This window comes from Desmodus rotundus, chromosome 13, assembly GCF_022682495.2.
Source record: "Desmodus rotundus isolate HL8 chromosome 13, HLdesRot8A.1, whole genome shotgun sequence".
In the NCBI taxonomy this organism is placed as follows: domain Eukaryota; kingdom Metazoa; phylum Chordata; class Mammalia; order Chiroptera; family Phyllostomidae; genus Desmodus; species Desmodus rotundus.
In genome coordinates, this window is record NC_071399.1 from 13,137,936 (window position 1) to 13,282,114 (window position 144,179).

Sequence of the window (144,179 nt, forward strand, 5' to 3'; positions counted from 1 at the left end):
AATGACAAAATCAAAGGTCATGAAGAATTACACGTTTTCTTCCATTAGTCCATGTATTTATCCTTATGCCAGTACCTCTATCTGGTACCTTGTAGTTGTCAGTACCCATGTTTCTTTCCTGTAGCACTGTAGCAAGTTTTAAAATTAGGAGGTGTGAGCCTTCCAAATTTGTTCCTCTTTTTCCATATTGTTTTCACTCTTCAAGGCCCCTTCTAATTCCATCCTGCTCTCTCCTGGTTGGCAAGATTTCTACTGAGAAATCCACTTACAGCCTTATGCAGTTCCCTGTATGAGTTTCATTTTCTGCTTTCAAACATGTCTTGATTTTTGACAGTTTTGTAATATTGTATCTGAATAAAGACCTCTTCAGGTTGAATCTGAGGAGTTAAAAGCTTCATGAACTTAGATATCCAAATTGCTTCTAAGTTTGAGAAGTTTTCAGTCATTATTTCTTTAAATGAGCTTTCTGCCTCTATTTCTTCTTCTGAAATGCCCATAATTTGTTTTGCTTGATAGTTCCATAATCCACAGACTTTCTTCATGTTTGTTTATTTTATGACTACATAATTTGAAATGATTCAGCTTTGAGTTCAGATTCTTCTGCTTGTCTAGTCTGTTGTCGACATTCTCTATTCCACTTTTTTTCATTCACTCATTGTATTCTTCCACTCCATAATTTAGGTTTAGTTCTTTTTTATTTCTCTCTCTCTGCTGAACTTCTCATTTGTCCATGTATTGTTTTCCTGACTTCATTGCGCTGCCTATTTCTGTTCTTTTGTACCTCTTTGAATTTCCTTAAAACAATCATTTTGATTCTTTGTCAGGCAATTTAAAATTCATTAGAAAATGATTTTCTTTCACATCATGTTTCCTTGCTATTCTGTATTCCATGGTGTCTTGTTGCTGTATTCGAAGCTGTATTTACATCCTCTATTCTCTACTGAGTGACTTGGAGCAATACTTTAACTCATCAGCCCTGCTGGGGATTCTTAGGCTACCTCATACTTTTTCTAAGGATGCACCTGTTCCACACCTTTGTTCCCTCCTGAGGGTGGTATTAGGATTTTTTACCTTCTCTCAATCCAGCAAAGCCAGGGTGTCCGCTGGGAGCCTTCCATTTGCTTTCCCTGTGGCTATGCCCTGAAATGCACATGTTTGTGTGCTTTCTTCAAATCCTGTAGTCAGGCCAGCTTTGTCCCTGGCTCACCAGCTCCCTACGAAGAGGCAGCTGGCCAGCGGGTGTCACATGAGTGAGGCATGCGATGCGGTACATTGGCAGTTCCGTAAGATACAGCTGGGAAAACTGGTGAGGTGTCCCAGCAGCTGATGAGCAGGCCTGCTCGTGAAGTCCGTGGCTTGGTTAGTAAGATCTGTGTCCTTTGGTTTCTAAGTTATGTCCACTCAGCTTTCAGCCTCTCCCCACTCCTCAGCCTCACAGATCACTTCAGTATTTTGGGTGAGGCAAGAAAAATGGGGCTTCCTTGGCAGTGTCCTGTACAGTTTTGGAAGCTGGACACTCACTTATTACTTTACTCTCACCTTCCCCCACAGAAGAAAATGTGGGATTAGAGTGTTTCTCATGGCCATGGGCTATGCTGCATAGTGAGGGAGGTGACAAAGGCAAAGTGACACCGTTCTCCTTACCCTCTGCAATGCATTCAGTTTTGAATTTTAGCTCCAACAACAGTGTTCTGGAAGCTTTTTTCTGCTGGGGAATGATGGTAGAAATGCCTATTCCACCATCTTGTTGGCATCATTCCCTCTTTATTTCTCCATGGGGCTTTGAGTTCTTGTCTAGGGTCCTTTCATTTCAGCTTGAATAACTTTATTAGCATCTACTGCAGTTAGGTTTACTAGCAACTATGCCCTTATACTATTGTTTGGGAGGGTCTTAATTAATTCTTCATATTTTAAGGATAGTCTTGCCAGATATGGAATTCTTGGTTAAGTTATTCAGCACTTTAAAAATGCCTTCCTGCATAATTAAGTCAGCTATTGATCTTACTGAGGACTCGTTTGCATGTCAAATTACTTCTAGCTGCTTTCAAGTCTTTATCTTTCAACAGTTTCATTATAATTTGTCTCCGTGTAGAGCTTTTCCATGTTATACTACTTGGAGTTTGCTGAACTTCTTGCATATTAGATTCACGTCTTTTTTGAAACATAAGTATTCAGACATTATTTCTCCAAATATTCTTTTTGTCCTTGTCTCTATCTCCTCCACTCTGGGAATCCCATTATTACATATTAGTGTGCTTATGGTGTATGACGGGTCTCTTAGGCTCTGTTCATTCTTCTTCATTTTCCTTTTTCTCCTCAGACTACACCAGTTCAATCAACTAGCTTCAAGTTCTCTGATTTATTCTTTTGCCTCCTCTGCTCTCGAGTACCTTTAGTGAAATTTTCATTTCTATGGTATTGTTCAACTTCAGAATTTGTACAACTCCTTTACTTATGATTCCTATTTCTTTATTAATATCCTGTATTTGGCAAGAATTGTCTGTTTCCTTTAGTTCTTTGTCTATGGTTTCCTTCAGCTCTTTGAGTGTATTACATATGGTTAAACTGTTTATTAAGTCCACTGTCTGTGCTTCTACAAGAACAGTTTCAAACACCCCTGTGCACAGCCACTCCCCCACCCTCCTGAGTTAGGGGAGATAAAGGCAGGCCCTGCGCATCAGTCCTGGGAATCTCCGGGCGGGTCAGGGCAGACAGGGTTCCAGGGGAGCGAGGTCCATTCTGTTCATTTCAGAAACTGTTCATTTCTTTCTTTCCTGTGTATGGGGGACATTTTGTTTCTTTGAATTCCTCTTTGTATGTTGCTCCCTTGCCTTTAAACTGGCCATTCTGAATACTGTGACAACTTTGGAAACTGAATTCTGCTCTCTCCAGAGTTAGTTTTTGTTGCTTCTTGTGGGCTGTGGTCATTTAGTGACTCTTCAACTGCTTTAAAAACTGTGTGATCTACAGAGTCTCTACAGCATTAGTTTAGTGGGCACCCAGTGGTTTGACAGACCTTTCCCTCAATGCCTGGATGCAAAAAGAAAAATAAAAGTAAAACAAAACACTCCCCAGGTCTTCACAGGCTGGCTCAGTGTGGGGCGTACCTTCAACATTTATCCACGATGTTTACAACACTGCCTTAGTCCTCACTGCCTGTGTGGGCTGGGTGTAAAGATCAGCAAGGTGGTAAAAGCTCAGCGTCTTCTCGAGTCTTAGCATGCACCCTGCCCTGGGTGTGGGCATGTCCTTCTAGATTCCTTAGAACATGTGGGAGCTTTCCAAAGCCCTTACTCCCCAAAGCATATCACTCCCCAGCTTTCCTTCCAGGTCTTAGTTGCCTGCGTGTCCCAACTGTTACCTTCTGCCCCAGGCAGCAGCGTGCTCCTTTATTTATCTTTTGGTGTCTTAAAGAAACACCCCTCTGCACAGCCACTTCCCCATCCTCCTGAGTTAGGGGAGATAAAGGCAGGCCCCCTGCATCAGTCCTGGGAATCTCCAGGTAGGTCAGGACAGACAGGATTCCGGGGGCGCAAGGTCCACTGTGCTCCCTCTAGAACTACACACCCAAACCAGTAATACAGACTGCGAGCTTTCAAAACCATTGCTGACCAGGGAGGGGGGGATGGAAAAAGAGATAAAATGCCATGAAGCTGTACTCCTGGGTTTCAGTCACCTTTCTACGGCTGAAGCATTCACTTGGTTGCTGTAAACTTTGAACTATTTTCCAGACTTTCAACAAAATTTATTGACAGTTTTGGCTAGTTTCCCCCCCCCCCCTGGCGTTTGTATGGTGGGGGTGAATCCCTATAGTTCCTCATTCTACCATTTTCATTGACATATATGCATAATTTACATTACCACCATTTAGGTGAATGTGACATTTTCCTATTATAGTCTGATGTGTGAAGCTTTATTAAAACTGTATAAATACTTAGGACTCTCTAGTCATATATAAACATCTGTATATATTTCAGGCATTTAAAGATTAATAAAAGGAATATACAAAATTCCTATGTTAGATGCTCATTAATTAAAATAAGGTAATTTAGGGGCCAATATGCACATACTGGTATCCTTTGAGTGTTACTATGCTACTATTAGCTACTATGTTACCCTTTTCTTACTATTAGAAAAAACACTACAAGCTATATTATTGGTTTGACCAAGTACAGCTTCTTGTTGGAGGATGAAAAACATTGTTTTTAAACTTAATGAGCTCTGTGGACTCCGAGGAACATTAAGTCTCAAAGAACTCACTGAAATGCTTTGTCCCTAGGTGCTCTAGCTAATGTGTTCACCCCATCACAAGTCCTTCTTAAAACACAGTGTTTAATGTCACTGATCGCAAAACAATATGTCATGCCTTAGTCAGAATAACCACTCCCTTCATGCAACTTAGGATGGTTCCCGTAATAGCAAGAAATACTTTTCAAACTCTATGGTGACAAAATCTAATCTCCCCAAATCACCATGCTTGCTCACAAGGGGTATCACTTTACGTGCGAAAGAAAACTGGAGTAAGCATACGACACTGTTGGGCTCACTCCTGTGAGTACCTAAGGCAAGGAACGGTGTGCTGAGCAAAATGCCACGCGGTGCTGACCAGATAGATGTTAGTATAAAATGAAACCCCCTTTGATGGAAGTCTATATTAGGGTTTTTCTCTCCAACTTAGTAGAAAAGTAATTTTTTAAAACTAAACATATAATCACTTTTTAAGGGAGCCTTTAATATAGTGAATCTGGTTGAAAAGTGACTTTGGAGAATATAACATATCACATATAAATTAATTTTTCAATTTAAATTGGCAAAAGTAAAGACGTCATACATCATGTATGAGATTTTGCACATTACATTCTGAAACTGACTGACTACATGCACATAAGCCCACATTTGTTTTTGGAGTTTCGCCTACAGAACTTAGCAATAATAATCTGGAGACAGTTTATTTTCCTCTGGAATCACTTCCCTAATGTAACTATTGCCTATACAGAATCAACAGCTTTTTAAACTATAGAATTCTGAAAACCATTGTTTTGATAGTGGCAGATATTTAATGTTCAGAGGAAATTATATCATTTAGGCTAGAAACCTTTTCCTACTATGGGACAGGGAAGTCCCTTTTCCCTGGGTCATGGTGTCTAAGAACTGACCTTGTTCATGATTATACACTATTAAGCTTTATAGAGAGAGTAAATGTGTGTTAATATCACCTAGTTAATTGCATACTAACTGGAAGATAAGAACTTTGAGCTTTAAGAGGACAAACTCAAGTAATTATAATTGATAAATATATGCTTATTATTTGCAGAATTTGGCCCCAAACTCCAATGGCAATGTCTATTCTGAATGAATTTCAGGACATGGGCAAAAGACTCAATGGATTAAGATTTACGGGTCAAATGCTACCTAGGGGACAGGCATGCAACACATGACTACGATCACTCTTTGCTCTTCCATAAATGCCATTCCAATACTAAGTGCTAACTTTTGAATAGGAACTAGGGAAAATAATGATTTTCAATAACAGATTTGGAGATAGAGAAGTCTAACATAGTTCTGACTTTTCAGCAGCCTCCACTGTTGAATACCATCCTGTCTGGAAAGAGAGGTTCCACCCCGGAGCACACTTCCCTGGGACATGACGCACTCTGCCTGGGAGGCCTTCACGGTTTCCATCCCTCACCGAGTTTCATGGGTGCAGAGTAAGTCAGTTCAGTGGCTGTACACTAGCTCCTCTTTGAGAATACAGCTAATGAAGTTGTTCATGGTCCAGTATCTGCATCCCAATGAAAATTAGGTAACAAAGCTTTAGCAGGAAAAACAAAAAGCTACTGAACTGTTTCTCAGTCCTTCTTTGGATAGCACCACAGAAATGAAAATTCAGGTACAAGCTCTGTTTTTAACTTCTTTTTGGCATTCAGCTTGTAAATACTTATATGTCAGACAAAATTTACATTTCCTGTCTAATTTACAGAATTGTTGAGAAGACAATAACATATGTTGATGTGCTTTATAAACAGAAACAGGGTATGCAAACATCGTAACGGTTACTCCTATATTCGGTGTTCAGAAAGGCTTCACTGAGTCACTCACTCCTATTAGGAATGGCAACTTCTTCCATACAACACAGGAGAAAATGGCCTTGGTGAGCTAGTGGTTACAAGCCTGGATCCCTGGGTGGCACTTCCAAAGCTGGAGAGGAATTAGCTCCTAGTTCCAGGGTACTGCTTCCACTGCCTGATGTCTTTGCGGCACGCTGACTTAGTCATGTTTGCTTTAGATTTATAAACTGAGAAAGATCTCCCTTCCCCTGGTGAGGCGTCCAAGTCGCAGGTACTACTTATCCAGCTCCCTGTCCTATACACCTTTATGTCGTTACTATTTATAAGAACAAAACACTATATGTAACCACAGACATCCTTTACACTGAAACCGCAATAAATACAATTTCTGAGAACGTGACATATTTTCATGCATATACACTATCTCTGTACAGCCCTCGGAATTTATTAACATACATTTCTCGGTCTTCCCTTACTAACACTGGGTTTCTGTACTAGTAAGTGAACGGCTCTAAAGCATGAATTGATACACTGTCATTTATTCCAGTCCCCCAGCACACACTGAATGATATGCTGGAAAAACACATCGCTTCCTTTGTTCTTTCCAGTGATGACAGTACACTTAACCACCCATTCCTATAAATTACATTACTAGGAAATCTCACATTTAAAAAATTACACAAGAATAAGCTAGAATATCACCGTCTACATGGGGATGAACTGAAGAATTCATAGTATGTCATGAACATTATCTTCATGGTAAACTTTCACTGCATGGAGATCCCACGGCTTCATTTAATTAGAAAGCTGAAAAAGAATTATACATGTGCAAGTGAGAAAAACACAATATGCTGTTTGTTCCATTCTAAGATAGTATGTATCCATATAACAAAAATGTCATAATTAGAGTAGTTCATCTCATTGTAATATTCACGTCCAGGTAATTTCTCTGAACTAGTTCCTTTGATGGGGTTAGGCTTGTGTTGGGTACCGGACAGGGTGGGCAGAGATGCTGGTACGAACTTGAACCTGTGGCGGCAGGGTCTGGATAAGGCACCCTCATGAGCTGCTCTCCTAGCCGGCCAGACCGAGCGCTAGACCAGCAGTTACGCTGGCGGTGTGGTGGAAATAAAGGGAAGGCATTACAGTAAACACGTAGAGCAGGTAACTGCTATGTCCTAAAGAAAATATTTTTTCTCATTTAATTTACAATTAACTTCCTTAATATAAACACTTGATCATTTGTACTAAATTAATAACTTCATTATATTGAATAACCACAAAGTATGTATATAAAAATCATAATGAAATTTCACCAGATTCTGATGAAACAACATACATAGACACTTGTACATATAAAAGTAAAAGATAACTATTATTTTTCTTTTTGAACTTCCCCAAGCAAAGCTTTAATACAGAACAGAAATAGTTTTTGTTCGGTATCTTTACCTTTCCACTAACATATGGCAACTTAAGTCTTGGCAACATAACTTTGTAGGACAATCAAGAGACAAACTTTCAACCGAATATTAAAACAAAAATGCAAGTAATGGTTAATATAGTTGGAAAGCCACGTAGTTAGTAAATTTAATATCTGGGTGTTTAAGTTATAACATCCTAGGCATAAGCTGCTCCATCTTTCTGAACCCCGGCTTCCTCACGAGCGAAAGAACGCTTGTTCTGGATGCTCTCCCAAGTTCTTCCCCGTGCTCGTGTTTATCATCTTGGTGGGACTGTGTGCTAAAAGTAATACATACTCTAAAATACTTTATTATAAAATGTGATATATATTTGCTATATATTCAAAGTATATAACAAATATAAAGTATGCAGTGCAAACTAAAATAATTGTGTATCTGTGTCTGAGAAATCATTCAAAGATAGAAATCATGCGCTGAGATTGAGAAGCAACAACACAGCGCTTCAAGGCAAACTCTGACTGAAGTCCTGCGGGCGTAGCCATCTCCACGGAAAGGCCAGCAGTGAACTTCACCAGGGCATTAAACTCCAGTTCCTGTTCAATCCCCAAATCCTCAACAACACTGACGGCAAAGCAGCTAGATCTGTGACGTGTAAATGAACTTTTTTCTGTCTTCAGTCATAAGCCGGCCCAGAAGATAAAGCTAACTGAAGAATAAGGGACAATGAAAAAAAAAAAAAAAAAAAAAAAACTTGATCATAAAATATTTTAAACTGTAATTAAAATAGGAAAAATTATAACTTAAACTGAGGATTTTTAATTTTTCCTTTAAAGGCCTGGTCTGATCATTTCAAGCTATGGAGCAATACAGATCACCTTTCATCATTGCTAAAAATATTACCAAGATAAAAGCAAAAATAGTAATATGACCCTTTATGATTTTATACTTCCTAACTTTTTTGGGTGCTAGAAAGGTTAAAAGGTTCTATGATTTTTAGATGTTGCTACTTTCGGAAAGTAAAAGGATCTTTGTATTTTGTTCTTATTGAAATAGCCTAAACTGCTTAGTTGCCATGTTATTTGTTCATGCTAGGCATCTTTCCAAACAAATACTTATTTTTTAAAAAGCTGTTACAAATCCTTTTGCTTATATTTTATTATGAAATGAAAAATATGGACTTCGTCTTGAACTCACCCTTTTATTAATCATCCTATGATAAAATGATACATCTAACAGCACTTCTGACTCTTTTATATTAAAAATAATCTTTTTTCATAAAAAGAGGAACGAAAACATCTTGACAAGTGTTTGTTCAAGACACTGGGAAGACCTGAATCACAAATGTGTCAAAATGTTTCGTGAGTTAAAATGTTTTTTAGCGAAGGATGAACTGTTATTCTCTAGGCAATGACTCAGTAGCCCCTGTCTGACTTTGTCTCCGTTACGGAAATGTCAGATGTCCAGCGTGTTCCATTAGGAATGCTCCATTCTGACTCCATCACTCAAGAGTACAGCCTCCTCTTCCTGTCTGTCGGGGTCTGACATGTATTTTTTTCATATTTGCACATTTACTTGTCTAATAATTTTGATGTATAATCTAACAGTTCTCATAGATTTATGCTGCTAACAGTGTTTAGGTACTATCTTTCTTAACAGTGCTTATCATAAAAACATCACACAGTGTTTTTCTGCCATACTTAAAAACCGTCAGGAACACTACACCTGACCGTATCCCTCTAATTTGGAAAGTGCTCCTTAGCACTGCAGTCTGTTTCATCAGACAGAGAAGCCACCTTGGGTGCCACTGTCAACTTCTGTCTGGACTTCTCTGGACCCTGTCATGCTTCATTATCAGCTCCTGTCTGGACCCCTCCCCACCCGCTGTCGTGACCTCGTTACAGTTCAGGACAGAGGGCAGTGCACAATGCTGACTACTGACTGCGTACTCTGAAGCGAACACGTGCACGGTCAAGTTTGACTCGGGCAGCGGTGGAAGATGGAAGCTACTTGGCAAGGGTGGTGAATTGTACACAGGGAGTTTACACAGTATGCCCCACCAGCCAAATATGCCCAGAAACTCCCCCTTCTCCTGGCCTAAAAGGGCTGCAACTATTCCCTTCTAGTTTGCATAGCTTAGTTATTGCTCCCAGTACATCTGGAAGGCAGAGGGGCACTGTGTATGCAAAGAAGGAATGGAATGAGGGTCTCAAAACACTGCTCTTTTAAAGTCTGGCTCTCTCCTAATTTCTCCCCACAAGAGCAAACATTCAGGATTTAGATAAAAGTGTCACCTTGGACTTGGTGAGGACTAAGTTCTCCAGAAAAACTTATTTTGAATTTCAAATAATAACATTGCTAACGAACGAAAGGGTTGTTAGCAATGTTATTGTTTGAAATTCAAAATAAGTTTTTCTAGAGAACGTAGTCCTTTTCTCAAATTCAGGCCCCAAATAGTTAGTTTCGGTCAGTGTTCAGCGAGCCTTACTGGGCATCTACTTGTAGAAGAGCACTGTGCGTAGATGGGCGTTGCAAACACTGGATGAATGAAACTCATGGCCCATGACGCCTCTGTGCCAGAGGAAGGGTGTGGACACGATTCAGAGTAAGTCAGTGACACACGTGACACGATGGCCGGTCAAAGCGCCACACAGGTTCTAATGCAGGCAGACAAAGCACCGCTCTGACACTGAGAAACAGCAAGACGCAGAGACAGCAGCCCAGGCCAGAGGGGCTGACTGAAGAGAGGCACCAGGTATGGGGTTCATCCGGCGGTCGGTGCAGGTAACCAACAGTCAGCCACGCTGTCTGTGAGAGGCCAGGGACTAACTGTTTTTAAACTTTGTGAGCCGCAAGTCTGACGAAACTACTTAACTAAGCTGTTTTGTGCAAAAGTAGACATAGACAATACATAAGCGAATCTGGCTGTGCATCAATAAAACTTAGCTCAATTTTATACAATATTCACATCACAAAATACTTTTTGTCGACAATTTAAAATGGTCAAAACCGTTGTTTATGTGGCACTCAAGAGTGGGCAGCAGGTGGATCGGCCCCCGCAGTTGTGGCTGACCCTGCAGGAAGCCAGGGGGCACCCTGAAGGCTGTGCCGTAGGAAGAGACAGAAGAGACAGATGGAACCAGAGTTCAACAAGAATTAAGGGGACCTGTACAACAGTATTATTACACAGCTAGTAAAACCACACTGTAGAGTAGTTGACACTGAAATACACTCATGTTACGGGAAAGAAAAACCAGCTTATAAAATATGTACAGCATAATCCTTTCCTAGGTTCCAAATACACACACGCCTAACTGTTGACATTGATAATCTGGGTGTTGGGACTATGAAAACTTTATTTTCTTCATCTTATGTGTATCTTCTGGAAGGAACATGTATTAACTTTTCCCTCTTCTTTACTGTTGGCCTGAATAGATTGTGATGAAGAGGCAACAAGTCTATGCAGGCTGCAATAATTGTGCGTTACTCTAGAATACGAGATGGCTCGTGGGAGATGATGGCCACCATGCAGGGAGCTAAATTAGGAGGCTGGGTGGCGGTCTGGATGAGATACTGTGCACAGCAGCAGCACTGGGGACAGAGACTGACGGAGGCCAAAGTGACTCCGAGGTTTCTAAGTTGTGGGAATAACGATGTCTCGGGGAAAGTGGGGAGGAGAGGAGAAACAAGTGTGGAAGCAGAGATGAGGTTGGTTTTGGACGTGGTACAGGGTCAGAATTTGACAAGTATACTGGACTGAGAATAATCTGAAAGGAAAAAGGCAGGCATGAAGAGTGTCATGTTACCAGGCCCATGGTGTCACATTTCAGAGGAGCTGGTCAACTCTAGTGTGGAAAAGGTAATGTGGGTTGCAGAACGGAGAGAGGCCTCTGTGTTTGCTTACTGAGTGGTCACTGGAGACTCGAATTACATGAAAAAGCATCTGTTCCTTTTCCTGTGAAATATCTGAAAAGGTACCAAACAGTGGTCTGTGTTTTACTTTGGTTTTTACTTACGTAGAATCACTTATTCTTTCGGTTCTTGCTGTGCTAAACACCAGGATGGGTGCAGTGCCCTTGAATGAATGAATACTGTGCAACTGGGAGCTGGTTACGTTCTCTACTGACATGTTCAGCTGGACAGCATTCTCTTGTGTGCAATTTTAACTTCCTGCAGTGGTGACGGTGACGTTAGGGCACTCTGTCACACAGAGATCATTTATGTGGTTCAGGGGCGGCTGCTTGGATTTTATTTTGGTATCCAAAAAAAGTGCAGAGGGGAGGAAAGACTTGGCTGCTGTACACAGCACGGATAAGCTGATAGCTGAGTTTTCACCCGGCTCATTGCCTTATAGTTAGTGGAACTCGATAGTTCACTGTCCTCGGGATTTGTTAACTTCACTCCATGTTCAAAACTGGTCTCAGGGGATGCAAGGCTGTGAGCCAGACCTCTTTAGCCAAAAGCCCTGAGCTCTCTTCTTTGTAAATAGAAGGTTACTAAACCCAGACAACACTTCAGGTCAAAAGAAAATGATCTAAAAAGAAAGTCTGAAGGAAATTCAGGGCTTCATTAGGAATAGGGAGAGGTCTTTAGCAATCAAAACCTTTTCGTAACCTATAGTTGCGCAGGGTCACTGATGTCAATCTACCAACTGCCAAGACCACTTCTGTGTAGTCTACACAGAGAGGGACACAGAGAGCTTTGATAGCATGATTATTAATCAGCAGGCATGGTCAGAAACGGGGATGCCACGTCTGGGGGAGAAGGAACGATGCAGCTGGTATGTGTGGGGTAAGGTGGAGAAATAGGTGAAGATAAGAACTTGGAGCCTCCCTGCTTTCTGTGGGCTGCTAAGTGGTGGACTTTCTGCCAGAGGGAGAAAGGTGTACTTCCACAGTGGAAATGACCCTTCAGAGCTCACTCTGACGTATGTGCCTGCCCAGACTATGTGTTCTGAGGTCTGAGGGGTTGAAATGTGCAGTGTAAGAGTCAAACAAAATATTGGATTCTGAATTTTCTATAAAAATTATTTTGGCTTCATTTCTGAAATTATCAAATATTTATTTTAAAAATTAGCACACATTTAGAAAACTTGTATTTTGCTATATGATCTTGGAAGTTTGCATTGTTTGTTGTGGGAAAAGGAATCTGACTACAGCTTTCCTGGGCAGAATTAAATATATCCCTGCCAGTAGTTCTAGTGCGGCTTTCTTCCCTAAAGTAATAAAATGGAGAAGTAACCAAATGGAATTCTATTTTATTTGGAGTGAAGGGCATATGCATGTATACAAATGCTATTGTTTAAAAAATATACTGCATTTGTCAAGTGGTTAAGTCCATGTGTCCAAGTCTGCAGCTGGAATTCTTGTCAGAGGAATTATACCTGCAGCAGCTAAATGCTAAGTGCATGAGACTGGAATTTGAGATCTCACGATCATACGTTATTTTGCATTTGTAAAACTAATTTGCTGTAACTTGCACTTGTAAGATAAATACGGCCATTTGGAAGATGAGGAAAACAGACTCAGAGAAGATTAAAAGTCTTGCCTGAGGTGATAGGTTTAAAGTGCCACAGTCCAAATCACATCTTCTCACTCAAAGGCCAGGTCACTTTCCAAACACCAGAATGAAATACAACAATATGGAAAAATGGTCCTTAAGATTCAATTTCCACACGCATGTTATCATTACAAGATTTAGCAGTGTGTTCTTTACCTAAATAGGACAGGGGAGAGACAGTGGTGCCTTCACAGCGCTCGTGCTCTGCTTGGAATCACCTCTAAATCTCTGGTTTTTTACGTTGTTATTCAAGGCCAAACCGCAGCATGAGAAGGGCAACCCCAGGGACATCCTCATCTGGGATGCGTAGTGTGGGTTGATTGCCACACCGTCTCTATATCCTCTAAAATAAAACTATGCTCTGCCTGGGAACAGGGACCACGTCTGACCGCTACTTCACAATCTCTGCTGAACACACGGCAGGTGCTCTAAACTTGCTTAACTGAGTACCTTAACTTGCGATTGAGTTAGTTACCTTACCTCCATCCTTAAATACAGATTAACCGTTCTGTTCATCCTAGCAGTTCAAAATGAAGATAGTCAGGTTAGTATAATGATATTACCTGTAAGGATAGCCGTGGTACTTGGAACGAAATATTGAAAGTAGAAAACTGAAGAAGAAGACCACCAGGCCTAATCCCACTAGGCAAATTACTAGAAAGAGACAGAAAATACTGTTAGTACCTAGACACACGCAACCCAAATAAATGTCTATACTTTAGAAATGCATTAAATTAATTACAGTATACTTACATTTAATAGTTCACAGCACACACAGGTAGAACAAACCAGATAATCCAAAATATGGTCTATTATTTTCAAAATTCCTCTCATTTAACAATAGCATTTAAGGCCTGCTGTATTTCCCCAACCTATCTCCTCCTGGAATGTATTTCCCATGCCTCTGTCCTCTTTCCTGCCAAAATTGGTTACTTTACAAAAAAAAAAAAAAGTACTTTTTTCCCCTACAACCCCCTGAGAGGAGGAGTTTCATCAAGGGATAAAACAATTGACCTGCTTAACAACATAAGGCTGTTTTTAAGAACACGGTGGAATTGTAAGTCTTGGACTATCACTGGAAAAGGCAAAGACCCTGGAAAAGGGAGCATCAAGAAACGCTTCCCTTTAAAACGTGGATATAAAGAGATCTGGAGGTCACTGGAAAGTATAGTCACCCCTTGGTACTTGGGCTTCAGAACGTGTCAAACCGGTACTGGTCACATTTTGACAACAAAACGCTTTATCAATCTTCGCTTGCTTGTCACTCCTCGGGATGAATTACCCGGGTACTCATGGCAGGTGGTGAGACTGACAAGCACCGAGCCACAAGGCATGTTCCTTGCAGGACTGTGTGGGACTGCAAGTCTAGCCAGTCCAGCCAGTTCCGAGCAAGCTTGGAGTGCAGAAACACTTTTTTCTCCTCAAAAGGCGATGAGTACAGGGATTGACGAGTTCTGAAGCTGGTAAGTACTGAGGTAGGACTGTATTTCAGGGTACAAACATATGAAAAAACTTCTCCTGAGTCAGCCTTTGAATGCACACCCAATTCTCGTGGCTCAGAGGACACAGCACTTGACAACAAAATCTCTCAGACTCCCCGGCAGAATTTTCCTTCTCACCCAGTAGGGTGGATGTTACTACACAGACTGCAGCCTCAGTAGAGATGGGCCCCAGCACCCCTGACAAGGGCGCAGAGAGGCTCTCCTTGATGGGCAATTCCATAGAAAATCACCCAATCCTATTTTGGAAGAAATATACTTGTAATTATTTGCACAGATCTAAGAAATAGAAGAAAGTAAAAAACATGGCGACCTTCCTCAGACCACAACATTTCTTTAGAAGATTGTTTACAAAGGACTTTTATATTTCCCAGTTGATTTAAAGGAACCTTAAGTCTAAAACAAAATGACAAAAACAACAACACAGGAACTTACTCCGTCTCTTCCCAACATCTCCTTTGGATGTTGCCGCTTCATTCAGAAGAACCATCCCCATGGTGATGGCGGCATCTATAGTAATTGTCAAGGAAATAGTAGAAATGCACATGAAATCTATTAATTTTTCTGGAGCAGAACATAATGTATTCTGTTCCAGAATAGTTAAATTAAAATGCACACAGAGGTAAATACAATATATTCTCTTCAGACTGTTTTTATGCTTTGCAGTATAGTTCAAAATCTGGAAGTGGGATAACTCTGACTTTTCTTTCCTCAGGATTGCTTTGGCAATACTTGGGGCCTTTTGTGGCTCTGTATGGAATTCTGGCATTTCTTTTTCCCTTTCTATAAAGAATGTATTTGGTGTATTTTGATGGTACTTGCACTGAATCTGTAGATGGCTTTTTTGGAAGTATAGCATTTTAACTATTCTCCAATCCATGAACAAGGGATATTTTTCCATTTGTTTGTGTTGCCTTCAATTTCTTTCAACAAACTCGTACAGTTTTCATTGTACAGATCTTTTTCACTTTCTCGGTTAGATTTATCCCTAAGCTTGTTTTTTGATGCTATTGTGAGTGGGGCAATTATCTTTTCTCATTCTCAGCTATTTTATCAGTAGTGTATAGAAATGCAACTGATTATGTATCCTGCAACATTGCTGAAATCATTGATTGGTTCCAAGTTTGCTGGTTGAGTCTTTTAGATTTTCTACATATAAGATATCAATGGCAAACAGTAACAAATTTTCTTCTTTCTTTCTAATTTGGATGCCTTCTTATTTCTTTGTCTTGCCTAATTGCTTTAGCTAGGACTTTCAGTATTATATTGAATAAGAGTGGTGAGAATGGACATCCTTGTCTTTGTTCCCGATCTTAGAGGAAAAGATTTCAATTTTTCTCTTCAATTTTTCTACAATGTTAGCTGTGGTTTCTCCTATATGGCCTCTATCATGTTAAAGTATGTCCTGACTATAGCCAGTCTGCTGAGGGTTTTTATTGTGAAAGGATATTGTATTTTTGTCAAATCTTTTTCTGTACCTGCTAATGTAATGTGACTTGATTTCTTTTACTTTATTAATGTTATTTATTACATTTATTGATTTTCATGGGTTGAACCATACTTACATCCTGGGGATGAATCTTGCCTGGTCATGGTGCATAACCCTGTTCGTGTGTTCTTGAATTTGGTTCACCAATATTTTCTTTAGAGTTTTTGCATCTATACACATCAGGGATATTGATCTATAATTTTCTTCTCTGGTAGTGTCCCTATATGATTTTGGTAGCAGGGTAATGGCCTCATAGAATGCATTTGGAAATGTTCATTACTCCTTGGAATTTTGGAAGAACTGGAGGAGGACTGCTATTAATTCTTCTTTAAAGGTTTAGTAGAATTCTCCAGTGAAGCCATCTGATGCTGGGATTTCCTGTGTTGGTAGGTTTTTGATTACAGATTCAACATCTTCACTCAGTATCAGTCTGTTCAGATTTTCTATTTCTTCCTGATTCAGTCTCGGTAGGTGTGTGTTTCTAGCAATGTCTCAATTTCTCCTAGGTTATATAATTTGTTGGCATATAATTGTTCATAGAAGTGTCTTATGATCCTATGTATTTCTGTAATGTCGGTTCAGTCTTTTTTATTTGTTAATCTAGCTGAAGGTTTGTCAATTTTATTTATTTATTTATTTTTTAAAACTAGCTATTAGGACCTGGCCAGTGTGGCTCAATTTGTTAGAGCATCATCCCTTAAACTGAAGGGTTGTCGGTGTAATTTCTGGTTGGGGCACGTACCCAGGCTGAGAGTTTGGTCCCAGTTGGGGAGTGTACAAGAGGTAACCAATTGATGTTTCTCTCCTGCATGGATGTTTCTCTCCTGCTCTCTCCCTCCCTTCCACTTTCTCTAAAAATCAATAAGCATGTCCTTGGGTGAGGTTAAAAAAGAAAGAAAAGATAGTTGACCTAATTTCAATCTTCTTTAATTTGTAAAATTTTTCTAAGGGATGGTTCAATACCAACGTTTTCTTGTTGATTTTCTGTCTGGAGGGCCTATCCATTGCTGATGGAGGGGTAGTGAATCCCCTACTATTAGAGCATTGCCCGTTTTTCCCAGTACATCAGTCAGTATTTGCTTGAGATTCAATATGCCAATGCTGGGTGTGCATACATTAAGATTGTTTTATTTTCTTGCTGTATTGAAACCTTTATCACTATATAGCCACCTTCTTTGTCTCCTTACCATTTCTGGCTTGAAGTCTGTCTTGTCTGATCTAAGTACAGTAGCCCAGCTTTCTTTTGATTTCTACTTGCTTGGAAGATTCTCTTCCATCTTTTCGTTTTGAGCCTATGTTTATCTTTAGAGGTGAAATGAGTCTCTCGCAGGCAGCATGTAGTTGGATCCTATGTTTTTATCCATCTGGCTACTCCATGCCTTTCCCTTGGTAAATTAATCCATTTATACTTAGTATGATCATTGGTATGTAAGCACTGTCTACTGCCATATTATCTTCTCCCAATGATTATTTCTCCAGTGCTTCTTTGCCCTCTGTTTCTATTCACTTTTGTAAATTTGTGGTTTTCCATGGTGATTTGTTTAGTCTTCCTTTTTGTTTTATTTTTTATGTTTCCTATCTATGTTTTTGCTTGTGATTTTTGTGAGGCTTACATACATCATCTCAGATGGAGATGCTGTCCGCAGAAAATGACTATCTTATCTTCACTCTTTTATAAAGATTCCATCCTTTTATTCCTCCCCTTTCATATTTTTGACATCACAAAATGCCTCTTGTTTATTCTGTGAATTCCTTAACAAATTGCAGCTTTTATTATTTTAATGCTCTTTACCTTTAACCTTTATACTACAAGTGCTTAATACACTATATATATAATTTTCTAATTCTAGTCATCAAGTATGTCTGAGTTTTGTGCACTTGCATTTTGTGTGTGTGCCTGTCACTAATCAGCATCTTTTCATTTCAGCCTGAAGGCCTCTTCAGCATTTCTTGTAAGGCAGGTCTGCTGGTGGTGAACTCCTTCGGCTTTTGTCTGGGAGAGACTTTATTTCTCCACATCTAAAGCATAACTTTGTTGGATAAAACATTCTCGGATGACAATTTTTAGCTTGCAATAATATGAATATGTCATTCCACTCTCTCCTAACATATAGAGTTTCTGCTGAGAAATCCAATGACTGGCAAATGGGAGTTTCTTTGAAGGTGACTTTATTTTCCCTGGCTGCCTTTAAGATTTTTTTATCATTGATATTTGACAGTTTCACTATAACGTGTCTTGGGAAAGGTCTTTGTGCACTGGGCACTTCTTTAGCTTTGTAGACCCGCATGTCTGGTTCCTTCCCCATGTCTGGGAGGCAAGCTGCGGTTCTATCCACCTACTTTCTGACACACAGGTGCCTGCATCTCCTGGGGGGCCTGCAGTACTGCCCAGAGGTACTTCTGTTTGGTTATGGATGTCCACCTGGTTGTAAACCAAAGGGGAGAGAAAAAAGGAATGATGCCACGATAATGGGGTCACTCTGTTATCTTTTCATTTTCATGTGGCAAAATTGTTAAGTCTTTTCATTTATGAATTTTGGTTATTGTTTCTCACTGATGAAATTAAGTCACGCCCCTAAGTCTTAAGAACACTGTCTTCTAATGTCATGGAAGTTATGTCATTTTCTACTCAGAACACTAGCTTTCCATCTCATTTCCAGGAAAAACGAAAGGCCTCAAAGTGGCCTCAAGGCCATACATGATTTGCATCCTGACCCACTGCCTATCCTTCCAGACCGTTTGCTCTTGTTCTTGTCCGTGCTCTGTTCCAACAAGACAGGTCCCTCTGCCCTGCAGGCTTGCACTTGTGTTCCTCTGCGTGATGTGCTCTTTCCCCAGTGAAGAGTGTGAGAGATGTGAATATATAGTGAATAAACTGTAACTTTCTGAGACTTGTTCTGTTGTTCTAAGATTGTTAATGCCTACCCCCCCACCAACAAATCCCCTGGTCTAGTTCGTGTATAATTTTGCACATTTGTATTAACATCATAGCTATACATATTTCAACTACCGTGCAGACTCCGCAGTTTCTCTGCTGATCCTGCCATCATCTTATTGCTTAAAATGTTAAAACACTGACATGATCCTGCATACGAGAGAAGCTGCTATTTGTGTAACTTAGATACAATACCCTGCGGGCACTGGGCATTCTACTGAACTAGTAACAAACCCGTTTGCATTACGTTATAATTCATTCTCAATTGCACATGATGTTAAGTTCACTGTTGCTCCGAGGAAGAGAATCACAATTGTCAATTTAAAGATAAATAAGAACAGATGTTGAAAAATGTATTAGCCCCATTATAGAAGACTTAAAAGGATCTAAATCTAAAATTATCTTCAATTTGCATCTATCATTAATTTTCTATGGTTTTCCTTGGATATAACACATTAAAAGAAACATTTTTCTCTATCATAGACTGAAAACAAATGCAGAATAAAACACTCTTTCATAATAAATGGAAAACAAATGTTTTCTCAAATGAAAAGCAAATGTGATCCTTATAAGAATATATATTAAAATATCTTGTAAGTATTGCTAGTATAACTTCGCACTTTTCCTTCCAACTGATACTTATCTATGTCTTCTTTAGATTTCAGAACTTTAAGCATGTGGGGAATTATGGGATGGGTCAGAGTTTTATAGTTTGTGGTAAAGCCAGTCCAATAATTTGTGTCTTCTATCCTCTTTATGTGTCCTCTATTTATATTTAGATACTTGGTTTTTGTATTATAAAGGAATTTTAGCATTTGTTTTTGAACATATTATGGTACAAGAAATTTTATGTAACAAATAATTACAAAACACAAGAACAGATACAAGGTATTTCAGGTACTACCCATGTATAATGTGCATCCTCATTTTTCCCTAAAATATTTGGGCAAAAAAGTGTGCATTATACACAACAAAATACAGTAGTGTTTTCTCATAGACTACTTAGGGTTGTTCCCTCACCCCGAATAAGATACTGAGAAAATAAAACACTACTAATAGGGAGAAAAGTCATATTCTCAGTAAATATAAAGCTATAACCTATGACATCAAACAACTCCATCTGTTCTTCCTTAGGTTTTTTCCAACAAAATTGTGTATATAGCAATTGCATCTAATCATCTGGCTTACTAAATTTGGAGGAAAAAAGGCAGAAATGGTCTCCATAGATAAACAAAAAGTAACCATCTGGAAGTTACATTTTTTTGTATATGGGAAAATACACATATAAATTACAAAAAAACAATACAGAGAGTTAAAAAAATTGCAGACTCCACCAAAGAAAAGTAAAATCAGACATTATTATATAATGGCTTCCTTTTTAACTTTTACCAATAAATTTAGTAAGTCTACCATTTTAAAAGAAATGTTCTTTTCCATAAATATCTATAAAAAAAATAACAAGAAATAAAGCAAAAATAATTAATGGTAACATTAAGAGAATAGGGACTTCTAATTATTTTATGTATTACTGTTAAAGCCCTATATGGAAGATTTCATTCTGTTTATGAAATTTCTTTGCATCCTAAATCTCGGCTTCCTGTCAGTGAGCCATGAAATGAAACCTTGGAGAATTCCTGCCGTACCACGGGGCTTTGGTTCCTTTCGCTGGGTACTCCTGCTGTGTTGAGTGGACTAGCTGCTTTGAATAACGCATGCTGCTAAAATGCTGTATCATACATTGAAATAGGATAGAAAAAGGAAAAAAATATATACATAAGAGCTAAAAAAAATTACCTGCAATAAATACTTTGTTTCTCACTATTTAACACAAATGTATTTTGCTTCACAAATACATTTATGTAATTAAAAGATAAAGTAAGAATAAATATGACCTTGCCATATTTTTTAACATGGAGATGTTCTTCCAAAGATAGCTGCAAATACTTCATTTTCTCACCTAAAGCCCCTCTGATACGCAGAAAATATTAATCTCTTATCATATTTAAGTTGGAACACAGAAACCTTGTAGTTACTAATGATAATCACAACATTTGAGAATGTTTACTCAAATATAGGTATTTCCAAATCCAATCTACAAGCCGAAGTAAAACAAGAATTCGTCATAATAGCTTCTTAACTTTGCAGCCATAAAGGATATGGATAACTAAAGAAAGGCAAGCAAGAAATGGACGACAGATATGTACCGTTCCACGTACGCAATGAGTCTGTGTGGTCAAGTGCGGAAGGAACAAAAATGTCGACAACTGATAGGGGAGAACTCAGTGCTGCTCAGTGAGTTTCGGAGACACTGCAATTAAAATGGAGTCCTATCTCTCTTCTGAAGCTTCACGTCCAAGATCAAAACTTCACACAATCACACAAACACTAGTGTTCCTCCAAAATACAGTTGTTTGTACAAAAAGTAACTGCATTCTAAGAATATTCAGAGTTTGTTTTTAATCAGACACTTGAACCTCACCTCCTTCCTATCCTGCTGTCTTCCTCTTGGTCCTTCTACCTCTAAACCGTAAACTGCACTGTGTTAGCTGTTTCAAAACAGTATTCGTTACATTCCAAAAAGAGATTTCCAACTCTCCTACGTCTCCCTCTTCTGACTGATCATAATATTTAAGGGAACCAGCACTAAATAGTATTTTCCATCTTGCTTTTAATATCATAGGACACTTTCTTCTCCCCATTAAGATCCTACGGAGAAAACCACACAAACTTCTCGACTAAACTCTAGCTAGAGAAAATCAATGCAGTGCAAAAGCTATACTTTGAAATTTGATAGTCAGTAAAAAAAAAAAAAAGAAAAAATTATAGTCTGTTAATGATTCACAATAAAAACAAAAAATAAATTGTAATAGGAAATAATTAGCATGGGAATTAGAAAATTTCACATAGCAAATTTAAAATTTCCTGTATTTTACTAGTGCTGGTGTTTATTACCAGGGAAAAAACAACTTGGCAGCGTGGGCTTTGTGCGGTCCGGCCCGCCGGCGTGTTAAAGGATACTCAGCACCAGGATGATGTGCGACTCTGCCACGAACTGGGCCTGGCTGCTCCCGTGGATGTAGCTCTACAAACGCAAGACAAAGAAGCAAGCGTTACAGTCTGAACAGGAGAGGGTGTTTTTTTTTTAATATTTTGCGTTTTCTGTCATGAAGATAATGGAAAGATCTATTAAACTCCATTTATAGTTCTTTTGAATAAAATAATTAGTTAACTAGAAATAACATTAAAATGGTGGTTGATAATTACTTTAAACTGTAGGAAGCAACTTTATATCACAGTAAACTTATATCTTGTTAAAAGGTTAACTGCAAACACACGCAAATAATGTAATGATGTTTCCAGAGTTACTGCAAAATGAGAGCATAAGGTATAGATTAAAGCAAGTAAGTACACTGTCTTCGTCCATTAAAGTAAGTAAAAAAAATGAGCTATCAAATGAATTTTTAAAATAAGGAGATAGCTTAATAAATGCATTCATTTCATTATAGCATTTTCGTTGATTTGAAAAATATAATTATCAAAACCGGTTTATTAGCTCATTGAGAAATGTGCAGTTTTCCATATCTAATAAGACCTGTATTAGTTGATGCTATATTATAGAAAACCTGACATAAATCTTCATCTAGGATATTTTGCTTCTAAAAATCCGACTTCCACAGTATTTTTAGATGTTAATCTCTCATGAACATTCGTTGCTTTGCAACTGCTTTAAATAAAAATCCTTTTCCATGTTTTCTGTTCATAAAAAAAAATTCTGTAGAAAAAAATAGCTATAAGATCAATGGCCTCAATTTTACATCACCCATGAAGACTAACGGTAGCAGTGAGAAGGAAAGCACCACTCTGGTCTTCTCTAAGTTTTCCTGTTTTTCTAAGTTTTCCTGTGTTTGTTTTTAGCAACACATATGGACGAAAGCTTGCATACTTTCCCGGAGACAGTTTTTAACTAAGAGTTAGAAAATTATTCCTTCTTGGCCTGAACCCTAAATACGTCACCAAATGTCTCAGATAGTCAATATCCCCTCACTTATAAAATTGGGAACAAAAGTACATGATTCCTAGTATCTCTTTCAAGTATACAAAGTCTTTTGTTTTGTCATTCTATCGATGTTTTCATGTAAAAGCTGTTCTTTATACACTAATCTACACTATCGTTGTTTCCATCTCAAATTTCTCAGTAGTTTCATAGTGCGGCTGCCTCATCCAAAGGTGTATTTAGACATGTTCTTTAAGCACAGCTTTAAGCAAGCTGGATAAAAGCTATTTCTGGTCCGCTCACATTATAACTTCTGAGGAATCTTATATGTTTTCTTTGGACTCTCTCTATTTAAATGTCCCTACATGGAAACAAGTACAGCTTTGAATATCATACTAGCTAATCATTTAAGGCTTTCAACATTAGTAAAGAATGACAATGTAGCAAAACAAATACCAATACTATAAGCTATGCTTGACATCAATTCAAGTTTGGTTGAAAACTAAGACCCTCCGAACTAGGAAACGAAGGTTTTATTTTAATAATTGTAAGAGCAAGGATAATAGCAATAGAACCATACCAAATACTAATAACAGTACTTATCAATCACTCATTTTGTGTAAGACACTTAAAAGTTTTACGTGCAGTATCTCATTTAATTCTAATAATCCTAAAAGGTAGGCATTTTTTATTACAGCCATTTTATAGATCAGGTACCTGAGGTTTAGGAGAAGCGAAGGAACTTGCCAAGTTTTCATTTTTAGTACATGTACATGCTGGGATTCGAGATTAAGTCTCTGACTTTGGATCTGAGCTCTTATTCAGTCTACTACGTTGTTATTTACTGGACGTTCGGCTGGATGTTTCACCTATGCTACCCCACTGCTCTTCTTAGCAACCATACCAAGCAGTTATTATCACGTCATCTTCCAAATGAGGAAACTGGGATTTGAAAAGTTAATTTGCTTAAGATTGCCCAACCAGAGTTGGTGGAATTAGGACTGAAACTTAGTCTAATGACCTTCAAGGTTCATGCCTTTTGCACCGTACATTAATAACATCAAAAGAAAAGGAAGTCAAGTGAAACACTTTATAAAAGCTTTATCTGGCAATCACTTAATTAAACGATGAGCATGAAAGTAATTAAAGTCAATATTTGTATGACTAACTGAAACATTTGAACATAACAATACTGGGTATTATAACGAGATTTATATAGACTAGAAGGTGGTTTGCCTATATTAGAATCACAAATTTAGAGAAGCAAGACCTTCAGGTATTTTCTGGGTGAGTGGTTTCAAAATGTTTTTAAGTACTAGGCTCTTCGCTGGTCGAAGTCATCCATAGACTTCCACGTCTGAAAGTCTGTGGTCAAAGCTCCGTCTCACCTGACTTGATCTGATAAATCTGCTGCATGGGATCACGCTCTCCTGTCTTCGTCATACTCCTTCCCTGGACTTGTAAGATGTCACTCGAGATTCTCCTGCTTTACTGGCTCCTCTTCGTCAGGCCCCGTGGCTGATCCCTTTCATTATCCTAACTCTGAATTCTGGGGTAACAACTCAGAGCTGCTGTAAGCCCCTTCTCCATATTCAACCTTCAGGCGTTCTCATCCAATCCCATGACTTTAATCATCATTTCTGTATCAATGACTCCTACATTTCTATCTCCAGCGTGGTCCCTCAGGCTTGCATGTGGCCTGTACATACCCACCTCCACTTGGTAATCTAACAGTCTTCTTCATAATTAGACTCTACTTGGAAGTGTAAAACTAAAATAGTCAAAACAAACTTTTGATACGCGCCCCCTCCCTCCCACCCCCCACCTTTTGATCCCAGAAACAGCAACTTAATTTTTCCAGTTATTTAGGCCAAAACCATGAAATCATTCTTGTCTCTTCCCTCCCTCCCTTTCCATACAGCCAATCGTTGAGAAAATATGGTTAACTCTATTTTCAAAATCCACTCCAAATTCATCCACTTGTGACCACTTCCAGGAAGAGAATCCCGAGGGTCAGAACAGACCCCGCATCCAGCAGTCATGTCTTCCCTGCTTGATGGCAGAAGCCTCCTTTGTTCTCCCTGCCTCTACCCTGTGGTCCAACTGTCAGCTTAATGCCGCTAAAACGAACCAGATTCTATCATTACTCTACCAGAACCCTTCAAATCTTTCTCAAATGTGTGAAGAAAATGCATCATTAAATCTCTTTTCTGCTTCAAGTCACAATGACAGAGAACCCAAGTATCTCCAACTAATTTAAAAATACAGCTAGGCTGAAGAAATTCACACTTGGTCCTGGTTAGATTTCACTGTAACATCTGTAACAATTGTGTCTTATTTCTTGTATACACGAGGCAGTACAGAGTAGAGGCTTGTAGACAGTCCTGATTCTACCACCTGCTGTGATATCATGAACAAATTTCTTAACCTCAGTGATCTCAGCTTTAATAGGGATAGGATGATATCCCCAAAATGCTGTTCTAAAAATCAAAGAGTCGTGTTAAGTAATTAGCATGGTCCCTGGTTTTCTCAATAGTAATTAAGAAACACCCAAGGATAAATCACTTTAAAGTCTCTATTCCAAAGACACTGTTTATATGTTCTAACCATTAGATGAGCATGCTTAAATGCCATCCAGAAGTTCATTTTATTTTAACAGGTAAACTTAAGTGCGTTAAACTGGTATTTGTAAAGATGATACGCAGGAGCCTGTACTAACATTTGGTTTTTGTCCATCTTCTTTAGTTATCAAAATCACTTTAAGACCAGATACTCAAAAGATTTCTGGGTTTAATAAGGTAAAATTCATCTAATAAATTTTTACCGGGCAATCATTATGTCCTGGGCACTGATTTAGGCAACGGGATCCAGTGTAACAAAAACAGGAAACAAACAAAAAACTAAAAAAACAAAACAACTACATTCTCACACGTTCACACTTTCAAACTGTGAGAACACATTTTGTCTACCACAGTGTACCAGAGAGATCACTGGCACACACTGAAAGCCGTGTGAGCAAACACAAGAATAAAAGGAGAAATGTGCAGTCCAGGGGTCTTAAGTATTAACCTTAGGAAGCTAGCTTTCACTTAGGGGCCAGCGACGGTAATGACTTAATCTAATTAAGACTGACCTCAGGTCCCCATGTTAAGCTCTTTTAAAAAATGTGTATTTAACTGAGACATGTACTTTCAAAATCCTTTATAGAAGTAATAAGTAATGAATTCCCTAACAGCTTTAGCATGGTGTTCATTTATAGCTTTCTCTCTCTCTGATATCTGCTAATTCTCATAAGGGATATGTTAGTAAAATGGTCATTGAATCCTAAAGATACACATATTTAACTTGCATTTATAACCACAGTGCATTTGCAGATCAGGCAACGAGACAGGAAGACAATCTGTACGTCCTTTGATATTGAATATGTATCTGTTTTTTCCACGGAGACAAATGGTTTGACAAACCATTGATATAAATGTTCTTCCTTTATCCAGTCCACTGAACACTTCATAGAGCATACAAACTAAAATTGAACAAAAGAATATTAATAAATATTACTATATCAGAAAGTTCATTACCATGACTTACTTAAAAGCCATTTGTATACAGGAGGAAAATTAGATGACTTCAAGCTTGCATAGGATACCATAAATATATATGAACAATACACTTAATTTCAGGTAACATACTTGAAAATAAATTAGTGTGTTTTGTTTATTACAATGGTTCTGATACCTCTTACACAACAGTATCAGAAAAGGAAATGGAAATTAAGCTAAATATAGTACATTTCAGAAGACAGAAGAAACTATTCCCTTTACTTTATTCCTAAGTTCTTGGAAGGTAAAAGCAGTAATTGTGCTCTGCTTTTTCACTATTGTGCTGGTAGTGAGTAATCATTAAGGAGTCCTTTTATGCCCTTATGTTCTAAAAATAATAACGGCCGCTGGGCCCACAGGTGGTTTTTCGGAGAAGGCAGCCGGCGTAAGGAACAGCACACTGAATTTAAGGTCAGGAGTCTTGGTTTCTAGGGCTGATGCTATGCCTTCAGTTTAAGAAACTAGCTGTTAATCGATCAGTGTAATCATCTGGGTGTAAGTTTCCTAATCTGTGGAATAAAAACACTGAAATTTATTTTACCAAGAAAACGAGGTAGTTGAGCAGTTTATAAAACTGATTTCAATCAAAAATCCTGGGTCTACCACAAGTGTGACCTTGAACAAAATTACTGTAAGCCCCAAACTGTTCAACTGTGTAATGGGAAAAACAAAATGTGAAAAGTGAATTAGATAACATATATAAAATACTTAGTATCAGGCTGAAAACGTAAAGCAGTCAATAAATGTTATCTATCATTATTATCTAAGATTCAAGTGAATTCAACTTTATTTTAGTCATGTGGCTCACAGATGAGCATAACATCCACTCGTTTATGGCTATTGTTAATAACAGTTGACTATATCTGGCTTAAATTCTCCTGCCAATGAATAATTATTTTTAAATTTCTCAGTCAAGTCTCTTACATACCAAGCTAATATTAAAATGATTATCTGTGAAGCAAAAGCAAGATATAAACAACCCACCTATTCGATAAAGCCTGACAAACACTGTTTAGTTAAATGAGCTTTCAAGAAAAACCAAATAGTAACATAAGCAGAGTACAAAATATTGTTCAGTAATGAATATAAGGCAAGCAATAACTCTTTTGAAGACAATAACATATAGGATTCAGATTAGTTATTTGTCTCTTACTGACAAAATGTATACTGGCATCTATCTTCTTTGGAATAAGTTTCATTCCTAAATAAATAAATAACTAGTGTGCTTAAGCCAATCCCACGGAGATGTGATTTTGATCATTCTAAAAACTGTAAAGTGTTTAAACATCATTTATGACACCAAGAAAACGGTGAATGACTAAAACTAGGATTAGATATTCTTGGCTGTTATGCAAATCACAATTTGTCTTAGTTCAAGGTCAAGTCCACGAAAGTGCTTCCGGTCCTTTCTTCCGTCCAAGATACATGCTTACGAAGTGAACCAAGAGCTCATCAGCAGCTTGAGGGAACACCACTGTGATCACCATTCATCTCCGACATGAGTGCTGTCCAACCTTTTCATGCAGTTTGACTCAAATCGTATCAGATGAGGGATACGCTTTTCCTGTGTAACAGAATGACACGTCCCTTTTCTCTCTTTCCATTTTCATTCCTGTTCTTGCATACATCACGAAAAATTACCTGTGTAAATCCTTTCAGCCTTTTTCATTCCTTTTTCACTTGTCTGTTACAAGGACAACAGACACTTGAAATTTAATAAATCTTTTAAGTGACAGTCTCTCAGTTACCTAGCCTAGGAGTCTTCTAAGTATTACAATAGAAAAAAGAAAACACAATAATTTCCTACCAACAAAAAATATGGAGTATGAACATCTGGTATATTCTTTGACAATATTTCCTAGAAGTGAAAAGGGTTGTCCCTTTGCTTTTATTTATTTATTTTGTAGAGTCTATTTTTTATTGTATTTTACCCCTTACTATTTGTCCCCCTTATAGCCCTTTCCACCCTCACTCCCCCCTCCCCCCTGCCCCCACAATCCCCCCACTGTTGTCTGTGTCCCCGAGTTCTTTTTCTAATTTTGGAACCTCCAACTCCAACCTCCCTGCTCACAGAGCTGTCAGCCTGCTTTTAAATAAAGTTATCTGTTCTTTGAGGTTAATCTCGGCGGTTTAAGATTTGCCAGTAGAAAAGCCACTGTTTTCCTCAGAGCCTACATAAAATAAAGGGTCTGCTTTTTGCATATAATAGAATCAATCGTTTTCTACCATGTCTTTCTAAGTAAAGAAGATGATATTTCAAAATCTGTAAGATAGCAGGAAGGCAGTAATGACACCCCGGTCCTGAATGTCCTTTGTGTGCCAGAACACTAAAATAAAATAATCTTTATTACCTCCTTTTCAGTTTCTTTCTGGGACTACTACTGTCCAGGAAAGGATGCTTTTGAGATGTACCATCTTGTGTAGTGTTAAAATTAAGAGAAACACTTAGAGGCATCCTATGATCTTCCCGCTGCATGATGCTATAATTTTGCTTAAGATGAACACAATCCATTGGGTGTTTATTACAAACAGAGTGTGAGAGCAGGCAGGCGGGCTTCTATTGAGCTAATGTCGAAAGGAAGTATTGTGGTCACCACTGTCCCTGAGCAACAGAAGTTGAAATCCCAAGGCACTTAGCACTCTGACATTCTGATAAAAGATTTATCTATTTCCTGTTAGTTATACATTTCTAGCCCTTTCCTTAGGGGTCTTCTTTTTATTCATCAAGCTACATCCACTTCTCTGAGTCAGCACTAATTCTTACGAGGCTGCTACGCCAAGTGCAGGTGTGATACAATTCATACAATAGCTAGGTCACGTCCCTCTGGATTTGCCTGGAAGAGATATACATAGGTATTCTCTATAACTAGGTGGTAAAGACCACCACTGTGCTTGATTTCTCCAGGGGCTATGTATATCTCATGCTTGAAACTCCTAAGTACTTCATTAATATTTGGGTCAAACTAAAATGGATTACAGTAGACATAAAACAGTTCTTCATGGAAACACTGATAAATCATATTGCTTGCCAAACTCACGGTATTTTGTCTCTGTCAACTCTTAGCAGTAAGACCCTGCTCTCGTTAACTGAAATTTTAGGGCATCTTTTAGCCCTGTTCCATCTGAAGTTACTGCATGGCCAAAGTGGAGTGTGAGACCCTTCTCGACCCTGGCCACACGCTTCTGTAAGCACCAGTGCCAGTGAGCTGGTAGTGCAGGCACTGTACGTGGGGGGAGAAAGTAACAGTGAAACAGGACAACAACAGCACCCCACAAAGACTTCCAAGCAGTCCTAAGGAAAGCCTAAGCAGAATATGCTAAAATAGTTCATTATAATCGTCCCTCCCTAGACGGTCAGCTAATAAGAACCCACAGCACAGGGCCAGAGCACTTCTAGGGTAAAATAAAACCACCTCAGGCCCCAGATGCCTGGAAGACAGTTACTGGTGACACACTGCGTCCAAAGGAGCGCCTCTCACTGTCTGAACAAAACTGACGTTATGGCCAAAGGGAGAGAGCGCCTGCTATTCATTCCTACTGTACTTCCAAAGTTTCATGAAAATAAAAATAAGATTAAGTTTCTTCCAAGTGTATGCTTCACCTTCTAAGTAATTAGAGTAACTAATATTTTGTTAACAACAACAGATTTCTAGTCTTATTATAGATTGTTTTATTCAGTAACAAAAGAAAACTTGAAATTCATTATATAAGTAATTCCTCCCAACAGAATTTTGTTTTGTAATTAAAGTAATAAAAAGATCAAATGAAAAGTTGTTCTATTCCACAGCATTTCACATCCAACTGAAAAGCTCTGAAAGTGAGGGATACTGAATGTGTAAATTTCTAATTCTTTCCAAGCTTCGGCAGCTGTCCCATCAGGTACATATAAACAGGATCATATAATCAAAATGTGTGGGTTACTGTTTCCTTTTAACCTCCAGGAAAACAGGACCTAACCCCCAGGCAGATTAACATTCTCACGTCGCTATTGTAAATGTAGATTCAAACTGCAAGTGCGTCAACAGCAACGTGTGAAGAACAACCAGTGCAGCTCAGAATTCCCACCGTTCTCTGTTATAAGTAAAATCACTCAGCACCCGATGTCTGCACGCACGATTCCTCTAGGCATACACTAGGGACGGAGTTTCTCCGTCTTCGCATCTAGCTTTGCCGGCATTTGAGTGATTTCCCCTGTAAAGCCATTTCACCTCTCTGTAATTCATTTGCCTGGTGCAATCACTGTTTTGTGACTTACGGGGCTATTAGGCGATAAAAAGATGTTATCAAGCAAACTCTATAAAATGCATTTAAACAAAAAATAAACAAGAATCATTGTTTCGAAGCATAGTCTGTCTCTAACATTTGTTTTTCTTGTTCATTATGTCTCTGTAAAGTGGATGTCCACATCTCCAATTCTCAGTAAACACTTTGATAATTCGACATCTGTAAGCATATTCGCATAGATGACAAACACCCTGGGTGGCCAGGCAATTATTTCCTAGTAATAAACCTTTCGGCGTATCTGTTAGATCATTCTCTGATCATTATTTGTACGTTGTAGTTCTTCATGTCACTGATTCATCGATTGCACTTTAAGCAAAACACGCTGAGCCTGAGTCCCAGCCCATCGTGCCTAACTATCTGCTACGACTGACAGCTTTTCTGGTCCAGTGCTTCAGACAGCTTCAGTTCCCACCCTTAGAGCCTCTCTTACATTGGCTGAAGAATGACACTTTCTCTAAAGTTCACCTAAGGCCAACTGCTTTAGAAGTCCAGTGCCGTCCATTTCTCCCCCTGTCCGGCACACTGCATTCTGATGGGCAAGTCTGGACAATCACTGTCTCTGAATATTTGACATCAGAGACTTCACCTCGACATCTGAAATTAAAATGACACTGACAAGGACTCAGACATCTGACCCAGACAGCACAGCTGACAGTACCATGGCTTTGCGTGCCTTGGGAACAGGTTTAACTGATGATGGATGTTACTGGTTGAACCTGCTAATCTGCCAACTATGACTTGATTTTCTTGGTGTAATTTTCTATTTCTCTAAGCTTGCTCTTTCAATGCTACAAATGAACAACATTCACCTTTATGTTTAATCACTATACTGTGCATGTGAATCCAGGTACACGAGAAGTACTTTGTATGTAATAGGCTGCTGTACAACTTCTGGTTTTACTGTAGCAACTTCATAACACCAACTGCGACAATCGTCTTCTACAGAAGCACCACACTCTAATGGTTGAGAGCTCCGGTTCTGAGCCGGGCTGCTAGGTTTGCATTCCAGCGGTGTGGGACTGAGCTCGCTGCTTCACAACTTACATGGTTCAGTTTCCTCCTCTGTAAAGTAAGGCTGGCTGTGATAATAATTTAAAGCTTTTAGAAAAGTATGACATGAAGTAAGCCTTCAGTAAGTGTGAGCTACCATTGTTGTTACATTTATGTGTTCCGCACATATTTATTGAATGATGGGTTACCTTTCTAGGCACTTGAAAGAAAACAGTGAACAGAGCAGACGTCTCGGGCTTACAGGGGTGTGTGTGTGTGTGTGTGTGTGTGTGTGTGTGTGTTGGTGGCAGGGAGCAGGGTAGAGAGACACAACAGTATACACAGTGAGTATACAAGTACGTGTAAATAAAATAAATTGTACACTAAGGACATGAGGCAGCCACACTGTTTCCATGGGAAGCGCTCATAAGGCAGAGGAGAATATGCACCAGCCCAAAGGCCTGAAGGGAGAAATGTGTTCAATGAACAGTAAGGTCAACGTGTTGGCGAGGACAGTCACTACTGAGTCACACAAGAAGCCGTAATAGGAAGGTTTTGAGCAGAAGAGTAATGGGATCCATGCTGAGAAGAGGCGAGGGCAGCAAGGACAGAAGCAAAGAGAGCAGAGTGGGGTTACTGCAGTGACCTGGCCAGAAGATGCTGGGAGTTTACAGTGTGTTGGTGGCAGTTGGTAAGAAGTGATCGAATCCCAGATATATTGTGATGGGTGAACAGTACTTCTTGTTCCTGTGTGTTCTATGCAAAAGGAGACTAACTTTATAAGCAACAGACTATTATTTTAAAGTCCAAATTCATAGTAAATACATATTGCAGTATCTATACTAATACAAAACATTTATATTCAATTGGAGACACATGAGTTTAAACAAAATCTGCATAATCTGTTATATATTTACATTAACTAAAGTTAAGAGGTCACTAAAAGGGTAGCATATACTTTAATTATAAAAGAAATATGTTACATTGTCCGTGAAAGTTCTATCCTCTACTTCTTCTGCTCTGAAGGCGCATGCTCTTGCAGTCCACAGCTCCTCTGTAGGAGAGACCCATTCCCAACCAGGTCTATGTTCTCACATCCTCCGGGGTAACTGTTAACTGGGTATTTGTACTGCCATGGCCCACCTGAATGCCCCTAACACTCTGAAATCAATTTTTTTCAAATAAACGTCATTACTGTCCACAAGAACTAATGTATCTTTGCCAGACTTCTGTGCTTCCGTCAATAACACAAACATTCTTCTAATGATCAAAGTTTCAACTCTGCCATCTCTGTCTACATCAATCACAAAGCCAGCGAGCACTTCCTGCTCCTGCTAAACCTTCTAAAATCACCACTTTCATCTGTCTGTTGCTCACAAACCTTTGAAAATGTAAAATTGCCGATAGGCTATTCAAAGCCTTTGGCAATATAAGTCAAATGCCTTTGAATCAATGAATCCCTCAATCATAAATAAATCCAACAAATATCTATATAGTACTTAAGACTAGGAGGTACTGTGCTCCATAGTGTGAGAAAACAAGTAAATATAAAACGTGTTATTTTTTTTTTTTGCTCAAAAGCAAACATAGTATATGTGCATGAAAAGATATCTAATCACACAGGCAAACCAGAATGGGGGCGCTGCGCCGAACGCTCCAGGTTTAGCGGCCCAAGGTCTTGAGTCTGTGCTTGAGTGGCAACAGACACTCCTTTGTAAATGGGAATAATACTGTTTGTCTTACTGAGAGATGCTGTAGGACTGGACATCATAATTAATACAATTACCGACTAGGCTGCATGGTGTTTACTAAAGACTGTAATTTCGGCTATAAATCTAGGTATATGTTCACCGCGTTCCAGAGAAGTATAAAAGGTGACATTAGTGTAGGCTGAAATAGCAGAAAGTACTCCAGAGATGGTTAACTGCAAACGGGATATTTCAATGTGGACTTTGTTGAGAGAAGTCATGGATCTGGGAGGATTTTTAAACAGGTAGAATGTGAAGAGGATATTAAGAGAGGATGGGAATCCTACAAGAGAAGGGAGCCAGGCCCTAAAATGTAATCTTAGAGCTTAAGGAGTTAACACCTGGGAGGAACTTAGAAAAGTCCTCAGAAGAAATCTTGCAGGGCTTTTTACTGCACAGGAGAAGGCTGGTAGGGAGGGAAGATAAGAAAACGAGGGAGGGGAAGAAACAGGTAGTTTGGGGAGCATGTTTGTCATTGCCCCATAGTAGGAGCAACCCGGCATTGAGGGCAGGTCTCTAATTTGCTGGACACGAGGCTCAGGAAACCCTGCAGGGGCAGGCGCAAGTGGTGGATTCATCCGTCACTACTCGTCACTGCAGGGCACCTGGCCGCGGCTTCTGCAATGCAGGTTACTTGCCATTTCTTGATCTGGTGCTAGTTGTGTGCGGGTGTTCTCCTCGTGAAAATTAAGCTAACTAATAACTTGCACATTTTCCTAAATTCATAGAATGTTTTCGTAGAAATTCCACTTAGTAAGTAAATAACTGGGAATCTTGCTACAAACATACATTTCGGGATTCTGTTTTCTGGAATCTGCACGGCCAACCTCCAGAACATAATAGGAAAGACAGCAGCTGAGAGGTTCAAAAGAATTTCCTTATCACAGCAGCGTCGCTGTCCCTGCCACAGGCACCTGGGGCCATGAAACGAGTCTGCTGGATTTAAACCCCTCGACTCCCGCTGCACAGCCGGTGGAAGGGTCACTGGCTGCAGAATGAGGGCTCCCTCTAGGTCAGAACTCATTTCCGCTCTTACTCTTCACTTTATCCAGGTTTAAAAAGGCCCAGGCCCTATAGCAGATAACACAAAAATGAGAAATCATCGTTTCTGCCTTCCAGAGTTTATAATCTAGTTTATCTAAGCACATGTTTCCTAAAATATAAAACAAACAATTAAGTGGTTAGCAAACGAAGCACTATAAAAGACGAAGAATGAAGGAGTGAACATGGTTTCTAGGAAGATATCAAAAAACCCTAAAGTAACATGTCAACAGACAGGAGCAAAAGGAGGGAACACTCCTGAAACGGCAGGAGGGGGGACACTGAGGAAGGACCAGCATGGGCTGGACACAGGGCTGCCAGATGAGGCTGGAAATGGAGGCTGTCACCACACTGGAGCCCTTGGATAAAAGAGAAAGGTAACTATGCCGAATCTTTATAGGCTCAAGAAAGTCGCAGAAGACTTCTGAGCAGGAGACATCCTGGTGAGTAATCTCGGGGACCCGGGTCCGGAAGCCATACGTGTAAGGGACTGCCTCGGGAGAACGATGGAGGTGAGTCACCGCGCTGCGTTCTGGTGGTTACGAATCGGGGCTGTGCAGCTGGACAGGTCTGGACTCCACTGCAGCTCCACAGTGATGAAGCCCCTACCCCCCGAGTCGCGGACTCCTCACTTCTCCCTGGGGTAAGAGTGACTACTCCATGTAAGGGTACCGTCCCCACTGACAGAGGTACCATGTCAAGCTCCTAACACATCAGAGGTAGCTCTTCATCATCGTCATTGTCATCACCACTTTTTCACCTAGCTGGTGCTTTTCCTGGGCTGTGGGATATGGGGTATTTGGATAGCTTACCTAATTTCTGTGGAGAACGAAATTCTGGTGGAGAAAATGAAGGTAAGGCACAATGAAACAAACAAACAAGGTCTAAAATACATGCAAAAAGACGGATTAACCAGGTCTAGTTCAATATGCCAAAGGGGGCCTGGGAAATATGTGAAACAGCCCAAATGCACAACATTTGACTTGTCTGCCAGTGCTTGTAGCCACCATCTCAGACCTGGATGTGGGCAAAAGGGGCCGGGTGGCTTTCCTCCTCCTAACGAAACGGTATACCTGTGTATGGCTGCCAAGCTACTACTACTAAAAGCAAACTTTTTTCAATGGTACCCAATCAGCTAATCTGCCCACCTGACCCTCCAAGATCGATTATGTCGGCTGTAACAGACCTTTACAAATGTAATACAATCTTATAACCAGAGTTTTTAGCTCTACCTGGTAGATTGCTTGTCTCCAATTTCTTTAGTTCATTTTCTAGTTTTGTTCTGTTCTTTCATTTGGGAAATGTTTCTTGTCTCTTCATTTTGGCTGATTCTCTGTGTGCATTTCTACATGTTAGGTAGGTTGCTACATCTCCCAGGCCTGCCAGAGTGGCCTTATGCAGCAGGTGTCCTGTGAAGCCCAGAGACAGTTTCTCTGTCACCTGTGCCAGGTGTTCTGGGAGTGCCTTCCCGCTGTTTGCTCCTTGATTGCTTTCGGCAGGTCAGTGGGCAGAACTGGCCCTCAGGCCCACTGAGTGTGAGCTTTGCTGGTGAATAGAGCAGAAACGCTGTTCTGTGGGGGCTGACCCCACAGAGATGGAGTTACTTTAGCAGGGTTCTGGTGACAGGCGAGTTCACCCCTTGGGTGTGTCTTTTTTTGGAGCTGGTTGGGGGGGGGGTGCTCTGGTGTGGTCTGAAGCTGGCCACTAGATGTGTTGGTTCTGGAGACTCTTGGGAGGGGCTCCAGTGCAGACCAAGTTCAGCTGCTATTTGTGCCCAGCTAGGGGCCACCTGGTGGGAACTACAAAGTGATGTGTGGTTGGCTGCCACATGTGCTGGGCCTGGAGGTGCTAGGGAGAGGCTATGCTGTGAGCTGAGGGCAGCTGCCCCTGGCGTCAGGCTTGGGACCATTTGGCGGGCACCACAATGGGAGCTGAGGCCAGCTGCTTCTTGCACCAGGTCTGAAATCACTTATATGAAGCTACATTTCAGGCTAACAGTGGCCACAGCTTATACCAAGCTTGGGGCCACCTGATGGGAGTTTCACTGCAAGTTGAGACTGGTTGCTCCTTGTGCCAGGCTTGGGGTCGCTTAGCAAGATATACAGGGCCTGCTGAAGTCAACTGCTGATTGTCTGGGGTTTGTGGACCTTCAAGGTATTTTAGAAAAGTCCACAGCATGAGCTGAGGCAGGAAGCTCCCGGGGGAAAAACCACTTGAAGGAGCTGAGGCCAGGTGTGCTAGCAGATGGGGTGGGTCCTCAGGGAATCACCAGGATTGGGTGAAGTGCTAGCTGGTTAATGGAGAGCTCAGATGTGGTGCCCACCTGCACCTGCCAGGTAGGTAGTAAGGCCTGCCCCTGGCGAGAGCCATCCCCGGAGAGAACCACCCTGACCCCTGCTCCTCCAGGTTTTACCCCAAAGCCAGTAAATTCAGCTCTTTCCAGTATGTCCCTGGTGAGCTTCACACTGCCGCTCTTGCACTGTAGCCAGAGTGAGTGAATCTGGCTCGGCCCCTCAAGAGGAACCGCCTGGGAAACCAGCAGCTGTCATCTCACTTTGATGCAATCCCCGCTGGTTTGCACAGTCAGAAGTTATGAGGACTCCTCCTCCCGGCACTGGTGCCCGGGATGGGGAGCTGGGTTTGGGGCCAGGACCCCTTGCTGTTTAGGTGGGTCCTCTACAGACCAGAGAGCTCTCCAGATTCTTAATCGCCACAGGGGGCAAGGGACCAGGCTTTTTCGTGTCTCTGGCCTTCCTACCAGTCTTGTGGCTTCTTCTTTATATCCTTGGTTGTAAGACTTCTGTTCAGCTGGCCTTTAGGTTGTTCTCAGTGATGGCTGCTCCAGAATTCAGCTGAAATTTTGATGTGGTCGTGGGAGGAGGCGAGCACAGAACTGACTTACTCCGCTCTCTTGACTGGCGGTCTGCATAATTATTACTTGATTTTCAAGGTGTGAAGTATTCATCATTGTATTAATATCCATCGGGTATCACAGACCACACTGTAATATATGCAACATGGCTGGCTACACTATAAAGTCACTGATAATAGTGTCATCTTTTCTCCACTCATGCAAACACAATTTTAGAATAGAAGCTTCTGCTACTGACATTTCAAACACTTTTTAAGTATTCACATTATGACTTTGACATTTGTTTGACTGATAAGTGCAAAATCGTAAAGTTTGAATTGAAGGCTATGTTCTTAATTAGCTTACTTAGGAACCAGTATTTTAACACTTAATCAAATGCCTTTGTTAAGACTACATATTATAAGAAATCTGTCCTATTTCCTGAAAAGCACCTCAAATAGAATGCTGTTCATGAGAAATAACATTTCCTTCTTTTCCTTAGCTTCTTAAACTGATCTACAGATAAAAATAAATACAAAGAATAACACTAGGCTCTAAAACAAAAATAAGCAGCAGATATAAAAATATGCATCAAAATATACCAGTAATATATGCCTTAATAGCCACTCATTGTCTACTGCACATTCAAAGGAGTATCATGCAGGACTATGCTAAGTCAGGAGTCCTGGGACAATAAAAGGTACTGTACCTGTCTCTAGTTCACAACCTAGTTCAATTAGATACAGAACAACTATTTCTGTTAGACTCACTATTGGAATTTGGGAGAAATTCAGCCATGTACAATATGAGCATCTTAAAAAACCGTATTTAAGTGGCATCTAAAAATCTAAATTTACAACACAAAGAAAACAGGTAGCAGAAATGGATGCCTTGACGTTGATCTCTATGGAGTCACAGCACGGGGGTTCAAGCTTGATGAGCAGGAAAGGGAATACGGAGTTTTACCTGCTTGTAAAGAAGACTTAGAGCATGAAGCAGTGGATGGCAGGAGAAGGCTGACTCTGTAACACCTAATAAATGTGACTAACGGAATACGGCTCACCTGCATTCACCAGGGGAGTGAGGCGGGTGCACAGGGACCTTGTTTTTCTGAGTGGCAACATAAGCCAGCTCAGGGGGACAGAAGGAGGTCTCCTGGGGAAGTTTTATCCGAGCAGGCTATCAGTGCGTAAGCAAGAGTCATCTTGAAGGTAGTTTGGTAGCTCTATCACATTATGTTTAATTACATAGAGACTTACTCAATGTTTATGTTAATTAACGTGTATGGCATTATTGTTAGGTAATCAAATCCAATTTAACGAATATTATGTTCACCTGGATTTCTACATGTGGGGAGTCAACAGGCAAGTCTCAGCAGACAGGGTCTAAGTCAAACAGTAACAAGATGGCCTCTCTGCTGCCTCCTTCGCTCAGCCGCTTTCAGCTTCAGAAAAGGAGGATGTGTGGCATTAAATGCACGGTACCTCTCCCTGCCTGCGAGTTAACTACCAAAGGACACAGGCTTAGTGCAGAAGATGAAATCCAAAAGCTCTATTCATTTGAGCTTCTGCTGCCAATATTTTTCTAATCTCTGTTTGGAAACCACTAACTCTTTGAGGGGGGATTACTTCAGAAATACCTTTAGCTTTTCTGTTTCAACCTGAAGTATGGTTTTTACTTGCACGGTCTCATGACAAATACTTTCTTCCACCATTCAGTTTCAGACAGTACAGCTTTGCAGCAAAGAGTTAGATGTTCATTCGCACATTAGTAAACAGGGACAATATACTTCCAAGAATCATGCCCACAGTTCTGGGAGTTTTCACCCCCCTCTCCGGAACTCAGTTACCTGTCATTTTCAAGTGTGTCTGGTAATGCCGAAATCACACGACCCATGAGTTTAACAGTCTGATGTGGCTACTGGAGAAGCAAAATTAGCTTTGTTTTAATTGTTGTTGGTTATTTACTTAAGCACCATAAATTATCTAGAAGTAAAGGTAACGCTTCTCCTCCTCCCTGGTCAAGACGCAGGAGGACAGTATTCAAACTTGAACGCTGCAGTTGTGAGCAGCGGTGCTGACACACTGGAGCGAGGACACAGACCAGTCGCCAGGACGGAGAGCAGCTGCAGATCTGCCTTGTGACAGCGGCTGAAGGACCTGGGAAGAGGCTGCCTAGGAGAGAGTCCAGAACGACAGCCCACCTCCAGCGTGAGTGCCGCTGATGTGTGGAACTAAGAAGGCACTCCCTCTCCGAGACGTGGGGTGAGAAGGAGTTCCAGTATTGTGCATTTCAAAGGAACGGTTTTCAACTCAATACAAGAAACACCTTCCGAACAAATAAAGCTAAAATTGCCTGTCTCACGAGACAAACATTTATCATCTAAATTGCTTAAAAAGAGGCTCAATGGCTATTATTTAATATGGATGCTGTGAAAGAGTTTCTTACTTAAATGGAGAATTCTGGCTTTGATAACTTCTAGGGTTCCTTCCATCTGTAAGATCTATGAAGTCTTTAAAGAATAAATGCCCAAGTTCAAAAATAAGCCCCATCAGGACTGGAAAACAGAGTCGCTTTATTTTCCCTCCGCATACGGTATCACCTCCTTAAATAACTGTTCTTCCCTCTCGTCACATTACTATTACCTTGGATGCAGCCTTAATAACATGAATTCATCAGCCACCTTTTAACTTATCTCTGGGAACTGAGACCATCTGTGTCAACATGACTTAGTAGTTTGTTCAAAGAAATCTCTGCTTGACAAAGATAAGATTATAAACCAAAAAAATAACCTCACTGTTGGCTCCAGGAAATTCTCCCAGATCAATTTATCAGAGACAATAGTCCACACCCCTGGACAAACAGCTTACTTTAATATTCTCGCCTCACCGTGTGCAGGACACCATTTGAGTCCAGAGCCCACGACCCTATAAATATCCTCCTACTTCTGAGAAACTGCGAAGACTTTCTCTCTGCAGTAAATTGTAACACATTTAGCTTTGCTTTAGCAGCGGGTTGTATGGTGGCTCTGTGGGGACTTCAACATCTACACTGAACCACCATCTACCCTTCCTCCCCCAAACACTGACTATGCCTACTCCAAAATTAACTTCCTTCCTAAAACAGTACTTGTAATATGTTGTTATATGACATAAAATTTTCAACAGTAATATATATATAAATGTTGAATATACATACATATATATGTATTTTTTTCACATTTTACAAATCATCTTCAACCTCAGAAACATTAGGTTAAGTTAACTCTCCAGACACATAGTACGTGATTCTTTTTTGAAGTACAGGAAAGTTAATCTATGGTGATTAAAACCAGACTAGCAGCTTCCGTGAGGGATGTAAGAGGAAAAGGGCCTGAAGAAACCTATGGGGGGTGGTTTACAAATATAACTGTTTGTATATTTCATGTCCATACACAATTTTAAAAGTCAATTTAAGACTTTTGATTCTGAACAAGACGTTAAGTACTGCCCCCAGCCCTGGATGTTACACATGAAACAAAACATAAAAGACTCTGGAAGGCAGAGAAAAGGCACCCAGGCTATAGGGACCGTAGGAACCAGGGAACAGTAAGTGCAACAGTGAGACCCTTGGATTTGCTGTGCACTTCCTATGTCCCAAGCCAAGTGATGCTGGAGAAACCGGCCAGCCAGAAACATCGGTGGGCACAGGTTTTTAAAACGCTCCGACCAAGCCTGCTATTTCTAGCTAAAGGACCAATACGAGAAAAAAAGAAAAAGTAAAGTAAACTTCTAAGCAAACATTCTCTCAGCTTGCTATTTCTTCAAATCATCCCATGACTTCCTACTGCTCACATGATTAAGAGCAAATTACCAAAAGGGCTTCAAGGGCCTTCATAACCTAGCACCAAGTTTTCTTCACAGCCTCGGTTTGCAGCACCCACAGGCATGGGGGTCACATCAACTTACTTTGTTTTCTGAGCAAGGCACGGGGCCTGTGTTCATTCTCTCCTCTCTTTCTTGGATATTCTTTCCACGTGTCCTTTTACTGACACACCACCAGTGTTCTTACCAATCCACCCAGAGGGAAAAGGCCTTTCATTCCTCCTTACTCTGTGCTCACACACTTGGCTTTTATCATGATTATAGCTCTTGTCACATTTATTAGAAATGAACTGTATACTTTCCTCTCTAACTAAATTGTAAAATTCATGAATGCAAGAATTAAGTCCAAAATATTGATACAATGCCAGAGCAACGAGTGAAAGGCACATGGCAGTTATTCACTGAATTGAACAGAACTGATTTGAAATGTAAATAGTTCCGCTGGGGTAGCACGAAGAACTTCATTTTTTTCTGAGTCAGTGCCACTGGTTGCCCAGACTCAGATTATGTGGATTTCAGTGGGTTTGGATGCTTGTAACATCATCACCTAGGCTGGCTGCTGGCACTGCAACTTAGGACAAGGTTTTATTCAATCTTTACAGCTAACAATGGTTTCTATTCCGGTGTATGCGCTAAGTAGACTGCAATATTAGAGTATTCTTAATGTTGACCCATATCCTGCTTATGAAGAATGGGCCAGCAAGATGTTTTCTATGGGTTTTTGTTGTCTGTGTAACTCCTGCTTCTGTAGCACTTGTTGTAAGGACAAGCACTTGGTCAAAAAATTATTTTTAACGTTCTATTACAACTCAGTGCTTTATAAACACTGAATTAGATTTTTCCAGTGTTTTAGTTATGGCCTAATAGCAAGTGTGTTCTCTTTGTGACCTGCACTAAGTCTAACAGACCACAAGGTAGTTCAATAGCTTGTCATTCTCGCCTAAACATTTATAAGAGAAAAAAATCATGCACTATCAAGATCTAAAATTCACTAGGAAAAGCAATTTATTAATAAAGAAGTAAGCGTCATTCCGCATTGAAGTTTCTTTCTGCAGCAAGTAGCACTTTTAAGAAAAGTGTTTTCTCTGCAGTGTTTTTCCAGCTTTACTGAGATATAATTGACCTATAATATTGTGTAAGTGTGATATGTACACCCTGTTGATTTGATAAACACATATTACAAAAGATTAACACTCTAGTATTAGTTAACCCCTCTATCTAGTCACATAATTATCAGTTGTTTATTTTTGTGTGTGTGGTAAGAATGTTTAGAATCTACTCTTATAAACTTTCAAGTATAGAGTACAGGTTTGTCAACAATATTCACCCTGCTTTAAATTATACCCCCAGAGCTTACATATCTTATACCTGGAAGTTCGTGCCCTTTGACCGCTGTCTTCCCCTGATAACCATCATTCCCTGTTCCTCTAAGTTTTTTTTTTTTTTAATTTGACATATATGTTATCTCATACTCTGTTTGTCTTTATCTGTCTGGCTTATTTAACGAAGCATAATGCCCTCAAGGTTCATTCAAGTTGTCTAAAATAGTAGGATTTCCTTCTTCTCAAGGATGAAGAATATTGTGACTCTACCATAGGTTTTTACCACATTTTTTGGACTATAAGACCACCCCCCCAATTTGGGAGGAGAACGGGGAGGGGTGCGTCTTATAGTCCAAATGTAGCGTCCCTGGCTCATGGAGAGGGTTTTCTTCCCCCTCTTTTCCACTTCTAAAACCTAGGTGTGTCTTAGGGTCTGGTGCGTTTTATAGTTCAAAAAATACAGTACTTCTTGGTAAGCATGAGGCTTACATAAAACATCGCATATATGTATTTATCAGTTTATTTTACCCTGATAATAATTTAACTTTGACCACATATAAAAACTTGAATTGTTTACTCTCCCTTTTATGTCTCGATATCGCCATTTACATCTTTTTATGTTTATCCATTAACAGATTGAAACTATAGCTATTTTTAATACTTCTGTCCTTTCACCTTTACATTAAAGTAGTTAACGCATCACATCACCAGGTTAGGGTATTCTGAATCTGAACACTATGCTTCCCTTTGCTGGTGTGTTGTGTATTTTCAACATTACTAATTAGCGTCCTTTGGGGCCAGCTTGAAGAACTCCTTTCATCATTCTGTAAGGCAGTTCTGGTGACGAATTCCCTCAGCTGTTTATTACAAATGGTCTTTATCTCACCCTCATTTCAAAGGACAACTGTGATGGGTAGAGAACCCTTGCCAGGCAGTCCCTTTTCTCTGCGCTTGAATATGTTATCCCTCTCTCTTGGCCTGCAAGGTCTTTGCTGACAGATTTGCTGTTAGTCTTCTGGGGATTACCTTGCATGAGACTTTCTTTCTTTTTGTTGCTTTTAAAATCCCCTTTCATTTTAAACATTTTATTAGAATGTGTCTTAGAGAAGATCTTTTCTCATTGAAGTTCTGGGGTTACTAATTAGCTTCAGAACTTGGATGTCCACCTCTCTCCCCAAGTTTGGGAGGTGTTCAGCTACAATTTATTGAAATAAGCTTCCAGCTTCCCTCTGCTTTTTCCTCCTTTCTTCTTCTGGGACTCCAGGGATCCACTCATTATTTCTTTCAATGCCGTCCCACAGGTCTTGTAGGACTTCTTCATTCTTCCTGGTCTATTTGTGTTTTATACCCCTGATTGGATAATTTCGATCATTCTGTTTCTAGCTCACTGATTGTTATGTTTGGTCAGGTCTGCTGTAAAGGTTCTCCATTCCGTTCTTTAGTTTAGCATCTTATGCTTCAGCTGCGAATATTTTTCAGGACAACAAAAGAAATTCTGTTCTCTCTTAGGCAATGCCTGGATCTCCATTTCCCTGGGGCTAGTGACAGGGGGCTTTCCGTATTCCTTTGGTGGTATCATGTTTCCCTGACTCTGTGATCGCTTAGAGCTGCACAGGTGTATAAGCAACTCAAGAAGCAGTCGCTTCCCACCCAAGAACTAACTAGGCCCAACCCTGCTTAGCTTCCGAGATCAGATGAGATGGGGGTGTTCAGGGTGGCATGGCTATAGGCCAATGTGATGTATAGATCATGTATCACAGAAATGTACACTTAAACCCACACAATGTTATTAACCACTGTCACCCCAATAAATCTAATAAAACTTAAAAGTAACTAAAAACAAACGGAAAGCAGCAGCACCTCTTCCAGATTTCACAGACTGACTTTGATAAGGAAAGTCGCCTTTCACCTGTGGGTAGGTACACCATGGAGTCTGGCATCACCTCAAGTCTAGTGGCCCAGGGCACCACGTGGGTGGCATGTGGGGGCACTGGGGGGCAGTGAGGGGAATGATGTGCCTTTAGCTCAGGCCCCTGGGCTCGGCAGGCTCAGTAGGCCATCCGGGTATGCACCTGTGCTGCAGAGCCCCAAACCACTGCCAGCAGGGCTCCTGCCCTTCTGCGAATGGGGGAGGACGCTGGTGCCCTTCCTATACTGTGCTGCGGCAGAGGCCTGGGCAGGCTGCAGCACAGTTCCCAGGCTTCAGCAGAGTGTGGAGGGGCTCAGGCTGCTGGCATCAGCTGTTGCAAATGCAAACAGGGTGAAAGCTAGCAAAATTTGGGCATCCGTGGTTCCCTGTGCTGGCTGTGAGCTTCAACAGCAGAGAAATCAGATGAATCTCCCTCAGAGCTGGTCTCTGTAAAAAGCAATTACTCCCACTGTGTGACTGAAATAGCAGCCCCTGCTTTTCCTCCTTGGTCCTTGGCTCTACACATCTCAGCTCTGCTGGTCCGAGTGGAGTGAAAGCGAAGCAGCGGTTGCACAGTTCCTCAAAAGGCTGGAGATGTTTGCTCACCCCATTCATTCTTCCCTTTATTTATTATTTTAAAATATGTTTTGCTGATTATGCTATTAGTTTTACCCCCTTTCACTCCCCCCACCTGGTACCACCATTCCCTCCAGTAATCTCCCCCCTCCCTTAGTTCATGTCCATGGGTCATGCATAGGAGTTCTTTGGCTTCTCCATTTCCTACACTGTTCTTAACAACCCATTGTCTATTTTTACCTACTTTGTACTTCACAATCCCTGTACCCTTTCCCTCTTTTCTCCCTTCCCCTTCCCAACTGAGAACCCTCCAAATAATCTCCATATCTATGATTGTTTCTGTTCTGCTTGTTTGCTTAATTTGTTTGTTAGATTTAATTGTTGATAGTTGTGAATTTATTGCCATTTTAATGTTCACAGTTTTGATCTTCTTTTTCTTAAAAAAGTACCTTTAACCTTTCATATAATAACAGTTTGGTGATGATGAACTCCTTTAGCTTTACCTTGTCTGGGAAGCACTTAATCTACCCTTTGATTCTAAATGATAGCTTTGCTGGATAGCGTAATCTTGGATATAGGTCCTTTCCATCGTTTCAAATACTTCTTGCCAGTCCCTTCTACCCTGCAAAGTTTCTTTTGAGAAATCAGCTGGCAGTCTTATGGGAACTTGTTTGTAGGTAACTCTCCTTTTCTCCTGCTGCTTTTAAGATTCTGTTTATCTTTAACCTTTGGCATTTTAATTATGATGTGTCTTGGAGTGGGCATCTTTGCATCCATCTTGTTTGGGACTCTCTGTGCTTCCTGGACTTACATGTCTGTTTCCTTCACCAAATTATGGAAGTTTCCTTTCATTATCTTTTCAATTAAGTTTTCAATTTCTTGCTCTTTCTCTTCTCCTTCCATCACCCCTCTGATTCTAATGTTGGTGCATTTGAAGTTGTCCCAGAGGCTCCTTAACCCTATCCTCATTTTTTTGGATTATTTTTTCTTCTTGCTGTTCTGATTGAATGCTGTTATCTTCCTTCTTTCCAAATCACTGATTTGATTCTCAGCTTCATCTACTGTACTGTTGATTCCCCATAAACTGTTCTTTATTTCACTTAGTGTAATCTTCGTTTCTGCCTGGGTCTTTTTTTATGCTGAGGAAGTACCCAATGAGTTCCTTGAGCATCCTAATACCCAGTGCTTTGAACTCTGCATCTGATAGATTGCTTATCTCCATTTTGTTTAGTTCTTTTTCTTGGGTACTATTCCACATTTTCAGGTACTATTAATTTTTTTTAAAGCAGGTCCCATCTTTGGTCCCATTTAACTGAGTATATGAGTGTAAGTTGTCGGCACTAGTCCGCATACCCAATTAAATTGAATCAGACCGGTACGCACCTTAAAGAGCATGACAGTGTGATGCCATCTCCTACAACGCGAAAAGCACTCCTGGAGGTTTACAGTTTACATTTTGAACTGAAACTGTAGTGTAAAGACTTAATAAGTAAGTTTATTGCCAAGCAAATTTCAGGCACAAGATATAGTTAGTGACTACTTATTTCATTATGTTCCTTTTATTATTAAAATATTGTTTTCATTCTTTCAGTGAAAGAAAATTGTAATGTTACCTAACTTTTAGAGCTTTTGAAAGATTCTTGTAAGAACTGATGTAAGAAACAATAATTTTACTTCTTGGCAGAAATAAAAGGTTATTCTTCACAGTAATTGCTTATTTGGGAGAGAATTAAAGGAATTTTGCATTATTAACACAGCAGCTCTGCCAGTATATCTATTATAAAATTCATTTTCAGAATAAGGCTTACTTTAGAATATTAGACACTTCATGAGTTTTTTAAAAACTATTTTTATACTCAAGGAGAAAAGATTACAAGTTATAGTAGAGACGTGATATTTAAAAATAGTTTTAAAACATATTATGATATAAACTCCGTATTTCAACTCATAGCTTGGGGTAAATGTACATTAAATATCTTCTGGGTAAGTCCAAATCCTTTCAAATAGGTTAAACTAGAGTATATGTATTTGTAAGTCTACATAGTCTTATAAAGAAGACTATAGACATGAGGAATATTCTTACTCTGTGGTGAAGATCATTTCATTTTATTAGTGGACATGATTATGCAAAAATATATTATATAAAACTGAAAGGAATAAACAAGACAAATAACTACCGTGGCCATTCACAGCAGGGGAATATCATATTCATCCAAGATCGTACAGAAACTACCTCAAAAAGTGACCCCTGAGCTAGGAGAGAGGAAGGAGGGTGTTAGAAGTGTAAAGAAAGGATTATTGTCCCTTCAAGAGCACTTACAATCAAAGAAAATGTATTATGTGTTCACTTGAAACCCAAATCAACAGAAAATGAAATACATCTGACTCATTATGCTACCTGCGTACCATTCTCATATGGTTTAGGCTATTCGCTAAAATGACACCAGAAGTTTAATAATATTTGGGGAGATGGAGAAAATGGATGAGAGAAAAATAAAGGAAAAGGCAGAAAGACAGACACACCTACTGTTATTTTAAAATATTCAGCATAATTGATAAAAAATAATGAGAAATTTCTCTAAGGCATATCCATTGCTTCTTTTCTTTGCGGTTATTAATCTGAAATTTTAGAAGTGATTTATAACTAAAGTATAATTTGGTCTGCAACATGAGAAAATCATACTGTGGCTTTTTAATAGAAGAAGGACACGGTATATTTTCTGTTTTGATACATAGAAGTGACATTTAGGGCATGTAGTGTTTCAGACTTGATGGGGAAAAATTCCTTAAGTATACAGAAACACTAAAACTTATTTTTTAAATGGCATTTTTTCCTTTTTAATTAAATTTAATGGGGTGACACTGGTCAATACAATTATAAAGGTTTCAAAAAAGAGAAGACTCAGAGACACAGACAGCAGCAGTATGGTGACCGCCAGAGGGAACGGGTGGGGGGTAAGTGGTGATGTACACCTTGGAACTACGTAATTTTATTAACCAATGTCACCCCAGTGAATTCAATAAAAAATTCAATAAAAAAGAATGCTTAATAATGCACCCCCCGAATTATATAGGTTTAAAATGTACAATTCTCTGATGTATCATCCGTACATTGCACTGTGTGTCCGCTTCCCAAAGCCAAATCTCCATCCCCAAGTATTTGACCCCTTTACTTCACTAAGACACATTGTAACATAACCTGCTGTTTAAATTTTATACAAATTTTCCTGTGGTTCCTAGTCTTCTAATCTAAAGATAATACAGATAATATGAATATTGAAGTGATAATTTTTAATGTTAATTCCATCCAAGTTTATGAAAACTATAATTAAATCAATGATTACCAGAGCATTATAGAGACTCAAAATATAATGATGCTTGAAAAATGTGCACTGAATGAGAAATATTGAGTTATTAAAATTTCCATGTTCTTTTTGAGGGTGCAGCAAACATAACTTTAAAATGCTTTTCTAAATGTATATGCTCATTATGAATTATGTTAATATAATTAATTTTGATAGGATGAGAATAATTTCCTTGGTGTTTAACTGCCGCAGGGGTCTACTTAGTACGTTACTCTTTCCAGTGCACTAAATAATTTTCCAAAATTGAAAAATGTTTGAACAACATGAACCAGTTAACAAGTAATTTATCCCTTTCTCTGTGGGCAGGTCAATTCTTCTTGTCTTCTCTTTGTTTTCCATTTTTTCCCTCTGAAATCACATTTACTCTGGATTCTGAGAGAGAATATTTAACTGTGTCAGATTAAGTCTGACAAATGAAAACACATTCTCATTTTCTAGTTTTATACTCCTTCTGTGCATATGCTTTCAAGGGTTTAATTACAAAGTACAAACGAACCACATGAGGGAAAACCATTTTTTTCCCCAGATATACTTAACATTTTGAAATGCTGAAACTATAACTTGAATTCTTATTTGCAAAGATTTATTCATCTATTTAGCTATTACTGATTTAACATTTATTACGTGTGAAATGCTTTGCTAGGACGTAAGGATACAAATCCCATGGTCCTTCTTAATTAACTACCAGGATCACAGGGGACAACAGCTGAAAGGAGGCAGAGCGGCAGTTTGGGTTGGCCACCAAAGCTGGTAATCAAGAGTTCAGGACCAAGAGTGCATGCAATTCGCTGTGAAGACAGGAGTCAAAACCAGATGGAGAGAAGGCACTGAGCAGCGGCCACATGCAGGAAATGAAAGCAAGGAGTTTTACCAAAGGCCAACTAGACAGACAAAAAGCATATACACATCAAAAGGAATAAAAAGATTAGGCAAAACTTGCAAGAGGTGAGACGCAGAGTCACAGCAACAAAGTGACCATGGTACTGAAAAAACAAATCCTAAAACAATTCCATCTTCCAATCCCATGCAATGCAGTAACATGTGAGGCTTTAGTGGCCGAGATGTGGGCAAATCCATCGCTCTCCGCCAGTCTGTGAGCTCCACGACATGTCTGGGCTACTCTGGCAGACACACTACCTGGAACTGAATGGGCTCTCGACAAACATTTATTGGATGGGAAAATAATGAGTAAACTAAAGGGCAGAATCTCAACTGCAAACTCTACCATATGCTTTCCGCATATCTTCAGTGTATTATTCTTTCTGATTGTTTAAAATTTGTTTATACACTGACATTCTCTTTGCTGATGGTATGAGGATCACAATGAAAGCAGTGAACACTCCTGTAAATATTTTTATACAAAGAAACCCCTACATTTAGCTTAAATAGCCCATATAATTTTTAACTTGTGACTAAAATACATCCCTCAAAGAACTAGCACATGCAACACCCCGAGGCATGAGAGTGTCAGGCTGTTTGTTACGCCTGCCCGAAACAGAAAAATCACTTCATTCATGATAAATTCTAGGTTAAGCTACAAGCCATTTTGCAATAAAATGTTTTTGGACTGCATGCAGAACACAGCTCTCGGCTTTATTAACAACTGAACTATAATGTCACGCAAATTTTTGGATTCTATTTGGTAAACCCATAGCAATCCTCAGGCAGCAGATAAAATCCAAATATTTTTTTTAATTATGTTGAGAGTTGTAACCTGAGTATAAGCTTTAGCTCGTTAAATGCATTTCATTTAAAATGACTTTATTTATTTTTTTTAACAACAAAATGTCTCTAAGGCCCATGTCCCGACACAGTTGTACAGCATCCCTTTAGCTACACGTCGGTGACCGCTTTCGCGATGACTCTCACGCTGCTCAGGGGGCCATCAGGGCCTGTGCCAAGCATAGCATCTTCACAGGGACAGGCAGACAAACTTGCGAGTCGGCATGGCACCGCGCTGTCACCATGGTGACACCATGGTGTCGGCACAGCACCATCAGTGTCTTTCACCTTGTCTGCATTACTCACCACTGCAGGTTTGAGGCAGTGAAACTTATTCTGGTACCACTTTTAGATTCATCTAGACATGTTTTACCCCACAGTTAATACATGAAAATGTGAAGCCACCAACATTACAGACTTGTTTAATATTTTAAAAAACAAATAGCTAAATGAAGACCCAGCAACATCCCCCCCAGTCTTAGTAACCCACTGCCTGATCCACTTAGTTCAGTCCAGTGAGAAAACAGAACTGTTCGAGCTAGAATCAGTGGCTCAGAGATGACACCGGCCCGTTATGTACCGACTGAGTCTGTTGATGGCCAAGAGCGCTGGACCACTCTGACTGGTGTTTCCCTAGTGCTTGTTGTTGATGGTTGGGTGAATGGGTGGTAGGGATGAGTAGCTCAGAGGACTGCAATACATTACCACTTCTGGCAAATACAACTCAAAACACAGGCCCTCTTGCCAGAACATCAGCAATAAACCTACTAGGAGGAACCGCAGGATCTGTTTACCTACGTAAGAACTGTTAAAATGTGTAATAAGTATAAAGTCATTTCTGATGGATATACATATACTTAACTCTGTATACATTTTTACACTTTTCCTTAAGGACTGTTTACAAGACATATATGATACTGGCTTAAAAACCACCCACAGTTAGTGAGACATTTTGAGTACTATTTGTTACTATTTCTTTCAGAGAGTGGCATCTGAAAAACACCAATTCAAAAGCAGGTTTCTTCATGATTTCTTTCCTCTGCTGTGGAATCTACTAGAAAAGAACCAGCCTGGCCTGTTAGTGGACGGTGCAGCAGACACTGTCTGTGAGTGCCCTGCCCATGTTCCCGGCCCCCACGCCCTCTGGGTGTCCAGCCCCACTCCCACGCCCAGCACTGCCTGGCTGGGTTTCTTCCACAGCTGAATGCTGCCAGTCTGGGGAAGCCATGCCTTTCCCAGGGAGAAGCACTAAGCAAGTGACTGAAGGGAACCTCAGCTCCCTGCACCCTACAGAGGCTCCCAGAGACCCCACAGCAGCGGCTGACATCTTTTTTGACTGCCTCCTCTTTCTGGACTGAGTTTCCCACTTCTATCCCACGTTTCCTTCTCCTCTGATATAAACTACTTTCCCTTGAATCACTGTCTTTGGTTTGGAGAAGAACCTAAACTAAGACTTTCAAAAGTGCTTATACATATATTATCATATTTTATCTCATAAATAACTACAAGGTAAGAAAAGTAGTACTAGACTCATTTCATAGAGGACCACAGAGACGAAGCACCTTGCCCTAAATCCCATGGCTGGTAGGAAGCAGAACTTAGGAAGAACTCAACCCTGTCTTCTTTCTCTGTTTCTCTGTGTCTGAACACTTCAGGCCTAACAATGGCTTTGTGGGCCAAAGACTCTCCTTCACTTGCTCTTATGTAACCCTCTTTTAAAGCACATAAAATGTCACGGACTAAATCATGTTTGCTAAGGGATATTTAAAAAAAAAGGATTATGCCCAAACTATTTACATATCAATTGTATTTACTGATGGCACTCAATGTATACAGCCATTCTAAACACTGAACTACAGGTCAGGTCTCAGGTCGCTGTGATCCTTTGAGTATACATGCTGATGGCACGGTTTCTTTGGCTGTGAAGTATCGATGGCAAAACCCTATCTAAGCGTCCCTACAGCTCTATAGCAAGGGTTCCCATTTTTAACACCCTGACATTTTGTGCCTGATGAGTTTTTGCTGGGTGGCTGTCCTTTGCACTGCAGGGTGTTTAGCAGCATCCCTGGCCTCTACTACTACTAGCTGTCAGTAGTGGGTACGTGCCCCACAGCTGTGACACCCAAAAATGAACACAGAAACTACCAACTGTCCCAGGGAAGGGGGATGGATTCATCCTTGATTGTATGACATGAGTTTTGCAGCCAAAACATTCCTTCTCGTCTTCATGAAAGACAGCTAAACTGTAAGGGCACTATAGTTTAATGCTGCATGGGAATGAAACCAATTATATCTACCTTGGTATTTCATAAGTGAAGAAAAGATGTACCTAAAAGTTACAGGGTTCCAAAGTGAAATGTGTGGAAGAAATAACAGTGGTGGTGAACCTCATGCTTCTGAAACACTGCTTAGTGGTGTTACACAGAAGGACCCCGGGCTTTTTGCCTTCTAGCCCAATGGTGGGATCTGTGATCGGCCTGTATTCCCCATTAGCAGTAGCTCGATAGAGCCACGATGGCGGGAGGCAGAACACAAACCACTCTGTAAGAAAGAGAGAAGCTATGTGAAGTAAAACAGTATTTCTGGGGAATAAGTAAAATAGATGTAAGCATACTAGTGAAAACGTAAAATGGACTGATGTTCACAAGCACAAAAACTGTGCACCAATGTCCACTTCAATTGATCCGATGTCAGTGGAAGCTCTGCACGTCGGCACTTGGGCTTAATAGCTGTACTTTGTAATTTTGTTGCCTGTTTTGCATTTTGATGACTCTATTAGTGTTTTAACAAGAAGGAAGGCAGAGGTGCCACCTCAACCCTGAAAAATCTCTTCACTTCTGTTTGGCTGCTGTTCTTTATAGCCTCTTCTTCTACGCTATGTATAGAATGTATACACTAGAAGCAATCCCTTTGTTAAACTGTGTGTATGTAGAATGTTTACATATATAATATTTGCTTGAGGTAAGAAAAGACCACTCGATTTTCAGTGGCCATTTAAGTCTTCTGTTTATATTTTGGATGTCTGGGTTGGCTTTTAATGTTCTGCATTTCATATTTGTGTGTGTGTGTGTTAATGCAACAGCATTCTCTAACCAATTAGCTACAGATAGATAATGGAATTAGCTAAGCAGTTTGCTTAACTACATAATATGCTCTCTCTCCTTGATTCGGTAGTGGCTTTCATTGGTACCTAATTTTATAATTTTCTAAATTTCCATGAGTACTTATTAATTTCATAATAAGAAAGTAAATTGCAAAAGCAGAAGTTGAAATAAGAAAAGTCCAAGTATCTTTGAAAGAATATTTCGAACAATCAAGTACTAGTACAGATAACAGAGGAACACACTCCAGGACTACACCTGGCCACACATGGCTTTAGGGCCTTATTAACAAGCCTCACCCAGACTGATGACAAGAACTGTCTGTCCAGATTATGGAGGTTTCATGATCTTTCACCCCAATTTAGTCAGTCAATCTCTATACAGAAAATAGTAGGTTTCATTATGATTTATATATTTAAGACCCTTAGATTTCTTAGAATCCTATCAAAAAACTGAAAATAATCAACAAAACAAACAACCAACCAAAATATAACCAAAGACATTGAAATTAAGAACAAACTGGCAGTAACCAGAGGGGAAGTGGGAAGGGATAAAGGAGGGGAAAGGGGAAGGGTTGTCAGGAACTATTATAAAGGACACATGGACAAAACCAAGTTGGGGGTGAGGGGGAGTGGTGGGGGGAAAATGCAGACAACTGGACTCGAACAATAAAAAATAAAACTAAAATAAAATAGATTTTAACATTAAGATTTAAACATTAACCACCGTTACTAATAATATCTATATCTAAATTTAATAAATATCTATTTATCTATATCTAATTTATCTATTTAAATTTTTTATTTTAAAATAGTGTAGTCTAATTACTATCAACGCATTCCTCAAATGACTCTTAATCGTGTTACACTGCACACCCTTCTAATCTTACCTTTACCACTTTCTCTTGGAATATTACTTTTCCTCATTTGTAAAATTTTATTCTATACCACTGGAAGAGCTATATAAATAGCCTCATTATAGCTATTTTCAAAAACATAAATCCTACATGAAAATATCTCTTGAGAAATATACCATATTTTTCAGACTATAAGATGCACCGGACTATAAGATGCTCATAGGTTTCAGAGAAGGAAAATAGGGGAAAAATAAACAAACTCACTCTGCTGCTGCACCCCACCCCCTGCGAGCCAGATAAAGTACATTTGGACTGTAAGACACACCCCTATTTTCCTCCCAAATTTGGGGAAGGGAGGAAGGGCATCTTATAGTCTGAAAAATACGGTATACAGTTTAAAATATGAAAAAAAAGTTACCAAAGAAGGATAGTGTTACTTTTCAAGTTATAGCTTGAAATTTAAACACATGTATTATAAATAAAACATTTACTATTATCATCCTACTAGACAATCATTGTTTAAGTAAAAATCCTGAGCCAGTAGCCATTTCATTTTATAAAGCAAAGTTAATCTTCTGTTTTGTTCCAGTAGTATAAAAACATTATGCAAATCAACTCATTAAAACAAAACTTAAACCACAATATCCTATTTCAATGTATGTTGACATAATGCATATTAACAAGGAGGAAGTTTTGCTACAATATGTTAAAAAGTAGAACAAGTGGAGAGTTACACACTAATGGGCAAAGCTCTTCTGCTCCTGTCCAAGGTGCTCTGTAGGCAGCTTCCAGGCCCTGTCTGTACTGCTTACAATCGATCTCTCACATAAACCTCAAACTGTATCCACATCTTTTTGGTCAAGAGTACACTTTGTGGCAAGAAGTACCTATATTTCCAAGACCTGTATGATTTCTTCCCCTTCAGTTGCTAATACTCTACTCAAATATAAGGGGGCGAAGAACTTAGGAGAAAATTTATCTTTGAAATATTTTCATTGTAGACATAAAGTTCATCATTTCTATTACTTTTGATTAAGATATAGAAAAGCTAAAAGTGTTTCCCTTTTAAAAGTACAGAAAAATGTATTTACTAATGTGCTGTTTGGGCCCCACAGTACCTTTTCCTAAAGACCATGCTAATCTCTGCGAGCAAAATGATAACGCATTTGTGGGATGCCTTGAAGGGAAGGCAGTAATTCATTGCTCAATAATGGCTTCCAATATTTTATTATTTAATTTTGAGTATTAAAGTCACTAAAATTACTCCTTTCTCTAATGACAGATTTCAAAAACACATACAAATAGCACAAACCATGCTGGAATTGCTACAGCTGATTACCCAAAGAGCCCCATGATGTCTCCATACCCTTGCCCCCTACAGGAGAAATCTGAAAATGTTCACAACCACGTGAGACTAAATTATTAGGTAGCATCAATGACTGTAACTCTGATCATTTGCAACTGGTCCCTAACACCTGATTGGGTATTTTGGGCAACTTGCAAAGGATAAACTGAATTATATCCCTATATTATAGTTCTACAAAGAAATTCAGAGAAAGTCAAAAACAATGTAGGAAGATGAGACATATGTAACTTGTTACCTTTCTTTAATATTAGAAATATTTAAAGTACTATAAGCAGTGCAGATATAAACCTCATAAGCTTATATTATATACATTTATATTTATAGAGAATTTATAACATTATTTTACTCTGCTCAGAAATGCAGTTTTAGAAATTAGCAATTATTATTTTAGGTGTGGTAGTGTTATTGTGGTTATGACTTTTAAAGAAGACCTTATCTTTTTAGAAACATCTACTGAAATATTTATGTGTGAAATGAAATGGCATTTCAAAAGAACCCAACAGCAGGTGCAGAGAATTGGGTGGGAGAATAGATGAAACTCTATCGGTCATGAGTCGGTAATCAATTAAGTTTGGCGATGGGTACACGATGGACATCATTACATTATCCTCTCAAAATCTAATTTCCAAAAGAAAAAGGGCACATTTTCAAATGATTATTAACCTCCACCAACCTAAGACTCAAGCCCCAAAGACAGTATTCTGCAGAATTGATCTGTTACAATATTTCCCACCAACCAAAGGGAAAGGGAAGACAACAAACTAAGTTACGTGAATTCAGTAGCAGTTACTAATGTGAACTCTGCTAGTGACTGACCTACACATCAATTTCCCTGTTAATTTTATGGCAAACAGTTCCTAGGATTCCAAAACAATAACTGCCAGAGTTCTGAGTACTGTTTTAATTCATCTCTTCTGAAATAAATTAAATTTACCTTGATGGGACACTGGCTACAAACTATCCCTATTTTCTCTTGTGACATTATGTATTATTGCCATAGCTGTATATACACAATTGAAAAAACAGTGTTCGCATATAAATTTAATGTTGTGGGTACACCGATTTTTTAATCAAAACTAAAGCAGTCCTCACACTAATACGTACACACACACACACACGTACATGGCAGAGGTAGTAAGTGAGAAGAGGGAGAACACGACTTACATACACAATCCTCTCTTACTAAATAAGCACACTTTGATTCCTACATGAAGCAGAAACGGAGTTCAGGATAGTGACGCTGAGGACATGCACCTACCACTTGTCCATTGTGCGGGTTCTTGTGCGCGTACGGAGGTCCGCGGATATGATTCCACATCTGCCCAGAAGTCATGGCAAAGACTATACACTGAAAGACAGGGTGCAATGCGTTTCCGTTGTAATAACCATCCAGCTCGTTTGTTAATTTACACAACTGCTATTTTGTAAAAATAGGGAAAAAAGTACCATGGGTAACATACCAGCGATACCATGGCCCAGCCAGTCTTGTTGTAGATGAACTCCAAGTTGTTCCTTCTCAAATAGAGCAAACCGCCGACGAGTGACACTAACAGGGCCAAGGCGATGGTGCCGGAGTAGTTAGGTGGTCTGAACACGCGAATCTGCAAAAATGCAGTGCAAATGTCAGGCGAAAGAAAAGTACTAATCTCTTCTCCTGCCCATATTCTAAGTTCTTCCAGTCTTCAATGCAAATATTTAGAAAGGGGCTCCCTTAATTTTCATACCTGGCATTAACATACCTTTTCCTCTTTAGAAGTCAAAAATATATGCCTTAAAACCTCATGGCTATGAGCAAAGTCTGCTCTTCATTTTAGGTGAATACGGATAAACACCTGCTTGTATTCAGCCCAGAGCTGTTCCGATTAATCCATGGAACACAGATCATTTAGTAAAGAGCAAAGGTGAGGTGGGGGTATAATATTTGTATTATTGCATTTGGGACTTTTTAAAGGCTTCCTACAAACAGCCTTACTGGGACATAATCCGCATGCCACACAGCTCACTGTTCTAACTGTAAAGTCAATGGTTTTCAGCACATGCACCACCGTGTGCGACCGTCACCACAGTCAGTGTCAGAAGACCAGAACCACATTGAAGGGAGGCCCGTACAGGCCCTTTAGCACTGACTCCCTTATTCCTTTGCCCTCCAGCCCCAAGCAGCCACTTCTGCGCTTTCTGTCTCAACGGATTTACCTATTCTGGACTTCCATATACTATGTGGTCTTTTGTAACTGGCCTCTTTCCCTTAGCACAATGTTTTCAAGGGGCATCCTTGTTGTAGCACAAGTCAGGACTTCATTTCTTCCCATGGGCGAATGAATACTCCATGGTATGCATACACCACATTTTATTTACCCATTAATCAGCTGATGGTCACTGGGTCTTTTCTACCTAGTGACTACTATGAATGATGCTGCTATAAACGTTCTTACACAGAGTTTTGTGTGGGCATACGTTTCCATTTCTCTCGGGTATATGTGAAGGAATGGAATTGCTGGATCCTATGGTAACTATATGTTTAATAGTTTAATAGTTTGAGGAATTGCTGAACAGTTTCCAAAGTGGCAACACTATTTTGCATTCCCACCAGTGGTGTACGAGGGTTCCAATTTCTCCATTTACTTGCCAACATATATTATCTCACTGATTTTAGCCATCCTTGTGTGTGGAGTGGGATCTCATTCTGGTTTGATCTGCAGTGCCCTGATGACTAATGATGCTGAGCAGCTTTTCAGGTACTTATTGGACATTTGTGTACTTTCGCTGCAGAAACGTTTATTCAGATCCTTTACCCATTTTAACTAAGAGTTGTAAGAGCCCTGTAAATATGCCAGATGTAAGTCCCTCCTAAGAAAAGTGATCTGTGTGCATTTTCTCCCACTCCGAGGGCTGTCCCTCACTCTCATGACGATGGGCACAAAGGCTCCTTTTCAGAAGAAGACATAATTCCTAGGAAGTCATGATCTCACCGTGTGTGCAGATCTTGGTTCTGATAACATTCACCACTAAAGACACCAAGGCTCCGAGGAGACATGGCTAATTAAGTGCTGGCTAGGGCAGATAAGTGGACGCAAGATGGGCCTGAAATAGACCCACTGGAGTTTATCACACTCCCTGACCTCAGATGTTACTACAAACCTACCAGAAGCAAAACAGCATGGTATTGGCAGACCAATGGAACAAAATTAAGGGTCCAGAAATAAACGCACGAATATATGGACAAAAAATGTGTTTTTTTAAAGATTTTATTTATTTAGTTTAGACAGAGGGGGAAGGGAGGGAGAAAAAGAGGGAGAGAAACATCAGTGTCTGGTTGCCTCTCACATGCCCCCTACTGAAGACCTGACCTGGGCCACAACCCAGCATGGGCCCTGACTGGGAATCTAACCAGGAACCCTTTGGTCCACAGGCCAGCACTCAATCTACTGAGCCACACCAGCCAGGGCACAAAATATGGTTTTATAAAGAAGGCACAAACATACAATGGAGAAATCAAAGCCTCTTCAATAAATGGTGCTGGGAAAATTGGAAAGCCACATGCAAAAGAATGAAACTAGACTGCTGACCCCATGCACAAAAATTAACTCAAATATAAGGCCTGAAACAACAAAACACATGAGAGAGAACGTAAGTACTAGACTTATGGACCTTGGTCTCAGAGGAGTTTTTGTGAACTTGACCCCAAAGGCAAGGGAAGTAAAGGCAAAAATTAATGAATGGGACTAGATAGAACCAAAAGTTTCTGTATAGCAACAGAAACCATCAACACAACAAAAAGGCAACCAACCAAATCGGAGAAGATATTTGCAAACAATATCTCCAATAAGGGACCAATATCCAAAATGTATAAAGAACTCATACAACTCAACAACAACAACACAAACCACTCCAATTAAAAATGCAAAGAGAACCTGAACAGACACTTTCCCCACGAAGACATACAGACGGCCAAAAGACGCTCGACACTCTTGATGAAAAGATGCTCAGCTTCACTAGCTATAAGGGAAATGCAAATCAAAACCACACTGAGATACCACTTCACACCTGTTAGAATGACTATTGTCAAGACAAGAAATAACAAGTGTTGGAGAGGATGTGGAGAAAAGGAAACTCTTATTCACTATGATGAGAATGTAAATTGATGTAGCCTCTGTGGAAAGTAGTCCAGAGGTTCCTGAAAAATTAGTAAGAGTTACCATGTGACCCAGCAATCCCTCTTCTGGATATCTACCTGAAAAAAAAATGGAAAAAACTTATTCATAAAGCTATATGCACCCCTATGTTGATTGCAGCATTAGTCACAAGAGCAAAGCCATGGAAACAACCTAAGTGTCTTTTGACTGATGATAGGATAAACAGAAGATGGTGCATGCATACAATGGAACACTGCTTAGTCATAAGAAGGAGTAAATATTGCCATTTGTGACAAATGGATGGATCTCGAGAGTATCACGGTAAGTAAAATAAGTCAATGGGAAAGGACAGAACCATATGATTTTACTCATATGTGGGGTATAAAACAGAAAGAAACAAAGAAACAAACTCACAGACACAGACACTGGTAACGTTGTTGCCAGAAAGGGAGTAGGGGTGGGATGAAGAAGGAGGGTAAGAGAGTCATATGTGAGGTGACAGAGGAGTCTAGACTTTGGGCGGAGAGCACAAAATGCAAATACAAACAAGGCTTATAAAACTGTACACCTAAAACTTATATAACGTTATTAACCAAGGTTACTCCAATAAATCTAATTTAAAAAAGAATAAAGTGACTTCCTCTTAAAAAAATTTCTATGGCTAAGTAATTTCAATCACCCTCAATTATATCCTTTAGATAAATTCCATAGATAAAGATATGACACCTACTCTTAGTTATTCCAATTTATAGTCCCACGAATAGTAAATGTGGCATTTTCTCCGATAGCTCATGAAGAGAGAGTGTTATCCCATCTTTACTTGCCCAAAAGATAGATAAAAATTATACATCTTGCTTTTTAATTGGAATTCCTTTGATCGTTAATACCACTGAGAAATATTCAGCATATTTTTTACCCTCTGAAATTACTTTGTGCCTAACTCACATACTGTTTAATGGTTCTCAGACTATCATTGTTCTAAAAACCATTTAGATTCACCTAACTCGGCCAGAGTTTAGTTTATGCCATATAGCTATCAGACAGTTTTCTCCAAGCAAGGAAAAATGCTGCATAGAGAAATTTTAAAAATCCTGTGGCCTTATTACAATGCTCTAACCAACCAAGCTAATTAGTCGGCTATTAAAACTGCAGGGAATAAAAACATACATGGACATCCGTCCTGTCAGCAATCCACTTCGCTAGCTGTTCAGCCGCAAATCCGATTCTTTGAAGGTCAAAAGTATCAGCTCTCTTAGGTCTGCCTTTGGGGGGAAAGTGCATGAATGTAGGAGCAGAGTTCATGTTGAGCTGTAAAACATGAGGCAAGAAAACACTAAATATAACATCAGCCCAGCAATCTTTTTTTGTCCTTAATCTAACATTTTATTTTTTTCTGCATGAATTTTGGGAGGATAGAATTTATTATGAAAACCCCAGTGGTTTCCCGAACTTAATTACTGTTTTATTCACCTTAATGCACTACTGAATAAAAAAGAACTTATAAATTTGGCTGTTCGCTGAACCTTCCCATTTAACATACATCATTCATATTCTCTGCTGTATCCTCTATATTTTATCAGCCATTTCGTTCTTTTTCTATCTTGGAGTCTGTATCAAAGAATGAAGTAATTTAAAGTGCAAAATAGAAATACTGTAATTTGGCAGGGCATCTCTTCTTGAGCAGTCATTGAAGAAAAAGTACTGGCATTGAATGAACGATATAAATATATGATGGCCTTAATTTCAAACCAATTAGTAGAAGATTGACTTCTCTGTTAAACTTGAAAAACTGTTTAAAAATGATAATGACTATAACAGAAGCCAGCATTTTGGCCCTAAACAACTTGAATTTACCCAACTGTCGCACAAATTCATAATGATAATCTTTTTCTGCTCAATTATCTATTAAGTGAACTATCTTGAAATGGTTGTATCTCACTATTGTTTTCTAAAGGTAATTTTTATTCAAAAAGTATATGAATAGAATATGAGCACAGTATACATGGTGCTTGTTAACAATTAATATCTAAACACAAGTATTAATTAACTTACACTGAGGAGTAAATCACAAAAATAAACTTCTTGCTGCCCAGGCGTCATGAAATTAGAAGACAAAACATTTTTGGCCCTGACTTGAACTATCGTTTAGCATTTCCCATAAAAAGCAAAATCAACAAATGCGAGACCACGGCTGACATCGGGGTAAAGCCACAGCAGTATCAGCAGTGGTCTTGCTGATGTGCCCATAAAACGTGATGCACGTTTTAACATCTTTAAAGTGGAGCGAGAGTCCCAGTTCCCTTCCTCCCGTGTGTTCTCCCACTCCAGACCTCACGTGTGATTCCCTGACAGACAGGTGCACCAGGGGATAGCTACAGCCCACAGGTAAATGTAACATTTCAAGGGAAGAAGTCCCAGCAGTGAACAATCAGAAAACCCACACTAAGGTTTAACATCCTAGAATTTTAGAATTTAAAAAAATCGTATAATTCAGCTTTCATCTTAATTAAAACGTACAAATCCCCCACAGGTACAACACAGCAGGGGACAACCGGGACTGATTTCTGGTCCCGCGCTCCTTCTCACACACTGTCTTCATGAACTCCCTGGCCTGGTGTCGGGCACTGAGCCTCGGCCACCACATGGGAGTCACGTGTAAGTCAAGCACTTGTCCAGCAAGTCCCCAGCGTGCCAGGAATTGCCAAATTTCCACACTTGTTATCAATTCTGTATTCTGACACCACAGTATTGCTGCCAGTGCTTTCCAACATCAGTGTAGAGAGAGGACTTCCACAGAATGTGGTTCGATAGTTAATGAGAGAGAAAACATAGGAACTGAACATCTTTTAGTGGGTCTCAAGTAAAACGAAATACATACTTTTCCATTTTTGTGGATTATAATTCCCCATGAAAATCATTAACTGCTATGACTTTTACGCATTTCTGCATTTGAAATGGAGACTCCTGTCGCTAAGGCGAGGGCTGGGTTTGGAAGAGAAAAAGCAGTCCCTTTGGTGACTCTGCTGAGTCGGGATTAGCCTGAGGAAGGTTTTCAATTAAAAACAATCTTGACTTTAACTTGCATATCTGTGCCAAACTTCAGAAAGTGTTTAAAGCACAGAAGAGGTTTCAACGATTGTATCTAACAGTACAGCCACTCAGCTATACGCTGGCAGCCTATAGTCCGTACAAGCACAGGACAGGGCTGCCTGGTCCCACAGTTCTGCTTAATCTGAATTAACTGCCAATCGTTTAAAGACTGAGGAACTTCATATAGAAACGCATATTTGGATCCCCTCTTAGAAAAACAGATCTACCTACACGTGGCTTGTGTTTCTTCTGTCTAGAGCTGAGCTGGGCTGAGTCTCACGGAGGTCAAGCTGGTCCCTCCAGTTTGCTGAGGTTCCCCACCCACACCAAAGTGTATCCTCAACAGTGAGACCAAGGGTCAGTTGCAGGGCATTTTGCTGATTTTATTTCTTACCATACTTGGGAGAAAAGTGAAATAGCAGTGGTTCGATGAAAGATTTATTTTCTTAAAAATCTAAGAAAGATTTTGTTATAATAAATATAGGAGAGAGAATATTTACTTGTGGCAAATGAAGAACTAACGTGTTTAGTATACTAAGTATGTATATAAATAAAAATACCATGACAAAGTGAAACTAACCCAACCTACTTTCTTTGTCTAGTTTGCAGCCCGGCAGCACAGAGGTTGGGCTGGAAGCTTCTGCTCTAGCACTCAGCTTGGGCCTGGATGACTAGTTCCTAATGGGCAGAGAGGGTTCATACATAAATAACGAAGAGCACTTGCATCTCATGACCTCTAAGGCCAATTCTGAGATTCTGTAGAGACTTACACATTATAGGAAAGAATATTTGGTTCTTACGGTACTGTAGTTTTCCTGTATAAGGTTATTTGAAGTTACATGTTTCTGTGTCTTTATTTTCATGGTATTATTACTATCATTATCAGCGCCCTCGTCTGTAAGCTCCCCATGGGGAAGAACTGTGTACGCTTTTCTTGCCGGTTCATTGCTCCTGTAGGAGAGTAGGTACTCAATAATATTTGCGGAATAGAGGAACAAAAATAAACATCCTCGAAATGCAAAATAAATTTTTGGAGGACGAAAGAAGTGAAGAATACTAAAAGAAAGACCGAGGGTAAAGTGAAGGTAAAAGAGGGAACTTATCTTATTCAACTAGAAACTGGCAAAAATGAACAAATAATCAGTCTGGAAGCAAACAAGCAAGAATACTCACTAATGACCCACTAACAGTTAGTGAGCTAGATTCTTTACAGAACTAAATGCTTTCCCATGACCCAGTAAAGCATTATGCCAAAGAGCATCCTATGTGAGAAAAATGAAATAGACCAGGACCAAGATCGATGACGCCTGGCAGTGCGACTTTTACACTTGGAAGGCGCTGATACATGACTGTAAATGACAACGTGTCAGTCTGCTCAGGCTGCTGTAACAGGACACCACAGGTGGGTGGCTCAAAGAAGGAAACCTATCTCCTCACAGTTCTGGAGACTGAGCGTCTAAGACCAAGGTTCCAGGAGGGTTTGCTGCTGGGCAGCCCTCTCTCGCTGGCGTGAAGAGGGCTGCCTTCTGGCTGGCTGTCCTCACGTGGCTCTCTGTCCTCTGTGCACACACCCCTCGTAGCTCTTCCTAGAAATCCCATCTAGAAAGTGGTGTCCTCCTTCGACACCACCTGAAGGAGGGGGTTAGGGTCCCATCCTTACAACGTCATCTAACCATAATTACCTCCTTAAGGTCCCTATCTCCAAAAAAACCCGGTCACATTGGGGCTAGGGATTCAACACATGAATTTGGGAGGGACACAATTCATTCCACAACAGAGAACAAACATTTTTTAAAAAAATCTAATATTTTGTATGTAAAATTATCTGTATCTCCCATATGGGAAGAAGTGAAGGTTAAGTAAAACCTTACATTGACTTTTATATAAACTTTCATAAATTTCTGCACAATACTACCTTAAACCACATACAATTAAATATCAAATTACATGCAAAAGTTAAATGTGTTTACCATACTCACTAATGGCAAACACTCTCAATAACAAAAATAATAGCTGTATTTTAATCACATCAAATAAGGCATTAAAACTACTGTTGTATTTAACTTATTTGATAAATGGTATTTTTATCTGACAAGCCAAAAGGTATCAACATAACCAACTCTTAAATATATTAGAAAAATCGAATGTTACGTTTACCTGTTGAAAAACATCTGTCCCCTCGTCATAGTCCACCATGCTGAAGAAGAGCTTGTTGCAAAAGGCAGATGAATAGCGCCAGGAGTTGGCCAGTATCTGGTATTCTTCATTAGCTTGCCTAGGAAGAGTGGGGGAGCGGGGTAGAGACGTGTCAGTATTCCAGCGCTAAAGAAGCTGCCAGACACGATCATTCTAGGGCAGGAGCTGGCCAGTTTTTGTGATGGAAAGCAAGTTAAGAATAACTTTTCAAAATATTTTTAAATGGCTGTAGAAAAATTTTAAAAATGAAATATTCCACGACATGGGAAGACTATATAAAATTCCAATTTTATAGTTCATAAATAAAAGTTTACTTCTACAGAATCACAGTGATTCATTTCCACTTTTTTCTGGCGCTATTTTGCTATAAAAGGGCACAGTTGAGTGGTGGTAACTGAAATGGTATGGGCCAAAGCCCATCCTGGCACTTTAAAGTTCAACAACTCTTATTCTAGAGGATAAAATCATTTTGCAGCATCTCATATACATATGTGTGTATGTGGTGGGTGTGTGTATATTTTTAAATCCTCTGATAATTTTAGTGAGAGGCATAGAGCTTTTTAAAGAATATTTGCAATTCAGTTTAACACAGAAACAATAATCATGAGAACATATTTTAAAATTGTAAATAGTTATACTGCACTTTTATATATCCCGATTATCTAAAAATACATTTACATTCAAAACTAAAAGCAAGCAAAACGGCACAGAGAAATAAACAGCACAAACAAGCCCTCCTCTAAGAGTGTATTTCCATTTATTTTAAATAAATTTCTGTTGGATATTTTACTGACTTCCCAATAATAAAGCTCTACATCTAGGTGTAGGGATGGGATAGGAACAGTGACATGGTGTTTGGAAGGGTGTAAGCACAGTAATGGAAACAGTAAGTGACTGCTAAAACATTAATAAAATGACAGAGTTCTTCTTCCACACAGTAGTAGCTGATTATTCACAGGAGTTTGGGGGAGTGTCTCTCCTAAAAATGGAAGTAAAGAAATAAAGTATACTTCCACAATAACAAAAGTACTTGAAGTAAAAGTCAGCAGCAGATACAAGATTTCAAGACTATCTGGAAAGTAAGGTAGTGTAAAAACTTTGATGGAGAACACTGCACTCTCAAGGGGACCCAGGACAAAGCTAGGAAAAACACTGGATGGGAGGCAGCAAAGATGCTGGGTCTGAGAGTTTATCTTGTGAACAAGTGAGCCCGGTACTGTTTCATGGATGCTGGCAGAAGACCGGAGAGTCCTGGGTCAGAGACAAAGGACATTGTGGCTTCCTGTTCGTTGGCACCGACCCCCAGACCCCCAAGTCTCACAGGGTGATACAGAAGGTCCTCTGCGGCTGCCTGCGCACACCACTGACTGTGTTACCAGAAAGGAACACTGAGTTTGAGGGACTTCCCGTTGGTAGAGTGACTGATACCAAACGTGTGCCGTGTTCAGTGGGGGACATGACCTCGCCACTTACGGCTTGTCCTTGCACACACGACACTCCGCATCCTGGGCAAAGCGGCGAGAGCGTGCGGAGTGCTGTTTCTCCCACATGTAGTCACCCACACACACACAGAGAACAATGTCATGCAAAACGGGAACAGAGAAAATAAAAGAGAGCACTTACGAATTTTAAATACAAGTGTTTGGATTATATCAATATCAGAAGATAGAGTTCAGTAAAATTCACAGAACAAAAAATGATACAGGAGGACTATGTTGGTGGTAAGGGAGAAAAAGGGACCTGGAGATTTAACCCAATACATGAAATTTTCAAACAGAAGGAGACCCAGAGAGAGAAGAGAGACAAAATGAAGGAAATATTTCTGGAGACAACACAATTCAAGGAGTCTAAGTCTTCAAAATAAAATTATTTTCCAAGTTCTCAATAAAAGGAATAAGAAAAAATCAACACCTAGATGTATTATAATATTTCAAAACATTATGCGTAAGAAGATCCTAAAAGTCTTCAAGGAAAAAAAAATACATAACAAAGGCTGACAATGGAATGGGACTAGACTGATCAGTAGCAACAGATAACAGAACAGTTCCTTCACAGTTTTGAAGGCACGTAATTTTCCATCTAGAATTCTATACTAAGACAATCCAGTTTGAAATAAGTATTTTCTAAGAAACATAGGAATCTGAGATTACCTTAGGATATAATTGATAGGTAAAAAGGTAATGTGAATAAAAATATAAGAAAACCTGAGACTATGATAGAAGCTCTGGAAGACAGGGGAAAGGGCAACCAGAAGTATGGTAAGGCAAGAAGGGTGGAAGATGTTTTAAGAAAGCTGTGATCCAACTATGAAGCTATGAAGTACAAGTTAGGACAGGACTTCATTTGGGCTTTGAGATGAAGAGAATAGATTCTAAGCAATCACTCTAATCAGAAGGAGCTGGAAAACTTTAAGACTATAGCAAGTAAGACATCTGGTCCCACAACAAGAAAAACTAGGAAATCAACATAAAATGCAAGGTCTAAATATGAAGCAAATTAAAATGTACATTATTTTCATTAATTGAAGATGAAGATTAGTGATTTTGAACATTTTCTTTTGAGTGGGACGGAGATCATAAACAATGGCACTGTAGAAGAAAAACAATCACAACCTACTACTTTGCAGTCAATGCTATTTATGTAGAAATAATAAAAATACTGCTTACTACCATTCCTCATTCTAAATTAACCTAATGGGAACACAGATGCAATGGCAGTTACAGCAGAGAATGGAAATGCCATCAACGGTCACCATAAAGAAGCACCGTGAGCAGGACTTGGCAGGCAAAGCGGACAAAGGAGAGGTGATGGGGATGGGTGTACTTGCTATTCTTCACCTCACCAATTAGAAAATCAACACATATAGTTTACAGTTAATGGACAAGAAACAGAAGGATGCTATTTACTGTTATAATAACAAAAGAAAAACTAAAAAGCTATAAAAAAGGGTTGAGATGAGTGAAATCCTCACCTATTAAGAAATGTAAAGATCAAGTCTTTGCATGTATGAAATGAATATGAGTATGTATGAGACAGTGGTATGAGAATAACACTTAGAGATATGAAACTTCACCGGAAGAAGACAATGCAAAGGGGTAACAGTGGCGGCCGTGGCCAAGATCGAGGGCAAGGGCTTCGCAATGTAGTTGTTCATTGTGGGCCCTTTTTTAATTAGCAAGGAGCACATAACACTGCTGATTAAAATACAGATATTAAAAAGGGCTAAATATGAACAGGGCCGTAATATGAGGTCATTTCGCATAAAGACCTGAGCACTTTGTTTTATTAGAGCATAGTGTGAAAACCGATCACTGTGAGGATGAGCCCGGGACCACTGTGCTTGGTTGGCAGAGAGTTATATAGTGTATTTTTAGAATATGCTCAATAAAAATAGCTGCAAACCTTTAAAGGTGGTGGTGGTTAAATAAGATTTAATTCATTATAATTCACTGAAAAAGTATTTACTGAGCAGCTAATAGTAAGAAAAGAGCTAACCTCTAAGGTCTCTGCTCTTAAGGAGTTGGTTTTTTAGTGGAAGACATAACAAATAACCAAATAATACATACAAGTAATTAAAAGCTAAAATATACACTGAGGAAGCAAATACAGGGGATGGTATCACAGAAAATAAGGTGGATCTCCTTAGATGGCAGGGTCATGGTTCCTCAGATGAAGTGAAAGTCCATACAGCTTGCATCCCAGGGGGAGAGAGAACCCCCCAGTCCCTGAAAAGAGCTCGAGAAGGACCCTTTCAGAGAGCAGGACCAGCAGGCGTGGGAGCCTGGAGAGGGGCAGAAGGGCAGATGCGGAGCGCTGAGAGGCTGCGGGATGGACCAGACTACCCCGGCCCAGGGAATGAATGAATGAACACACCCGGCCTGCACAGCGTACACCGCCCCCCCCCCCCCCCTGGGGACACCGGCCTCACTGCTCCTCTTCCCACACTAAGATCGAAACAGAGCTCAAAGCACCAGCAGCCCTGAGGTCGGACCTGATTTTCTGTCACACGGAACGCAGTCTTACTGGTAGGGACTCCAGACGGCGGTTTTCAAAGAGAAAAGGTGTTAACAACTGCCTAAGCGAATGGGCGCCGACCACCGGGTAGGTCTGAGCACCTGGCCATACTAATGCACCTTAGAGACCAAGGCCGCCTTGAAGAGTGTTTACAGCAGGGCATGACAATGAAGAAAATGGTGTATTTTTACACATAAGAATATTTTACATAAAAATTTTTTACACAATTTTTTTTAACTTTTTAAGTGTAACCTAGGAAAATAGCAAATCATCAAAAACTGGCATTTTTTTGTGAGGATGTTTTAAGAAATAAAAATGCCTCAACTGGAAAAGTATACATGAAGAAAAGAATCAAATTTTAGGATTCACCATATATATATAGTATCTAATGGAATGGCAGCAGAGATAATGTTGAATTTCTTTCTCTTATATGTTAGAACCCAGCACAGACCTACTACTCCCTCGTAAGTATACATTCATACACTCATTAATTCACTCCCCAAATATACATTAGTGCCAACAATGTGTCAAGTAGTGCAGGTGTGAACATTATGTGCAAAGTCCCTGATCTCAAGGAGAAAAAATGTCAGCAAGAAAGAGAGGCCTCACACAAGTAAACACAAAATTTCAGGTAAGTACTCTGAAGAAAATAATACAGTGTGATAAAGAGTATTGATTTTCTTTGGATAAATTCCCAGCAGTGGAATTGGTGGGTCACAAGGCAGTTCCATTTTTAGTTTTTTGAAGTAATTCCATACTGCTTTCCACAGTGGCCCCACCAATATACCTTCTCACCAAAAACCTCAAGACACTAGTTTGAAAGAATATATGTACTCCTGTGTTCATTGCAGTGTTATTTATGATCGCCAAGATCTGGAAACAGCCCAAGTGTGTATCAGTAGATGAGTGGATAAAATAGCTATGGTACATTTTCCCAATGGAATACTACTTGGCCATAAAAAGTGAAGAAGAAAATTTTACCCCTTGTGACAGCGTGGATGGACCTGGAGAACATTGCACTAAGTGAAATGAGCCAGTCAGAGAAAGACAAGTACCATGTGATTTCACTCATGTGGAATCTAATGAACAAACTGAACTAAGAGGCAAAATAGAGACAGACTCATAGAGAACAAGCTGACAGCTCTGGTGGGGTGGAGCAAAAAAGGAAAAACTCATGGACACAGACAACAGTGTGGTGATTGCAGAGAAGGTGAGATGGCTGGAGGTGGAAGAGGCTATGGGGGGATAAACGGTAATGGAAAAAAATTTTTTAAATGAACTATTTAAAAAAAGCATATTGATGAGTCAAAGAGAATGAATTCATTTTGCCTTTAAACTCCGTACTCCATATCATCCACTTTTTCAGCTTAACTTCCCAACAATCACTTTATCCTCTGTTCCAAAATCCTTAAAAGTTTCCCAACGCTGGTATCACAAAGACAATGGGCAGAATAGAAGACAAGATCCTCCCTTCCCTGGCCACAACTTGTATCTACTATTTACGTATCTATGAACAAACCATACTAGAAGGGCCTCTGCTTTTTGACATCCCATGTTCCTTCTTTAAGCATTAAATTCTTTCCTTAAAATGTCCTCCCTCCTTTCAAAAGCTTGCTGAAAAACTGCCTCTCCTTCAGAAGTCATTCAAATGTCTGTACCCACCGTACTTGTTGAGGCAAATACCTGGCGTGAAACCCCCTCACTGTGCGGGGCTGCTCAGCTTAGGCTCGCATCTGTACTGTTCTTGCAGTCTGCCTTTACACACCGACTGTTCAGTGGCTCGGACCCGGCACAGAAGAGGCATTTGATAGCGGTTTGGTGATGGTGGTGATGAATAACATACTTTCCTAAATAGTTGATATATCATTTACACCCTAGGCTGAATGTCACTGAATTAGAGACTCAGAACTCTGGAGAGTGTGACTAAAAGCTCACTTGGTTGTACTTAAGTCCCTGGATAGTGTCTCTTGTCACTTGCTTTACTTTTTTGGTGATCTTAGGAAGCAAAAAAGTAAACACTCTACGTCTAAGCAACATCACAAATGAATGCTCTTTGTCAAAGAAATAGTGATCATGACATGAAAGGTCGAAATGACTAAAGCATCATCTAACATCATGTTCTTAATGTCAACTTCATATGCAAAAGCAGAATCTAGATCTTAATCAATATTCATTCAGCATTTTCATATGTGCTGCAATAGTAAGAACGCATACCTCACGTCTCCACCTTTAAGATGCTTGTTAGAGAGAGGAACAGACACACACTAACACATAAATACAACACAGGTACTACAACAAGATCACAGCCCACGGGGACTACGTGGCATATGCAGGAGGATGAGATGGCAGTGCACTGGGCAGCTGGGTAATGTACGAATGTAAAACGTAAAAACACTCAGAAAACAATGAAAGGACTAAAATTGTAAGCAAGAAAGGACAGAAAGAGAATATTCAAGTAAAAAAATCAGGATAAACAAAGACTACCAAGTCTGAAATATGTATTATGCGCTCAAATAATAGAATATAAGTTTCATGTTAAAAAAATAAGGGACTGGAAACTTTCTTCTGGTAGAAAGATAAAAAGGACCTTGACTTTATTCTGCAAACTGAAAAATGATGAGTGTTTTGAAGAAAATGAATTATGCAAAATGCTAATTAAGAAAGCCATATCTGGCAACAGAGTGTATAATATATTGGAGGGAGAGAAAATAAATGTTTGCAAACGACTTAGAATGTTACTATAATGGTCTACTTGTGAAGACACAGGAAGGTATTTAAATAGACTATAAATGACAATACAACCTATTTCTTACATACTCTGCTTTAGAATCTAGAGGACTAAATTAACGAGCAAAATTTTTTACACAAGTTTCTTCTACTTAGGAATGCATTTAGCTGAAATAGAGAATTTCAGGGGAGCCAAGCAAATTACTTTTCAACACAAATAAAATACATAGAGAAAATTTAATACCGACAAGGTAAGTGGGGGCTTTCTTCCGTACGGATGCAATTCACTAGCAATAGGATCACTGAACAGACTTGTTTGTCATTAAAAATAACTCAGTGAGCCTGAGAAATACAAATTCCAACGTTGATGACATCTACTTAGAGTATCAAAGAAAGACCCATTAGAAAGGATGTGCCCCAGTAACATAAACTCTGCTCTCTAAAGTTAACCCCATTATCCTTATCCTCTCTGGGTCCTGCTTCTTAATGGCTAACAGGCGATAGAAGAATCCTAACGAGTGACAAACAGGAAGTTCACGGGATCCTTGCACAGGTCTATGTCAGCTTGGACCAATGAGCAAAGATATCACTTCAGACTTCACCGCCATCTACAATAAAATTGAAATCTGAAAACCACAAATGCTCCAAATATTTCAGCCAAATAAGTAATTTTCCAGCATTGTTTACGAAAAAAATCATTTTCTGTTTCGGCAGTTCACGAGAATATGAGAGGCCTCATTTCCTGACCTTTGGAACTGTTCTAACATGTTCACCTGCAGCCTGCAGAGGGCAGTCAAGTTGCACCGGAACATCCAGGGAGGCTTAGGCAGTAACTGCAGGCACAGCCCTGCTACCTCTGTTCCATTAAATCTTCCCATTTTTTATTATGGGGACAAGAAAAAAATACCACTTAATCCAAATGCTATAACTTTTATATTATAATCATTTTTAAAGGTTATGTGAAACTAAAAGGGATTAACTCATTTGTAGTTGTATATATTTAATATATTCTCATGAAGAATGTGATTTTTATCTTTAATGCCCTTGAAGAGATTTTTAAGAACTATAGTTTACCTTTTAATGTTAATCAAACTCCTATCAAGTAACAGATTTATACCAAAATTCCAAAGTATGCTTTTTATACTCATAAAGTTTGTTCGGCTTTTAAGTACAAAAAAGACTTTTTTTTATTTTCACCAAACCTTTATTGAAAAACATATTCACCATTTTGTTCCACTACCTTCTGCCACATTTCATGCAACTTCGTAATTCCATCTGCCCAAAACTTTTTATCTTTCTGAGCAAAGGCATCTGTTCCAGGTGCCTTTTGCAGTCTTCTAGGGAATTGAAATTGTTTCCAACAAAAGAATTTTGTAAAGACTGAAATAAATGGAAATGTGAAGATGCAATGCCTGGTGAATACTGTAGATGAATCAGAATTTCCCAGCCAAGCTGCAACAGTTTTTGCCTGGTCATCAAAGAAACATGCAGTCTTGCATTATCCTGATGGAAGATTGTGCATTTTCTGTTGACTGATTCTGGGTGCTTTTCAGTAAGTGCTGCTTTCAGTTGCTCTAATTGGAAACAGTACTCGTTGGAATTAATTGGTTGCTTTTCCAGAAGGAGCCCTTGATAGAGGACTCCCTTCCATCTTATACACATCACCTTCTTTGGATGAAGACCGGACTGGTATGGTTGGTGGTGGTTCATCTCACTGTCCCCCAAACTCTTCTGTTCCACATTATTGTGAAGTATCCAATTGTCATCACCCGTCACAATGGTTTTAAAAACAGAATGTTTTCATTACGTTTAAGTAGAGAATCACATGCAGTAATATAGTCAGGAAGGTTTATTTCTTGCTTAACTTATGTGGAACCCAAACATCAAAGCGATCACCATAACCAAGACGGTGCAAATGATTCCCAGTGCTTGATCTGGACATTCCGAGTGTGTTGGCTATCTCTCGAGTGGTATAACGTTGCTTGTTCTCAATGAATGTCTTGATCTGATCGCTGCTGGTGAAGCATCATCCAGTGAGAAATTTCTAGCATGAAACTTCACAAACCACTCTTGACACATTTGATCAGTCACAGTACCTTCTCTATACAATGCACAAATCATTTTTTTTTGCATTTTAGTTGTATTTTTACCTTTCTTGAAATAATAAAGCATAATATGCCAAAAATTGTTTATTTTCCTCCATCTTCAATATTAATATGACTACACAAAAATTCACCAATTTTGATGTTTCTTTAAATGCACAGTGATATGATAGCTGTCACAATACAATCTAACAAAATTGTTTCAAATGAAATTAAAGACAATTAAGCCATCTTATGAAAACATCTTAAAGACAACTAGAGCAGCCCTATTAAAAAAATGAATGAACGTTTTGGCCAACCTGCTATATTGCATCACAATTCCAAAGTATGTCTTCATGAAACCCCAAATTAATCAATTTCTGTAGATAGTGATATTTATATATAGAGAGAAAGATCTAGAATGAGCAGAACCAGCTATTACTTATGGTTCTGAAGAGAAAAAAACAAACAGACTGCTAACAGAACCCAAAGGAAGATTGTGCTCAGAGAGTGCTCTCTCTCCGGCTGTGCTACACTCACCCAGGACCCGACTGAATACAATGAAATATAAAAACAGACCCACTGCCTCTGAAGAGCAGAGAAGGCAACGGCTCACTACCACGCTATAACTGACTCTGCATAATTCACTACTTGGTAAGATAAAGAGGTTGTACTCATAATGCTCTGTATTTCCTATGCATCTATATTTTCCTTTATCAGACCTAAGCAGATACCCTTCCTGGGAAAACAACTCTAACATAAAATATGTGACTCAAATACTACCTTAAAGGAAAAAATGGATATGAATACAAGAGATACTAAATTGTATAAAACATGCATTGTTTCAACTCAGTTCATGAGTCAATAGATTTTTGTTCCCTTAAAAAGCATGGAATCACCAATGTACAAAAGCTTAAAGGTTGTACGCTGAGAAGACTGACATACAGTGTAGAAAACAAACTCATCCACTGTTCAGTTGGCAAATATTCTCATCTACTATGTATATACAATAAATATAAGGATTACGACATGTATCTGATGACTATTTGTGGAGCTAACAATAAAGCATTAAGAGGCGAATGAATGGATAAATAGATACAGTATTTGGAAAGGCTGAGAGTGAGCAAAAAGACACAGGCCCTTGCCTTAAGATACATCAGTCCATTAGGGAAACATTTATAATGTTAATAACAACAAAACAACAAATGAACAAGTTTAAAACAACGTACATCTTGTTGAAGATACTATGCCCAGGAATGATCATGATATTCAAAAATATTTGTTAAATAAATGAATTAATGCATTTATCACAAAACCTGACAAGTTGAAATTAGGAAAGCATTAACTCATACCTTAAATTCGGCAGGATTACTCGACAATTCTATGTGTTAGCTTCCGTGGTAAAGAGCCTGTAGAGAACTTTGTTGTAGACATAAGATTTAGAAACTGTGTCCCATGAGATGGAGATTAGATATTGCCCATTTAACCGAAAGCATCACCATCATCATAACACTTACTGACGTTCACTCACCATGGGCCAAGAACCCTTTAACCTACACGTACGTCATTTAACGTTCACAGAGCCACGTACAACAGGAACTAGTTCCGTCTGTTTCACATGAGCCCAGAAGTTCATCGACTTGTCTCTACCCTGTGGCCAGTGATTACTGGAGAGAGCAGAATTCAAGCTCAGACAGTAAGAGAGGTTTTAACACCACCTACAGTGATACACAAAGATGTGAACACAAACACAATTATCAAAGCGTTCTCCCCAGATCACTTGCACCGAAAATCTTCTGGGATACTTTTAATTTAGGACCTCAGCTTTTACAACAGTTTTAGGTTTACGACAGAATGAGAGGAAGGAACAGATTCCCCGTATACCCCATCCCCTCTCATGCACAGCCTCTCCCCTTATCCACACTGCTCACCAGAAAAGAGGCATTTCTTTACCGGGGTGGACTTCCACTGACACCTCGCATCACCCAAAGCCCAGAGTTTACCTTGGAGTTCACTCTTGGTGCAGGTTCTCTGGTTTGTACAAGATTATAATGACACACGTCCACCATTATAAGGTCTACGGAGTATTTTCACTGCCCTAAAAATCCTCTGCTATTAATCTCCCACCACTGACTCCTGACAACCAATGATCGCTATTGTCTCTGTAGTTCTACTTTTTTGGAATGTCATACAGCTGAAATTGTGTAATATGTAGCCATTTCACTTAGTAATATGCACTTAATGTTCTCCCATGTCTTTTCATGGTTTGATACTCATTTCCTTTTAGCACCAAATAATATTCCCTTGGTTTGATGCACCGGAGTTTACCTCTTCACCTACTGAAGTCATCTTGGTTGCTTTGGAGTTGTTGCCAATTATGAGTAAAACGGCTCTGAAAATGTGTGTGCAGTTATTGTATGGACACAAGTTTTCAGTTTCTGTGGATAAATAACGAGATGAATGATTGCTAGATCATATGGCAAGAGTATGTTTAGTTTTGTGAGAAAGCGTCTCCCAAAGAGGCTTCACCATCCTACATTCCCACCAGCGAGTGTGAAGGTGCCTGCTGCCCACACCCCTGTCTGGATTTGGTGCTGTTGGCTGTGTAGTGGTTTCTCACTGTCACTGTCATTTCTATCTCCCTGATGACATACAATGTAGAGCATTTTTCATATGCTGATTTTCCACTTTTGTATCTTCTTTGGAGAGGTGACTGTTAAGGTCTTTGGTAATTTTTTGAAATTGGGTTGTTGGTGTTCTTATTGTTGAGTTTGAAGAGTTCTTTGTATATTCTGGATAATGGCCCTTTATCAGGTGTGTCCTTTGCAAATATATTCTCCCAGTCTGTGGCTTTTAATTCTCTTATGACTGTCTTTTGCAGGGCAGAAAGTTTTCCTTAAATGAAGTCCAGCTTATCAGTGATTTCTTTCAAGGATTGTGGGGGTTTTTTGTCTGTTGTTGTATCGAGAAAGGCACCATCATGGCCAAGGCCATGTAGGTTTCCTCCTTTGTTACCTTCTAGGCATTTTAGAGTTTTGCATTTTATATTAGGTCTATGATCTCTTTTGACTTAACTTTTGTGAAAGGTGTAAGGCTCATTTTTTGGTATATGGGTGTCTAGATGTTTCATCACCTGTTGAAGAGACTACCTTTGTGCCCATTGCGTTGCCCTTGCTTCTTCCTCAAAGACCAGCTGACTATATTCACGGAGGTCTATTTCTGGGCTCTATCCTGTTCCATTGATTCATTCATCTACTGTTTCAAGAATGCCACTCTCTTGATTACTACAGCTTTATAGTGATTCTTGAAGTCAGGTAGCGTTACTTCTCCAACTTGGTTCTCCTCCTTCAGTATTGTGTTGGCTATGCTGGGCACTTTGCCTCCGTCCATAAACTTCCGACAGTCTGTCTGCATCCCTAAAAATCCATAGCTGGCTGGGATTTTGACTGGGACAGCACTGAATCTACAGACCAAGTTGGGAAGAACTGACATCTTGGCGATATTGAACATGGAGTAACTCTCCATTTACTTAGTTCTTTGATTTTATTCACTGGTTTTGTAGTTTTTTTCCTAATATGAATCTTTTACATATCATGTTAGAGTTACACCTTAGTATTTCATTTTTAGAGGTTCTGATGTAAACAGTACTGTTTTATTAACTCTATTTTATTCTTTTACTGTATTTTTATATTTTAGTGTGTGTTGGTTGGTTGGTTTGGCATTTATCCTGCTTGGTGTTCTCTGAGCTTTCGCAGTCTGTGATTTGGTGTCTGACATCTGACATTATTTGGGGAAAGTCTCGGTCATTATTGATTCAAATGTTTTTATTCTGTTGCTCTCTTCTCCTTCTGTCCTGCAGCCGTTGGATATGGTTGTTTTTCCAGTCTTTGTTCTCTTTGTTTTCAATTTTCAAGGATTCTCCTGATAAATCCCCTAGCTCAGAGATTCCTTCCCCAGCCATGCTCACCTACTAATAAGTTCTTCAAAGGCATTCTTTTCTGTTACAGTTCTTTATCTTTAGCATTTTTTTGGTTCTTTCTTAGGACTTCCCTCTCTCTGCTTATATTGCCCCCCATCCTTGAATGCTGTTTACTTTACCCATTAGAGCCCTTAGTATATTAATCATAGTTATTTCAAATTCCTGTTCTAATAATTCTAACCTCCCTGTTGTGTCTGGTTCTAATGCTTGCTCTGTCTCTTCAGATTGTATGCATTTTTGCCTTTTGATAAGTCTTGTACCTTTTTTTTTTTTTTTTGCCAACATGATATTTCAGGGGAAAGAGACTGCTATAAACAGGCCATTAGTGATGGAGTGGTGAGACAGGGAAAGGAGCAGCGTTCCACCATTCTGGGTTTAGGTCTCAGTCTTCTGGTGAGCCTATGCCTGGGGACAGTGAACTTCACAATTGTTTCTCACTTTTCCCCCCCCTCTCTTAGGTGGGACAGGATGGCTGGAGTAGGCTGGAGTGGGTACGTCCTTTCCCCTGCAGAGTGCTGAGTCAGGTGGAGTTAAGTATTTTCCTTCCCCAGCCGGCCGGGCTCTGATTAATTCCTCAGCATACCGGGGTCTGGGTAACTATTTGCCCAGAAGGCAAGCCTTCTTAAGAACAGTGCTCTGGCCATGGCTGGTGTGGCTCAGTGGACTGAGTGCCAGCCTGAGAGCCAAAGGGTCACTGCTTCGATTCCCAGTCAGGGCACATGCCGGGTTGAGGGCCAGGTCCCTGGTAGGGGGTGCGCGAGAGGCAACCCCACATCGATGTTTCTCTCCCTGTCTTTCTCCCTCCTTGCCCCTCTCTCTAGAAATAAATAAATATTTTAAAAAGGAACAGTGCTCCGCTGCATTTCAAAATGATTCCTTTCCCCCTCAAGGACTTTTCTCTGCCATCTGCTGCTGGAATCCGGTCGAGCCCCTGGAGTACATTTTACAATTCTATAGGGAGGGGCTCCCCATGAGTGGACCGCCCTGAAGGGTTTAGCTCTCACAGCTGTCCACACAGAGCTTCCAGTGGCTTATCGATGCCAGTCCAGGGCTTCCCGCCCCAGCCCCGGTTCCCACAGCGGCTTCCGCTTCTGTGTCTCTGCTCTGGTAAAGAGTGATGGCCTGTATTCACCGTCCTCTCCCAACTGGATCTCTGTGGGTCCAGAAACAGTTGGTTTTCAGTCTGTTCAACATTTTGCTTGTTGTTAGGATGGAGTGGCAACTTCTAAACAAGCTTGTTCATTATATGCAGAATTGGACTGAAAGTGAGTTATCTTTTTAAAATACGAATTCCTAAACACATTATCATGTTAAATTAGCCAGACCCTTCTACGGATGAGAATATGTTTTATCAGCTTTCCAAGTAAATTTGACACGTACAAAAGTATGAAAATAGCTGGAATAAATGAATACTGGAAAAAATGGAGAGGCTTCTTGGATAAAGTAATTTCATCTGATTCTGCAGTGTGCCCCCTACAAATTACACACACTAGTCTATGTTCAGAAAGGAAAGAAGGGTACAGAAGTATAATAATTTGGTGTAAAATAAAACAAATATAAAAATAACCATAAAACTCTCAATATAATTTCCAAATGTCATACTATGCTTATTAGCTTTTGTCCAAGTAGAAAGAATAGAGACAGCATTTGAAATCTGGACTGTGCACTGGCTCCACACTCAGTGGATGAACTTGGCAAAGTCACCGATACCTTCAGTTTATTTCTCCCTCCGTGGCCTGGCAACACTAGCAATCCCAGTCTCACTGATTTTTGGTGTTAAAAGCATCAGGTACACGCCCTTCTCAGGAGGGCGATCTCAGGTCTGCATGGTAACTGGTTTCTGCACCCTTTCATTACAGCCACTGTTGTCTGATAAATAAAAGCAGCAAGGCAAGTTCTCACTAGGTTTTACTGTCTTCAGAGACAAAGAAGGGACCAGTCTGAAGCTGTTTTACCTGACAGAGTGTTGGAATGTACGACTTCATTCCTGTGAGACCCAGCCTCCTGTGCATCTAAGAGAAATTATTTAGGGATGAACACCTGGGGCCATGATAAACACAAACCCTTACTTAACATGTCCAATGACTAACACTACAGGGTGGGAAAATGCAGGCTCACAGTTGTGAGTAGGTGGAGCACAGAGTTTATTCTTGTTTTATTGCTTATAAATTATTATGTTATTTTCCATACGAACGATTGTAAACCTACTTTGTCTCACCCTGCACTGTAAAATTAGGGCAATCAAGGACAAATGCTTAAAAATAACATGAATGTTATAGGAATTTGTGAACATATATTTATCTGTATGAATAATATTCCTAGCTTCAAGGTAAAATGTAGAAACTTTCATCTTCAGTTTGAATGCTTGAGAATAGCTATCAAGACTCTATATTCAAAAGTAATTATATTGTTTCAGTTGTAACCTTTATGAATAATGTAAGTTTAAAAAAATAAAATGCTATGTTCGAGCCTATTTACTTCTGCAACTGTAATAAGGAACTTTTCAATGTGTTTTTCTCCAATATGTAGTATTCACATTCATTTCATTCAATGAAATCCTAGGAAGTACTTGGAAATTGCAGAGCCCTCACCTGCATGTGGTCGAGCACTTACACATCATCATTATCCTCATACTGGTCCAACAGTTTCCCTTCAAAGAACTTTCTAACTTACGGTCAGGCTCCAAATTTTCCTACTAAGACTAAAACTCTACCCCCAAAATTACTGAGTTTCTGTAGAACAATGACAACTTAATAGTTTCTAAAAACTAACGAGGCTACAAGAAGAACAAACAAAACTGTTGATGCCTATAACATAACTAGGATAAAAACAGTAATACAGAAGGTAAAAGTATATAAAAGTGGAAAAATTATCATCTGTAACCACAGAAACACATGCAAGAACAGAAAGTAAGGTGGGAACTGTGGAAAAGGAAAAGAGGAGAAGAGAAATCCCATCGAGGTGGAATGCAAGGGGGAATGAAATCACCTCAGAGAGAAAAGATCTCACCTGAGTTGGGAAATCCCGGGAACAGGGCTGAGACGAGGTGGTAAGAACAGTGGCTGCTGGCCAGTACAAAGAAGGGGCTCTGATGTACACAGAACACACAGAGCAGCCTTTGCAGGGAGAGGGAGGGGACTTAAAGAGGCAGAAATGCAGGCCTTGGAGGCCTGGTGGCACAGTGAAAGGGGAGAGACAAGTCATGGAAAGTACAGGCTCTACCGAAACATGTAATTGTCTCAGAATCAAAGACACTCCCAGGAGGAAGGAAGGAAGGAAGGAAGGAAGGAAGGAAGGAAGGAAGGAAGGAAGGAAGGAAAGGGCCTCCTGTGTTCAACCTATTCCACTTCATAAACAGAAAAGGATACTTAAATGTAAAAACTACTAGGCTACTTAAAAGTCTAACCACACCTCCACATATAAACTACTATTTCTGGTCTTTCTAGGGAAGAAAAAAAAAAATTAAAGAGCAGCAAATAACCAGGAATATTCATACAAAGCTACTACAAGAAGAAAATAAAAGAATCCAAATTCTTCAATTAATGAAAAATTTTCCTAAAATACAACCATAAAAAAGAAAAATAAAACAGAATATTCCAACTTGAATTAAGTATAATTAAACAAGCATTTGAAGACATAAAATATCTCAAGAAAGTAAAAAAATCAAAATAGAAGTAATATACAGAAAGATGTCATGGGAAAGTTGAGACGCAGGAAACCAACAGAAGGAAGAAACAAAACAAAGCAAAACACCCAGTGCCAGCAGACGTGGCCACGGCGTTACAGGTACTCAAAGAACACAGATGACTGAAAATGTAATAAAGCACACTAAGAAAAGGAATTAAAAACAGGTAAGAAAATGAAAGTTAAAAGAAGGCAGAAGGGGTAATAGATATAAAAGACAAGAAAGATTAAACACATGGACAATTGGAACCCCATAACAGAAAAACAGAACAATGAAACAGACACACCGAGAAAACTTTCTGGAAATAAAACAAGACCTGTATCTACACATCAAAAGGCCCCACCTTGTATCTGGAGAACGTGACCCAGAGGAGTCAACTCCGAGACACAGTGCAGAAAAATTATTAGATTCTAATGAAAAATGCATGTTGCCTTCTAGGTAAAAAGGCAAATCACATGCAAAGGAAGAAAATGAAGCTGGCGTCAATTTCTCGAGAGCAGCAGATAAAACCTGCCGAGGCTCTGTGAGTGCACTCGGGACGCTCAGTGTCTCCAGCAGTCGGAGAAAAGCTGCTCTCTCTTCAGTCTCCGTCACCACAATGAAGGCCCGCGGCCTAGGTGGGCTCTTCAAATACCGAAGTAGGTGCATCCCCTGGTTTGAGGGGTCTTCTTCGACAGGTGCATAGAGCAACTCATAAATCAGAGTCCTTTGAGTCAGGATCAGGTTGGGCAGGCCGTGGCCTACGACCTGCCTTCGGGGCCATAAAAGCCTAAGGACCCATTCAAACTACCAGTCTTTTGGCTGATTATGTGGCTGACTGGGAACTATTATAGGAGAGGAACAGGAGTTGTCTTCCACTTATCAACAGTCATTTGAATTCTGGACACATGGCTACCAAGCACAAGTAAATACCTGACTTCCCTATTTTAGGAGTGGGTGATAAGGGAGAAGGGTCTAACAGACCTCACTGGCTAACGGAAGTGGTATCATTCAGGAAGGCAGCTGACCTGGGCAGGGCAGCCTGTCGGTTTTACATTAAAGAAAAACACAGTAAGCCTTTGGGGGAACACTTATCCCCCATCAGGAACTGAAACAAAGCCAGTGGCTCAGTGTGGCCCTCACTTCACAGAGGTTATCCTAAATGTCTAGGCCTGGTGGCCCGTTGCTTCTCCTGAGCTGAGATCTCAGGGTGTCTGATGGGGCGCTGTGGCGCCTTGGCCTCAGCAACCGCTGCGTGACGTCAGGGCAGAGGCAGCACTTGTGCACTGGGCAGAGCTCAAGGCAGCCCTCGGATTTCTGACCGTGACTCCCTCTGGCAAACAGTTTTCTACGGTTTTATTGACTTTTGACAATCGCCTAACTATACAAGGGGAGATGCCCCCCCAAAACAGAATTTACTTATAAAAAATTGTGTTTATTCTTACATGTTTAAACTTCAGTCACCTTCAAAATACTCTCCATTTGATGCAATACACCTATCGACACATTTTTTCCACTGCTCAGAACAGTTTATGAACTAGTGAATTTTCATGCCTTTTAGTGCTTCTGCCATTTTTTTGTTTCACCTCTTCCACATCGACAAAATGTTTCCTTTAAGGACTTTTCTCACCCGGGGAAACAAAAAACAAGTCGCTTGGGGTGAGAGCGGATAAATTCAGAGGAAGAGCATGGGGGTCATGCCGTTTTTGGTCAAAAACTACCGAACACTCAGCGTGGTGTGGGTAGGTGTGCTTGTAAACCACCCATCATGAAATGGGCAGATGCGTTGAAAGAAAGAGTCTTCAAAAAAAAATTCACTGAAGCCAAACGCAGCCTCTCACAACACCAGCTGGTGCACTGATACAGATGGGTTCCTAAAGTACTCACCTAGCAGGGGAATATAATTCTGGGGTTTTTTGGGGGGTCCCCCCTCATATGGACTTCAACTTGGAAGACTATATAACAGTCTGGCAGGTTAGAGGTACCCCTCTTTGAGGACATTGCTCCTTTGTGAAATATAATCATGCCTGCCAAGTGGTCACTAGTGGGTCACTGATGTAGATGCCTACAGCAAAGCCCCATCATCTGATGAGAGCAGTGGGAATCCAGCTGCCGAGGGAGCCAGCACTGCCCGGATCACCGGCACTGCTACCCGACTCCACCACCGTCACAGACGCTGCGAGGTATCTGCCACCACGGGCTGAAGACGATTTTAAGCAGAAGCTACAATGCAAACTGGACGTGGGACTCTTACCAAAACTCAGCCTATTTATTTTGTGGAGGAGGCCACATTAGTTAAAGGATTGTCCCCATCCACTTTTAGCAAATTGGCTTATGTTAGCCCATGATCTCCAGTCAGGGCTACTACTGGCACCTAAGACCATCAACACCCTTCCAGACTATGATGTCACTGTTGCAGTTAAACTATAAAGTTGGCTTGGAATATCTGGTTAAAACTAATGGAGGCTTGTTGTAACAGGTCAAATTAAGGGAGACTTGAACCATGAAGAATAATCATAATAACAGATCAGTAAATAAAACAAAAATCTTTGAGTTGAAATACTATACCCATCCTACCTTTTCCTACCTTACTTTTCTCTTTTGAGTACTCAAGGAATTAATGTAGAAGGGATGACAGAATTTTTAAAACACCATCAATTCACAATCACCAATATTAAGTTCAGGCAAAGATGATCAATGGACGCTACCATCCCTGGCTAAAATGGCAATGAGAAACAGGACAGTCACATGATCTAAGTACCCCTCCCATCCAGTCACCTTCCCCAATAACTTATTCCAAGGAAGAAAGACAGGCTTAAACAACACAGAGACGTGGTGATCATCACCCTAATAGCAGTGAAAGATTTGGGGTTATCCAATCTCAGCAAGAGACTAGGAAAACATTTAATACAGTGAGGTTATATCATATGCCTTCAACTTAAAAAATAATAAACTTCACTGAGCTCAGCAATGACCCTAGAGCATCCTTTATGTTAAACTGGTCATGGATTCAGTCAAGCCTGAAACAGTCCCACGTATCATCCAAGCCGGGCAAAGAACGTGTGAATGCCATGGGAGTTTGCCAGCCTTTGACAGAAGTGAAGCCTTTTGTTCACGGAGCCAGGCCTACTAGGGTGACAATAATTAAGGCCACAGAGAAATATTATCTAAGGAATAGAGGAAATGATAAGGGCTGTAGTCCCAAAACCATTTACCAAGCACTTACAAGAGCATTAAGTGATGTACAAGGGTAATTTTATCTATACACAATTTTCACCTTATGTGCTCACTTTAAAATCTAATCTCATAAGAATATGACCTTGCTTTAATGAAACAAAAGGCTGATGAGCTCTTTTCCACACAGTTTTTGTGGCCAGCTATCTCCAACTCACCAGTCCCTGTTATGCGATGCTACTCTGAATAAAAGCCTTTCATGATCTAATGAGTTTAATAAATGCTGGCTGATGGATCCCTGCCCTAAAAGATTAATACTCTTAATTAGAAACGCAAAAGCAAAATGCAAATTACAGTTCACAGGGTAAAGGCAATGATGAATGTGGACACTTAATAAAAGCATTAAACTATATTAGCTCTGGAGTCGCAAATCCCAGCCCTGACGGGTATTAGCTGTGACTTTGGATAAATCATAGAATCTCTCAGCTTTGATGTTCTCATCTATAAAATGGATTTTTTCAGACTTAACCTTTATAATAGTGAAAATGACATGAGCTTATATATATATGTCATATATGTGTCATATATATTAATATATGCATGACAACATAGAACTCCCAATATTCACGCATAGTAAACAATAACTTTATTTAGTTAGAGAAGGAAGGATGCTAGCCAGTTAACATGTAATATGTCAATCTAATAATTTATTCACCCTCCCTTTTAAAATGCTTTTACATGTATAATTACTAATTTTTTTCATTTAAGTCTGATAATATGTTAATCTCCAAGACTTCACCAAAACTTCAGTTATGCACGCATCCTGCTTTATTGTACATGTACTTTTTTATTTTCTTTCACCTGGACTTTTTTTCTTACATTTATTGATCCAGAGTAATAACCTCAGAAGAGGATATTTTGTTCTTAGAATTTTCTGTGACTTCTGCAAAAGATGAGTAACTGTGGCACAATACATCTAAAAGATTTGGCAATTATTGGTAATATTCTCCTTAGTACAGTTTGATAAAGGAAGTTGGAGCTAACACTTACGGGAGGGAAGTGAGAATTGTATCGAGTAGTCTTAATTAACAGCTTTATTTGGCCCAGGAGTATGATGTTAGCACTGAAGAAGGTGAGAATTAAATTCTGAAGTTTGTGTGAAGGAGGAACTGAAATGATTTGCTAAGAGGGCTTACAAGGAAGCCAATAGCTCATCAACAACCTAAAAGCAATGGAAAAATCTAAGTGTGAGTTAACTCTGGAAGAAAATGTCTTAAAGGAAAAAGCAGAAAACCTCACAAACAAAAGCACTAAGATTTTAAAAGTATAGCTATGAACTTTACAATGGTTCTACAGAATTATAAAAATTATAGCATTTTTATTTTAAAATGGCCCGAGAGACCACTGACACAGAAGGACCTAGGATTTAATTCAGGTTTAGAAAGGAAGAAAGGAAGGGAGGGAGGGATGCATGGACAGATGGATGGCTGCTATGGTAGGGCGTCTTTCTCAGTGAATCTACAACTACCGTTGAGGCTTAATTTAGAATGCAATAATACAATCTCAATGATTTTTCCCAACGCTCTTTACCTTTTCTTAGCTGAGATCTTTTTGATCCACTCCACCCACTATCATATAGATCAAAGTATTCTCTGGGTTCCGTAACAGTAGGTCACAGTAAGTCATTGTGGACTGCTCGTCCACAATGACTTAACAAATCCTCCTTTGAAATTTATATTACTCTGTAATACAAATTTGTCATCCGCGTCGAACAAACTCCATGGCATCCCTCTACTGGCTCACTTAATTTTCTTCCTCTCCAATTCGTTATCATCCTGAGTAATTTCAGCATATGTACGTGATTTAATCTAGATACTACCACTGCCTCACGGTTCCTCAAGCTTCTCCACAACATCAACAATCATCTAGGTTATACTTCAGTAATTATTTATCAAATAACCCTTTATGACAACTTCTAACTTTCAAGCCCACCCTGCTTATACACAAAATCTGTTCTTCGCTCCTGTGAAAATATAGCATAATTATATCACACCTAGTTTATCAGCTGTTCCCTGGCTTCCTCTCGCCCCCTATCCAACGCTGAGCCCACGGTCACACATTTCAAACATGCTCTCTCAATGGCACTCTTGAAACATTTGCCTACCCCATAAACCAAACATGTTAACCACTGAGAGTGTGTTCTTGCTCCTAAACTGCTTAGTACGGGGGCAGAAAATGACTTGATTCTACAGATTCCTCACTAGGAAGCTGGGAATTCTTAGTCTCAAAAGGGATCCCCAATGCTATATGATCATCCAACTAATCTTCCCATCCCAATTGCTCCTCAAGGAAAATAAATAAAAACTATGAATCATGAACCTGCTTCGTACCTTCCCTTTCTCCATACTGGTCTCATGCTAGAATTACCTAGGTCACAGTTTTGTAAATGTCACGGCCTTGGGCCCATCCCAAAACAATTTAATCAGCATGTGCGGGTATGGGAACCACATAGCTGCTCCACATTTTTTACTCACTTCTGAAGCTTCACCTGTTCTTTCTCTTTTCTCTTAACAACCCACGACCACCTCGATCCACCAATTATGTTAAGTTTCTCTAATAACTTCAATCATTTCTCTCATAAATCTAAAACTATTCTAAAATGTAAATTTTATTACAAAATAGGCTATAATAACAAACAAAAGTTATTTTGAGCTAAGTGTTATTTAAAAAATTAAGGGTCCACATTTAACAATTTATTTAACAACACAATGCTTTAAGTAACATATCACCTAAAGGATGTATGACTTCATCATAGTATATTTTGGTTAATGTTATCAGAATACATACAATTATATGTAACTGTGAAATAAATACTTTGATAATAAAGTATTTTTAGGATATACCTGCCAGAAATGCAATGATCAAACAAATATATTTCTTCATGTAGTGGTGAATATAGGAAATCAATGTATTCCATTTTTTGGAGCAAGCAAATGATTTTCCTAAAATACATATGGTATTATGGCATGCCCAGAGACATTCTGTATTTCTAGGAGAAACTGAACTCTTACACCAAAATGTCAATTAAGGTGGTATTTTTGCCTGCATAGGCCTTCACAGCACCCCTTAAGCCACATGGACCCCCTATCCACATGCACTAGCCCTATTCTACAACAGTCTTAATGAATGCCCTCTTGAGTACTGGTCCTCACACTTGGTAGGAGGGGAACCCAGCATCATCTGAAGTGCTGTTTTTCAAAATACTTTTGTCCACCATCTTCTCTACCCACTTCTGGCCATGCCTCAATATATACTCATTATTAGGTTGTGATAAGGTCCTTCTTGAAAATTTCAAGACACTGAAATTTCCCTTCTGCAAGCTCGCATGAATAAAACTGTTTGTTTTTTTTTTTCATTGACCCAGGTCACTGAAACTTCAGTTCCCCCTGAAGTTCAAAATGATTTAGAAAGCTAAATAAAGTCTCCATACAAATATGCGACATGCACAGTATGGATGCGCAGCCATCACACAAAAAAGCAATTGTTCTGGAAAAGAAATGGTGGTCAAGTGGTCAGCCAAGAAGAAACAGACAAGCTGAGATGTGCTTAAAACACTGAAGAAGTAGAATATGTAATTTAAAATCTCCTGAGAAAAAATCTCCAGGCCCAAATGGTTTTATTAGAGAAATCTTTCAAACATTTAAAGCAGTAGTAGCACAATCTTCTAAAATTTAATTTTTCACAATCTCGTCCAGAAAAATAAATGAGGAGGAAACATTTGCCAACTCACTTTATGAGGCCAATATTACTCGGGTACCAAAACTAGACAAAGACACATAAAAATGATAAGATCAATATGTATCATAAACTTAGATGCACAATTTTCAGTAAAATATTAGCAAATAGAATTCAGCAATATGTAAAACAAATAATATACTACAATTAAGTAGAATTTATTCCATATTGTAAGACTGGCCCAACATCTGAAAATCATTTAATGTAATCCATCATATCAACAAGCTAAAGCAGCAAAATCATATCAATACACACAAAAAACTGACAAAAGTCAACACCCATTCAGAATAAAAACTCTCTGAAAACTATGAAGAAAGAACTTCCTCAGCTTAATAAAAGACATTTATAAAAATCCTACTGTTATTTCATACTTGATGAAAGACTGAACATTTTCTCCCCAAGATCAGATCAAAATGAAAATGTAATACTTTTAGAAAAAAACATAGGAAGTAATTTGGGGATCTAGAGCTAAGCAAAGACTTCTTCAATCTGACAAGAAAAGGGAGAATTTTAAAAGCAGAAAGTGATAAATTGGACCTCATAAAAATTAAAATCTTCAAAGGACCCCATTTTGAGCATGAAAACAAAGGCATAGACTAGAAGAAAATATTTGAAAACCACATATCTGACAAAGAACTAGAATCTACAATATATAAAAACTTCTCAAAACTCAGTAAAAAAATCCAATTAGTAACTGGCAAAAGACATGAACAGATATTTTACTGAAGAGGATACGCAATGACAAATAAGCACAAGAAACAGTGTTCAACAAGAGAAATAAGCACATAAAAAGATCTTCAATACCATTAGTCATTAGATGTTGGGAACTGCCCTGCCTGGTTTCAGAAGCTGTAACCCCCCATGGCTAAGTCTGAGTAAGAAGACCTTGGAACCATAAGCCATTAAGGAAACAAAGCTTATCTTCCTTGTAGGGGCGCTGCCTCTGCCCCCTTTCACTTCACCCTGCTTGGCCCTGGGCAGATGACTGGTTAGCCAATGACAGGTAAGATTCCTCAAAGGAGGGACAACTTAAGACAGGCATGGTCACAAAGGGTCCCTCAGGGAAGGACTTGGGGGGATATAGAAAAAAGGGGTGATGGACCCTCACGCCTTGGCTTTGACATAGCTTGAGTCCTCATTCTGTCTGCAAGAAATCTCCTAATCTCTTGGCTGCCATACTTCCCCTGCTGGACTTAAGCCTGAAACCATGCCAGAGGTGGGTGCAGCCCTGTGCTGGAAAGGGTGGTTCCCTGGTGCCATCAGGCCTAAGAAAGAATGCATAAAATCCTGTGAAACCTCCTTTGCTAAGAATGCCCTCAATTTAAATGATAAGGGTCCAAGGATAAAATGAGTTTGTTTCCCAAAGTTTTATGGCCCTTTGGCTATCTGACCCTGACTCAAAATAAGCCCTCAGAGTTCTTTGAATGTTGTCTATTATTTGATCATTTCTGCCTGACAATGATTGATGAGCTTTACATGTATGCCCTGTATCCCTATGCAAATTAAACCAAATAAAAGCCCATTGAGGAACAGGCTCAAGGCCCTTCTCCTTTGATAGATCAGCCACCTTTCCTCCCCAAGCAGATCATGCCTTGGTAGACTTATTTTCATCCATGGTGGATGCGGGGGGATGGGAGGGCTCTGAGGGCGGAGCCCCCCCCACAATTAAGAGAAATGCAAAATACAACCACAATGAACTAGCACTCCATCCCTATCAAAATGGCTAAAATAAAGTAGTAACACCACCAAATGCTGGTAAGGACACATAAAAATCACCTCACTTATACACTGCTGGTGGCAATGCAGAATGACACAGCCACTCTGGAAAACACGTAGACGGTTTCTAATAGAGTTGAACATGCAACCACCATACAACCCAAGCACCACACTCTTGTGTTTATCCCAGAGAAACAAAACCTTAAGTTCACACACAAACCTGTACAAGAAATGCCGTAGCAGTTGAATTTGTAATAGCCAAAAACTAAAAATAATGTTGATGTACTTTAACAGATGGATGGTTAAAAAAAAACAACTGTCGTACATCCATGCTACGGAATATTACTCAGTAATAAAAAAAGAAGAAATTGTTGATAAATGCAACTACTTAGATGGATTTTGAGGGAATTATAAGAAGTAAATAAAAGCCAAATTGCAAAGATCCTACACGGTTATGATTCCATTTACGTTAACAGACTTGACAAAATACAGAATGGAGAACTAATTCTGGAGCTGGGGAGTGGAATGGATGTGGGAGGTGGTGATAAAGGGCAACAAGGAAGATTCTTATGGGGATGGAACTGTTCTGTATTTTGACGACAGCACTACCAACACCGTGCTTGTAATACTGTACTACAGTTACACAAGATGCTACCATTGTAGGACAATAAGTCCAAGGTATAGGATTTGTCTGTATTATTTCTTACAATTGCACACGAACCTACAATTATCTCAACATTTTTTAAAAAGTTTAAATCAAAAACAGCATGTATTCTACATGTATTATACTTTTACTTGTCCAAAATTTTGTTTAGTATGCTCCTACTAAAAACTATTTCATGCTCCCGAATCGTTTACTTCTACTTCACAGGAAGCAAGTTCTAATCACTGAAGGGATCTAAAACTAAATGGACTTCCTAGTAAGCACATCCTCTCTACTAAACTGTTAAAACAGATTATGTCTAAGGGGGCTCCTTCACTGTCTACAAGATATAATTAGATGAGCTACAAGGCAATATTCAAATGCAGTTCTATCACATTTTTTCCTTGGTATAGGACATAGAGGTAACAAATATTTTTCGTGATTATATGTGGAATTGGTCAATAAATATTTTACACAATTAAAGAATATTGGCCTCTCAATATCATTTTCTAGAATACAATGATTTTTAGCTCACTTTTAAATGCTCATAGTTATATGTGACTACAACGTTGAATAATTTTTTTGATTCTATGGTATACATTGATATTAAATCTAATGAAACAAATATGTAAGCATGAGATAGTAGTTTTTAAAAACTTTAAATGCATTGGTTACCTGCACACTGAGCACTGCCGCTGAGGCTGAAGGGCCGTGAACATTACAATCATAGAATAGTTTCGAGGGGGTGCCTTTATAAATTTTCGGAACTTATCGCCATTCATTCGGAAGATTGAGCGCCTGGAACTCCATTCCATCAGTTGTTCTACTTTTTCAGCTAAAAGATTCTGCAATTAAACATAGGAATTTAAATTTACACAGGGTTCAAGTCCTTCAGTTTGTATTTAGTATAAACAGAATCACGTGAGGTTATATTGTAGCTAACATTAACTTCGGTTAAAAGTCCTTGTTTTGGTAAATACATTCATTGTTAATTGACCTTATATGCATAAAATATTTCATTTTACTTTCCTTAATGATGTCAGAGCAGATATCAAAGGTAAAATAGACTTCCACCTCCAGAAAGATAAGATGCGATAGACATGCTCTTCCCTAATTCCTCCACTACAGACAGCTGAAAACCTTGGTCATCATATAAAAAATAAGCATAAGAAGGCTTGCAAAAGTGGAATCAAGGAGGAGGAGAGGCTACAGACCTCGGGACCTGAACATACATACCATGGCAGTGAGTTTGCTGGGTGGGTTTTTTTTTTGGGGGGGGGGGGCCTCATCTATTCTTGGCAATCCGAGAATTCCAATGGATATGGGCCAAAAAATAAAAATAAAAAACACCAAGAAAAGCCTGGTTTCCCTTTACAAGAGGATAAAAAAAGGGGGATGGGATGATAACAACGATAACTGCTCTGCTCTGCTCTAGCCAGACACCAGGTCCCACCACCACCCTCGCTAGCAAAGGCTGAACTTGATCTTAAACTGCCCTCTAAGTTTTAACAGGCGACAACAGGGAAGAATCTCATAAATACAAGAGGGAGGAATCTCATAAATACAAAGTGAGGGAAAGAAACTTATGCACAGTCTGCTGAATGGTTCTATTTACATTAAGGTCAAAAGAAGAAAAATTAATCTACTGTGCTTGAAATCAGCATGTACAGAAACCCACACAAAATGGAATATTTTTCAGTCTTCAAGGAGAAAGAAACCCTGACCTTTGTGACAATATGAATGAACTTGGAAAATATTACAAGAGAAATGAGCAAGACACAGAAAGATGAACATCGCATGATCTCATTTATGTGTGGAATCTAAAAAAAAAGAAAAAGAAATAATTGTTAAATTCATAGCAACAGAGAGTAAAATGATGTTTACCAAAAAGCTGCGGGGGAGGGGCAAAAGGGGAGATATTGATCACAGGATACAAACTTCCAGTTATCAGGTAGATCAGTTCTGGAAACTTAATGTACAGCATGATGACAATAATCAGACATTGCATACTTGAAATTTGCTAATGGAATAGTATTCTTTAGTATTTGCGCATTTAAAAAAGGTCACTATGGGAGGTGACAGACATGCTAATTAGTTGCACTGTGGTAATTACTTCACAACATATACATATCTGAAAACATTACATTGTATTCCTTAAATATCTAAAATTTTCACTTGTCAAAAATAAGTTAAATTTATTTAATAAACAAAAAATTAATTTAAAATATTAAGGGCTAAGGACTTTTGTTTTAGAAAGCTCTCTCAAGTTGGACAGTCGAGAGTGGATTGGAGGAGAGAATAGACAAAGAAGTTGGTTGAGAGGCAGCAGAACCCAGAGGAGAAGTAAAGAGATCCGAGAGCTACGCAGCATCCTTATCAACAGGACTTGGTGATCACACAGGAGTGGGATGGAGGAAGGAGTCAAAAATGGCATTAAAGTTTTGCTTTGAGCATGTGAGCGGGTAATTTTCTCACCAAGACAGGGGAACACAAGCAGGAGCACAAGTGCGTAAGACACTGAGTTCAGTTTTGGATATGCTGATTTGATGTGCCTGCCTGCTATTTAGGGGCAGGGACTTGTGGTCTGTTTACTCCTATACACCAGATGCCTAAAGTGGGCACTAGCACACAGCATACGTCAATAAGTATTTGCAGAATTGACAAATTATAGCATGCTAATTTTTTGAAAAGTAGTGTTCAAGAAGCACATTGACTTGTTTTAAATTTCCAATTACAGGTGACATTCAATATTGTATTAGTTTTAGGTTTACAGCATAGTGGTTAGACATATAACTTATGAAGTGATTCCCCCAATAAGTCTAGTAGTCACCTGGCACCACACATAGTTATTAGACTATTACTGACTATATTCCCTATGCTGTACTTTACATTTCCTTCCGTGAGTATTCTGTAACTGCCAATTTGTGCTTTTTAATCAAACTTCACCCTTTTCCCCCAGCCACCAACCCCACTCCTATCTGACAAACATCATTTATTCTCTGTGTCTATGAGTCTGCTTTGTTTTTGCTTTTTGGATTCCACATATAAGTGAAATCATATGGCATTTGTCTTTCTCTGTATGACTTTATTTAGCATAATCCCCTCTAGGTCCACCCATGTTGCTGCAAATGGTAAGATTTCATTCTTTTTATGGCCAAGTCACGTTCCACTGTATATATGTACCACATCTTCTTTATCCAGTCCTCTATCGATGGGCACTTAGGCTGCTTCCACATCTTGGCTATTGTAAACCATGCTGCAATGAACATGGGGATGCATATATTTTTTTAAATTAGTGTTTTCAATTTATACAGATCGATACCCAGAAGTGGAATTGCTGGGTCATATGGTAGTTCTATTTTTAAATTTAGGAAGCTCCATACTGTTTTCCACAGTGGCTGTACCAGTCTGCAATCCCATCAACAAGGCACGAGGGCTCCCTTTTCTCCACATCCTTACTAACACTTGTTGTTTGTTGATTTATTGATGATAGCCACACTGCCAGCCATGAGGTGATACCTCATTGAGGTTTTAATCTGCATTTCTCTGATCATTAGTATCATTGAGCATCTTTTCATCTCTCTACTGGCCATCTGCATGTTCTATTGCATAAATGTCTGCCCAGGGCCTCTGCCCATTTTTTAATTGGATTGCTTATTTATTTATTTATTCTCTTTTTTTGGTGTTACGTCGTATGAATCCTTTATAAAGTTTGGATATTAACCCCTTATTGGATGTATCATTGGTAGGTTGTCTTTCTGTTTTGTTTGTTGGTTTCCTTTGCTATGCAAAAACATTTTAGTTTAATGTATGTAGTCCATTTGTTTATTTTCCCCTTGCCTGAGGAGATATATCATATATAGCAAGATATAGATATATATATGACCAACATTACTAAAAGCAATGTCAGAGAGTTTATTGCCTATGTTTTCCTTTAGGAGTCCTACGGTTTCAGGTCTCACATTTAAATCTTTTGCCCACTTTGCGTTTACTCTTGTATATGGTGTAAGAAAGCAGTCCAGTCTCACTGTTTTGTATGTTACCTGTCCAGCTTCCACACCATTTACCGCAGACATTGTCTTTACTCCATTGTACATTCTTGCCTCCTTTGTCATGGATTATTTGACCATATAGGTGTGGGTCTATTTCTGGGCTCTCTGTTCTGTTCCATTGATCTACTCAACACAGTAGTGACTGTATATGACCGATCCACAGCTAACATCGTACTCCACAGTGAAAAGCTAAAAACATATTCCTTAGGAATAAGGAATAATGAATCAGGAATAAAGCAAGGATGTCCACTTTCACCACTTTTATGCAACATAGTCCTAGACATGGAATTCAGACAAGAAGAAATAAAAGGGATCCAAACTAGAAAGGAAGAAGTAAAACTGTCATTATTTGTAGATGACATGATACTGGATACAGAGAGCCCTAAAGATTACATCAAAAACTACTAGAGCTAATAAACTCATTCAGTCCAGTAACAGGCACAAAATATTCAGAAATCGGTTGAGTTTTTATATACCAGTAATGAAATATCAGAAATAAACAATCCCATCTGCAGTTGTATAAAAAATGAAACACCTAGGAATAAATTTAAATGAGGCACAAGTCCTGTACAGTGCGGAGACAATTATAAATGAGGAGATACCTCATTTATCTCCTACTTGGAACGGAATACCTAAGAATCAGTAATTTTCTTAACGTATTTCTTCCATAGTTCTAAGATGAAGACGAATTTGAGAAGCCACTGCTTTACTCAATCTCAGAAACATGGCACTTTTTTGTATCACCAGGCCTCGCATAAAAGAAACATGCACCTCACCCTTCTTCCTCTGGCACTTCTTAGTGAATTTCTCCTGTTCCACTGCAGCCAGCTCATGCAAGGATTCTTCCATCAAGGCACCGAGGGACTAGCAGGCCCTCCTTTGGAGAAACTCTACTAGACCACATACCACAATTACCATATCACATGGCTGTCTCTCCTAACACAGTCTCAGTTCCTCAGGGGCAAAAATCATGTCTTATGACCTTTGTAGCCCTAGATGCTTGAGAAGTCCAAAGGACATAATAGATACTGAAGCTGTATGTAACTGAAGTAGGAATTCTGCTACCCTTAAATTAGAAATGTTTAACTAATAATTTAGGAGATATTTCTAAATTCTCTCTACAAGAGCAATCTAAAGGTAGGGGAGAACCAGAAATATCTCTAATTGAGCTCTAGTAGTTTTTTGGGTTTTTTTTTTAAAGATTTTCTTTATTTTTAGAGAAAGGGGAAGGAGAAAGAGAGGTAGAGAAACATCAATGTATGGTTGCCTCTAGCATGCCCCCTACTGGGGACCTGGCCCGCAACCCAGGCATGTGTCCCGACTAGGAATCAAACTGGCAACCCTTTGATTTGCAGGCCCATGCTCAATCCCCTGGGCTACGCCAGCTATGGTGAGCTCTAGTAGTTTTAACATATTTAAATTTACTTTAAAATCACTAAAAGAGATTGGTATTGTATAAACACATGTCAGAGGCAAATTTCTAGGAGTTTAAATTTTATATACAAATTTATAAACTTCTAAAATAGGAATTAATCACGAAAGGAAATGCTTCTACTGTTTTTTTTTTTTTTTGGCGTATTCATTTCTGAACCTATTCCTATAATATACGAGGTTAGTTACTGTTATTCACTTTCCACCCACAGGGAGCAAAGTGATCAGCATTTGTATCACTTGTCTCAAGCAACTTACCTCTGTTTCAGAGTCAACAATCCAAGAGTCAGAAGTACCTGCAATTGCTATAGGATGTATGGCTTTCACTCACTATTTCAGAAGCCTCTCATCTGTGCACACTAAAAAAACATTACCAAGTCACTGTTAACTGCATCATTTCTGAATTTTGTCTTTGCACACCAAAGAAACATTAGAAGGTATACAATAGACTACGTTAACTACATCAATGGTCTTTATAAGCAAAGAAAACCACAAACCTGTTGAAGCCAAATTAAAACTTGTGCCTTCCCACCTCGCTAATGGCAACATATCACCACTGATAAAGAGCCAATGACAATTAGCCACATTCATTAAGGAAATCATAAAAATTAAGTTTATTTTTAAAATGGAGCATTATCATCCATACCTTAATACGGGGCTCATAATCAACAAGAAAGAACTATTTAACGAGGACTTCCAATATGTCAGGTACTATACTACACACCCAGCCTGTCAGGGTCCAGACAACACTCCTATTATACAGAGAGAAAACAAAACAAAACAAAACTCAGGTTCAGAGAACCTAAGTTACTTACTCAAGATCAAAATAATAAGTGGTTAAGTAGGGAATCAAACTCAGTTTTTCTATTGTTACTTCCTATGTAATGATGCATGTGTGTGTGTGTTATATGTTTGTGTGTGATATTGCTCTCTATACCCCACCCCCGCCACATACACAGTCTTAAAAAAAAAACAAAAACAAAAACAAAAAAACCTGGGGAACTATGTAAACAAAAGTAGACTCTTCTACACAGTAAGACAGTTTATTTTTAAAGTTCCTTTAATTTAATTCCCTGGGTAGTCCCAGAAAGTAATTCTTTGTAAGCATGCATCATTTATGGTAAAAACTAGGCTGGATAAACAAATTAACTTGTAGTTTCCAGTTGCTTAAAAGTTTTAAGATAATATAGAAAAATGTATTTTAACAGTGCCAATACAGTTGAAGAACATAATAGCAAAAACATTGTGTGCTACATATGAATTTAGAACACACAATTAAAGAGAGTCCAGTGCCGGATTCTCTATGTAGGAAGTAGTACAGAAGTAATCCATTGATGAGCTTTGTACAGAAAGAAAAAAGGTTGAGGCAAAGAGGTTTGCAGGACGTCATGGCTGACTCACACTTTCAGAAGCAACTATTATAAAGAAGGGTGAAATAATTCTGCAAGAAAATGTTACAAGTGCTATAGTAGAAATATTCCCTAAGGAATGAAAATCTGATTAGTGTGAATTCAATGATCTGAGAAAGAATCACAGGTTGTGCCATAGTCTCCAAATAGGGTTTATTCAGTTGGGTGCATTTGTCTCTTTAAAATATTTCCATTTTCAGGGTCATTTGTACTCCTCCCTGTTGGGGTTTTGTCCTTCCTGCTGCCACTCACTTCTTCAGAACTAGTTCCAGGCTTCACCATCTTCTCTGTTTGGTTGTCCCCATCGGTCTCTTACAGAAAGTAACAGTCATGGATCCTAATTCCCTGTTCCCACTGGAGAATGAAACAAGTTAAAAAAAAATCATTCCTAAGGGAACTCTGTGTATTTCAGGGACCACAGAAACATTCATAAGATGGACTATAATGTAGCCTTAGAAAACTGAGAAGGCACCATATGTCTATTTTAAAACTGAAAAAGAATTTGATGGCTGAAGTTCAAATGGTGATTCTTCATTTACACGCAATGTGACCTGACCAAATTATTTCTGTGAATCTCAGTTCCTTCATCTCTAAATTTGAAATAATATCTCACAATGATGTTGGTAAAATTAAGTGAATGAATGTGTGGAAAGCTCGTAGCACATCATCCTGCAAAGGACAGGCATTCAAATTTTGTTCCCTTCTCTTCAGGTCAATTTCTATCAGCAACAGTGATCGGGCTGCTAAAGGAACATCTACAGTGAGGACTTTTTAAAATCTCATTAATATCTCAAATCTTAGAGCTACCAAATGTTTTCTCAGTACTTACTTCATGACAAGCACTGTGCTACATTTATAAACAAGCATTGCAGATTACTAATTACTTGACAAGCATTGTGTTACCTTTATGGGACATGAAAGGGGAAAGAGTACAGCAGATCCTACTCACAGGACTTTATGGCAATGAAGCTCTAGCAGTAAACATATTACTGATATTGATGTCATGGTCATGGCTTTGCTGTTAAGTAAGTGGCTCAGTGCCAGCTCAGAAGGGATGGCATAAAAGATCTTATTTCTGTGAACACTAACTGGTTGGTAATGGCTGTGGAAATTGAGCCCAGAGGAAACCCCGACTGGTACTATGTAAAGACTATGTGAGCAGTTGGATTTTGTCTGCTACTGGCACGAGGCTAGGGAATAGGAACACGGGTGTCAGAAATCTACCCTATCAGAAAAGGAAGAAGATACCTAATACTTAAAATCTTCAAGAAGAAACCCTGTCCTTACCTGTGCAAGGGCTAGCAGGTCCCACCTGTTCATGAAGTTAAGATAGTCGGTCCTACTTACTCTAGGTGCCCAGCTATCTGTCTTATACTTTTATCTTAACATTTTTAGGAAAGCTGAATTTTAAGGCAATTCACTATAATAAACAAATTGGTCCCCAATATATGATATTACTCAAATTTTCTCATTTTTTCACACACCTATTCATAAAAAATACAAAGAAATGATACATTTCACAAAAAAACTGTAATGAAATGGCTCATTCCAAAGTGAAGCTTACATACAAAAAAACCTCACTAATCTAATACTTTTATAGCCATATATCTGTTTCCAGCATTTTATCCCTAGGAACATTTAATGAGGACCAGATGCACCAAAATAAAGGTGTGGGGTCATGTCTTAAACAAAAGAAACAGCTTCCCAGAAGAACAGCCATTCACGTGCCCGTGTACCACTCTCCCACATGGCGTTTACTCGGGCACTTACCACCCTGAAATCCCCACGATACGGCGTGTCTACAGTGACTCACGGGACACGGATTTGGAATGCGAATGGGAAGCACCTGTGGGAGGCACCTCTCGATGACACGCAGAAACTCCATGGCCCTTCCGTCCCCCTTGTGCTTTATCGGGGTCTTTACTTTCCTAGACTTCAATACCCAAGAGGCTGCTCTCCGCCCACTGGCAAATCAGAGAGACGTGGCCAGATGTATGTCGTTCTGCATTTGGGAGAAACTTATCTTCAACTCCTGAAGTTATCTGATCCTAAAAATCCTTATTCACATTCCTTAATATTATACAATTCTCAGATCTGAATAAAATATAAAGGGCAATTAATGCTTCCAGAAGCCAAAAATATCACAGATCAATCACTAAATCACCCAATGAACATTAAAAAAAATGTTCACTAAGGATCACCAATAGCCTTACGAGCTGTGGTCTTACTCAGAAGACCACAGTGAGCTACACAATAAATAGGGAAATAGACTATTTTGATGAAAAATATGAAGTGCACGTAGTACACATGCCACAAAGAGGCCAACCATTTGAACAAGTAGTTTAATCAGTTAAGAACTTAGCAAATTATGGCATCTCTACAGTAAATGTAACACTCTACTGGAAAATCTCACCTACCATTACTTCAAAGGTGAAAAAGTAAGAGACTCAAAGTACTTTAAATAAATCAACTGAAAGTTTTTTGATGTATTTAATATCAAGCTCTTTAAAACTAAAAGAAAGGAGGAGTGGAAAACCTCAGACCAACCACCTCGGAGAACGCGCTAAAGAAAAGCTGGTCTGTGTTAACAAGGACATCAAGGGGAGCCCAGCGCTGCATGACAGCTACAGCCGCACCTCAAAGCTGCTGGGTGGGGAGGGTCTCACACACGCTTTTTAGCCCAACATGTCAGAGAGGGCAGTACCTGATTCAACTCACATCTAAATGAAAAATGTAGAAATCAAGTTATTTGAGAAAACCCTTATTCAAATGTTCAATTTTTTTAGAGAGGAGAACCTTTAGCTGATGGTGCTACAGTATTCAGTTAGGGGAGCTGTCTCTGGAGACTCAGTAAAGTGTGCCGGTAACTCTCCTGTACTTGGTGGCTTTATCAACCTGGACTTGCCTCAGAACATTTCCCTGAAGAAAGACCCACATGCTGGCTATTTCGTGTCCCTCAAAGCATCCCGAACACCGGCCAGCTCCAGACGGGCCCTTTATTTTAAAGTGTCAAACTTCAGTTTGTCGGAGACTCTTTATTCACTGGTTCAAAAGTGGAAAGAATATTATAAAGAAAGCAACTGTTTCCTAAACTTGTACATTTATAGTATATATAATTGGCATTTTATATACGTACAGGATATATCACTGAACTTAAGAATTACAGTGGCAAAACTTAAAACTAATAATTCAAGAATTTAATACTAATTTAACTATGATTTAATTTACAAGAAAGTAATGCATTTGCATAAACATATCAATATAAATTCTGCACTGAAAAATATCAGAATTCTTGCTCCATAAGCAGGTTAACTCTTGGCAATAATAAATTTTAAGAATCATACCACTAAATACTGTTATACCTTAATTTTATTAGAGAGAACTTTGTACAGTATTTTGAAAATTTTGTACTTGACACTAGTAGTAGTAACAAAACTAGATTAATGAATGTATAAAATTATGTAAATGCAGGTATATCAGATATAAATCTCATCCCCAAAATGTAAGACCCTAGACAAAATCATTGACATGAAATATACTAAACTCAATAGATTGGTTAATTTATTAATCACACCTTTTAAAATATACCCTAAAAATTTCAAAAAAGAAAAACCCTAAGCATAGGTATATAGTTAACAGCAATAAAAATAAAAATAGAGCATATTAAAGCAATGAAATATTAGGGGCTGGAATCATACATACGTGGTCTGTCCCTCATGAGAAAAGTCTACCGTAAGTGAGAAGAGAACGGAAGGTTAATGATAACTACACAAGTTTATCTACAGCTAGGTCACAAAGTCATGTGCATAGTCAAAAATGAGGGGTTTTTTCAGAATTGGGAGTTATTCTGTTTTATTTTTTACTGAAAAGTGATGAGGTTTTGATTGTTGTTTTGGGGTTTTTCTAAAAATTCATGTGGGTTGTCTTCGTGACTGGTTTTCACTGTAAAATTGCTTAAGTACAATACTTGCCTGTCAAGAGACAGCATCATTAGAATTTTGATTGCCGAGGGATCAAAATATAAAGTCACTTTAATAAGGGACAGTCATAAAAGAGGCTAAATGAGCATCCCATTTTTATTCCATTGCATTAGCTTCTGTCACCATCTGTCTTGAACTCCGTATCTTTCTGTTAGATATTTATTGTTGTATAAAGAAGTATCGCATTTTAAAACAGGTACCAGTTACAAAGAATCACGGCAGCTCTCTAAGAGCGGAAAAGAAGATCTTGCAGCTGCACACAGCCATCTGGCCTCACTCCCTTGAGAGCACAGGTCCAGGCAAGAAGGCCATTACCAGTGTCAGTGACTAGAGCAGATACCGTCATAACAATACATTACATCATAAAACAGTCTGCACTGCCCTGGAAGGCAGGTTTGCAAAGAACTCCTCACTACTGATAGCAACCTACTATGTGTCACAGCTAAAGAAAACTTTTTACTACAAGAATACATAAAGACAAAAACATCACCTATTCATAAATTGCAAAATTGAGAGATGATTTTTCTTAGCAAGTTAATTCTTAAGTCACACAAACTAATCAGTAAAATCTGTGATGGTTAAATTATTAAAACCAAGAAAAATTAAATGGACTCCAACAGAAAACAAGCCAACAGCAAAGCTTTAAATGTACTTAAAATGTTTTCCAATGTGTTCCATCAACCTGAATTCGATTTGGCCTACCGAATTACTTCCAAATGGCAGGAGCAAGTCAAATGTTAGTAGAGCAAAAGATTTGCTCTGGTTATTTTGCATTAAAATTGTCATGTCTACCTACTAACTCAAATTTGTATTACCAGCAAAGGCCCAGAGATTGGGAGCCCCTAATCTCCAAAGAAACTTCTTACATTGAGTAACATTAAAGAAAATATTAGAGAAAGGACTAGGATTAGAGAAAATATCCTAACTTCACACCAGCCTCCAAGACAGAATGAGATACCCCTACTATTGTTTCATTTATCCCTTTAATATCAAGAACATATACTGAAATATATTGTTTATTGAAAGTACAAAAGTAATGTAAGGTAGCAAAGCAAGCAAAAAATTAATGCATTCGGTAGAAATTAGACCCTTTGGGATTGGGGGGAACTACTTGAGGATGAACTACAACCAGGAGATAAATCAAAATGAAGAGCTCAGGAAAGGAGAAGCTGTCAGTAAACTCCCATTTTACTGGAAATGCAGAAATAGAATTAACAGAACACTCTCATGGCTGAGACGGCCCTTGGTCCAGACACCTGTCCCCGTCCACCTGGGGCAGAAGTACTCTCTTTGAAACCTTTGCTGTTATGATCAGAGATAGCAGCCCAGGGAAGAAATTCATCATTAAAACTTGGAAGTAGTGTGTATATTAAGGTCCCATGTTTAGTGCTAATATTCATTTGTAAAAACATTACATAAACATTTTGCCTCACTTAACTCCCAATGTCATGTTATATTAAAAGTACCACTGCAAAATGTTAAGGGACACAACATGGATATACATTGGTGTAACCTTTCAAAGGCTCCCTGACGATACATGTAAAATGTTAATGTGAGCGCCCTTTAGCGCAGCAGTGACATCCCCAACAACTCATCCTGAAGAAATGATCAGTTGAGGCAATGTGCTGACGTAAACGGATATTCACTGTACCTCTGTTCGTAGTTGCAAATATTTGTCTATCTCATGTGTGCCTATGAAAAGAAGACTGGTTAATCGTAGCAGGGCACAGAACAGAACTCTTACTATAGCCATTAACAAGATGAGACAGACTCACCTAGGAGGATATTCACAATTTACCTTTAAGAAATTGATAGGATTACTTATCAGAATTTTGCTTAAAGTACTAATTCTTATTTCAAAACACATGAGTGTGCCTATTTGCTCAACTTATTTTACACACATGCTAAATATCGGAAAGGATATACAGCAAACTGGTCTGTTTCTAGAGGAGAAGATTGCAGGGGTATGTTCATTTCTACTTTATAAATTTCTATGTTGTTTGAAATGTTCACCTGCATCACTTACTAAACAATAGAACAACAGTTACCGCCCCCTGGGAAGAGACAGTGAACGAGACAACCAGAGAGAGGAGCTCAACGACAAGACACTGCCACTCCTCTAAGAAGAAATGACGAGTGCAGCCGGCAGGGCGTCAGTGACCACATGCCTCTTTGCTGGCCCTGCACTAATCTTCCCATCTATTGATTGATTCTACGCTTTGGAAATCTACACTCACTGCACTTCAATCTAATCCTTACTTTTGGTCAGGTTGGTATTTGAGAAAATGAGGAAGTTTCATTATATTGTAACTTGCAGTTACCACTGCATTTATCTCTACTGATGAACACCTTAGATCATTTCAGAAAAATTATCTGGAATATGTATCAAAAGTTCTTCAACAACCAGGGTTTTATGTATCTCTTTACTGAGACTGAAGAAAGCAATCCCAGAAATTTCAAATCTGATTTAGTGAAACATTAGAGAAAAGAGAAACAAGAAACCAATATAAGCCCAACAAATAAAACCACTTTCCTGGGTCTAGCAAAATACAGTTTTGAGCTTCTCTGGTGAGAAACAGGCCAGAAATGGACAAATTAAGTTATTTCAGAGTAACACAACCCTAAACATTAATAGAGTTTCCACTCTGCTACCACAAACATCAAACACTATTCGGAGGCTTACTTTTGCAATCTAAATATAAGAGCAAAAAGAAACAAACCCTGACATCTAATGTCCTCTTCCAATACCATATGGAAATTTTTACATCAAAATTTTGTTTTAAAAACCTATGCATGTTAACACATATAGGCATAATTCATTTATTTCCATTGCTGTAGAGAATCCCTTCATATTAATTCTTTTCTATTTCTCTTAATGATGGCCATCATTAGAAAAACCAAATAATTGTTTTTCCCAATTATTTTTTAATCTTATAAACAATGCCACACACACACTCCATATTTAACCCACAGTTCTCATCAACATGTCTAACTCCTCCTCATCAGCCAAGACGAAATTCAGTCAATGGCCTAACTCTGAAACTTTTCCAGTTCTTAGCACACAGAGATGGGGACTTATCCCTACAGATCATAAAGTGAATCCACCTGTGCAGACCATATTGTCTTTGTTAGTTTTTAGATGTGCCTCCCTCACTGAACAGAGTCTGAGTAGGATGTGCTTGCTTCACCTTTAGATTCCCTCTGAAACTAAACACCTGGAAAAGTACGCATTTCATAAATTACCAATGAGTTCATCAAAACAGACAAAAGAATTAAAGAAAATGCTTGTATGTTGAATCTTTCCCCACTTTTACAATGTAATACAAAGAGAAAGAAAACAAAACATTCCTTGCCTCCTTGACCAGTTTGCCAATAAGGCAACGCTTTGCTGAGGTCAGCAATTTCAGAGCTGGTCACCGGCACATCAACACAGCTGTCCTCTGTCTAGTTACTCAAAGTAACTGTTTATGAGGGTCACAGTTTAGAATACGTTAAAGAAATATCAAATAAGCTTCACATCAATTAAGCATCTAAATACTTTCAATTCCCACAAAAGTACTAAACAGTTATGCCACTGTGTTTGATCACTCTTCCCATAAATAACTGGTTTTTTTTTAACATTTTCTTGCAAAATATGGCCCTGTTACTAAAGGGCAATCTACTTACATCGTCTGTCCTGAGATGTGATTCAGCACATCTGCTTACTAAGGTGATATCCCCCCCCATTTCCTTATTTTTCCTTCCTAAAACTGTATCCTCATTCAAGAGAAGCCTCTTCTCAAATAAGAGGGATTTTTTGTTGTTGTTGTTTAGAATATGCAAATGTTCATGCATTTTATAATGTCCCCTCTTAAGAGCTGTCCAAGAAAGATAACCAAAAAAATTCCATTGTTTTGAAAATCTGTTACCATTCCCCTTCACTAGAGTATAATTGGCGTAGGAGTGGATGTAATGTGATTAAACCTCCCACACAATATGGCAAGTACAAGACCCGGAGAGTTGATCAGCAAAAGTGAACACTTCTAGTATAAGTTAGCTTGCTATCTCACCAGGGGGCCAACTTCATTTCAAAACAGCGGTACTATTTTACATTTCCTCCTTATATTGGGCACATGTTTACACATGTGATGTGCATCAACTGGACCTACCTCTGCCCCCTGGAGAGCCTAAGTACTAACCATAGAAGATACAGTTTAAAAACTCAGAGGGAACAACTGTGAGTCTCATCTTTCTAAGCTGAACTTGCCAAATCAGTATTTCCAGCATTCCCCACCTAACCTGCTTCCACTCTCCATCCTCACTATCCACCAGCTGGCTCTTGCTCTCAAACTCAAGTGAGTTTTATTTGCTCTTCATTTTATTACAAAGTGACCGTGAGTGTATAACACAACTTGGACAAGAACCCAAAATAGTACTGAATCCTATAATCATTGTGATTAAATACAGAATGTGTAGTGCCTTACAATCAGCAGAAAATCAGGAAAGTTGCTATTTGTAAAGTGCTGAAAACAGAGTCTGTCACACAGTAGGACTACCAATCCACTGTTCATCCCCTTACAGTGATCAAGAATTATACAGGGTGGGGCAAAAGTAGGTTTACAGTCGTTCCTACAGGAAAGAATTCAGTAATAAATAACACTACAAGAATGAACTGAGTTTTGCCTACTCACAACTGTACTCCTACTTTTGCCCCACCTGTATATGAAATGTGTGTGTACGATAGATCACATGTAAGAATAGTTAAACTATTAAATAGTAGAGTTTTAAAAAACATTTTTACTTTCTTCAATATCAAATTGCCAAAAGTTGAAGTTTAAAAACCTGCCGAAGTTATAGAGCACTATTCCCAATCTGTAGTTATAACCCAAATTAGGGTCACTAAATCATTAGAATCAAGGAAAAAAAGAGAGAGTAGCTATAGAAAAATTCTAAAGCATTTTCAGGAGAAAAAAATTTCTCTTAATTTCCCAGAACAGGATGGGATGTAGAGCAGGTGGCAGGGAAAGGGAAACCCATCTGCAGTGACTCCGCCTCCTACCAGCAGGTGTTTGACGCTGCTAACCTATTCAGTTGACGTTATTACATGGTCTTGGCTAGGAAGTCAGAAAACAATCCTAGGGGTGTAAGGGAGCACAGCCTAGGCTGCATCTTAATGCATCATCACGGTCATGTTTTGTCTTATTCATAATTGTTTGCAATTGGTGTTCAAAATAATTTGGGGGCGGTATTTTTTGAATGTTTATTTTATTAGGGTAAGAACTTAACATGAGACCTACTTTCAATAAAATCTTCAGTGTCCAATGCATTACTGGTGACTACAGGTACAATGTGGCACAGCAGATCTCCAGAGCCTGGTCATCTTGCTTAACGGAAGCTTTGCACCTGCTGAGCAGTAGTAACTCTCCCATCGCTCCCCCCACCCCCACCCCAGTGCCCAGCAACTACCATTTCACTCTCTGATTCGGCGTATTTGACTATGTTTGATATCTCATATACATGGAATCACGCAGCATTTGTCTTCCAGTGACTGGCATTGCACTTAGCATAGTATCCCCAAGGCTCATCTATGTTGTCGCGTATTTCTCCTTTTTCATGGCTGACTATACCTATGCACCACATTTTCTTCACCCAGTGATCCGTGATGGACACTCACAGTTTCTGCATCTCGGCTACTGGGAAGAGCGCTTCAATGAACCTGAGGGGGCTGATATCCCCTCAAGATTCTTATTTCAATTGTTCTTCAATAAATATCCAGAAGTGTAACTGCTAGGTCATAAGGCAGTTCAGTTTTCAATTTTTTGAGGAACCTCCATACTGGTTCCATAGTGGCTGCACCATATTGAATTCATATCAAGACTATGCATTTCTACACATTAACAACAAAGCATGTGAAAAGGAAATTAAAAAACAATCCGATTTATAACAGCACCAAAAATAATAAAATATGAAAAATAACTAAGGAAGTGAAAGACTTGTATGATAAAAACCACACGCCCTGGCTGGTGTAGCTCAGTGGATTGAGTGCCAGCCTGCAAATGAAAGGATCACTGGTTCAATACCCAGTCAGGGCATGTGCCTGGGATGTGGGTCAGGTCCCCAGTTAGGGGCACACAAGAGGCAACCACACACTGACATTTCTCTCCCTCTCTTTCTTCCTCCCTTCCCCTCTCTCCAAAATAAATAAATAGAATCTTTAAAAATAAAAATAAAATAAACACTACAAAACACTGAAGAAAGAAATTAAAGAAGACAGAAATTGAAAGATCACGTCTTCATGGATTGGAAGACTTGACGTCGTTAACATGTCCATACTGCCCAGGTACCTACAGACGCAATGCAATCCCCATCCAAATCCCAATGGCATTGTTTATGAAAATAGAAAAAAAAATCTGCAGTTCATATAGAACCAAAGAAAACCACAAATAAACAAACCCTGAGAAGGTAGAATAATATTGCTGTCTTTCAAATATTATTACATTTAACTTCAAGAACAGGTACAACCTTAACTACAACCTACCAACTGTGTATGCCTTAAACCCAAGAAATAACATGTAAAAAAAGAGCAACTGTAAGACGGTACACATTATAGTTGTTGCTTTTCCTATTTTAAATCACTAAAAATGTTTTATGCCACATATTAACAAACAACTAAATCATTTTAACAGGTCCTACCAGTTTCACAGGGCAGCACAACTCCCACAGATGCGTGTTCTTCGCATAAGAACTGACCTCCCCTATTGGGAAGAAAATTCACAGACAAGCTGAGCTCACACACGGAACGATTGGAGAGGAGGGCGCATCCATCTAGACTCTCACTCGGATCGGCCCTGGCGGTAAGCGGAGAGAAGGATTTCACAGCCATGCCAACCACATCCCAGCTAGTCTGGTGTCACAACATGCCACATTCTCTCAAAACTGAATGTTTACACTATGTTAATAATACTGTCAATAGTTTGAAGCCACTGGAATTGTAGAATGAGTAGAACCTAAAATTAAGAAGAAAAAATAAAAAAGGGTCAGATTCTTCACCAACTAGTTGATGGTGTTTCTAAGTCACTCGGCCTCCCGATATTAGAGTCATCACCTGTCGGATGCCTGACGTGTGTGTGAAATGGTTTCTAGAGTCGGGATTTCCAATAGGAGAGGAGCTTGACAGACCCTCTTCCTCCGCAAAACAGAAGGAAACGTAAAACTTATCAAAAACAATACTTTCTACTCTCTGAAGCCTAAGGGCATGCAAAAAAAATTGAGAATCATTCATTGGAGATAATTCACCAGATCTTGGTAAGAACAGCAGGAATGTGTGGCAGTTCAGCCAGAAGTGCTGTACTGCAGGAGTTCCCTTCCAGGCAGAGTCTGAGAGGGGAGACGACAGGCTCCCTTCCTCACCCAGCCCCTGATCCCAGTGAAGAAGGTGGGGGCTCCACCCTGGGAGGGGCAAGCTGAGAAGACCAGGGGCCCCCATCCCCTCTAACTCCTACCTCTCCAGTGGAGGTTACTCAGGGGGAGCCCCACCCCAGCTCCAAGAAAATTCACCAAAGGCTCTGTCCAGAAGAGAAGCAAGACATGAGAACCACCAACCCCACAGCACTGCCGAGGTATTACGTGAAACAGGTTACATTGGCAAGCAATTGGATTTTAAAAAATAGACACTAGAAGCAGCACGAAAAACAATGCACTAGTCATGAATTTAACAGAGGGGATTCAGGGAAAGAGACAGCCAAACTGTCCTGCAAAGAGTACACTCACCCTTGGTTGTCTGCATGACTGCACACCCGCAGGGACAACCAGAAAAAGCGCTTGCCGGCTGCTAATCCCGGGCTAACTGCGGGGCAGGCAGGACAACTCCCTGGACTTTGGAGACGTCCCTCCAACCACACACAGATCATTGGCAAGGCTGGAAGACTTCGTGGGTCGGGGCTCTTAATCACAACCTCTAACCCGAACTGGCAATTCCTAGGAAGGCAGGCTTACAAATAAAAACGAGGTCACAAAACTAAGCCTTATAATCAGAGGTTGATCACTGCAGGAAAAACACGCTCCACAGAATTAATGCAGGCCGGTCACTAAACAAGTATTATAAAAATGTAAAAGAATAATGACAATCTGGAGAAGGGATAGGGTAGTCAGAATACAGAGTTGCTAAAATGTCAAAAATTTCAGTTTTCAACAACAACAACAAAAAGACATGAAGAGAAACAGAGAAGTGTCATCTTTTCTTCCACAGAAAAGAAAAAGGCAGGTGAGCAACAACCATCTCTGACCGGGCCCAGCTATGGGACTTACACACGTCAAAGTAGCCATTACAAATTTGTTCAAAGAACGGGAAAAACCACGTTTGACGAATGAAAGGCGAATGACAAAAGCTCATCAAATAGAATAGAGAAACACACTATAAGACGTAACCAAATGAAAATTAGAGAGTTCAAAACATGCTTCCTATCTTTGAAAATATCTAAGCAGTTGTAAGCTGTCCTCATGCACTTCACATCAAGTAAAATATTTTGATTTTTAGCTCTAGGGTGCACAGTGAAAGATGGCAAATTTGCTGTTTTAAATATGTAAACCAACATCTACCACTTACGCTGTCCTTAAGAAACAACATGACTCATGCTATTTGCATAGATGTGCTTGGAAGAGCCCTAGTTTATTCCTGCAGCCGTGGGGTGATTATTACCAGCATCTCCTTTCTTCCCGAATGTATTCCTATTCTGCTGATGAATTACAGGGTCACCTAGCTACATGTATCTTAAGTCTTTTACAGCATCTTTAACTTTTAATCTCTTTAAACTTTCATTATCTAATTGCCAATTTTAAAATGTTAATGTGAATTTTTACAAACAAGATAAAGTTGTAGATACTCAAAGTAGTCAAAATATCCTTCTTTATAGAATGAAGGTGTCCTCAACCCATTTGGGTGCACAAGTAATAAAGAAAGGTGTTGGAACAACAAAAAAGAATTTGTAAAAACTATTTAAGTCTTATTCTCAAAAAATAACAACAAATTTAATTTAGCTCCATTTTCACAACCTGAGAGAAAAAACAATGAATTTCCTAATTACCTAGAAAAAGGAAGCTGGTGTGTTGACTAATGAGCTTGCCACCCACCGTACTTTGCTATAGCAGCCCACACTGACTGGGGCCGCAATATAACACCCCCAAACTCTCAAGAGGAATGAGACAACACTAGTTACAAAATGAGCGCTGGCCCTTATGGAAACAACTGTGACTAAAAACCCTAAAGTAAGCTTTGTGATGTAGAGTTACCAGAAAAAAAATTATTAACACATAAATTACTCTCATGGGGTTAAGAGGCAGCTGAATGGTTTATTAAACCACATCTATTTTCCAAGCCTACCTTGACCTACCTACGGAAATGGGAAAAGAGCCTCCAGTTTTAAGAAAAGACCTAAGCAAAAAAAGCCCAGCTGATGAACTCTCAGCGCCCTGGCGAAGAAATGAGGGCAGCGGACAGCAAAGCACAGAGGGACAGAAGTGGAATGCTGGAGAAAGGAGGATGCCTCCTGTGCAGTTACCCGTTCTCATTCAATGTACTTCCATTTATAATACAGTCATCGTGGTATCCTTTTGGTAACAACACTGAGGAGAGCAGCAGGTAAATCCCTGGAGGTCCTGATGGTGGAGGCGGAGGACCGAAGATGGAAGGAGGGAGGGAAGGAGGGAGCTATCAAGTGAGTATACAAGAACAAGAGACCAAAATGTGGATTAAGGATCTGAATGCCAGTTAGGCTCCCTTGACAGGAAAATTCTGAATTTCCCAGCTAAGCCTGATAAAAGATTTAAAAAAAAAAAAAGACAGGAAAATCTTCCAGGATCAAAATATCACCCCCAAATGGCAATGGAAGGAGCTAAAATTACCTAAGGAATAGGACTGGCTTAGCCGGCGTCTTCATACTGAACCTGTACTATAAAGATAAGTGTATATTTCACCAATTTGAATTTATTTATATATTTTAAATTCTGTATTATCTTCTTAATCAAAGGTGAAAGGAATGACAAATGCCTTTCATATTTATCGAAACTCCTTTAATTAAAAATGACATAAGCCTAATTCAATCTAGCCCGGGTGAGAGGAACTGTGTGAAAACATGTAACAAGGAAGGAGAGAGGGCTGGTGTCAAACATAACTGGACCCCAGAACTTGGTGCTGTTCGTGCTCCCTGTAGCCAGTGGCGCTCCAGGAGGGCCACAGTTTTCACAGGTTTTGCTTGTTTTCTGTACTGGTGTCACCTAGAACAAAGGCTATTATAGAGTCAGTACTCAAATATTTATTAAATCAATGAAAATCTCTTCTCTTTGTTTATCTGCTTAGCTTCTGTACATCAGAGTTTTTCATGCCAAAAGTGATAGGCAACCTTCCAATTTCGTGTGCCAACTAGCAAGGTAACCTTACTGCCAGTTCCACTTAGAAAACCCCAGTGAATGACTCTCAGTAAGGAATCAGAAAGGACCAGGCAGCCTCTAGGAGCTGACAAAGACAGGGAAATGGATTGTCCCCTCAAAGCTTCCACAAGGAACCAGCCTTGTAGCCACACCTGGACTTTTAGCACAATGGAGCTGACTTTGGACTTTTGGTCTCCAGAACTGTAAGATAATAAATGCGTCCTTTTAAGCCAGTAAGTCTGTGATGACTTGTTACAGCAACAATAGAAAACTAATACAGAGGTCTCCTGAATCTACCTCCATTCTTTCTGAGAACAGTGGCTTTGTCCTCTTCTCTCTCCTAAACCTCGGCGGCACGGGAGCACAGGCCCTCTCGGAAAGCCTGTGATGCAACAGCATCACAAGCTGTGGGCAAATCTTTTTTTTTTTTTTAAGATTTTATTTATTTATTTTTAGAGAGGGGAAGGGAAGGAGAAAGAGAGGGAGAGAAACATCAACGTGTGGTTACCTCTTGAGCGCCTCAAATCAGGGACCTGGCCTGCAACCCAGGCTTGTGCCCTGACTGGGAATCGAACCAGTGACCCTTTGGTTCACAGGCCTGCACTCAATCCACTGAGCTATACCAGCCAGGGCAAGGGGGCAAATCTTGATGGGCCAGGCTAGAGATGACTTCTGTTACTTCCAGTCACATTCCATGGCCCAGAACTGTGTCACATTGCCCTACATTGGTGTAGAGGGTGTTGGAAATGTGGTCTAGCTGGTGTCCATTTAGAAGAAAAAACAAACTGATGTGGTGAACAACTCTGGCACACCATCAGAGAATGTAGAAAAAATATAATAAAATCTGATAAAAACATTAAAGCCATGGCAAGAAAGCAACAGGAGCAGCTCGCTAAAGACTGTCGACAAGTATGTTCAGCGTCATTGTGTATGCACAAGCAAAAGAGGCTATTAAAAAGATGCATGTATCTTTCAAACCACCGGAGGATAATGCCAAATAAAGTGCTGATTTTATTAAGGTATTATCTTTAAATCTTACACTTTTCAGACTTGTTAACGAGAATGTAGACAATCAATTCCTTACTCTTTATAATACCAGTTGGAAGCTGCATGAAGGTAAGGTGCTACTGCAAATATTTCAACTATGAGATAAGAAATCACTTTCTTTTTTAGTTTAGCTGACAGAGGAACATTAACTCAAAAGCAATATGGCTGTATCACCTTGGATATCTTCTTAATATTCTCTAGAGCACAGGCGGCAAACACAAGGCCTGCGGCTGAATCCAGCCCTCCACCTTGTTTCTACCCGGCAGCAGCGCTGAGCTCTCACTTAACTGTTAAGAAGCAGTTACATTCATACAGTCTTAAAATTACATCCGGCCCTTTGAAGGCAACCGCGAGGCTGATGTGGCCCCGGTGAAAATGAGTTTGACACCCCTGCTCTACCGTATTAATGAGCACAGTTTGGAAATGCAGGTCCCACTGCTATGCGGCTTATGAAGGTCCACAAAAAAAGAAAGACATCTGCATTTAACACTCAGAATAATTAAGTTTTCTACTTTAAAACCACAAATATCTGATAGAACAGTGGTTTATCCTATAATGGGCAGGGGTTGGGAAACATTTCTATAAACTTCTTATTCCTTTTTAATTTTTAATAGTTAGTTTCTCCTGTGGAATGGAAGTATCTTTTGCTCTTCGAAACTTACCAGTTTAACTGGTATCCTGAGGCTGCAAAATGAGTGAACTGCTTAAAATGATTCTTATCAATTCTAACTACTTATTTTTGTAAATAACTATTTCTCAATACTATGCAATTTCAGAACGATGAGCTTTATATACCTGTTTATGTTTAAGCCACCATTTAAACATATGTAAAAATCTCAAAAGTGTAAGCCCACCCGCTTTAGTAGGTAGAATTCGGAAATAATCCCTAATGACCCACACGCTTATAAAATTCCCTCCCCATGGGTGTGGACAAGACTGTGAATGTGATGGAACAGCGCTCCCATAATTATGTTACCTTACATGCCAAAGGTTTGCAGATGTCAAGTCCCTCAACAGCTAACTTCGACTTACTCTAAAGGGAGATTATATTGGGTAGGCCAGACCTAACCAGCATGTTGGAAGCCAGTCAAGTGTCAGAATGATGATCCTACTGGCCTGGAAGAGAGCAAATACGTAATAACCATGTCTGAAACTGCCCACAGAGGGGCCCACAGGGCTAAGGCCTAAGGGTGGCTCAAAGAGCCTAGAGAGAACATAGCCAGCGAGAAAATAAGAAACTTGGTCTTAAGATTGCCTGATACTAAATTCTGCCAACGATCTGAATGAGCTGCAAAAAGGACCCAGCGATCCAAACGAGAATGCAGCCCAGCCACACCTTACTTTTGCGCCTTGGGCAATCCTGAATAGAAAACCTAGCTACGCTGTGCTTCCCACCTAGAGAAACTATGAGATAAAAAAATGAGTATCATTGTAAGTCACTAAATTTGCAGTAATTCGTCATGCATTGATAGAAAATTAACAGACAACCCATGTCACCCCAATAAATTCATTTAAAAAAAGGCAGTGCCAGTGGGGTACTTATGAACAAGAGGAAAGGAACAATAAAAAATAAAACTAACATACAAACTATCTTTGTATTTGTATCCCATTTCTTAATGCTCATCTTAAGAGGAGCACGTGGGGTGATGGAAACACACACTGTGAAATAGTTCTAGTACTAGCTATACCGCGCTCTCTAAGAGATGAGGCTATTTAGAGCAGGACATTTTACATACAATCTACTAATGATAATACCTGAGAAGAAATCCATGAGGAAGAAAAACAGCAGTAAATCACTGCAGTATTTAACCTCAGGCAGAAATTCTGAAATGCTGGGAAGAGTTTTTATCTCCGAAAATCTCTGAAGACAGACTCCTTCCCAGTTGCTACTGGTGCTGTTTTTCCAGTTCCTTCTTCAGGACGAGAGCTCACTGAAAAGTTAGTACTTCTACCTGTTAATGGCTTTGATCATTTATATTCACAAGCCATACAGTATCAGTATATTTTTAATCACAGAACTATGAATTATTATAAATTCATACTGGTGTGTATCTCATAAAATTATCCATAGCTGAAACAGTCTACAAGAAATTTAGCGAATGTTGGCATTGTTAAACAAAAGGCTGCAATTTGTAAAACATCAAATGTTACCAGATTTCTACAAGATCAATTTCAACAGAAGCAATGTTCCACACATCTGTGAAACACGGAAAAAAAGGAAAAGTTTATCTGATTCATAAAAATGTCCTAACATCAGAAAACTGGTTTGAGACCTTGAAAGTTAAGATGTGACCAAAAAATGAAGGTTACCATTAACTGTCTTACAATTTCTCATTTTGACTACCATACTGTCACCAAATCAAAGGAAAAGACTTAGGTAAAATTTTCAACATCCCAACTAATTACTTACATCTTACATATCTATAAGGAGTTTTGTTCCCTTAATCTCTCTGTCTGACCCTAAAGCTACTGAAATGGAAATCATTCATTCTCCTTTACTCTCACTCAGCAGGGAGAGTAAAGTTAGCACCCTCTCAGTTCTGTAACCCGCTCCTTTATGAGTCTTACCTTGAAAATATAACATTATCTACCACGTTTAGACACTGTCACCTAATGAACTCTTGGTCACTACCCTTCACCCTCCCATTATTCTGAGTATTGGATAAAGTCCACATAACAATCATACACCCTACCCTTTCACGTCCGTATCCCCATTATTTCTGATCAGAAACCTCAACAACACGTCAGCCACCTACTACCAGGGTCTCATCTGTACTGACAACACACAAATTCACATGCGTGCGCTAAAGAAATAAGCTCAGAAATCCAGAGATGTGAGCATAGAGGAGGAGCCCCCCATCCAAAACGGGAGGATGGGGTAACCTGCCGAAGTTGACAGTGGAGGGAAGCAAGTACCAGTGGTGAAACACAAATCCGAAGAGTCACACAAAGGCTCACTCAGGAAAAGCACTGAAGAGCACGCAAAGAACTCTGGATTACATCCTACAGGCATTTCAATCATATTTAAACAGTACTCCTCACAGCAGCACTGGTCAGAGAAGTCTCAGGGGGATATGTTTCGCTGCGGTGGGAGAATAAGCAGTGAAAAAAGTCAACCCCGAGATACAGGTATTATACCTGCATTTTAAAACAAAGAAACTAAAATTCAAGGAAGGCAAGTGGTTTGTCTGATGTCATACAATTAGGGGCTGAGTTGTAATTGAACCATTTGTCTGACTCAACAACCTATGGTGGTAACTGTTACTGTCATAACTAGCTCATCCTTAAAAGCAACTAAGGTCCACTCTTGATTCCAGGCTCAGCTTTAGACTTCGATTTGTGTTCCCAGAACGAAGGAATACATCATTCATGCCAAGTCCACATGGTACTTATGTTAGTAATACATAACGTAGTAAATTAAGTTCCAACTGCTATACTTTTCGGTTCAGTGGTGTTAAATCTTATATTGGGCATATGTTTCTAGTGTCCACAAAGGAATAAGCCACGACGGTCAAAATAATCCTGGAGCACCCCTAGAAAAGTACTGTAATGGTGAGCAATCCCTCCTCATTTCCAATGATGAATGGTTTTTTTCCCCCACTATTGGAAGAGATTTTGAACCGAGTACTAGACAGAGAACTGAACAAGATTTCAGGGATATGCATGTTCACTGAGCAAAGTATTAAAACATCAACTATTTAAGTCGTCGTCTTCCTCTTCTCTTTTCTTTAAATAAAACTGGTGTATTCTGCAATACCACCGTATAAAGCAGGCATACCGCAGAGATAATGACGGCCTGGGTCCAGGCCACCTCAGTAAAGCAAGTCCTAAACTTTTCGCTGGTTGAGGCGCTTGCCTTCAATTCATTAAAAATGCAACATCTGCGCAGTGCAATAAAATGAGGTAGGCCTGTATTAGACTCGCCTGTTTAAGAGACATAACAGCAGTATGGGAAGACAGTCTTTTTTGATCCTCCACAATTTTCTCAATTTTTCATTTAAAAAAGATTTTAATGGAAACATTATCATAATTTAAAATACTAGATTAGCAAATGTTTTCACATAAGTAGTCATAATTGGAGATGCTAAGATGCTCCACAGATACATACTTTTTAGACTTTTTAGGTTTTTGTTTCCGTTGAAAGCTGCTGTGATCACTATGATCTTTCTAGGAGATAAAACAATTTCCGTGGTGTCCCTCATCATTTTGTTCATTGCTGTCTGCTGTGGCAATCCACACAAAAAACTACTTTTTAATCTCCTCCCCTTTTTAAGAAAAACTATGATATCTAAAATTCTTGAAACATAGTATATAAATACCGAATGCTAGAAGATATGTCTTTAATTAATTTATTTTTTAAAGATTTTATTCAGTTACTTTTAGAGAGGAAGGGAAAGAGACAAGGAGAGAAACATCAATGTGTAGTTGCCTCTACTGTGCCCCCTACTGGGGACCTGGCCCACAACCCAGGTATGTGCCCTGACTGGGAATCAAACCAGTGACCCTTTGGTTTGCAGGCCCCTGCTCAATCCATTGAATTACACCAGCCAGGGCTAATTTATTTTTGTAAATATAGTTTTAATTTAACAATGGTTCTCTTCTAAAACTCTTACCAGAAGTCCATCAAGAATTTTGTATGGCCCACTTTCACATTAAAATGAAAAAGCTAAAGGGAAGAAGTTAACATTGAGTTGAGAGTTGTTTCAGGCAGAGTCAAGAGAAAGAGAATCGGAATTATTGTCTGTGTGAGGATGCTTTTTCACTCTACCCAGACATCAGGAAAGTTGTGGTAATATTTTAAAGCCAAGTAAGCTTTTCAGTCATGTGGAAAACCAGGGAAAACCATCTTGATTTATATAAAGAAAATACTCTTACTACAATTACGTACAATTACAAATCTGACATTTGCAAAATAAATATTTGTCTGATCCTGCTAGATTGAAGGACTGCCCAAGGTAAAGTCGGATTATTGAAATTCACAAATAACTTCACAACTACTTAAATAGAATCAGTTACTTCAACTCTGGGCCTCATCAAAGTCGTCAGAGGACTGAGATTGAAATAAGGTGATCTGATCCTTACAAAAATATTTGCATAACTTAATGTGAGGTTACTCTCACAATTATACATTGAGTTCGACATAAAAAATAAACATACAGCTATAAAAATGTATCATTAAGAATACAGAATAACATTCTCAATATGCTCTGTTGCCTTTTGAAAAGGTTGACGACGGGAGCATGAGCGTAAGGCACACACAGTTCTGCAGGTTTGCTATTCCTAAAGGGTATTTTCACATCCAGCACTCTAAAGTGAGTCAAAGGGTCCCAAGGTCTTTCTCCAATTTAGGACCCAAAGCCCCTGGGGTGTGAAAAGTGTGAGTTGCTGCGACGCGTAGTCCACGCCAGCTTCGTCATTTTTCTAGGCTAACATCACCTCCGCGACTGTGGGGCCCAAAGGCTCCCCGCCCACCCGGCTCCCGCCCCAAGGCCGTCAACGCCCACGCCAGGCGGCAGGCTGCCTAGCAACGCGGCCCGCCCCAGCACGCCCTATCCCGCAGGGGAAGGCCAAAGGGGATTTCTTCTACCTCCTTTTTCTTCTGTCCTCCCCCGAGCTGGATGCACAGGAGCAGCAGGAGGAGAAGAAAGGGAAAGCTCCCGGTGGGCAGGTACCGCAGCCGCCGCCCCGCCTGCCTCCGGCGTGAAGGAGCGCCCCTGGCACCCATCGCCGCAGGGCCGTGTCTCCTCCACGCTCGGTAACCGTGCGCGCCCAGCTCCTACCACGCCCTACACCTGCCAGACCAGCCGTGCAGAGCACCCTGCTTGTGCCCTCCTGGGTGGCTGCGGCTTCGCAGAGACCGGTGTGGCTGCTGCAGACGAGGAGGAGGAAACTGACAGAGCATCCGGTTCACGGGAAAGGGACCTGGAAAGGCCCGGGATGGGGCAGGAAGTGGGCGTGGCGAGGGAGAGGGCCTCCGCGCGCCACGCTGCGCAGCGCCTTCCACCCTGTGTTCCCGAGACCCGTGCTGTGAGGACACGTGGCTCTCTAGCTGGCTGTCTTGCTACTGAAGCCAATACTAGGTCCTAGGAACATGCCAGGGCCTGTGCGTCCAACACTACCTGGAGGCACAGACAGACATGTCTCATTGGATAGTGCAGAAGAGCTTTGAGGATTTAGTAAGTACCTGGCCAGTCTAGCCAACGGCAATCTCCGTTCTCATTGGTATATTTTTAGGGACACAGCTGTAGCTCACATGCCCAGCCCTCTGAAGCCCTCTAACATAATCCGGAGACCTGTGGGCGTAGTCGCTGCCCAAGACTTCATAGATGTGTCCCTTGCAGCCCCAGTTGAGGAGCCAACCTGCAAACCACTTTGTTGATTCCTTTGGTCATTCATTCAGCATTGACCGAGCACCAGAAGTGCAAAGCACTGTACTAGACACTTTGAATGCAAAAATGAATAGGTCTTCATTCGCATCCTGCTCTCTGAACATTCCAAGAACAATCGCAACAGACTGTTGATTGACTATTTGATAGAGGCCAAGTACTGTTCTAGTGCTTCCTATGTACACTTTCATTCTTCTGTCTCAAGATTGTTTTTCACTTGGATCATGAACACATTTGATAGTCTGATGAAGCCTGTTGACCCAGTCTTGAAATAGTACTTCTAAATGCATAAATACATAGGATTACAAAGAAATCAACTATAATTAAATACCAATTATCAAAATTTTAAAATGCACCTCCCTCCACCTGATGATCGACCAACATTTGTATTTGGGAAGTACTGGGAAGCAATCTAAATGTGAGAACCAATGTATAAACACGCAGATCACTGTGTGAATAAGATTGATCAAGGAGCGCAATTGTGAGAAACTTGACCTACTAAGTGCCATGACGGCTGTACATAAATCCTGACATCATACACATCCAGCAGCATATCTAATAGCAATTGTAATATATATAGTAATTTTGAAGTAGGGATAATATTTCGAAATATCCGCTACCATTGTACTATAACATGAAAACATCTGTCATTTCTACTAGAAACAAAACCATATGCACAAATACCATGTTTTGTTGCCTGCCTTCAAGACTGAAGAAAAGATTTCCATTATAGGGTAATGGAAAAAAAGATTAATTTTTTTCAGCTCAAGGTTCCCAAATGCTCTGAAATTTCACGCACTCCAGATTCACAACTCCTGTTGCACAACTACTCTATCAGACAAGTCCTATTATGGCAATTTGCAGATAAATTATGGCCAGAAGATCTAACTGAAAATCCCTAGAGAAGAGTAGAGCAGGAATCCGAACATCGGCAGTGTAATCCCATAGTCATTCTTACATACCATGAGATGCCACTTCTGTAAAAGGAATTTACTAATACATCTCGGTACCTCCCAGGCTTTTAATTTCTCCCTCTTCTGTGAGCATTTTTGCTCTTAGTAGTTAGTCATCACTCCCCAAATAATAACTCCTTGCTTTTTTCCTTGAGACTTGTGAAAGTGGCCTCAAATTTTCTCTATTTGAAGACAAAAGTAAATTTATGATCTGTAACAGCTAAACAGGTTCATTGAGATACACTCACCATAATCAAAATTTATCATCAGCTCCTTTCTCTCACAGACGGGTCTTAATTTCTTTTTTAAGTAGCGGTACCATCATCCTCCTAACAACCAATTTTCAGAGCCTCAGAGCTGCCTTCCATTTCCCCATTCTCTGCAACCGTGCAGCTATCTATATTCAGTTTTAAAGTTACTCTGACACCAGTGTTTTAGGACTATGACTTCTTCTCATTTTATTATGCTAACGCTAGCATTCATTAGAAAGACATTAAACACCTTTATTAGTTCATCCTCTTTCCCTTGCTTATAAGGTCACTATTCTCCTCTACTGTACTAAACACTTAGTCTTGCTTCTTACATTCTATTCTTGGGAAAGCAGCTAGAGTGACCCTTTTAATATCTAAATTAATGCGAAGTATTTTTACTGTCCTTAAGCATAAAAAGCAAAGTTTTTTCCATGCCCTCAAGAGCCCACATTGCTTTGCACCTGGCTACCTTTCCCACTTTATTTCCAACTCTTTTGCACTTTCTAACCCTGCTACAGCCAGGCCAGCTTTTCTGTGTTCCCCAAGTACGTCCATCAACTACATTTCCCTCTGGTGTTCACAGTGCTGTTCTGATTGCTGAAACTCTTTTCATATAGTTAGATGTTCACATGGCCCACTGGATCATTTTATTCAGGCTGAGGTCCAGATCTCCTAAAATGTCCTCTCTGCTTTGCTCGGGTCACCCTTTCTAAAAACATAAATAAACTCTTTGCCCTTCACACACACCACTTTGGCATTTTTATAGCACTTATCACTACCTGAAATTATGCTTTTGTTTTCATTTATTCCTAGTCTTCCTCATTAGGCTTCAAACACCATGAGACAGGGGCTTTGTATGCACACTGTCCAGAATAACCCCTCTTTTGCATTTTTTACTGATGTTAGGCTTTTGTATCCATTGATGGGTCTTTTCCCATTAGAATGTAAACTACAGGAAGGCAGGGGCTTTATTTTCTTTGTCTCTGAACCCGCACTACACAGAACGTTGCTTTTGTTGAATGATGGGGTGAGTCCAGCCATTCTCTGTTTATTCCCTAAGTACAGCACTCACCATGTCACTGTTTTTGGTCCACAGACTTTCAGTCGCTCTTCACTAGGCGCAAAAGGAGGTCCACACTATTGGCAGTGGCTCATGGCCCAATCCACCCCCTTAGACTTGCTCTAACACAGCCACCATCAAACTGGAGTGTGCACCAAGGCTACGTAGACAATTGGTTTTAAGATAATTAATTTCTAAAATCTCAACTACTGTGTGTACTTTCCTAGTGACATCTATACACAATGTGGATGAATTTTACAACATAAACATCCAGATACAAAACTAATACATTGGGGTTTATGAAAATAAATGAAGACCAACCAAATGAGAACAGGAAAAGGCTATGTATTCAGAGCTTGCTATAGCAAGGGAGTCAGCCACCATCACCTGAGTCTGGGCGGCGAAAAGGCAGGCAGAGGAGCAGGAAAGATTGATAGCAGAAAAAGGGGATGGTTTCAGGTCTGCCCTGACTGGAGGCTATTGGCAAGCAGAACTGCAGGCAGGCTAACAAGAAGGCCGACTTATGTGATTGGTTAGTGGCACGTATTTGGCTTTCTCTAGTTGGTCCTAAGTTGGAACCAGGGACAAAAACTAGGGAGCTGTCTTTATTTGGACCTAATTGTTACAGAGATTACTTTGGGATCCCAGCTGAGGACGGGGGCTGGTTGCCAGAACCAACCGTGTGATTAGAGGGATGGAATTTTCAGTCCCACTACTTGACCTCTAGGAAGGTTGAGAGGGGCAGCAAGTTGATTCAATTGCCCTTGTCCAATAAGTTAATCATTCGTGGCTATGTAATGAAGCGTCCATAAAAATTTCAAAGAGTTTCCGAGTCGGTGAACACATGGGAAATCCAGGAAAAAGACATACTTGGAGGAAGTAGAAAAGCTCTGCAGCCCTTCCCATGTCTTGCCCTATGAATCTCTTCCATCTGTCTGCTCCTGAGTTATATCCTTTTGTAGTAAATTGGCAATCCAGTAAATAAATGCTTCTTTGTATTCTGTGAGGCACTCTAGCCAGTCCATAGATCCAAAGAGAGGGTCGTCAGAACCTCCAATCTATACCATTTGGTCAGAAACATAGGTGTGACGATTTACAGGAGCTTCAATGTCATAACTTGGGGGTTCGACATGCGAAATTTTGCAGTTTGAGCTCTGAAGTTGTTTTCAAGGCTTAAAAACCACCTGCAGAGCAAACAGGGCCCCTGTGCTGATAGTACGCTTGATAAATTGTACCCACTGTATAGGAACTGCTCAACCAAAAGCCATTGTTCTGTGTGCCTGAACAGACACTAGGGCTTTGATAAACGCTTGATTACATGTTGCCCATTGTTCTTACCATTGAAATCTCATTTGCCCCCGCCAATCAGAAAATGAATAATGTAAGTTTATGACCTCCTTTCCCTAGCAGCCCTTCTCTTTAATGATGATGGTCTGCACCTTATGCCTTTTGAAATCCCTGTCTTCTCATCCCTGTCCTCATGTGGGAATGTGTCCTCAGGTCATACAGAGGGCTACATTCTCTGATTTGCAAATCATATACTTTAAAACATATTCCTCCCAGTATTTCCAGTACCCACCTGGCACCATGCATAGTTATTACAATATTATTGACTATATTCACTATGCTGTGCTTTATACCCCCCATGACTATTTTGTAACTGCCAATGTGTGCTTCTTACTCCCTTCACCTTTTTCACTCAGCCCTCTAACCCCCCTTCCACCTGGCAACCATCCGTTTCTTCTATACATCTATGAGTTTTTTTCTCTGTCTTGAATGTTCATTTATTTTGTTTTATAGATTCCACAATTAAGTGAATTCATATGGTATTTGTCTTTCTCTGACTTCTTCCACTTAGCATAACACCCTCCAGGTTCATCCATGTTGTTGCAAATGGTAAGATTTCATTCTTTTTTATGGTTGAGTCATATTCTCTTGTAGGTATGTTCCACAACTTCCTTACCACGCAGGTTGCTTCCGTATTGTGGCTACTGGAAATAATGCTGCAATGAGCACAGTATTTGTCTACACTAGGAATTCCCAGAGTGCACTATACCAACAGAATGGTTTTCCTAGCCTGTCACTCTATAACATTTCTCATGCACCAGAAAAGGAGAGAAACAGAAATAGAAATATAAGGAGTGAATAGCCAACTTCAGACAAATATTAAATTGTAACTTTAAAGTGATTATCTCCTATCTGCAAGGAAGGGACACAAGGCTTAGATACAGGAAAACACATGTTGGCATATATATACACACAAGAGAAAGCCCATGACAATTTTATCAAGCCACAAAATTTAAAAGCCAGAGTTTACTGAACCCTGAAGTTTAGAAATGAAATGGAAGCGGAGGCTTCTAAAGAAATGAAATAATCTGCTGTAGACCAATCTCTCCATGAGTGTCTTCCCCTTTGTGTTCCAAAGGAGCTATCAAACATTTTGCTAATGTCAAAAGTTCCCTCAGTAGTCACCGCAATTTCAAATTGTCTCTGGGAAGTGTCCCCAGAGGGTAAGTATACATCACACTTCGGAAACATTAAGGAAGCAGGGTTTGGGCCTGAAAGAGGTGCAGTTTCAGGTTGAGAAGTGCCCGTGAGAGCCCCAGCAGTCAATAAGGCTGGTACTTGTGCCAACTTGTGTGTCTGGCACTTGCCCTGATCAGGGGCCAGACAAACCCCCTGACTCCAGGCAGCTGAAAGTAAATAAATCATTTCTCCCGAGACTGAGGGAAAACTCCTTTTGAAATGGTGACCTAAAGCACTTTTACTCAAAGAGCACCAGTGCAAGGGCATCTGGAATCCTCCTTCCGCAGCACTGGCTCAGGGATGGACTGTCCAGGTCTATTTCTGCCCCCTCCTTACAGACTGTTCTTCATGGAGCCCAGAAAAACAGATCATACTGTTACTGGAGAAACTTGGTTCTTCTTGCTGGCACAGTAAAGAATTAGATCAGTGAGCCTATTAGCACGCAGGCAAAGTTTATTAGTGTTTAGTTCTCATGAAAGAGAACTGGCCTAGCTAAGGTGAGGGTGAAAGGCAACAGCTTGCGCGGCACGAGCAAGGGTAGCCAGAGGCCTCAGGTCCTTTGTTCTGAGGCCTTACATAATTGGCGGGAGGGGGGTGGGGGAGTTACATATTGGTTAGTGGGTAAAGGTGGTGCCAGCTTTCCCCGGGGGCTGTGACTACCCAAATGCAGGTATGTGTGGGAGTTCTTTCCTGGATAGTGGAAAAGACACATAGAATTTCAAGGACTCCCCTTCCACTCTCTAGGCCTTGGGATGTTTGGGACACGTAGCAATCTTACTAAGATTGCTACAGAAGCCTATAGAAATAAGCCCAGTCTCGAGGACTCTCCTCTCCTCCTAGACTATTACAATTTTACTTGTGGTGTTCCCAATGCCTGGCAATCTTATTGAACCCGGCGCAGGACTGCTGGGCCAACGGGTGAGACGTGCCTTCCTTTGCTTCTAGCCCCCTGTGTTAAGTATTTTTTTAGATATAACGGCAAGGGTTCTGCCTTTACTTCCCCTCTGGTTGCTTATTCCTAGCTGCTACCTGACTATAGAAATAAATGCTGCAAAGGCCAGAAAACAATTCACCAAGAAACAATATGCATCTGATCATATGACTCAAAAGTCCCAAGATAACTTATTCCTAAGTGAACAAAACAAAGTAAACCCAATGCTGAACCACCACAATTAAATATTGATCAGAACTCAGTTCAGAGCAAAATTAATCTCTCATCCATGGCCAGGGTGACCCCTCGAACACCTGAACAGGCAGAGAACTCAAGGGTCTCCAGTGTGCACATCATTACTAAGTCTAGCCTCCTGCTTCAATAGTAAGGGTGTCTGCTGAACCCTGGTGGAACCTTCAGTTCTATTAACATCCTCCAACCAAAGAACATACCTGAAGGCTTGTGTGTTTTGGAGGATTCAAGGAAGTGTGGCTTTGCTCTGGATTGAGACCCATCAGAAGCAGGGAAAGTTCCAAGGTAGGTTATCTTAATCCTTTTTATCTAGAAGGTTAGAGGAACAAAGTAGAGCTAAAGATAAAATCAATCAAAAAAGATGCAGTCACTTTATCAAGGGGGAGAGGCAGATGTCTGGTCACTTCTGGTTGCTCTGACAGACTGTGGAAGGGAACTGTTTCTGACTTGCTCAATCACCCTCACTGAGTGGACTTGTCTGATGTTCACGGTCTGTGAAATCTTTTATTTCAACAGAGGAATACTAGGGCCCGATGTTACAGCCAGATCGGCTCCAAGCTGACCGAAGCCAGGAGCGGATTGGTTCTTTCTCATCCTCAGCAAAATTATCTTAATTTTCTAATCAAAAATATCATAGGCTTCTCGTGAGGCTTAAAATGAACAAAACATGCAAGGGAATTATTACAAAGCTCAAAATACACACACTCTTAATACACACTTGATAGTGTTATGATCATTTTCCATTACATTGAAAGTATGTCTGTTTCCCTCCTGCGGAGGACTCTTTGAGGACAGGGACTGGGCTTTATTTGTATTCCCTGCACCGGTTTGTACTCCCGGTCCCAGCACTGCAATAAGTAGAGTGTTCAGGAAGGAACAAGGGCTGTGGAGTTGGACTCTTTGCTGTACTTCTTCACTAGCAGAGTGACCTTAGGCAGATTGTATTACCTCTCTGTTCTTCAGTTGCTGTATTTGTAAAATAAGGAGAATAGCAGCATGATGAAGATGAACTAGTGAATACAGGGGATTTAGAACAGTGCCTAACACATTGTAAATGCTACTTATTAGCCCCCACTGTGGTCAGAGGTGCTGGATAAATATTTAACTAAATGCAGACATTAGGGTAAATACAGGAGTAGGGGCAAGAGAAGAGATATGTATAGTCCTTATCTAAGAAACATGCATAGTTATTCAGCTTGTTTCCCTTGGAATATCTCTGGCTGCTGTGTGGAGAATGGACTATCCAGCAAAAGGATATGAGCAGAGGCTCAACCCACATCCCACTACATTATATGATGCAATTCAGGAACATAAAAGTTTTTTTGCCCCAGCCTATTATACAGAGGCTCATATTGACTGTACAGAGTGTGGAAACCAAAGGTTGGAAATATTAGGCATTGATATTTAATCCCAGTGGACTTCTCCTCATTTCCCTAAACGTAGGCATTTGTTATACAGAATAACTAAGTGATTTTAATATATTTCAAACAGTTGGATATTTAAACCAAGCTTTCTGTGAAGAGTGTTTCCTAGAAATAGAATAAGAGTGATTTTGTATATTATTTTAAACTGTATCTTTAATAAATACATAAAAACTGAAATGTTGAAGTATTGAAGTATCTATGTAATAATTTGGAATTAAATTATTATTATTATTACTATTCTTAATCCTCACCTGAGGACATGTTTATTGATTTTAGAGATAGAGGAAAGGAGAGGCAGAGAGAGATAGAAACATCAGTGTAAGAAAGATACATTGATCGGTTGCCTCCCGTACGCGCCCCAACCGGGATCGAACCTGCTAGGTAGGTGCTCTGACCAGGTTTGATTGCTGGATCAAACCCTCAACCTTTTGGTATACAGGACAACTCTCCACCCAACTGACCTACCCGGCCAAGGCTAAATTAGTTTTATAAATAGTGTTAGACCTGGACCTAATACCAATTCCCATAGTATTAAATTAAAATATTCCTTTTTATTCATATAATTTAGTAGCATTTATAAAACTTCATTGCATATGATATTTTCATTACTGTTTGATTTAGGCCCTAGAACTTTTATCAAAGTCAATTTAAATTAATACTCAAAACACAGTATGATGGAATAGTCTGGTAAAAGATGTGTGAAATGGAATCATAGTACTGAAGAGCACACCCGTGCAATTACATTTGAGAACTTGTGTTTGTGTTTGGGCTGGTTTCAGAGCAGTCTCCAGCATATGATTTGATTGCGTTGAACATTTGGTTACCTCAGACAGCATTTTGCCTATTTGTCCATCATATTCCAGTATTTGGAGCTGCCAGTGGAACATATGTTAGGGTCAAAAAATGTCTTTTCAGAGAACTGTTCGTTGGCTCACTGAGGGGAACAGGAGCGAGGGAACAAGAGCAAGAATGTAAGTCCTTGTGTATTAGAGGCTCTAAGGTCAAAGTCCAAAGTCTGGCTGCTTTTTGGCAGAACGCAGCCAGAGTTTCCTAGACACACCAAGAAACCTTCATTTATCTTAGAAATTACATAGAAGGAAAGTAGGGATGTGGACAAATGATTGAAGCTGTTCAATGCAAGCAATCTGTGGCAATTTCTTAAACAAAGGAAGAGACGCCAAGAGGGTCACAGAAGTGTGGAGCGAGTATCTCTGAGACCCTTGAAATAATTAAAGTGTTCTACAGAGCCAGGGAAACATTGGAAAGGAAGCTACGTGGCCAGGTGAGCAGAAGAGATAATTTCACTTTCCTTATTATGCCAAACAGATTGTCTGAGGTTGGACAGGTGTGAGTTTGCTGCAGGATACTTAACAGTGTTGTTTTGACTTGTGGTTCTCATGGCTTAGAAAAGCTGTAATTCATTAGGATACAAGCGAACGATTTAACTTACTTCTCATTTCCTTTCAATTACCTTTTCTTTTGAATTATATGTGTGTGTGTGTATACACATATATGGTTAAATTAAACTTTTTAAATTAATGAGTAAACTATACTGAATCTCCAAATACATGACTTTTTTCCTATTTCCTAAACTCACTAAATAGAGTGTCTTATATTCATATGCCAGCATTTTATTTTACTGAATAAATGTTCATTTTAACATTGTCATCTTCAAGGAAAGAAATGATGAGTCATTTTTTTAACGCCACAAATGCTGAGCTGAGTAGTGAGGTTTTTTTCATATTAACAAGAATATTACACTGAATTTATAATCAGTCATTAAGTTTTATTGGTAGAATATTATAACATATTCAGTTGGCTTCCTGCATGAGTTCATGATATATTCCAGGAACTAAATTTGTTATTAAGAAATATATCAAAGGCTATTTTTCTGGGCTAAAAGCAGGACTTACCAAGAAGTTCTAAATATAAGTACCACAATTTATTAGTCAATTGGATTTAATATGCAATAATTTTATTACTAAAATTATTTTACCCATTAAAATTATATATAAATTATTATAGGGTACAAAGGGGAATGTATAAAGAATATTTTTTGAATGAGTGAAAAAGCACTTTAAGTCAGAGATTTATTTTATCCAATGACACTGAAGCTGTTGCTCACAATGGTGCTTAGTAAGCCACTGAGTGCCAGTGCAACTGGGAATAAAGCAATTTTAAATCAACAGGACGTGTATTTTCTTTATCATTAAGTGAACAAGCCAATACTCTATATCAGTCTGCAAATTGTAGTAAACCTGTAGTGACTTGGCGTGATTGAAAATCGAGAATTCATCAGTTATTCAAATTAATTTAAATTTTTTCATGCTCTTTGCTTATGAATTCACACAATTAAAAATTCTAATATAGCCCTGGATGGTGTGGCTCAGTGGAATGACTGCCAGCCTGTGAACCAAAGGGTCACCAGTTTGATTCCCAGTCAGGGCACATGCCTGGGTTGTGGGCCAGGTCCCCAGTAGGGGGCGTTTGAGAGGCAACCACATATTGATGTTTCTCTCCCTCTCTTTCTCTCTCCCTTCCCCTCTCTCTGAAAATAAGTAAATAAAATCTTTAAAAAAAAACAAACAGGTGTCTGCCTAATTTACAAAAATATTCTAATATAATCAGTATACTTAATATTTAAGTTATATCAAATATCATTTGGTAGTTATGATCCAAAACCTCTTCATCATCAAATGGTGATTTATCATCATTATTGGTATCTATCTGTACTTGCAATCCGTGCTGTGTGCTCTGATCCCCTTAACGCTACCCATCACTCAGGCTTCAAATCCTCAAACTCTAGTCCTGGTCCTTCTCCTTTTACACGTGGACTCCTCTGTAACACTCCTGCCATTTCCCTCTGTACAGAATCTAATCCACCACCCAGACAAATTTCCTGGGAGCATATTACTTTTATGTCACCCTTCTACTTGAAACCCTTCCCTGGCTGTAAAGCCAATGATTACATTTCAAATCCCAGGTTCTGCGTTCCAGCCTTTGTCTTTCTGGCCTATCTCTTGTTACCTTCCTAAGCACTTGGTGGCCACTTGCTTTCCCACGACAGCCCCACTGACTCCATTTCGCTACCCCCACACTCTGTGTTTTGCTCAGTGTCTTTGCTTTTTCTGGCTCCCTGTCTTAGGCCCTTTCCAGTCTACAATGCTGAAATCCAATGCTTTGTCATGTATGACCCGATCCAAGTTCCTGTTTCTCCAAGAAGTCTTCCCAGAATCCTCCAGTCCACCGTGAGCTGAGTTTCTGAGTTCTTTGCCTAGTCCAATCATTAGACAGTTAGTGATCTATTGCAGCAGTTCTCAGAATTTTTGAACTCAGGCTCCTTTATACTTCTGAAAATTATTGAGGACCCAAAGAGCTTTTGTTTATGTGGCCTATATCTATCAATATATGCCATGTTATAAACTAAAACTGAGGGGAAGAGTTACACAATTTATATAAAAATAGTAAGTTCATTGCTGGTCAACATAAATAACATTTTTATTTTTTAGCATTTTAGTGAAGAGTGACTTTTTAATATTTTTATCTATCTCATTAATGTCTGGCTTAACAGAAGAGAGCTATATATTCATATTGTTTCTACATTTAAACTTGTGATTTTACACATCATATAATGTCTAGAAAACTCCATGTTCATTTGTGAGAGAATGATAGTGAGAAGAGTTTACCATGGAATAAACTATGGATTCGGGGATCTAAAAATGAGTTTATTTGGCTTATTTATATCTTTATCTACTTGTTAAAATATAAAAGAAACAGGGAAGTTACATATTGTTACAATTATCAAGCACAGATCATCCTGATTGTGGCTTTAAATCTCAAACTCTCTTCCAATACTACTACTGGGTAACACTTCACAATTCCTATTCTTAATTGAAATAAATATATTTTTTAATATCAGCATAAACAAAAGCCACTGAGCTTACATAAATGTGAGATACTGTTTTTATTATAAGTCCATAACATATTCCAAATTCAAAGGTAAATAACTGTAGGAATTACTTAAGTCACCACTAACTTCTTTCCATTAGAAATGGTAGCTATAATTTAGTCTATTAGTTGTCCCAACTGTTCACTATTATTATGGCTGCATAGTTGTAGATTTATTAGAAGATATTATTTACAATCGCCTGGACTGGTGTGCCTCAGTGGGTTGGGCATCCTGCCGCAAACCAAACGGTTGCCAGTTCAATTCCTTGGTCGAGGCACATGCCTGGGTTTCCAGCCAAGTCCCTGGCTCAGGGCACATGAGAGGCAACCAATCAATGTTTCTCTTGCACTCTTTCTCTCCCTTTCCTTCTTTCTTCCCTTCTCTCTAAAAATAAATAAAATCTTTTAAAAAACGTTACTTATAATAAATAAGCTTACTCTTTTTGAAAGTGCTAATTGACTTCTATTTAATGTTACTACTTTCAAGAATACAAAATTATGTGTGTGGTAAGATCACAGCACTTAATATACACAAAGAAAAAGTGATTTTATTAAAGTGTTAGGGTTATGGACTGGTTTACTCCTCTACTAAAAATATATTTTTAAAAGTTTTTTAAAGTCAATTATGTGGGAAGTTGGCAATGCATTTATTATCTAATCAACAATTATTTAGCATGCTACTGTAGGGAACATGGTACATTGATGGGTAATGTTAGTATTTAAAATAATTAAAATAAATAATCCTAGCCCTCAAAAAGCTTACATATCTTTTTTTTTTTTTTTTGGAAGACAAAGCAAGCACTCCTGAAAGTTACATGGGGAGTAAGTGACCCTATGAGAGATACAGACTCTGCTTCGGCAATCATTTTCATCATCGTAAATATTGGCTAAGTTTTTTTCTCTTTCAACAGGACTATAAGGATAGGAATGTTGACTTCATTCATTTCTACATCTCCTAGTCCTACCACATAGTAAAAGTTTCCAATATTTTAAAAATACAAATGGTAGCATTTGTGGGCCATTTCCAATGGGTAAAGGCAATAACAGGTTGCAGACTGGAATCGGATAGGTAAAGAGAACTATGAATGCACCATCATAGTTATGGAGGGGGAAACCCATGAATGTACTCTGTCATTTGTGTACCCCTATATTTCTGGACATGTGGAGTAAAAATATTATTGTACAAAGCAGAGGGGGTTGTTTTATGACATCCTGGAGGGCTCTTTTGATTTCACAGAAATATAAATTGATGGCATTTAAGTAAAAAGTAGCTAAGAATAGCCAAAAATCACTTTAGAACCCTATTAGCCCCTGGACCATGAGGTTTGCACGAACTATCTCACTTGCACAGGAGGTGATGAAGGCTTTCTGAGGTTTCCAATCTTGCTCAAGGTCATAATGTTGTTAAGTGGTAGAGCTAGAAGTAAAATCCAGTTTTACTGTGGCATTAATCTCAGTCTTCCTGGTGTCAAAGATACTTAAATATGTCTAGCTACTTACACAATCAGGAATCCTTATTGACAAAGAACACCTTATTCTCTTTGATTTCTCTCTTGGTGTTTCCATAATGCCTTGCAGAAAGGAAGTGTTTGTTGAGGCTGGATTCACCTAATACATGATTAACAAATATATCATGTGGCTTGAGAAAAATAGGAGATGAAATGATAGCAAAACAAGTGGTAAATTGGAGGGATAAAATCTAAGATTTCATAGTATAACTCTCATCAGGTACACTGGTGGTGGGAAGAGGGGGTAGGGGGAGGCATCAAAAAGACCACCAATGAAGCGGCCGTTTTTAAGACCCACCAGTGAGCACACAGTCTACTAATTCATTTATCCATAGGTAACCCAGTTTCTCCCTGTAGGCATATCGAGAGTTGTGGTGGCTATAACCACATGCCAGGACTATTTCATTCCATATTGAATAGGACAGCAAAGAACGAGAGAATTTTTATGCATAGAAATATTTAAAAATAGAATAAGCACCCAGCTGCGTTTGGCGGTAGATATAGACCTTTCTTCAACTGTAAGACTACTGAGTCTATGACAGCTCAAGGTGCTATCATTTATGAATAATAAACTAATGGAAATGCTGTATGCCTACAATGCAGGAAAGAACTATGAAAAACGATCATCATGTAAAATATACCTCTGGGACTAATGGCAGAAGATATTAATGTCTTTACAATATTTAATAAGTTTCAATTATGGTTTTATCTCTAAAGAGAGTTTTAAAACTATCCTAAAATTATCCAAATAAGAGAATAAAGTGCAATCATTATTCTCACAATGATGACTCCTCCAACATGCTCCACCAATTTAATTAAAAGATGGGTGATAAATTTTATGTCAGCAGATGTGTATATGGGAGTGAGCAGGGAGCCAAATCAATGAGCCAGAATGCAGGGCTACACACCACGGCTGTAGTAATGTCTTTGTTGTATAAGCAAATGCTATTTTATGTCATATTTGCATACAAAGATTTCATTTATTGATTCAATTTTAGGATAGTCTTGTAGTGTTATGGGCATAATTCAATAAACAATTTCAAATACAGAAGAGAGAAGAATATAATTTAGATTGATTCTATTTTATTTTGTAAAATGGAATTATTTCATATTTAGATGCAAAAGTGATCATAAAACATGCTTAATTTTATGGAAAAGATGACAGATTATTAGCATTGCTAACATACTCTTTTAAGTATGTACTAACAGTACCCTAAAATAAGCCTTTAGTGATACAAAGCTGCTTCTAGCCCTAGATTTGTCTCTCCAAATTCAAATGCACTGTCATGACTGGCGGCCATTCCTAAAATATGTAGTTTATTTAATGCCTCTTTACAAGTCTACATAAAAAAAAAAGACATAAATATTATGAAAACTGAGAGTATCTTTGACCAAAAGTGACTTGATGATATCCTAATCCAATTCGATTAATTAAAAAGAAAACTCTTCTATATAATACATGTGTGTATATATACACATACAATTAGATATAATACTGCACACATTAATAATTCCAATAATATGCCATTATATTAATAGATATGTTTATATTATATATAAATATTTCCTCTGTTACAGAGAATAAAGATTTGAAAGGGGCCTGATTATACTTTTTTCCTATTTTTTTTCTATGTATTTAATTCTATTTTTTCTGAATAACACACTGTAAGGATAAAACCATAATGTGTATAATTTGAGATTGTTGTAAATATGAGTCAGCAAATTAAAAGCATATATTATTGTGTAAAATACTTTCCTCTAGATGATAAAAAATAATGATTATAAAAATACTAAGCAAATCATAAAATTGGAAAAGGGAAATTTCAAAATATAAGCACAAAAATTACGTTAAGTGGAAGAAGCTAGACAGGAAAAGGCACATATTGTACGATTCCAAGTAGGAAATCTGAAGAGTAGGCAAGTACTTGGGGAGGGAAAGTAGATTGGTGGTTATGAGAGGGTGGAGAAAGGGAGAGCAGAAAATGATCGCTAATACCCACAAGTTTTTTTAGTCATGAAAATGTGTGGGAATTAGATGGTGGTGATGGTAACAAAACTTCACAAACTTATCAAAACCATTGAATTATATGCTTTGAAAGGGTGCATTTTAATGCATGTGAATTATATACTAATTAAAGACAAAAAAATTTAAAACTGTATTATAGCTTTTATTTCAAGATGATGTATACCTACCATTATGTACAACATTGCTCTAAATCTGTTACTTATGTTTCAGGGGGGAAAAAGAACAATCAAACAAGCATAAAACTTGGAAATACATAATTGAAGGTGAAATATTTATGATATAGCTGATATTTTTAATTATTTAATGTGATATCTACCAACTGTGTAATATGCATTACAAATTGAAATACAAAGAAAGTCTCCCTTTCAGTATATGTTGAATTTGGTCATTTTGTCAAAAAGTACATTTATCCAATAATTTTGTGCAAACCTGAAATGTGGATGTTGTGCTTTTTTTCTTTTTACCTCGTACTAAAAATTAGGGAGATCGCTCAATGACTTAAGAGTTTTTGTGAATCTCCTTAGACTTGCTGTGTGTTTATGCATGTGATATATGCGTGTGTGTGTATATATATATATATATATAACCATGCTTGACTCCGTGTATGTATGTGTGTATGTATGCATGGGTATGTATGTGTGTGATCGGCAATGGAGTGGGGAGGAATGGTGTGGAGGTCAGCTTGATGGGTTTGATGGGTACAAAGGATACTGTATTAGTAAGAAAGAGTTCTGAGTTCTTATTTGGGCATAACTTTTTATGACCTTACAGAAATCAGTTTACTTCTTGGTTCCTCAGTTTCTTCATCTATAAAATAATGGGATTGGATTAAGGTAAATTATGGCAGATAGGTATGATCTCAAGTGACAACTCTGAGCTACTGGCAGAGGTTCCCTGGAGTTCTTGTTCAGAAAGTCCAGGCTCCCAAGACAAGGCCCGGTATTAACTAGTGACAGCGGTCATTGTTATAAGGGAAGCAGGGAATCTAAGCATTGGTACCATGGACTAGAGGAATTTTAGAGACCTTTGTAATTCTAACATTTGATTACATCTTATCTTATCAAATTAAGACTTTTGCCCAGTTGGCATAAAATTCAACCAATTATATTAAAAAGAGCACAAAATTAGTCATGTCACTCTTTAAAATTAAGCTTAAGTAATATGAACAATCTAACATTATATCCTGTTAAAATCATAGACTCATTTGGAAATATATTCTTTGTAATGGATAATGCCTGTTTTTGTATTTTGCATGATTGTCTATTACTCATCATTTTTAGTATTCAACAAACATTGAGCAAATAGTGAGTGACCTTTTACATTTCATAAGATTAGTTGTCTAAATGTAACCTGTCTAAAGATGAAGCATTTTTGCCTTCTGGTTAATGGTAGTGTGAAGGTTAGAGGACACTTCAAGTAACGAAAAGTACAACAGAGTTTCGTGGAGAAGCCACCAGCTTTCAGCCCCAATTTCTAAACCTGCTCCCTTTAATGAGGAAAAGTGATCTGCATGGCAATGGAAACCCCAACCAGTTTGGGGGAAAATACTCATGTGTCATAGTATGAAGCAGCTATGTATGTATCAAAAAAAAAAAAAAAGAGCCCAAATGTAATGTGTTGTAAGTGAATAATGCTGGGAACAGAGGGAGTAGTAACAAAGGAAGCTAGTAAACAAAATGAAATTGTCAGTAATTAAGGTCAGGTGAGAACACAGACACATTTTATTATCTTGCTTTAAAAAGTTGAAATGATTTCTATTTATTGGTCAGCAATGCATTCCTCTGTAATTGTCTTAATGGTCATTATATGCTGAGTATATCAAGGACAAAATATAGGAAATATATATCAACTCTAAGATCAGTGAAGCATTGCTGATACTCTAGGTGAGGATGAATCAAATTCAGTTGACTCAACCATGAAAGTCATTAACAATAAGTAACTACAAAAATCTATAAAACCTGACCTCTTTCTATATTCCTCCAAAGTCCCCTAAACCTTTTTAGGATAGTTTTACAAATTAGAAAATTCTGGGAAGGTACTAAGAACATGATAAAATGATTCAGATAATAAATCTCTCATACAATAAACTATAAATTTTTGTGTCTAAAAACACTTGATTAATAAAAACTCCATTGCCATCTTACTCTAGGTTGATGTTTCTACATCCAACAAAATTTGTTTTCAAATTCTACAACTAATGAAGATCCAAGGAAAATGGAACATTTTGATATGTGGTAGAGTCAGGAAGACTAAATATTCATCCTAAATATCAGAGAGTAGGACTTGAGTAAAATACACATCTATGTTATTCATCAACCTTCCTTAAATTAGTCCATCATCTAGCAGTCTTATTCCTCAATGGAGCAAATTAGGAAAACGATGTCAGTGTGTTTATCTTTGGCAGTATTTTTATCTTCTGGTCACTGGTAGAGCTGGATTAAAAAACAAACAAACAAAAATCTGTCCTTTGAAAAAACAGTAAAGTAGAAATTGACAAGCTCATCCTAAATTTTATGTGGAAATGCAAGAGACCCTAAATAGTAAAAACAATCTTTCAAAGGAAGAACAAAGTCAACAGGTTCATATTCATTCTAAAACTTCCTACAAAGCTACAAGAATCAAGACAGTGTCATCTTGGCCATTAGATTATCCATGGGCAAAAAATGGATTCCAGTCATAAACCCAACATCTGCTGTGCACTGATGTACAAAGCATAATTATATACTAATATTACCATTTATGCAGTATTCATTATGTGCTGGGCATTGAGCTAGAATATTTACATACTTTCTACTTATCATAACCACGGCCATGCTGGGTAGCCTTTATGACTCCATTTTATTGACAGGAAACTTGAGGCTTAGAGAGTTTAAGCAAACCCACTAGTAATGGTTGAGTCATCATTCTGAATCCAAATGCACCTGATTCTAGAGCATGATTACAAAGGAATCCTGAATACCTCTATATGTGATGAATTACAAGGGAGACCCCCCAAAAAGGAATTATCTTCTGGAGGGTGGTACCCTTGTAGTACAGGTTTCCCCCTCTTTGGGAGTGTACAAGGAACCCATCTGTATCAGTGTACCATCTGGCATTGTTGTGAGAGGCTGTGTTTGGCTTCAGGGAGATTTTTTTTTTTAAGACTCTTCAAACATGTTTGCTCATTTAATGATGGGTGATTTATGAGCACACCTGCCCACACTATGCTGTATGGCAGTTTTTGACAAAAAAATGGTATGAACCCCATGCCCCACCTTCCCTATTCACCGGATCTTGTCCCAAGTGACTTTTTTGTTTGTTTGTTTCCTTGGATGAAAAGAGTCCTCAAAGGGAAGTATTTTGCCCATGGGGAAGAGGTGAAACAAAAAGCCAGAGCAGAGCTAAAAGGCATGAAAACTGACGAGTTCAAAAACTGTTCTGAGCAGTGGAAAAAAGTCTTGATCAGTGTACTGCATCAAATGGAGTGTACTTTGAGGGTGACTGAAGTTTAAACATGTAAGAATAAAATCACATTTTTTTATAAATAAATTCCATTTTATGGGGTCCCCCCTCATATGTCCTTATAAAATAAATAAAATAAAGTGGATGTTGAAAAATATTATTAACACCAAATAGAGATAATTGAAAAGTTGTTTCATGAACAAGGATAGTAGGTTATTCCATACCAATGATCAAACCAAGACACAGTGATGCTGTGCCTGGGACGTGCGGGTCTAGGAGCCCTGCCCTGTGGAGAAGTGTTCTGCCTTCTGTGAGATTGTAAGTTGAGCCTGGACTTCAGATTCCACTCTCTTCCACTTCTGCCCTTTGAAGTTAATATGTTTAAAAATATTAGGGCATGAAAAGGAATATGTCTTATTGTGCATGCTTTGTAATGAGGAAAAATTGGGGGGGGGCGGATGACGGCTGTGTTAATTTTCTTGCTCAACCTGTTCTTGGTGCACTGTTTGAGAAAAGTTTCTAAAATACCGTAATAAATTACTATAACAGATGTACATGTTATTGTGAAGGAAAAGATCTATTTTGTCAGCTTGGACCTAACGACTCTTTCATCAGGTGGCATTCGGAAGAACAAGACATATCTAAGGGTGTGCAGGAGAACACCGCATTCCCTTAAGTTAAGTGGAGCTGCATAGAGGGAACATCTGTGGGATATCACGTTACATCCAGCTAGATTTTACAGTGTAAGGTATCAACACCAACAGAAAGCATCGTTCTTTGTGAATGACGTTGAGAAGCGATGTCCACAGAAGGCGGTGCTACACTGCCAAGGCAAAAAGCGTTGGGTGTTCCTAGTGCTGTAGGAGGCTGTACAAAAAGGAGCAGAGGACGGAAGCTCAGGGAAGAGAAGTAGGAACTAGAAGATAAACTGAGGCAGCAGGCAGAGCAAATGGAAATAAGACAAAAAGGGAAAAATTAGGGGCAAGAAAGAAGTAGATTTAAAAGAGCGAGATCCCACACAGTCGCCGGGATGGGAGTTGCAGTAGCATCTGTCCCTATGAGTTCTGCCGCCTGCGCGTGATTCCCGCTCTGTCCCAGAGCTACCCTGCTTTCCCCTGAAAGAGAACCGGTGCATAGACCCAGGAACGCGGTGCTCTCCCCCAGAACCACTGCAACATTCGCTTATCATTCATCTCCTTTCTAAAAGGATTTAAAGCATTTGACAACAATTGCACCTACTGCCAATAACATAGTGCCAAAATTCTCTGAAAAATTATTGAATCCAAAAATATTTTTTTCCTTTGCTCCTTGACCTAGAGCTTCATAAACCACTTCCTCAAAACTTTGAATACAATCTTGTTTTAGATTAGATATTGCCTTCCTTTCTTTAAATAATAATCTATAATTCTCAATTGATATCTGACAAATTAAAATGTCCCTTTTAATACTTCCTAGGAATGATAAAGAAAATATAAATTTTTATTTCCAACTACCAACCCTCCATCTCCCTATTAATAGCCATTTTTGAAATCATTTTTTCTGAGATTTTTTTATCCATTATGATCACATTTAATTCCTATATTTAGATGTTATATATTTCAGGGTATATTTTTTCATAATATTTTGAGGGATTTTTTCCTGTTTCTTGTTCTGTTTTCTTCTTCTACATATAGTAGTTTACCAGTGTCTATCCACCATATTTAATAGAATGTTTTGTGACTGTCTTAAACCTATTCTCCATATCCTTGACTATTTTAAGTAATGAACGTGTCAATTATATCTCTTGCTCATTGTTCTCTGGAATGAGGAGAAGACACGGAAAGAGGAGAGGCAATAATTAATCAAATGATAGGATATGTCAGTGAGTCATTGGTGGACAGGACTTGTGGGGGGCTGGCGTAGTGGGCTTGCTGCGAAAGTGTACACGTGCTATATCCTGGCAAATTTTCTGAATTTCATGAGGAAATCATAACATTTTTCAGATAGTAAGAAAAATATATGCACATGGGGAAAAATTAAGACTGGCATTGGAATTCTCAGTAATAACATCGAATGCTAAGAAAATGGAAAGCATCTATAGGTTCTCTGTCTACACTTCCTCTAACTCCCAAATGCACTTTCCAGGCAAGATATCATTCATTTTTCAAAGGAAAGATATTTTAAGGTATATAGAGATTTAGAAATCATATCAGTGTTATAACTCATCTGAGAAAAATACTTGAGAAAATTCTAACCAAACAAATAAATAAGGGCCTCAAGACCACTGGCCCCAGGAATCTCTTCCTGAGCTGCACCTTTTTCACAATGAACTAGTGCTCTAGTAAGTAAACTGCTTCTCTTGAGTTTTGAGAGCCATTCTGGCAAATTAATTGAACCCACACAGGATGGTCCTGGAAACCATTAGTGTCTAAGGTCAGAAGCACAGTGATAGATGGCCTGGATTGCAACTGGCTCCTGAAGTGGCAGGGGGTAGGGAGAGGCAGTCTTGTAAAACAGAGCCCTTAACATACGGGATATGACACTATCTCTAGGTAGATTGTGTCAGAATTGGGTTAAATTATAGGACACCCACTGGTGTCTGAGAATTGCTTGGTGCTATGTGTGGTGGTGGTGGTGGTGGTGGTGGGGGAACCACCCTCCATCCCCCACGTTGGAATTGGTGTTCAGGAAAAAAAGACTGGGCTGGTTTTGTAATTTCTTAAATTTTCAAGTTCTTATTTGGTAAAATGAAGATGGTAACAATACCAACTCCTTTGGAAGGAATTAATTAAGGTAAAAATGCATTTAAAGCTCTTAACACAATGAGTGGCATAGTAAAGTCAATAAATTGGTTTTTTTCTTTTGGTCTTCATTAGTATCTATTTTTCCTTATTTCACTTAGAAGGAAAGTCTTGGATTCCTGTACTACCTCAGTGTTTTGCCTTTGGACTTCTACATTTATCTATAACCTCACTGAATCCTATTAACTATTAGACAGCTTCCTGAGGAAAAGGCCTCCATCTGTAGGGTTAGCTCATCTGACCTCTTCTCTCAGATCCTATGATTCTTCCCTCACTGAGATCTTGTCAACCTCTCTCTTGTTCTCCACAGCATCCTTCACTTCAGTTAATTGCAAATCATTAAGTCTGTCCCATTAAGAATTTTTTAAATTACCTACAATGTGTCCAGAACAATTTGCAATTGAACTTTCATTATTCTAGTTCAAGTGTTACCTCTTCTATTAAGATTTGTTCACCTCCGCTCCTTTCTGTCTGGTCTTAATGTCTTGGTGAGGCAATTCCTCTTTTTGTTCCCCTCCCATATTCTCACTCAAGTACAATCTCTCTCCCCCTTCCCCTCCAGTAGACTGTTAACACCAAGAGAGTAAAGGCTTTGATTCATTGAAGGTCCAGCACCTATCAAGCTCTCAGTACTTAGTGTTCATGAAATAATCCTTGAATTAGAGTATAAGAGGTTCCAGAAATTGTCCTGATTTATGTCTGTTTTTCTTCATCTTGTCTTTGACCTTATAAGTTCTTTTGACTTTAAAAGAGTTTTAATTTTTTTAAGAAATTGATAAAACTCAGAAAGGGCATAGTCCTAATTTTCTTTAAGTATAAAAAGTAGCTAGAATCAAAAAGGTACAAGAACAATGGATATTTTCTCATTTGATTTTTTTCTGGATTACCATCTGTCTGATTTTCAACAAATATTCCACTTTCAGCTGTAAAGATCTAAATTAAGAGAATCTTGGTAAGTCATGAACTATAAAGGGAACATATATATGTGTATACATATGTATGTATGTATGTGTATATATGTATAGGTATGCATATGAACACATATATGTGTATATATGTATGTATATATACATACGCAAATATATAACACAGCAACCAAAAAACAACTCCTCTTCCCAATTAAAAATGATCCTTCCCAAATATAATGTATTATTCTTCATTTGACTGATTTTGGGGTTCATCAGTTAAAAATGTTTCTTCTGACCCCCTTCACACCTGCTAAATCACATTCTTGTGGAAGAGGCCTGAATATTTCTATTTTTAGTTGATGAAGCTTAGGACAGACGAGCTTGGGAAGTACTGTGGTAAAGGAAGCCACGGAGTGGGAAGTGACAACGAGTGTGACAGTGGAATGTGTAACAAGAAACATACTGTTGATCACTGCTGGGGCTTTTCTCAACAGGAAAAACAAAGTCACTAAGATTATGCACTAGCAATTAGCACTCAGACTGACTGATAAAAAAATAGACATGGCACATTAAGTACCAACTTAAAAATATGTCTGAAACAACTTGACTTTGCTACAGTAACAGATAAAAATTCTGGCCATCAAAGAGTTTCCTTCCTTCCTTCCTTCCTTCCTTCCTTCCTTCCTTCCTTCCTTCCTTCCTAGAACTGGCAGTGCAGTTTAACTTACGTTCATCTGGAAGAAGCATTCCTAAAATATTGTATCGTGGAACATACCTGTGGCAAAGGGTCTGAATCATATAAGAAAACAGTTATGACATCAAGTCAATTCTCATGTTGATAATAGACGTGCTTTATTCCAACTGATGGGTATTTGGTAGGCTTTGTGGATAGAGGGCACTCCATCACACTTGCAATGTGGGAGGAGCCTGTCCACACTCTTGCATTTGGCAATAAGATCTTTATTATTTGTTTAATGGATGTTGAGATATTATTGTTTAGGAAGCTTCTAACACTTTAGAAGTGGAAAAGACACCAATTACAAAAAAGAAAGGCACTTCAAAAATATAACTGAAATGTTGCCATTAAGAGAATAACTTGGTTTGGCAAACAGGGACATAGCAGGGACAATATGGCAGTAATAGGAATGTATTTCCTTTTCAGTAACTGAATAAACTGGTATTAATAAAAATGGTGATAACTAATACTAATAAAACTTATCATTGCTGAGTGCTTGCACCTTCTTTGTACCAGGCATTAGATGAACTTATTTAATTCTTACAACACCTCTCTGAGATAGGAATTCTAGGGACCTTTATAACTGAGGAAACAGAAGCTTACAAAATGAGAAAGCTGGTTCAGTGGCTGCGCCAGCTCTTGAACCAGGCAGTCGGGCTCTGAGGCCAACACTATTAACCGATACTCTGTAGTATTAACACTTGTCTTTGCTGGATGCATTTTGGGCCTGAGTGGGCTCTAGTCTGAAGTTCAGGGTGAAAGAATGTAGAGACACCAAAACTGATGAAGGTAGATGAATAGGGGGCAAGTTTTTGAATGTTTTAAATTTTCATCAACTGTCCCAGTCTCAAACTTTGATGGGCCTAGGAAGGTAGGGAGAAGAGACAGGAAAACTATTATTTGGGATTTATCCATAATGGAAGACTTAAATTTTGTACTTTTAAACATTTCAAGTTATTTTGTTTGTTCTATTATTTTTGAAAAATGTTAACCAGACCAAGGCTAGTGACCTGCTAGAAGAAAGAGAATTGAGAATCTTTAATTTTGGCAATTGCTAAAGGCTTAATGTGCACGAAGAGAGAATAAATCATAGAACTTTTTAAGTTCTAAAATTTTGTAAAAATAATTACTACTGTTGTTTCATGTCCCATTCTCTTTGTCCTGGTAGCTTAGTAACTTAAAAAAAAACAACTATTTAATGTTATTTACTGGGTTTTTTTGTTTATTTCTAAAGAGGAATTTAAAAAGAATGTGGTTGATCTATCAGGTTTAACTGGAACCTACACTATTTTTAATATATCTGGAAACTGAACAAATAAAAAAAACTAATTCATTTGTAAACTCAGATCACCTAAAATGTTCCTCTTCTTGGTGACAACAGTGGCTACTTCCTGATGATCTACAGCTCTGATTGGCAGTTAGATTGTTGATTGACTAAAAAAAATTCAATGTATTTGATTTAAAAAAAATACTTCCAAAATGTGAATACCACAAGGGAAAAGAGTCTGGGACCTTTGGTGATAAATCGAGAACAAATGACATAAAGCAGAGGCTCTTGAGAAAATTAAATGTGCATTAAGTATGCACTAAGGTAAAACCTGGCTCTCCCTATCTGCTCACTTCCATCAAATTTACTCCAAACCTGTGTTTGAAGTAACACCAGCTGCCCAAGCCTCTTTGTCCTGAAAGGTGACTTCCAGATATCCAATCTGCCTGTCTTCCACCATCAGAGCCTGTTTCCTATGGTCAGCCTGGAATCCACCAGGACCAATCTCATGACACCCTATTATCCTTATTTATGTGGCTTTAATAAGCACTAATGTCCCGTGTCATTTTCTACACTTACACCCTAATCCCCTATTAACAGGTTGCATTCACGCTATTGCCCTCATCTATTGCACAATGCCTCTCCATCTACAGAAGTACTGCTATTCCCACAGGAATTCATGGTTTGTCATA

The 144,179-nt window shown here is 39.2% G+C and overlaps 1 protein-coding gene across 1 annotated transcript; it reads right to left on the bottom strand.

The window, feature by feature from the left end:
* Positions 1–3,772: 3,772 nt before the first annotated feature.
* Positions 3,773–119,024, bottom strand: TUSC3 (tumor suppressor candidate 3). The gene is made up of 10 exons (XM_024562657.4): positions 118,678–119,024; positions 91,443–91,612; positions 64,936–65,053; positions 60,856–60,996; positions 57,016–57,156; positions 56,814–56,903; positions 21,987–22,050; positions 14,980–15,054; positions 13,609–13,699; positions 3,773–6,875 (listed from the first exon to the last, which is right to left on the bottom strand). The coding sequence occupies exons 1-10, from the start codon at positions 118,813–118,815 to the stop codon at positions 6,860–6,862; spliced, it is 1,044 nt and encodes a 347-aa protein (XP_024418425.2). The 5' UTR covers positions 118,816–119,024; the 3' UTR covers positions 3,773–6,859.
* Between the last annotated feature and the right edge of the window lie 25,155 nt (positions 119,025–144,179).

What these genes read in the sequence shown, in the direction of transcription:
- TUSC3 (XM_024562657.4), bottom strand. Translation starts at nt 118,815, where the DNA reads ATGGGTGCCAGGGGCGCTCCTTCACGCCGGAGGCAGGCGGGGCGGCGG. An exon ending in GAGGACAGAAGAAAAAGGAG is followed by an intron (nt 91,613 to 118,677) that starts GTAGAAGAAATC and finishes GTTTAATTGCAG; the next exon opens with AATCTTTTAGCTGAAAAAGT. An exon ending in CGGCAGTGCTCAGTGTGCAG is followed by an intron (nt 65,054 to 91,442) that starts GTAACCAATGCA and finishes CACTCTTCCTAG; the next exon opens with GCAAGCTAATGAAGAATACC.